Genomic DNA, 144,179 nt, shown 5'->3' on the forward strand with positions numbered 1-144,179 from the left:
TAATGTTAAAGTTCTATAATTTAGCGAAAAGTTGGTGTTGCCATACACCTGAAATGAAAACGAAGTTCGCACGCAGGGATGTTCAGTGGAAGGTTCATTGTAAAACTGCAGTATTTTTTGCTTTAATTTAAAGTTGAGAAATGAATTTGAAAATAAAAACATACAACTCATTTAAACTTAAAAACAATGATATTAAGCGTATCGCAAAAAATAATAAAGTAATTAAAATTAAATTAAATTAATTAACACAGTATTTTTGCGTGGAACTCTTTATCGCGTAGGCGGCCTTCGGCCGCGCTTTAAAAAAATAACCCTCATCAGTCCAACTCCGGCTACGCAATCCACAGTATTTTTGCGTAGAACTCCTTTTCGCGTGGGCGGTCTTCGGACGCACTTCAAAAAAATAACCCTCATCAGTCCAACTCCGGCTACGCAATCCACAGTATTTTTGCGTAGAACTCCTTTTCGCGTGGGCGGCCTTCGGCCGCGCTTCAAAAAAATAACCCTCATCAGTCCAACTCCGGCTACGCAATCCACAATATTTTTGCGTAGAACTCCTTTTCGCGTGGGCGGCCTTCGGACGCACTTCAAAAAAATAACCCTCATCAGTTCAACTCCGGCTACGGAATGCACAGTATTTTTGCGTAAAACTCCTTTCCGTGTTAAAACCATGTAGTATGTAGTAAGCAGGCACAATAACCCCCATTCCCATCATTAACACTAAACTCAAGTACTTAATTTTTGTTTTCATTTGCAGGCATCCGGCAACACCATACTGTTGTAATTCCAATCTTCTTCTTGTTCGCGCTTAAAATTGGAATGTGATTGCATAGGCAAATGAATTTGCATTTAATTTTAATAGATATAATTAGAATATTAGCATAAAAATCGGTACAAACACGCGTGTGAGTGTATATTTGGTGATTTATAGTGAAATGTTAAAAAATATAGAGTGTAATGTGGCAAATTATACTGATGTTCCCAAGGGCATTTTGAATGTAAGTAATTAAAAAATTATTATTTCCCGATTAATTTAAAGTTATAAAGAGTGTTCCTTAACACCTCACTAACATCTCCACCAAGTTTCATTAAAAAAAACATTATAGTTTGCCAGAAATTCCAAGATCGGCATTGTTTTAAATTCCAGCCTCAACAATTTTTGATGGAGTTGATGCAGTTAATATTAATAGTGAACCGATTTAATTTCTCAAAAACAGAATTAAACCCAATTAACACACTAAGATTGAGGGGCAAACTTTGTCAAATGATTTTGAGAAATCAGTGTAAATATTCAGTAAGTGGCACTAGATTGGTAACCGTTGGTAAGCAACAGCAACTTCGGATTTCTTATTAGGAGAGGTATAACAGCCGCGACAATGTAAATGCGTCAAATTCAATATGCCAGAAACTATACAGCAACAAAGACTATATAAACACAATTAGTAGCGCAGCAGCATGATTGCTTTATCTATTCCCCATGCGCTAACGCTTGGCGAATCAAAGGCGCCTTAAGGGGGGATAAACGCTAAAAAAAAACACTTTTTTCATGAATTTATTGTAGCGAAACGGTTCAAGTCAGTTTATAAAAAGTTGTTGCATATTATAAAGTAACATTTCAAGAATATTTGATAAAATTTTCATGTAAAAATATTGCAAAATGAGCGAATGAGAGCACATTTACGTAGACGTCTTTTCAAAAATACATTTTGCAGTAGTCAGCATATCTTAGCATAGAATCATCTGAAATCAAAAAAATCGAATAATTTAGTTAAAGTATGAGTTAAACTTCCTCCCAACGTTTATTTTGACGATTTATTTTCATTTTCAGCCGTTTGGTAGTCGTTTGAAGTAAAAAGTGATTTTTGACGAAAAAATGCCGCCATTTTGTAGGTGTAAAACCACCTTAATATAAAAAAAAAAAATGGCGAAAAAAAACGTTGGGGGGAGGTTTTTTATATGTAAAATATGTGTGCAAAATTTCAAAAGGATCGGTTGAGTAGTTTTCAAATGCCAATGACTACGCACTTTAAAAAAAAGAGAAAACCGCGTTTAAAGTTTGTAACGGACTACGCGCGCAACTGCTGCGTCTCGGTAGATGTTTGAGGCGGCTCGGCTTTATGCTCTATAACTTAAAAAGTTTTGCTCGGATTGACTTAAAATTTTAACACGGTATTTTTGAAATGTTTTACTACAATAACATGCAAAAAAAAATCGATTTTTATCCCTTACCCCCCCCTTAAATTTAAAATTCATTTACTAAGTCGTATTCGACTTGTTTTAAATTATAATCCAATAATTTATATTATTTAATTTCCTGGGGCTTATGCGGCCGGCTTGAAGACCTAGATTATGCGGACGACATTTGTTTACTATCGCACAAATACTCAGATGCATCAGCTAAACTAAAGGGTTGTCCAATAACAATTGTTACAGGGGAATTGATTGCGCTATCGAGAGATGATTAACGATTTTTTATGGTCGGAATTGGATGGTATTGATCTGGACAACGTTTATTTTCAACAAAACGGCGCTACGTGCCCCGCAAGCAACGAAACCATTGAAAGGAAAAGTTTTCGAACCGAAGAGGTCATCACAATTGGATACCGAGACCTTCTGATTTAACACCTTGTGACTTTTTTCTTTGGGACCACGTGAAAGAGAAGGTCTACGCCAATAGCGCAGGGTCGATTCAAGACCTCAAAGATGGAATTCGTGAGGCTATCGAGGACATGGGGCAGCCACTTTGCAATTCGGTTATGAAAAATTTCATGAAAAGGATATTGTCCTGTAAGCGTGGTCTTGGTGGCCATTTGCCTGATGTTATTTTCCACTATTAACGGCATACCTTCCTCTTTATAATGAAATAAACATCCGATCACTTATATTAAAAAATAGCATTTTTCTTAGAATATCAAAATAACAATAACCAAATAAATAACTCTTATTAAAAAACCCTATACAAGCGGTATGCCACGCAGTAGCACAAACAGGTCTGAAAATTAACATAGCAAAGACTAAAGTAATGAGGATTAACACCGCCGAAACGCAAATCCTTCAAATTTCCGACACGCCGCTTGAAGATGTCGATGAATTTTGCTACCTTGGGAATATAATTTCAAAAAATGGCGGATCAACAACTGACATACGCAACCGAATATCTAAGGGTCGCGTTTCATTTGGCATGCTAGACAAGGTATGGAGATCAACCCACATCTCCAGGCACTCAAAACTGAAAATATTTGATGCCAACGTGAAGTCGGTAGTTCTGTATGGATGTTAAACATGGAACTTAACAACAAGCATATCACAATCATCGCAATCTTTCCTAAACCGTTGCCTACGAAAGATAATGCGGATATTTTGGCCTGATATTATAAACAACGATGGTCTTCGGGCGGCTACCGGGTTTACATAGAAATTATGCGTCGCAAGTGAAAATGGCGGTCAGCGTAGCCGAATGGGTTGGTGCATGACTACCATTCGGAATTCACAGAGAGAACGTCGGTTCGAATCTCGGTGAAACACCAAAATTAAGAAAAACATTTTTCTAATAGCGGTCGCCCCTCGGCAGGCAATGGCAAACCTCCGAGTGTAATTCTGCCATGAAAAAGCTCCTCATAAAAAATATCTGCCGTTCGGAGTCGGCTTAAAACTGTAGGTCCTTCCATTTGTGGAACAACATCAAGACGCACACCACAAATAGAAGGAGGAGCTCGGCCATCCACCCAAAAAGGGTGTAGGCGCCAATTATATATGTATATATATAAGTGAAAATGGATCGGACACACATTGCGCAAGCCATGGGATAACATCGCAAGGATAGCGCTAGACTGGAGTCCCCAAGGAAGCCGTAGGATAGTAGTGGACTTGAAGAGATTAAATGCAGTGACAATCTCAGATGCTTATCCATTTCCGGACATTAACGCAACATTGGCAAATTTAGGAAATGCGAAGTTCTTCACCACAATTGATTTAACATCGGGTTTTCATCAAATCCTGATGAAGGAATCTGATATTCAAAAAACAGCTTTCTCGACCATGAACGGGAAATACGAGTTTTTGCGACTTCCTTGCGGGAGGCCAGCCAACACATGGAGGTGACAAGCAGCAGTAGAGGCGGATAGAGCTGGCCGTTCCTGGAGTCAAATTAAACATCTAGCTCTAAGCAAACGAAATTATAACTTGTTTATTGAGACCCTATGTTTCATTAAGGAAAATATCTATATAAAGGGTGTTTTTTTTAGAGGTTAGGTTTTCAAGTTGGCACTACTTTTTTCGTAGATGGTCTTTTTGACAGCTGTCACTTGATTTATGCTGAGTTTGGTTTGCCATTTCATAATGAATAGAATTACACCTGAACAACGTTTGCAAATCGTGCAAATTTATTACGAAAATAATGGTTCGGTTCGCGCGGTTCGAAAATAATGGTTTTTGTTCAGCGATGAAGCTCACTTTTGGTTGAATGGGTATGTCAATAAGCAAAATTGTCGCATTTGGAGTGAACATAATCCACAAGCCATTGCTGAGACGCCGTTACATCCTCAAAAAGTCACTGTTTGGTGTGCTCTATGGGCAGAGGGAATCATTGGTCCATATTTCTTTAAAAATGAAGCCGGCCATAATGTTACAGTCAATGGAGAGCGCTATAGAGCCATGATTAATGACTTTTTCGTGCCTGAATTGGACGACGTTGATGTGGACGACCTTTGGTTCCAACAAGACGGCGCTACATGCCATACAGCCAACGCAGCAATCGATTTATTGAAGGAAACTTTTGGTGAGCGCATTATCCCGCGCCGTGGACCTGTGGCGTGGCCTCCAAGATCGTGCGATATAACACCGCTGGACTATTTCTTGTGGGGCTATGTGAAGTCGCTTGTCTACGCAGATAAGCCCGAGACGATTGACGTCTTGGAAGAGAATATTCGGCGCGTTATTGCTGACATACGGCCCCAATCGCTGCAAAAAGTGGTCGAAAATTGGGCCTCTCTGCTGGAATTTATTCGAGCCCGCCGCGGCGGCCACTTGCCCAAAATCATTTTTAAAACATAATGGCAAACCCTTATCTTTATAATAAAGCTAAATTCTTGGCCATAACATTAAATTATATACGTTTTATTTCATCTTGAAAACCTAACCTCTAAAAAAACACCCTTTATATAAAAGAAAGTCATATTAGTTACACTATTTATAACTCGGGAACAGCTGAACCGATTTGGCTGAAAATCGGCGGAGAACTAGTTTGGGGCCAGGAGACGGACATAGGATACTTTTTATCGAACGCGTTTCCGTGAAGTCGCTATAAAATGTGGTATAACAAAAACGCATCTGATATGGTATAGCAAAACGCAAATGACAGCTAAACGTAATTTTGTCTATGGTTAAGTAGAAAATTTGATAATATAAATTTTGTCAGAAATATATAATCACAGTAATTTGTATTCTCTTTGAATCATCATTATCAATGCCGCGACCAAGACAATCGAATCTTTCCCGACAAAGCTGTAATGCAAAGGAAGGATGCGAAACATTGGGAATGAAACGACTAAAGAAGCACAATGAATTGTCCGTGAAGAGCGCCGCGTTAGTATGGCTCGACTTCGTGCTTCTCAATCACAAGAGCACAGCGAGGCAGCCCGTGAAACGGCTCGGTTGGCAATGCGAAATCGTCGAGCGAAGAACAGAGATCAACAAGTAGATTTAGTAGTTCAAACGAATGTACCACTGTTGAATCGCCAACAAAAAGAAGTTTATGATACATTAATGAAGGAAATTTATGAAGGAAATGGTGGTTTATATATCCTTGATGCCCCTGGTGGAACTGGTAAGACATTGCACATGTCAGTAATTTTAGCCACTGTTCGTGCGAAATCCAACATTGCGCTTGCAGTTGCTTCTTCGGGAATAGCAGCCACATTGCTCGAAGGATGCCGTACGGCTCATTCAGCATTAGAATTGCCGTTAAATCTTCAAAAAATTGAAGAACAAACATGTAATATTTCAAAAAACTTAGCAATGGCCAAAGATTTATCAGCATCGAAAATCATCATCTGGGACGAATGCACAATGGCGCATGAACGTGCATTAGAAGCACTTAACCGAACATTGAAAGATATACGCAATGACTCGAGATGTTTTGGAGGCGCAATGATTTTATTGTCTGGCGACTTCCGCCAAACACTGCCAGTAATTCCAAGATCAACGGCTGCTGACGAAAGAAACGCTTGCCTCAAATCATCGAATCGATGGCGCTATGTGAAGAAACTTCAGCTGACAACAAACATGAGAGTTGCATTACTTAATGATACATCTACTGAACATTTCTCTGAGCAATTACTGACTATCGGTAATGGTCGAGTACCTGTCGACGAATCGAGCGGATTGATTTCATTTCCTCAGAATTTCTGTAACTTTGTCTCATCGAAAGACGAACTTATCAATAAAGTATTCCGAAACATCATTAATAACTACAAAAATAATAAATGGTTGAGTGAGCGAGCAATTTTAGCGGTTCAGAATACAGATGTAGATGACTACATAATTCAAAATGATATCATTGGAACAATGCATTCATTCAAATCCATTGACTGTGTAACAAATGAAGATGAAGCCACCAACTATCTAATTGAATTTTTAAACTCCTTGGATGTGCCTGGCTTACCACCGCACAATTTACGCCTAAAAGTAGGCTCCGTAGTAACCATGCTTCGAAACATAAGCCCACCAAAACTTTGCAACGGTACTCAAAGGAAAATACGAAGGTGAAGAATTTCTCATTCCGCGGATCCCAACCGATCTTCCGTTTGAGTTTAAAATACTTCAATTTCCGATCCGTCTTGCATTCGCCATGACCATTAACAAATCACAATGCCAATCCTTGAAAGTTTGTGGTCTGAATCTAGAAAATCAATGTTGCTCACATGGTCAATTATATGTGGCATGTTCACGGGTCGGAAAACCATCTGCGTTGTTTTTTCTTGCACCTGATAATAAAACAAAAAATGTCGTGTATCACGAGGTGCTTAACTGAAGAGTGTAATCTATTAAAGCTTCATTGAAATACTTGATTAATAAAAAAATTAACTTAATAAAATCAAAAATCTGCTTTTTTATTGCCTCTAGGGCGGAACAAAGTTCGTCGGGTCAGCTCGTATATACAGCTGTTGCCAGCTAATTAGAAACGCTCTCTTTTGATGAACGCTTGATGAGCATAATATTAAACTGTTTAAATTTACCGTTATTTTTTCTCTTAAAATCATTTGCATTGCTTTTGTTACTCTATTTACTACCCAATGCGCCTAGTTTTGTAGTTGTGTAATTGAAGTACCGTTAATATTATCCAACGCAGTGCATGGGTTACTTAGTTCAAGGTAAATAAACTGAGATGAGTAATTAGAAACAGTTGTTCAATGGAAGCATATTCGGCAAGTTGTGTTATTTTAATAGTAATATAATCGACTTTTTGGTGTGTATATATTTTAAATTGGTTGTTTAAAAGCAAGTAAAATATTCGTCTTCCAGATGTGTGATCTGAAAAGGCAGCAGCTGTACACCTGCCCTGCGCAGCTTCATTTTTGACCATCGTAAAGCTGGAAAGTCGTACAGTGAAATTTCCAAGAAAGCCAAATGCTCAAAAAAATGGTTTTTAACGCCTTAAAGCATATCCAACTTTTTAAGACTGCTGACAATGTTCCACGTAAGAAAAGGCCCCGGAAAACTTCAGCAGAAATTGACCGCAAGATAGCAATCATCTCCAAAAGAGACCCAAAAAAGACTTTCACTGACATCCAACGGGAAATTCAGGATCAATATAATTTCGAAATATCCAAGAGGACAATTGCTCGGCGTCTGGTCGGATCTGGACTGCATGGCAGAGCAGCACGCAAGAAGCCCCTTCTAACCAAGATACAAAGGAGACGGCGAGTAGTCTTTGCGAGATCCCATTGGTCATTGACTACAAATCAATGGAAATATATCGTTTGGAGCGATGAAACCAAGATAAATCGCAAAGGCCCAGATGGTAGAAGGTATGTTCGACGGCCAATCAACCAAGAATTCAACCCTAGCTACGTTTCACGGGTAGTGGATCAATCATGGTGTGGGGATGTTTCTGGTGGAATGGTGTTGGCCCAATCCATAGGATTTATGGAATTTTAAATAAGGATAAATACGTCGATATACTAAAAAATGTAATGTTGCCGTGGGCTGAGGAAAATTTGCCTGTTATATGGAAGTTTCAACAGGATAATGACCCAAAGCACACGGCATAGTTGACGAAACAGTTTTTCGACGAAAATTCCATCAATGTTTTGGAATGGCCATCATCCAGTCCGGACTTAAACCCAATAGAGCAGCTGTGGGATGACGTTAAAAAAGGCGTGAGTGCCAAAAATATCCCAAATATGGATGTCCTTTTTGCCGAAGTAAAATACCTGTGGCGCACTGTCAGAATCTCATTACATCAATGCGCAATCGATGTGAGGCAGTGTTGAAGCAAAAGGCACATTTTTATGATTTTTTTTTTGATGACACAGTTAAAATTTATTCGTCAAATCTTTTACTACATAAAACTATAGCATTTGAAGTATATTTTGTGAAATTTTCATCCAAAAATATTTAAAAATACGGCAATGGCAGAAATTATTCGGACGCATCTCAAAAAAAAGTAGTTTTGCGGTGCCCCTCATAACTCGGTGTTAAATCATCTGAAATCAAAAAACCAAAGTTATTTCGTTAGATAATCGTTTTCTCCGGGTAACGCCGAGAGGGTTTTTTGAAATTAAAAATTTTTCGATTTTTGGGAACACGTTAAAGTCAAAAACACGATTTTCGCGTAAAAAATCGGTGAATTAGTTACCGTAAAAAACAAAAGTATCAACAAATTCGAAAAAAACTCTTCGGCGTTACATTGTAAAACATCTACAGAAAAAGTGTTCAAAATTTCAAAAGGATCGGTGCAGTAGTTTCAAAGTTATGAGGGGCACCGACTTTGAAAACGTAAGTTGTGGGAACAACGCTTTAAAGTACAAATGGCGCGCGGTTGAGCCAGGTAGGTAGCAACACTTACATGGCTGTATCTTTGTAAGTTTTGCTCCGATACATCTAAAATTTTCACAGAATATTCTTGAAAGGTTCTTCATTTAAAAAACCAAATAAAAAAAAATGCACAAAAAAAAATTTAAAAACGTTATCCCCCCCTTAAGTATCACTCAGAATCATGCTGTGAGAAAAAAATTTATTACAATTAGTATAACGTGGCAATTAAAGTTTTATGTTATTTATATTTATTAATTAAACATTTATTTTACTTCATTTTTAATTCTTGGTTATTAGTACCGTAGTTTCATAATCTTGTTTTTAAATTCTTCATTTCCTTTCAAATTGTTTCATTGTTTGTTCAATATTTTCATATTAAAATCTTTGGTAAATATTAGTTTTAAGTAGATATTCTATTGTTAAATAATTTTTGAAGTAGTTGCGCCTATAATAAATACTAAATATTTTTATACTTATACTACGATCATGTTTTCCCCTTCTATACATATCACATTGTGTTTGCCTACGAGCTATACATTTCAATGATTTCGTTTATACTCGCTACAGAGCCTGCGACTAGAGCACATATCGAAAAGGCACTCAGCAGTATGTTCTTGTACAATTTCCATTTGCACCAGCCCAAGCGATCGGGCCACAAATATACAGTCTCGCAAACGCTGGGTACAAAAAAACCTGCAAATGAGATGAAAAACCCGTTTAGTTCAAATTTTATGCAATTGCTATATCATATTTATACCCAGTAGTGAGAGAAAGACGGCACCAACAAGACTGATAAACGGTTCCAGATTGGGTATAGCTGCGGCAATGACACCACTAATCAGTATAACACACGTACGTAAAATTATCTGTGCGATGTTATGATTTCTTTCTTCGAATTTGATGCTGAGCTTTTTCCAGAGAATTTCCATGGGTATGTAGAATACCAGTCCATAGGCACAAAGTGAGGCAACGGATATCAGCACTTTCGCAATGTCAGCTAAACTAAATAGAAACAAAAATTAAACTTCGTTTATGGGAAATTCATTTAAATTAATTTAAAAATTATAACTTGCAAACTTACAGCGAACCATCCTTCAAGTTCAATGTTATGCTGCCGCGCACTTCACTGCCATAACGTGCATAACCTAAAAATCCAATAACCGAATACAATGCGACCACGGTGATCATAGCTGAATTTAGCACGCCAGGACAGCCAAGGAACTGTTGTGGTTTCTTCATGGCATTTTCAATGGGCATAACTGAGCCAATACCCTCCATAGCGAATATGACAGTGGCAAAGAAGAGCGGTATCTGTGTGGTTTTTGCAATCAGTGGTTTATCTGCGAGCACCAACGGTTCGCTGAATAAGTCGTACAACACTATGCCGAATGTGACCACTATGAAAATATTAGCCATGGCTGAGAAGGGCACCAGCCATTTTAGATTTCTTATCTGACCAATTAATAGGCAAGGTATTAAAGTCAAGGCGATGTATATACGCACATTCCATTTCAGGCCGGTGTCATAGTTGATGACATCGTGAAACGAAGTGGCAATAAAAACTATATAAACACAAGCTGCTGCAAAGTATGTGGCCATTAGACTGCCATCAACGAAACGTCTGTGTGGGAGAAGGTGAAGCAAATTAAAAATTAAATTAACTTACGAAAATTAAGTCTAGAACAGCTGATCTTTTATTTATGAGCTGACGACCTAATTAGATCTGTTTGCAAATAATTTGTAACAATTGCAGAAATATCAAGTTTTGATGTTCATGTATGGAAAAACTTGCAAAGTAGGGGAAAGTGAGAGAGCAAAATACAATAACATTTTATTTTGAGAGGAAGTGCCAAGTTTTTGCTGATAAATTTTTACTTGTGAGAATTCGCAAGTGAGAAAAACAGCTGATCGCAAAGCAGAAATAAACACGAATTCAAACCAGAGTTCGTAAATACTTATCATTGATGAGTAAAATATCCCTCATTCAGCTGATAAAAACTCAACTCAATGCATTTTGTTTTGAGTTTTTCATTTCTGCTTAAAACCAAACAAGAGAGCATCAGTTATTTTTTGAAAGAGCGAAAAAATTATTTATTACAATAACATTCCTCTTTCGACATTCTTTTAACGTGCGCTCTTTGAAAGCATCAACCGAATTGAGTGTTCGCTAGCATGATGCAAAGAATAATGAGATGGCGCCCATCGTGGTCCCGTTACTTTGCGCTCAGCGAATTTGACAACTAGTTACGTGATTTTAGCTCCAGTATGGCCAGATTACCATACAATGAATATAACTCTTAATGTCCTATGTCTCACTAAGGATTGATGACCGGAAGAAACGATTACACCTCTATGGTTTTAATTCGCATTCAATAAATTCAAAGGCGTTTTAAAATGTGTAAAAAGGTTTTCAATCTTAAGAAGAGTTGAGAGAGGGGCATTTAATATTTTTGCATAACCTCAAATGGAGCCCAAAATTAAATTTTCACTTTCAAATTATTAAATTTTATAAGAGTAAAAAAATTTTCATTAGCACTAAAATCTTCTCAGAGTGACCTTTTATAACATTCTTTCTTTAATAATACAGTTTTTTTTAACTTACAGTTTCGGTAGCTTTAAATTAAACGCAAAAAGAAACAAACACGAAACTTCAAAATTTTCGCATTTTCGGTATAAAAAAGCACTAAATTTATTGCGAAGAGCAAATGGTTGGCAATACTGCACAACTCAGCAAACGTGACGTCACGTACGCTCTGATGGGCGCAATCTTGTTTCTATCATTCTTGGCTCGCTTGCTTATTCTCTCCTCTCAGATTATTTAAAAATGATAAACTCTCTTCAACAGTAGCAATCATTTTGTATGCTCAGTGAGTTTTCTTTGAAAGCATAATTTTTTATCACTCTTTTATATTGACACATTTTCCTACTTGAATTTCTATCGCCGTTTGTTTTTATTAAAGCATTTTTATGGCTAGTTTGCGTTTGCAAGTGTTTCGCGTGTGTAAAAAGTGTAAAAAATGGGCAGATTTTCTAGCTGTTTATCAAATTGAATGAAAGTTTATTCAAAAGTACAGATTTTGACGAACCGAACGACGATCAGTCTTAAATAATATATTTAATCGACTTTCATTAAATTCAATGAACCTCAACTTTAGTGAATTTTCTTTTACTTTCTTTCTTTGAAATTCTTTGAAATTTTTATTTTTATATAAGTTTTATTTATTATTTATATTTAAAAAAAATAAATGAAATAAACTTCACTATTCTCGCAAAGTATTACTTTCATTAAATAAAGCAGAAATTGGTTAGGGTATGCTCGAAATGCATATTTATAATTGAGCAATGCAAAAAGGGACAATATTGAATATCAAATTACTTATCATTGATAAATTCATATAAACTTGAGCTCAAATAAAGAGCGCATCATTTACAAAACTCGGGGGATGAAAACAAAGCGAATGCTCACAGAACGACGAGCACTCTTTGTATACAAACAAATGAGTAATAAAAGTGTTTGAGGAGTTTACGCAAAATAGATCCTCTCAATGATTTACTCAGAGAATATTTTGTATGAGTTCTATTGCTTTTGGTGATAGCTTGAAAGAGTAGGAGCGAATTTTGAGCGCTCTACGCACTCTGATTCAAACTTGCGAATTGGGTCAAAGTTCTAAATTTAAATGAAAATTGTAATTAAACGGAGAATGTAAGTAAAGAAAATTTTAGATAAAATTTATAAAGTTTTTTTGAAGTTATTTATTAAATAGAAATGATGTAGATGTATGTACTTCTGAACCACATCCACAACCAGTCACCATTGCTGCAGTTTCCGAAATACAAATCGGAAGAATTCAAGGTAACTTTTGTGTTTTATGCTTGTACTTCTCAGTTATTAACTAATTAAATATGAAGAAAACAGTGATTGCCACAACTATACAATTCCTTGTGGAATGTACATATTCCATCTGACAGAAATGATGAAATGGAACAAATTATTGTGGACAAAATAAAATCTTCTGATGCTAAGCTCGTTATTTTGCCATTTATTTGTTTTAAGTTCTTATTTTTTATTTAATACGATGTAGCTCAACTGAATTTTTGTTTTTACTTTTTGTGATTTTTCCCCGCCAAAAATTTAATCAGCTGTTTGTAAAACTTGCAAATTGTTACTGGTATTGCGTTCATGCACTTTTTTTGATATTCTTCCCTTTGAGAACGAATTCTTGAAAAGTAAGCTACTGGAGAGTTTTTACATGAACAGACCTATTCTCTTACAGCTTTTAAGCTCTTTTTCGTAATACATTTCCACACACACCCACAAGTATGACACTTTGTTTTTGATAACTTTTGTGAGTGCTGCATACCAGTTTTTAAAATAGCACAAACAATTTACCTTGCAAAAACCGACCATGCGCGCAATGGCATTGGACCCTTTGTAAAGACCATTTCGGTGGTTTCAGAAAAACTCAAAGCAGGTATTTTATTCGTCTTGCAGATATCTTGTGATGTTTTAACCTGGAAATTAATCAAAAATTTCATTAACGATAGATTCAAATCCCTGTCCAAGTTCACAAGGAGGAATTTATATATTTTTTTAGTTGTATTGTCGCGCGCGCAAAATCATTTATGGTAACCTTTAACTTAATTAGCCTTACTATAGATTGTCACCTTTCCAAAAACAACTTACCAATATGTGCACACAATGCGTACAGAGGATGCCCACCACCAGTGTAGCAATCCAGCTGAACAGCATACCGCCATTGGAGAAGGCCATTGGCATTGCTAAAAGACCGAAACCTAACGAACCTTTCAGCAAATGAATAAACGCGCCACTTGTCGACTGCCCATTGACTTGGTCGCGATAGTTCGAAGGAAGGTACTCATCGCTAAGCTGTAGCTTTTCAGTGAGGTTTGTGCTGAAATGCGAAAGGGAAAAATTCATATAAAACACGCATTTTCGACAATTAATTTTGCTTTCTAACCGTGAATTGATATCGACTAGCGTAAGAACTGAATTTGACTTCTCTTTGGACGTTGGTGTCGTAGTGTTGGATTTCATCATCTGGTAGAAACGGAAAATATATGAAAATATTATTCGTCTTAGAAGTTAAGATCGCCCTGATGGCATGAAAATTAAAGGCTTACAAATGTTTTTTCTTTTTGGGTACGAAATATAGATTTAAAACTTTTTAAAATTTATTTATGTTTAGCGCATGTGTTGGACTTCAAACCATATATATAAGTATATATGCATTATATATGTATAAGTATATACTAGGTTTTCCAATACGTTTTGCGGTTCGATAAGAAAAACACAATTTTATGGTTTGAAATACACTTTATTATTAAGTATAGCCTCCCTGAACATCAATCCACTTTTTCCAATGAGATTCCAATTTATGAATTCCATCCCTGAAGTGAGAATCTGGCTGCGAAATACGCTTCCACAGCTGTTATGGCCTCATCATCCACGCATGTTTTTTTTCCGGCCGGAAACAGTTGGAAGTCGCTAGTGGCCAAATCTGGTGAATACGATGGATGCTCCAACAATTCGAACTTTAATTAATGGATTTTAGCCAGTGTCAAAATGCTCTTGAAAAAGAGGTTGTCTGTAAAGTCGGTTTACTGACGATAGTTTAACGTGATAACGTCATAAGAAAATACTGATTGAATGGTAGCATTTTTCAAAAGAAAATTTTAATTTTATTTGTTTGGATATAGAGAATGAGTTAACATTAACATAACATAATATACTTTAACATAACATAACATAACATAACATAACATAACATAACATAATATACTTTAACATAACATAACATAACATAACATAACATAACATAACATAACATAACATAACATAACATAACATAACATAACATAACATAACATAACATAACATAACATAACATAACATAACATAACATAACATAACATAACATAACATAGCAAGGTAACGACGCATGAGCAAGATAATGACGCATTTTTTGGTGCGTGCAGCCGGCTACATAGAATTATAAGACATTATCACGTCAAAAAATAATAATAACATTAAAACAACAGGCATTATTAACAAACTTGGTTTTATTTTAAATTTTTCAAGTAAATCAAATTAATAATAATCAATAAGAAGGCATTTGCAAATACAAATACGTGAATTTATATATGTACATATGCGCATATACATACACATATACGCTCACTTAAGTAGGAGAGCAAGATGTCGAACGTTGCCGTTCGTTTGCTTTGTTTGCTTTGTCGTTCGCTCCGCGCTTTCGCTTGCAGTTCATTCAAGGTAACGGCAATGAGCAAGGTAACGACAAATGAGCAAGGTAACGGCAATGAGCAAGTTAACACTAATGAGCAAGGTAACGACACATTTTTTCGTGCGTGCAGCCTGTTAAATCGAATTATAAGACGTTATCACGTCAAAAGATTTTTTTCCTTTCGCAAACTGGGTCTCTTTTCTCGAATTTTTTTCTTCAGCTGGTCTAAAAGGTTACAATAATATTCAGAATTTATCGTTCCACCAGTTTGCAAGTAATCCACAAAAAAAAATGCCTTTCGCTTCCCAAAAAACTGCTGCTTACGATACACCTTCTTGTCCAATTTCTGGATACGAACTCTTTTCGGAGCCGAAGTATCGGGCTCACATCACTCTTCAGTCTCTTGTTTTGATTTAGGATCATGGTGATAGACCCACGTCTCATCCATAGTGATGAATCGACGCACAAAATCCACTTTATCCTTTTGAAAACGGTCGAGAAGTTGCTGAGAAAGTCGCATTCGAATGTGTTTTTGTTCCATTGTTAGCGAATGTGGCACCCATTGCGCACACAGCTTTCTGAAATCCAATACCTCAGTCAAAATATTGTTTACACTGCCCAATGAGGTGCCTAAGGCTTCTACTAAATCTCTTTTAGTCACTCGACGATTTTCCAATACGATATCCAGTATTTTCTACGATTTCTGGTGTTGTTGCTGTTTTTGGATGTCCTTGGCGTAGATCGTCTTCGAGGCTTCCATGTCCAAGTTCAAATTCATCAACCCATCTTTCTACTGTACTTAATTTATGGCGACAAATCCTTACACACTTTCAACATTCGTTCATGAATTTCCTTTGCTTTTAAACATTCCAAAAATAAAAATTCAATAGAAAATATTGCGACACGTCAGTATTAAATGGCTTTTAAACAAAGCATGAATTTACAGATTCATATGAAATTTCATATCCGTTTAAATGAGGAGTGCAACAACATGACAAATAAAAAAAAAAACAAGTAAATGAAGAGTTTTCGTAAAGTTTGACAAATAACCTGCAGACGTAGTGACGTAGTCACTTTTGAAAACAAAAAGTGCGTATAGCGTAGTACACATAACAGAAGTGAAACTTTCAAGGCAGACAAACAAAGAGGGAGAGACCCGAGGGAGAGAGAAAGAGAGAAAGAATATATATCTAAATAAATTCACAGCATTTGCAGAGAATACAAATAGACAAAATTTACAAAAAACGGAGAAGGGTCGACTGGTGTAGGTAAACGCCGGACACAAACCGTGGCAACAACGCGCACTACTCCGAGCGTTTATCACCCGCATAAACGCATCGATTCCAGGACCGCAACGCAGCAACGGCACAAATTACCGCAAGGCAATACCAATAAATCCAACGCCGGAATGGATAGCGCTTTATAGTACGCTCAAGCACTAGCCAGGAAACGGAAATAAGCGCCAAAAAGTAGGCACCAAAAAAGCGCCAAAAAAATTGGGACCAAAAAACGCCCCAAACAGTAGGCACCAAGGAAATATAACGCCAAAAAGTAGGTGCCAAAAATATATTTCCTACAAGTTTGCACCAACAAACAAGCGAAAAAAGTAGGCAGTGTTGTTTCTCACTAGAAATTACCAACCACAAGGAAAAACTCAGGAAAAATAGTCTAAAGTGTATCTAAGATATATATAAGGTATAGCTCTCCCTCTCCTTTTCCGCTACGTTACATCTTTTTTCTCTCTAGCGGAACGAAAATGCCCAAAACGCTGCATGGCCTTGAAATTGTATTCTCCATTCTCGTCCATCGGCGCCTAACAAGTTTCACTTCAAGAACAGTTTTAGAAAATTTCAGAGTAGTCTTAGCCCCTAAACGTTGGAGCATTTAACGTGACATTTTCTAGTCAAAATGAAGGACTTTTATAGAAAGTAGCACATATAAAGGGACTTTCAAAAAACGCGTTCTGAAGTTATTTTAAAATAAAACGTGTAACAATTTATTAATATATATTGTAGATTCTTACAGGATTCACAGTTTTTATTCAAAATACGGCTGATGCTTTCCATTTCAATTCAACCGGACTATTCGGGTCATGTTCTTCGATTTCGATGTAACTCAAATATGTTGCTCACTGGTCAAAATAATGAGACACGTATTTTTTTGTTCGCCCGAAAAAAATTTTTTTCAAAAATTATCGGCAATTTTGTTTTTCGGCTCAAACTCGATTTTTTTTAATTATATAAGAAACATAGGCGGCCGCCGTAGCCGAATGGGTTGGTGCGTGATCACCATTCGGAATTCACTGAGAGGTCGTTGGTTCGAATCTCGGTGAAAGCAAAATTAATAAAAAAAAAAAAAAAAAAAACATTTTTTTAATAGCGGTCGCCCTTCGGTAGGCAATGGCAAACCTCCGAGTGTATTTCTGCCATGAAAAAGCTCCTCATAAAAATATCTGCCGTTCGGAGTCGGCTTGAAACTGTAGGTCCCTCCATTTGTGGAACAACACCAAGACGCACACCACAAATAGGAGAAGGAGCTCGGCCAAACACCTAACAGAAGTGTACGCGCCAATTATTTATTTTTTTATATAAGAAACATTTTTTTTTAAATGCCCATAACTTAGTCAAAAATGAACCGATTTTAATAATTTTGGATTCAAAATGATCGTTATTACTTACCCAAGCGATTTCATATAGAAACAGTTGCAAAAAAGTATTTGAAAATTTTTTATTTAGCAAAAAAGAAAAAAAAAATGAAATTTTTTCGAAATTCAATATTTCAAAAAGTGTATTTTTTTTTTTATAACTTTTTCCAAATCAAAAGGACATCTCAAACCATAATTGAGCTGAATGTCTAGTAGCTAAAATTAGTTGTTTTTGAGTAATGAATTTTTGAGTAAAAACCCTGTTTCGCACTTTTTGTTTTTTGCAAAATAAAACATTTTCAACTTCTTTTTTGCAATTGTTTCTGCATGATGTTACTCGTGTAAGTAATGACGATTATTTTGAACCCAGAATCATTCAAATCGGCTTATTTTTGACTAAGTTATGAGTAATTAAAAAAAATTTTCTTATATAGAATCTTTCCATTTCAATTCAAAAGGGCTATTCGAGACATGTTCTTCGATTTCGATGTAACTCAAATATGTTGCTCACTGGTCAAAATAATGAGACACGTATTTTTTTATTCGCCCGAAAAAATTTTTTTTCAAAAATTATCGGCAATTTTGTTTTTCGGCTCAAAATCGATTTTTTTTTAATTATATAAGAAAATTTTTTTTTTAAATGCTCATAACTTAGTCAAAAATGAACCGATTTTAATAATTTTGGGTTCAAAATGATCGTTATTACTTACACAAGCGATTTCATGTAGAAACAGTTGCAAAAAAGTATTTAAAAATTTTTTATTTTGCAAAAAACAAAAAGTGCCAAACAGGTTTTTTACTCAAAAATTCATTACTCAAAAACAACCCATTTTATCTATTGGGCATTCAGCTTAATTGAAGTTTGAGGTGTCCTCTTGATTTGGAAAAAGTTATAAAAACCAAAAAAATACACTTTTTGAAATATTGATTTTCGAAAAAATCTCAATTTTTTTTCTTTTTTGCTAAATAAAAAATTTTCAAATACTTTTTTGCAACTGTTTCTATATGAAATCGCTTGTGTAAGTAATAACGATCATTTTGAACCCAAAATTATTAAAATCGGTTCATTTTTGACTAAGTTATGGACATTTAAAAAAAAAATTTTCTTATATAATTAAAAAAAATCGAGTTTGAGCCGAAAAACAAAATTGCCGATAACTCTTGAAAAAAATTTTTTTCGGGCGAACAAAAAAATACGTGTCTCATTATTTTGACCAGAGAGCAACATATTTGAGTTACATCGAAATCGAAGAACATGACTCGAATAGCCCTTTTGAATTGAAATGGAAAGCATCGGCTCTTAGCAATCATAAGTGAAAATTTACATAATTTAAATGAGTATTTGCCCGCAATATGTGACCTGCCCATCTCAATCTGTTGATCTGTTGATCATTATTGCGGTTATCACAGATGGGTGCGCATATAGTTTTTCGTGTTCATGATTGTAGCGTTTCCGCCACTCGCCTTTATCGTATCAAAATCGTGTCAAAAAGTTTTCGCAGAACTCTCCTCTAAAATATTAGCAGCTTCTGTTTATCTGCATCTCTGCGTGTCCACGTTTCATTACCGTATAGCAAGATGGAAATTATAATTGAGCGATACAGTGAAATCTTTGTTTTTCTGTCTAGAAGTCAACACTTTAGGTGTTGACACAGCGAAAAATAGCAGCGATTGGCTTTAAGGAATTTGTCGCCGATTTCTGCAGAAATTTTGTGGTCATGATTAATGTTTACACCAAGGTATTTCAATTCCTTTACTCTTTCCTCACTACATAGTCACCGATTTCTCGACTGTCATACGAGAATTAAAATTTTCAATGACTCGCTCACGAATTATTGCATTGAGTTTAGTAATATCGGCCCACTTCAGCTCTGGAATCGCTGTTGGCTTATTCACATAGACTGCACTTTTCAAGAAATCTCAGTCTGGTCTGCCAGTCTTTTTTTTATCCTCCACAGAACCAGTTTCTTGGAATTATTTCACCAATCTCTGAATTGTCGACACATTCGGACGATTATTTCCACAAAAAAAAGTTACGAATTTCGCGATATGTTGTCCTTGAGAATCGACCATTTGCATATCTATTCAAATTCATTTTCTATCGTGTAAATTTGTAAGTCTGTCTACTTGACAAATGTCAAAGATGAGATATAGTAAATAAAAGGTACCGTCTAAGTATTATTCACAGCTAACATCTAGGCGTAATTTTTAAGAGGCCCTTGGCAATTTAAAACGCGGACAAGAAGCCGTTTATTTCGCCAAATTTTCATTTTTAATGAAATATATATATTATATATAAGGAAAATAATAATATCAATTTTCCACTTCTAACGACAACCGTTACAGCATAAAAGAGTAAAAAAATTGATAGAAAGGTGGATACAAGTTGAAGTCCAAAACAAATAAGACTGAGCTAAAATAGAAACGGCAAAAGCTTTGTTCTGATAACTTCGAGTTTATTTATTCAAAATAGTCCTCTCTGGCCTCGCAAATCAGTGTGCGCGGTCTAACAGCTTTTCGAAAGAGTGTCTCAGGTCATTGACCGGAATCCGGAGTGCCCTTCAGGATGTCGGTGCAAGCCTTTTGGATGGCCTCTATGGGCGAAAAACGTTTTAATTTCACGGCCAAATGCAATTTCCCGAATGGGTAGAAGTCACAGGGAGCCATATCAGGCGAATACGGTGAGTGATTGATGATTGAAATGCGATTTCTAGTCAAAAAATCAGTCACAAGAGTGGATCGATGAGATGATGCAATAAGCGCCAGCTTCCTCCTTCCGGGTATTCAAGGCGAATTCGACAAATGCGATGTAACAAACGCTTTAAAATGCCAAGATAGAGAATTGTATTAACGGGTTGGCCCATTGGCACGAACTCATTGTGGACAATTACCTTGGAATCGTAAAAACAAATGAGCACAATGAATTGATTTTTGACTCCTCCAAACGCGATTTTTTGGGTGGTGACTCGTCTGCGGCCTTCAATTCGGCACTTTGACGCTTAGTTTCAGGTTTATGGTAGAAACACCACATTTCATCACCCGCTACAACGTTGTAAAAAAACATCTCGTCTTTTCTCGCCTCTTTAATGAGGTCTTTCGTATGTTGAATTCTGAACAATTTTTGTTCCTCAGTTAACTTGTGCGGAATGAAACGTGCACATACCTTTCGTAAGCCCAAATTAGCAGTTAAAATGCGATAATTCGATGTTTTGGAGATATTCAACTCCGATTCTATGAATTTCAAGGATGATTTCGGTTCATTTTTGATAAATTTACGAACAATTTCGATGGAGTCTTCTGTGATTACTGATTTTGGGCGGCTCGTATGTTCATTGGCATATATAATATAAGGTTGTCAAAAAAGTCTTGCGGTATTTTTATTGAATTTTCAATTGTTCATAAAATTGGTTATAATAATGCGATTTAAGTCAAATATGTGCCGTTTTGTTCGATGACGAGTTCCCAACAAGATGCCAACTTCATAATGTCCCTCTTACAGAAGCTCGCTTCCCTATTGAGCGTTTTGGCCATAGGGGAACAGCTCATAGTGGATGATTCCCTGCCAATCCCACCAAACACACAGAAGAACCTTCCTGGCCGTCAATCCAGGCTTAGCCACCGTCTGGGCAGCTTCATCGCTTTTCGACCACGACCGTTTGCGCTTCACGTTGTCGTAAGTGACCCACTTTTCATCGCCAGTCAGCATCCGCTTCAAAAACGGGTCGATTTTGTTGCGATTCAGAAGCGATTCGCATGCATCCATACGGGCAAAAATGTTTTTTTGCGTCAAGTCGTGTGGCACCCATACATCGAGCTTCTTTTTGAATCCAAGCTTCTTCAAATAGTTTATAACGGTTTGATGACTCATGCCCAGCTCTTGGCCGATGCTACGGCTGCTACTATGCCGGTCTCTTTCGATCAATTCAGCGATTTTATCGCAATTTTCGACGACAGGCCTTCCGGACCGTGGCGCATCTTCGATCACCTCTGCACCAGAACGAAAACGTTGAAACCATCGTTGTGGGGTGGAAATGGTAACTGTATCGGGTCCATAAACTGCACAAATTTTATTGGCAGCATGAGATGCATTTTTGCCTTTATCGTAGTAGTACTCTAAAATATGCCGTATTTTCTCTTTATTTTGCTCCATGTTTGCGACGCTACAACTCACGAACGACTAAAAGCAAACAACAATTAATCAAACACGTGTTAGCACGTGAAAAGAGCTTTCCAAAAAGCTCTAGCGTGAACCGATGCGACGAATACAACTAGAACTACGCGCTTGCAAACACAAGCTTGCGGAAATACCGCAAGACTTTTTTGACAACCTTATATGTCCTCACAACAATCTCTGAAGCATGTAAACTTTGGCACGGGATAGACAATTATCGCCCTAAAGTTTTTCATTAACTCAAATGTTTCGGTAAACGTTTTACCGATTTTAAAACAAAATTTAATATTAGCTCTTTGTTCGAAACTCATTTTTGTACCGATCAGACAAATGTACTGACACTTTAGACACTATAATTTCGCTTCCACTGAACCGCATGTCACTAAGCTTGCACTGGAAGTCAACTAGTGATGTTACTTCCAATAACTCAGTAAAAAGATGGTGGCATCAAAAACAAAACAACAGCCTTGTTTATTTTGCACTCACGAATCATACAGCATTCACTCACAATTGTTAGGTGTTATTTTTGCACTTTGAAACTGCGACAATCTGTATCCGTTTTGAACCAGTTCGAAGATACTCACGAAATATATACGAGTACATTGAATACGGATGAACTGACCTTTTCACTATACCGTTCCAACTTTTAGTAAAGACTTAGCAGCCTTAGTACTGTTTAAATCAACACAAGTGGGTGAGGCAATCGGTTAAGTATTTCATATCAGACATACTTAGCACAGCAAAGTACTTGTACGTGTACCTGAATATATTAATGCAATTGCAAGTAGTAATTAATGCGGTCGCCGTAGCTGGCTGAGTTGAGCGTTGCTACTATTCGGGTGCTACGGGTTCGAAACGCACTGTGGGTAATAGAAATTGGTTTGCCAATAGCGGTGGCCGCTCAACAGACAAAGTCTAACCTATGAAGGTATTTTCGCCTTCGAAATAGCACATGGGCTGAAAAGTCCCAGGCCTAACACACTAGTTTTATTGTATTCACCTCTTTTCCAGTTAGTATATATGTATATAATTGGCGCGTACACCCTTTTTAGGTGTTTGGCCGAGCTCCTCCTCCTATTTGTGGTGTGCGTCTTGATGTTGTTCCACAAATGGAGGGACCTACAGTTTCAAGCCGACTCCGAACGGCAGATATTTTTATGAGGAGCTTTTTCATGGCAGATATACACTCGGAGGATTGCCATTGCCTGCCGAGGCGCGACCGCTATTAGAAAAATGCTTTTCTTAATTTTGGTGTTTCACCAAGATTCGAACCGACGTTCTCTCTGTGAATTCCGAATGGTAATCACGCACCAACCTATTCGGCTACGGCGGTGCATGGTTGGTTGGTTGGTTAGAGTGGTGATTCATCCAGAATCCAACTAGCGCTTCCGCACCATTTTGTTGCCACATCCTCATTACCAAATTGTTTAACAGTTATTTACAGCAGGACTATATCCAGTCTGTGCGGTTTAGGAACCTTATTAGGTTGTTGACGTCTAAGCCAGACAGCTGCTCGAGACTCTCGAACAGCGGTTTGCCCAGGGTTGACATTCTGTCCTTCCATAGGGCAGGGCATTCACAGAGAAAATGGAAGATTGTTTCTTTTTTCTCCGGTTGTTTACAACTATGACAGTATGTGTTGTGAGGGATGCCCATTTTGGCGGCTTGTTCTCCGATAGACCAGAAGCCAGTTATGACTGCCGTAAGTCTACAGGTGTCCCGTCGTTTCATGTTTATTAATGTCGACGATTGCTTGAGGTTGTAGGTGGGCCATAACGTTCTGCTGATTTTGCATTTCGTCTGGTCTCTCCATCTACACTCTGCAATTCGAAGGTATTTTAGGGAAATTGCATTCTTGACCGCACCTAGTGGAGTGAGTACTGGTACTGCAAGAGCGCTATTCATGGCAGATCCCCCTCTTGCCAGTTCATCAGCTTTTTCGTTACCCTCTATGTTCCGGTGTCCCGGGGCCCAAATTAAGGTTACTCTATGGTTTTCACTCAAGTTGGTGAGGCTATTCCTAGTTTGCTCCACCACTTTAGAGGCTGTTATAGTCGCATCCAGCGCCTGGATTGCAGCTTGGCTATCCGAAAGAATAGCGATATTGCCCTTAAAAGAGAAAACTGCGATTAGTAACCTACAGGCTTCCCCAATTGCTAGTACTTCCGCTTGGAAGACGCTACTGGTATTAGGGAGACGCACAGATTTTTCAATTCCAAGTCTCTGAGAATATATACCAGCTCAGACACCACAATCCATTTTACTGCCATCTGTATAGACTGTGGTATCGAAGTTGTTTAGAGAGAATCCCTTATTCCATTCTTTTTTAGATGGAAAGAGTGTGGCAAAATTCCTATTGAACGTTACCATCGGGACGATGTAGTCAGTCCTCACCGAGGTTAACTGAGTTTGTCGCAATAATAGACTAGCATGACCATAAGTTTTTTCTTTCCAGCGACCCGCTTCATTTAACCTAAATGCACTCATGGTTGCCGTCTTCTTTATATGTAGGTCTATTGGAATAACGTGTGTCAGTGCATTGAGAGTCTCTCTAGGACATGATCTGATTGCACCGACCGTTATTGCACAGGCTGATCTTTGTGTTCTGCCGAGTAATTTGGTATTGTACTCTCTCTCTAGAGCTTTCCACCAAACTACCGAGCCATACGTTAAAATTGGTCGTATAACCGCCTTATACAGCCATAATGTATGCTTAGGTTGAAGACCCCATCTTCTTTCAAGCATACGTTTGCAGGCATATAAAGCAATTTCTGCTTTCCTTACCCGTTCTTCGACGTTTAACTTCCAGCTAAGTTTGGAGTCCAGAATTACTCCTGCAGAATTACGGTGCATGACTACCATTCCGAATTCACAGAGAGAACGTCGGTTCGAATCTCGGTGAGAGAAAGACATGGCTTGAAAAGAGTTATGGGGATTCCGCTTCATCAGAAACAACCATAAAACGTTGGCTTGCTGACACAACACAGTGGACGTCCAAATGAGGTGGTAACACCAGAAAACATAAAAAAATCCACAAAATCGGTTTGAATGATCGAAATGTGAAGTTGCTTGAGTTAGCTGACATCGTAAATATATCACAAGAACGTTTTGGCTTTTTATTGCATGATCATTTGCCTATGAGATCGCGCTGTTCAAAGTGGGTGCCGCGTTTGCTCACTGTGGCTCACAAAAACACGAACGTGTTGATGATTCTGCGCAATGGTAAAACTACATGAATTGAACTTCGAATTGCTCCCACATCCATCGTATTCACCAGACTTAGCTCCCACCGACTACTGGCTATTCGCAGACCTAAATAAAATTCTCGTCGGTAAGAAATTTCTCACGAATGAAGAGGGAAAAATAATTGTTTTTATTCTTCAGTACTTTGTACTAAACCCATTATTTTTGATAACTTCAGAACATCTTTTTGGCATAGAAGATATTAGGTTACTAATAATTTCCGGAGAAATGTTGTACCAGGCTTCTTTAACCGCTTCAAACAGGGCTTCCTTTGTGCTGCAATTTTCCCAATTAATTTTCGAACTTACAATCTCCCACAAATTCTCAACGGGATTGAGATCGGGAGATTGAGCTGGCCAGTCTAAGCCCTCTATAGCATTTTGCTGTAACCACGTTTTACAGTGCCTATGTCAGGTATGCTTCGAATCATTATCCTGATGGAACCTAAGGAGGCATTTCCTCAGTGGCATTTCCTCCTCAGCGTGTGGTAGCATTACATCTTTCAGGATGTTTGTGTACATGAAACGGTCCACAATTCTCTCTATTCGATGAATAGGCCCGATATCCTGGCCAGAGAAACAACCCCAGACCAAAATGTTCTCCCCACCATACTTGGCAGTTCCGATACAATACTTCGGATTTAGTCGCCGTTGCTTTCGCCTTCTTACTCGCCTTATTCCATCTGAATATTTCAAATTATATTTGAATTCATCAGAGAATAATACAGTTTTCCATTTTTGAACTGTCCAATTAATATGTAATTTCGCAAACTCGAGTCTCGCTTTTTTGTTTTTGGCGGAAATAAATGGCTTTCTAGCAGGTCGTCGACTGAAAAGTCCGGCCTCCACTGCCCGTCTTCTGATCGTTCTAGAACTTACCGGCAAACTTAAATCAATTTTTATTTGTTCAGAAGAGACTGTGGGATCACTCTGAATTTTTCTTTTAATCGTGAAGTCGTCTTGTCGTGTAGTTTTTCGTGGCCTTCCTCCACTATGGATTGCAGAAATAGAACCCGTTTGTTCAAATTTTTTTATAAGTCGCGATATTACACTTCTATTTATTGAATATTTCTCACTAATTTTGTGTCGCGCTAAACCACTTTGACAATCACTTATTATTTTATTTTTAAATTTCTTTTGAATACGCATTTCTGGCCATATTTGCTGATTTCCCGTATGATATGTTTTGTCCTACTAAATCCGCATGTGTTGAAAATTGCATAGTAGCAGCCGTAGCATCGGCCAAGAGCTGGGCATGAGTCATCAAACCGTTATAAACCATTTGAAGAAGCTTGGATTCAAAAAGAAGCTCGATGTATGGGTGCCACACGACTTGACGCAAAAAAACATTTTTGCCCGTATGGATGCATGCGAATCGGTTCTGAATCGCAACAAAATCGACCCGTTTTTGAAGCGGATGGTGACTGGCGATGAAAAGTGGGTCACTTAAAAGCGGTGAAGCTGCCCAGACGGTGGCCAAGCCTGGATTGACTGCCAGGAAGGTTCTTCTGTGTGTTTGGTGGGATTGGCAGGGAATCATCCACTATGAGCTACTTCCCTATGGCCAAACGCTCAATTCGGACCTGTACTGCCAACAACTGGACCGCTTGAATGCAGCACTCATGCAGAAGAGGCCATCTTTGATCAACAGAGGCCGAATTGTCTTCCATCAGAACAACGCCAGGCCACACACATCTTTGGTGACGCGCCAGAAGCTCCGGGAGCTCGGATGGGAGGTTCTTTTGCATCCACCGTATAGTCCGGATCTCGCACCAAGTGATTACCACCTATTTCTGTCCATGGCGAACGAGCTTGGTAGTCGGAAATTGTCCACAAGAGCGTCCTGTGAAAATTGGCTCTCCGAGTTTTTTGACAATAGGGAAGCGAGCTTCTATAAGAGAGGCATCTCGTTGGGAACTCGTCATCGAACAAAACGGCGCATATTTGACTTAAATCGCATTATTATAACCAATTTTATGAACAATTGAAAATTCAATAAAAATACCGCAAGACTTTTTTGACAACCTATATTTTATACCATAAATACTTACATAAGTAACAAGGAAACACATGACATATGTATATGCCATATTTCAAGATGTTTGATTGAGAGATTTAGCATTATTTGAAATGCCATTAGTTTTGGCCAATACTGTATATGCTCTATACACTTACATATATAAATATATTTGTAGTAATTAACTACTTATAGTTATAGTGACGCTCGAATGGTCTACGATTCTAGAGTGCGCTGGAATTCTTTGAATGCTCTTCAAAAACATTAATTCCCAATTAGCCACAGATAAATAAACCTGACAGTTTCATATGTGAATCGTTTTCATTAAAGGAATTACTAGATAAGTATATTAGTAGGCTGAGTGGCGTATTAAGTCTTTGTGTGTATGTGTGTATTTAGTCTTTGCTAACGAACACTGCACTATTGGCACCCTAGCCAGTAGAATGGCTGTACCTTACAATGACATCTGCAGGAGTTGTGGATATGAAGAAGAAATTGAATCGGTACAACACCTTCTCTGTGAATGCCCTGCATTTCAAAGAAGCCGTTCCAAATATCTGGGCGATTATTTCTTTGAAGACCAGGGAAATGTGCTAAATGCCTCACTGAAGGGACTAGTTATCTTCTTGAAAAGATCTAAGTGGTTTAAGCAACTTAGTTAGGGCATGGAAATCAAATGCAGGTATCACAATGGGCCTCAGGGCCATCCGAGTGTCTTGTCTTAGACAAGCAATCTGGCTAATCTAACTTAACCTTGCTAACGATGTATTTTTAATATAATGGGAGACTCAATATTTTGCTGTTTTATTTTCTTATGAATGAGAAAGCCGCTGAGGCTTGCGAAGGGGTACTCTCATATACTTTGAAGTATCCTCATTGTGAGGATTTTTCACCCAAAGATGATGAATGTCTATGGTCGACGTACTGTAGTTGATGACGACCAAATCAGAACCATATTGAATCGTTTCGCCACATAACAGAGTAAGAGGGGTAAATATAATTTGTTTGCCTTATTCACTCCTCGCGGGAGCATAGAGCCTCGACAAGACTTGTCTTGCGCTGGTTTCGTTAATATCTTTTGATTTGATTTGATTTTTGACATGGTAGGTGATTAGCCTGCCGCTAACTGTCCTAAGTAGTGGAAATGTCCACCTGTCGTTGCTTGCGAATAGCGGCTTCTTTACTGCTTGGAGCGCCATCTGTGTTTCACATTTTTCTGGCAAAAGGATCGCACAGGTGGTTAAGGATATATGGTATATCTGCGCTATTGCCGCGTTTGCCTGCTTCCTCTTGCTGGCACCACTGATGCAATGTGTAGCTGTTTGTTTTTGCTTGTTTTAACAGCCACAATGCAAAGAATGCGGGAGAGTAAGGATGGAAAGGATAAGGTTTTGGGTTTTGAGGAAAGAGTTTTTTTTTTGTTTTAGAAACAGAGAAAGGATTTGAACCCACAACCTCTGGGATGGCAGGCTAGTGCAAATACGCTAGACTACCGAAATATAATATCATAATAATATTAATTGAAAATAAAAATATTGGCAACCGCTGAAAAGGGCACCAGCCAATTTAGATTTCTTCGACCATTTAATAGGCAGATTTTGACTATCTAAATATTTTATCATTTTCCATTCGGGAAAACACTATCGCACTTGGAACCACTGAAAGTGGCTTATGATATTTTGTTTGTTGACGCTGTTATGCGCCCATATATCGAGCGTTCGAGATTTTTTATATGTAAGAAAATGGCAACAACGTCAAGAAAGCAGAATTGTAAAAAATCAACGAGAATTTTCGGCTATTTCAAACTTACACAGTATGATATCAAAATTGAACGGCATATAAAATTGCATACCCAGAATTTTTCAGAAAATTCTGAATAGAAAGTTTGAAATTTTGAAGAACAATTTTGTACAAAGTTAGAAACTGATTTATATGGTTTTTGTTTTAGTATGAACTATATTTTTAGTTTTAAAAGTTAAAACTCGGCAATGTAAGTAAGTAAGTTGACGAACGTAGTGGCAGGTCAGCGACATCGGAAACTGATGAGAGCATCAATAAAGTGAAAGAAAAGTTGACCAATAACCGCAAATTAACCATCAGAGAGTTGGCAGAGCACGAATATCCTCCAACAGCCTTTGAATTCACCTAATATGGCTCGCTGTGATTTTTTTCAGTTTGATTGAGTCACAAAACTACTACTGCTTTGCTCTTCTTATTCGTATTTCCAATCTTAAAGCAAATTTTGACAGATGCTTCATTCATTTTCTTCTTTTGTGGGAGAAAGTTCTGAGTTCTGTGGTGGTTTTCAATCAAAGGGAAGTAAAAAAATGTATATGGGGCATTCTTCGCCAACCGGACACCCCCATCTGCCCAGAACAGTTTTTATAAAAAAAATTTTTCCCTATGCCGAAATAAAAGCTTATGTCATGTACTTTAGTTTGTCATGTGGCACTTTTTAAATATTCAAGATGGACCTACTTTTCTAAAGGGATTAATGCATCGATCTCTTCTCGATTTTCCCGACATTTTTTAGGCGATAATAGTTTTGAAAAGAACTGTTTGACAGGTATTAGATATTAATTTATTCTCTCAGAATTTTTTATAATAATCTCCAGACAGTTTAACGATTAAGACATATACAGAACTTGTGCTGTCAATAAAACTGTTAAACAATGTTTTACGAAGTTTAGCGATATCGACAACAGATGCGATAATAGTTCTAAAAAGAACTGTTTGACAGATTTATTTTTAATAGTTTATTCGTTTAGAATTTTCTATAATTTGTTCAAATTATTTCTGTACCGTTTGACATGTGAAATACATCAAGAACTAGTGATGTTTATGAAACAGTCGAACGTTGCACCAGAATCTCTCTCTCTACTTTTCTTAACAAACTACTTAATTTTTTTTGGTGTTTTCCAACATATTTGTCAATATTCGTCGTCCATCTTGAATATTTAAAAAGTGCCACATGACAAATTAAAGTACATGACATAAGCTTTTATTTCGGCATAGGGAAAAATTTTTTTTATAAAAACTGTTCTGGGCAGATGGGGGTGTCCGGTTGGCGAAGAATGCCCCATATATATGTATTAGGGCGGGTGGATTTAAAAATCGCTCATTGCTCTGTGAAAACTGTATTCTAGGGATCAAAATAAGAAACTTTGCCGAAGGAACCATACCTCTAAAACCAATTCTGATCTCCCCCAATTTGGGTCGAACGAAAAATCCCACTTTGACCCATTTAGAGTGCTCCAATCGAGTCCAAATGTATGACTGACCCCCACTAACTTTGGATGGCCGATCCACCCATGCCAGTGGCACACTCCCTGGAACTCCCCTGGGGGGTTCTCCATACAATCATTTCAAAATATCACCATTTTTGGCCTTTACATGAGAAAAGAAACTAAAAAGTTCGACCCAAATTGGGGGACATCAGAATTCGTTTTAGAGGCATGGTTCCTTCGGCAAAGTTTCTTATTTTAATCCCTAGAATATGATTTTCACAGAGCAATGGGCGATTTTTTTGCCTACCCACAAATCGACCCGGCCTAATATGTATGGTATATGTAAATAAAAACAAAAAAAAAAAAACAAATTATTTATTATTCAACCAGTTTGCATTCTTCATTGAAATATAGGGTTTTTCAGTAAGAGCGCTTCAACTTTTGAACTTTTTTGAATAAAACACAAACGGTTTGACTTTTTTAACTAATTTTTTTTTTTTATTATCGAGTTTGAACATATATAATACAATACATTTAAGTATGAAATTCGATTTCTTTTGCATGACCACCGCGTGCACGTTTTACGAAGTCCAATCGTTGAACCCAATTTTCGACCACTCTTTTGCATAAATCGGCCGAAATTCCAGCAATTTCGCGTTCAATATTGGCTCTGAGCTTACAAATCGTCGCCGGCTTGTTACTGTAGACCAATGACTTCACATAACCCCAAAACGGGACGGACCGTGAAGTTCGCGGTTACGCAGCGCGGGAGTAGAAAAACGCGCACAGACCTGCAGCAGTCTGCTCCAGTCACTTCATACAGGAACACATAACGCAGCGCGAACCGTGCGTGCGTACGCGAACCATGCGTGCGCGCTTCAACTAAAATCGCAATATCCCGAGAACTATTATAGACACCATAAATTTTTTTTTTTTCAAAATAAAGGTTAAATCATAACGAATCGTTACGTGTATAACAGAAAATCTAAAAAACTGGCCAAATCAACTAAAAACTGATCCAAAAAATTTTTTTGATTTTTTTTTGGTCAAAATTTCGAAATTTTTTTTTTAACATAATACTAATTTAAACTACTTATTTGTTTCTATATTGTCTGTAAATTGCATTGAAATCCATCCAACGGTTCAAGAAATATTGATTTTTGAAAAAAACACGGTCCCGATTTTCAACATGGCGTAGATGACTCAATTTTGAAAATTTTTCAAAATCCTTTTAGGCTCGAATGTATCTTACCTAGAACTAATATTTCTCAAAGTTTCATAGAAATCGAAAGACCACTTGCAAATCTCATATTTTCTGACGGAGTCTTACCCAGTAGCAGCAACAGAACGATTATTTTCATAAAAAATTTGCACGATTTGCAATCGTTGCTCAAGTGTGTAGTGTTCCATGATGAAATGTATACTAATGAAGTTTACAAATGACAAGCGAAAAATAAAAGATATTGCGTCGTTCGCCCTTCCTATCGGAAAAAAGTTGAAGCGCACCTATTGAATAACCCTATATTTAAGAAAGTGTGGGAGAACGTTCTCCGCTTTACATGTTGGCGGGTTGTAGAATATATCCGAAGCAGAAGATACTAAAGCAGTAAAAGTCAAAATGTTACCGAAAAATATTTTGCCCGTGTGACCGCGAATAAAACATGAAAAGAGAATTTCCAGTGTCTCCCTTTTATGTAGATGCCTCCGTGTGTAAATCGGCAGCATACTCCACCTTTAACCTAAGTTCTCTCTGCTTTGTTTGCCATCCTCAATTCTCACTGACGATCTGGTTGCTCTTAGCTACAGTGCATTTTAAATACATACACTCATACATATGTATAGGTCTATAGACTGATTATTGAGGATATTTCCAACGCCGTGAGCTTTTGTGCAAACTGCTCCTGTCGCATACATATATCACACAAGAATGATAGAAACAAGATTGCGCCCATCAGAGCGTACGTGACGTCACGTTTGCTGAGTTGTGCAGTATTGCCAACCATTTGCTCTTCGCAATAAATTTAGTGCTTTTTTATACCGAAAATGCGAAAATTTTGAAGTTTCGTGTTTGTTTCTTTTTTTTAATTTAAAGCTACTAAAACTTTAAGTTAAAAAACAAACTATATTATTAAACAAAAAAAAGGTTAAAAAAGGTCAATCTGAGAAGATTTTAGTGCTAATGAAAATTTTTTTACTCTTATAAAATTTGATAATTTGAAAGTGCAAATTTAATTTTTGGCTCCATTTAAGGTTATGCAAAAATATTAAATGCCCCTCTCTCAACTGTTCTTCAGATTGAAAACCTTTTTACACATTTTAAAAAGCCTTTGAATTTATTGAATGCGAATTAAAACCATAGAAGTGTAATCGTTTCTTCCGGTCATCAATCCTTAGTGAGACATAGGACATTAAGAGTTATATTCATTGTAAAAATAAACAAGAAAATACCAGAAAATACTAAAGAAACCATACTGACATTTTTACAAAAAGAGTACCTTATCTAGTTACATAACCTCAAATATAGCAAAAAAAGTCGTTATCTTAACAAAAGAGTCTCGCTTAACAAAAAAAACCTCATAAATTAAATTGTACATAAGCATGCCACATTTATTTAAAAAAACGCACATTTTAAAGACAATTTGTCACGCATACAAAGTTCTTTAAGTGTTTCAATAAAAATTTGTTGGGTTATTTTCTTTGAATGGGCATTTTAATGCGTTTTTATATCCAAAGCTAGGCAACACTGCAGTAGCGAGAGAGAGATTTGACTGCCGAAAGCAGAAGAACACCAACAACACCTGCACACGCGGGCAATGCCACCAGATGTTAAAAAAAAGTAAAGCTAAATAAAACTGAGTGAATTATTTAAATAATTATTAAAAAATGTATATTTTACAAAATTATAAACATGACATTTTAATTAGAACAACTAAAAAAATGTCCTGAAGAAAGAACTAAAACTCTGAGACAAAAAATAATAAAAATAACAAAAAAAAAATGCTAAATCAAGTTACGAAAATGGTAATCTGGCCATACTGGAGCTAAAACCACGTAACTAGTTGTCAAATTCGCCGAGCGCAAAGTAACGGGACCACGATAGGCGCCATCTCATTATTCTTTCCATCATGTATATCACATACATATATCCAACTTCGCAAATATTCCCTACCCACCCTACTTTATCTTAAATATGAAATGCGTTGCTGCTGCTCTGCAGTTGTTTGGTTTTATTGCATCAAAACAAATACCATATGTGGGTACATCAGACTCACGCGAAGAGAATGGAATTTTATATTTTACGAGCGCATCGTAAAAATATTTGTACTGAAATAAAGATGCGATTAAGTTGTCAGAACAGCAATATATTTGAATATAAGGTGGCTATAAACTGACAGATAGTGGAAAAGCACATAATTAGATAAAAGCACAATTACTCTAATACTATGTAGTTAATTCAATAAAAAGGGAATAAGTAATTTATTATCGTAAACTTAAAAAATATATTTACTTTAAACCCTGTTATGCTAGCTGTTTAGAAATTGGCATTTATATTCTCATTATATGCATATATTTCCTTTTAATATTGCGCTCACGATATGATAGAAACAAGATTGCGTTCATCAGAGAGTTCGTAACGTTACATTGGTGCAGTTGCATGAGAGAGACGTGAAAGTGCGAACAAGAATGTAAGAAGAAGAAGAAATTACAATAACACAACACCCGACAGCGATTCTGTGACATTCGCTGAGAGGTAAGTAGGGGTACTACGATCGGCACCACCTTATTACTCTCTACATGGTGAAGTGCAATAAGCAATGAATTGTGACACACACGTATGCACACGTACATAAGTATGATAATGGGAGGAGTGAAATAATGCAACAGGTCGTGTTCCATAACACAAAAATCTGTAATAGTTATTCCACATTTTTGTAAGTAGGCGTTCGTTAACGCCAGAAAGTGACACATCACTCAAAAATTGAGAGAGCAAAGTAACTGTTCATTGCAAGAGAGATGCTCATTTAGTGGTGGAGAAATTTTAGCCAGCAAAAATTATCCATCGCCAAAAAACATATAATTGAACTTTTTGTGAGCAAACAAATTTATTTTTTGTGGAATTTGATATTTTGTGCACGTTTGCCCTTGCAGTTTACAGTCACACGCGCTAGACGGAAAATTAATCGACAAAAAACGTGAGTGTGCAAAGTATATATTTAAGGTAATTTAACAGCACAGCAGTTTATAAACAGCGATGGCAGATTTTCAGATCGTTAACTTTTTTGCTTTTTCCTCTCTTTGGGAAATAATTTTAGGCTACGCTTCAGATTTGCTTTAATGGCTGGTGATGGCTAATTTTGTAATTGAAAGCCACTAATATTATGACATAGCAAATGAGAAAATATACGAGGAACAGCAAAAAAAAAAAAAAAAAAACCAGTTGACTATTCACTTGACTGATGCTTTCTAATATAAATAAAATATAACTGGTAATGCTTAAGTAAGGCGAAAAATCTTCATATTAATTGTATTAAGGTTTTAGTCTTTTAGAATTCTTCAATTCAAGAATTCTTAAAATGAAGACAATTTGATTTCCGCTGATACGCTAAACTATTTTATACTAGATCCTTATATTATGCAGAGATGAATTACGAGTACACACTAATATTGTTGACATTTCTTTATCCATATTTGCTGTTTGTTTAACTTTGTCACCATTTCGTGCCCTCATAAAAAAATAAAAAATAAAAAAAATACTAATAATTCTGGCTGCAATAAAAAATGAGTGCGCAGAACTTTGCTTATTTTCGAAAATGTCATTAACGAGGAAAGGAGTTTTACAACTTAATTTTTTTATTTTTTTGGTTTTGTCACCTGTATACTAATGTTTGCATTACAAATCCATTGCCCCATTTTTTGTTTGTTTTTGTTTTAGTTCAAACGTTTTTTACTTATGTTTTTTATCTGGTTTGTGATTTACAAAAGCAAAATCGGTTTAACACGTTGGCGGGCAGTCGTAATTTCATACATTTTTAAAGTTTTACACTTTGTAAAATAGTGTTCACGACATAACAGATCCCATTCATCAGCTGGTATGAAGCGAGTGCTCAGCATTACTACATAGAATGCCTGACAACATTTTTTGATTGATTTAATTTAATTCCATTAAGTTATTTGCCTTCATGAAACAATTAGAAAGCAAAAAAATTAGGCAAAAAAAAAATTATTTATCGGTTGCCGCTTTAAGTATTTTCGAACTACAAATTGTAGTAAAGTATTTATAAAAGAATTCGCAGAATTAGCTGAAGTATGGAGTATGCAACAAAAACGTTTTTTTAAAAGGATTCCCTGGATCAACTGGAGTATGCAATACAAATTTTAAGGGGGAACACCACTGTGATTTTTCTAAAATGTGGATTTTTTTTTGCATTTTCTTAAGGTAGATATATTCAAAAATATGTAAAAAAAAAATTAATTTAAAATCTTGAAAATTGACGAAGTTATACCCATTACTATGAGTGCAGGTAGTGAGTTACAACGGCCAATGAAAACTTTAAGCGCGTTTTTCTCAAAACGACTTTTCTGAACACGGTGGCCTCGATTTCTCGAACACTTATGAACCGATTTAAATTTTTTTTGGTTTTTAATTTTTGTACATGTATTGGCTACAGTAGTACATAGCCGTTTTTGAAAATTTCAAAAATTAATATTTTTTCAAGCCTTTCGAAAACAAAACAAGGGTAAAAACACAAATACATTTTTCAAACCTGCACCATTTTCTCAAAAAAAAAAAAACAAAAAAAAAAAAAAATAACAGCCACGTACGACGATAGCCATTGATGTATAGATTACGAATTCTTTTGGTTTTTTGCTTTCAGATGATTTTTCACCGCTGTATCGTGGCCATTTTGGTGCATCAGTTTTTTATGACGTCATTGCATTTTAATAAGAATTGCAGTTTTTAATATTTTTTATTAAAAATTTGTGTCAGTATAGTTGAATATTTGTTAAATAAATTACAATTTGTCCGATCCGCAAATAATCATCCCTATTTATGAAAAAAAAATCATGAAAATCACTTAATTTTCACGCGTTCACAGTGGCGTTCCCCCTTAAATTAGCAAATTTATGAAGTTAAAAAATTTATAAAGGCGTTAAAATTTGAATGCTACATATATAGCAAAACTGAATGATATAAAATTTATGTACATACGCCCTCGAAGGTGCTGAACCGATTTAAATACATTTTTGATAAATTCATATAGTTTAATTGGATCTTCCAACTTTTCTCTTTCAAATAATTTCAACACTACCTTTCGGAATACTAAATCCACGCGCTCATAAGCACACACACATTCGCTTTTTCAAATCCGTTTTACTACCAAAAAAAGGTGTCGTTTATTTCCAAGTTTGTCGTCTTGTCTATATTTCTTTTTTGCGACCAATTTTACATGGCACTATTCAAGAATTTACTGTTTGCCCGTTTCGATGTTTTTTAATTGTGCCTACTTGTCTGCTCGATACTCGTATCCTCGTTAATTATTTTACGCGACTTTTTCTTGATGTGGTGTTAACGGTAGCGCGATCGTTTGTTGACTGATATTGCTAAAACGATGTTGGCGAAAATTATGACTACCCTCTAAGCTGCTAAGCTACTAAGTTAAAAACGTCATGTAACGATGCTTCGAAGGCATCGTGAATTGTTAAGTGACAAAAACAAAGGTGTGTATGTGTTTATTTGCAAGTTGAAGTTGTAGGAGGTAAGGGGCTGCATATTGGCAGTTCTATGCATATATGGATTGTTGACAGTATTTGGAAATTAAAGAATTTAAATGGGCATACATTTTAAATTGTTAAACGCACTTGTTAAAGAGTGTCCGATACTAAAATTGTATTTAGAATGAGTTGCATTTGATTGAGATTGTGTTGATTCAGGCCCTAATTTTAGACCTTAGTGCGTTGGCTTATTAGGCTGGAGCCAAATTTTATAAATTTGTATACAAATGTGGTCTTTGTATTGTGGCACTATCTAGTAATATCATAAAATGAAAATGTTTAAAGAATTAATACTGAAATGAAAATCATTTTTGAAATAAATTGTTTCTAGGCCATATTAACAGCGAAATACTCAGAAATGAGTTTTGTTATTGCCGTCTTAGTAATTGTTGCATAGAACGATGATGTATAAAAAATTTTTGTACTGATTAAAATAAGTTGAAAAAATGTTTAACATATCTAGAAATTAGTAGAGCGCTGCAACGCTGAAGTTTCCAACTGGCGTACAAGATACAGCTCGTAATTATTATCTAAAGCAAAAAATTCAAGTGGGTTTTTAATTATCATGATTTTTTATTCTAGATGAACTAAGAAAACGAGAGAAATTCCAAATTTTCAACTTTTTGGAGGTTTTAAAGAAAAAAAAGAGGTTGTCGGTAAAGTCGGTTTACTGACGATAGTTTAACGTGACAACGTCATAAGAAAATACTGATGTAAGGGTTGCAATTTTCAAAACAAAATTTTAATTTTATTTGTTTGATAGATATTTTGTATGGATATAGAGGAGGAGGTAAATGGAATTGCAATGGAATAGGTCAAGTTACATTTACACAAACGTGAAAATTGACGAAATATTTATCAAATTCATGAAAGATATCTTCAATTTCGATTGTGCATCAGATGTTAATAAGTCAACAACACTAAGAGGCACAATCATCGATTTGCCTTTTTCAAGACACATTACACTCGAAACACTCCCTTTCATTTCCTATTTTTCCTATCATCGTTTATTCTCAACAGAGAAATGGTTCATTACCATGCACACAGGAAGAAGGCATATGCAAATACAAATATGTGAATTTATATACAAATGCGCATATACATACATATACATACATATATATTGACAAGTAGGACAGAGCCAGATGTCGAACGTTGCCGAACGCGGGGGCCGATTGTGCTCTTTGTCGTTCGTTCCGCGCTGTCGCTTGCAGTTCAAGCACATTAGCTTACATTTGCTTGCGTACGGAATACATAGATTCGTATATTTGATATGTCCATATGATTTATATGCATCTTTACATATAGATTTGTTCTTTTTGAAAATTGCGCGAAATTGTATATGTATATGCATGTTTATATACATACATTAGTATACAACATATCTTATAAGGTATGTATGTGGTAAATATTATATTACCATACATTTTTTCCTTCATATATAATAAAAAAATTAATAATAATAACATTAAAACAACAGGTATTATTAACAAACTTGGTTTTATTTTAAATTCTTCAAGTAAATCAAATTAATAATAATCAATAAGAAGGCATATGCAAATACAAATACGTGAATTTATATACATACATATATACGCTCACTTAAGTAGGAGAGAGCAAGATGTCGAACGTTGCCGTTCGTTTGCTCTGTTTGCTTTGTCGTTCGTTCCGCGCTTTCGCTTGCAGTTCATTCAAGGTAACGGCAATGAGCAAGGTAACGACAAATGAGCAAGGTAACGACAACTGAGCAAGGTAACGACAAATGAGTAAGGTAACGACACATTTTTTCGTGCGTGCAGCCGGCTAAATCGAATTATAAGACGTTATCACGTCAAAATGCCTTTCTATAAAAAAAAAATTCACTTCAACTTGGTATACAAATCTTGAACAATTTTTTTTAATCTATTTTGTTAGTTCAAATAGAAGAGTATTTAATGCTGAAGGGAACAAGCTATGATTCATTTCAAAAGGTTGATTAGTTTTTTTCATTCATGTACGCCAATTCAAAGAAATCATAAAAATGAAAAGTCGAGAAAAGAAGTTAAAGTTTGTACTCGTACTATAGCTGTCCGGCCACAACGTAACTACCTAACGCTCGCCTACCTTTGGCTTTGTATCTACGGAAATATTGAGAATTAGGCTCTGTAACTTTGTGTGAATATTCTGAAATATATTAGGAATCGCTTAAAACGAAAAAAAAAATTGATTTTTTTGACCTTATAAACCAGGCTCCCCCTTAACAATTTTGCTCACAAATTAAAAGTAACATAACTTAAGATGTTTAAAAAAACAAATAGAAATCGCTGGCTAGAACAAACACACAACTCACTTGCAAATAGCAAGCACTCAACAAATGCATATGTGTATGTGGAAGCTCTCAGCAGTGCAGTTCACAATAGAGGTTCAGCTAATTTACTATAGAATTTAATAAAGCCTTTTAATTTTGCTTATGATCGTTTTTTTTAGTGTTCAGTGCCATCTCTCATTACATTACCTGTGGAAAAGTAACTCAGTTTATGAAGTCATTTGTTGATGAAACCTTTTGTAGATTTCTTGCCTCACATCTCTATTGTGAATTGTGAAAGTCAAAGAGATTCCCAACGGAAACGACTACGACTCGGAAGAAATTGTATTCATTCGTTAACAAAATGGACGCTGAAAGTGCTGCTTATTGATGAACATGAATTCTGGGCTCTCTACTGCTGTCGTTTTACAAAAACAAAAAAAGTTATGACATTTTGAAATTAACAGTTTCAGTTACGTATACGTTGGGTATAACGTCTATTGGCGTAACTGAAACTGTTAATTTCCAAATGTCATAACTTTTTTTTAAAAAATCGTACAATAATTTAAAAAAATGGGTTTTAAAGCCAAAGAGTTGTACTATGCGACCTTTTCGTCGAAAATTGAAAAAAAAAAATTTTCTATCTCAAAAAAAATTATCAAAAATGGCTAAAATGGCCATTTTTTGACCTTTTAGGCTTCATTTACCAAAAATCCTGACGTGATGGAGCATTTTGAAGGTCAGATTCGTTTTCAGCGCATAAAAAACTACAAGAAACAAGTACAGCCATTCTAGAAACTCACCCTCGCAGGACTGTGTAATCAATAGTAATATTTGAGTTGATGAAACCAACTGAGTTTGAATTATAAAATAATATGCGTTGTGCCTAACTGTGGCCATTTCCTTTATTCAGAGGTGCTTACGCTAAGCGCGTTATGTCGGCATTTTTCGGTTTTTTGGGTACATTTTGATTTTGTAAATATGCCGAAAGCGCCTAATTGCTAAATATCATACTGCTCACATGGAAGCATTGCATAATTTAGCGGTAAAACAAAGTGATTATTTAGGCTTCGAAACATACTCAGGAAGGTGTACAAATTATTCATGGATAAATTAAATGCATATAAAACAGCCATAAATCAGACTAAAGGCGAGATGCGAAATTATAACTTAATTTTTAGTTATTATTAATATATATATTTATTTATTTTTTATATTTATTTAATTAAAAGGCTAAAGTGAAAATGCAATTTGTTGTAAATAAAATGTGTTCAAAAATATTTAAGGGGGGAGCCTGCTTTAGAGGCTTCAAAAAATCGATTTTGTTTTGCATAAATGCCTTCCCAAACTATCCAAGAATGTGTCCTCAAAATTTCAGAAGCAAATTCAAAGTATTTTTGGAGTTACAGAAGAAATTGTGAGCAAGCGTCGTGCAGGTATACGTGCGGCCGGATCGCTCGAAGTGCGATATCTCGGTTTTTTATTTTTGCGATTTTTCCTAATTGCCGGGACAGATAGTTAAACGTTCTATCGAAACGAGATAACATTGATTGTATTCGGAATTAAATTATCTTCTAGTTGAACCTAAAAAACCTTAGAAAGTTATGATTAACCCACTTTTTAAACAATCTAAAGTGAATTTGTTTTTCCAAAAAAATTATTATTTTTTTAATTAGCGAAAAATTGTTGAATTTCTCACTTTTTGTTTAATTTTCTTGGTTTAACTAGAAGCTATAATATACCAAAATAAAAACTTTTTGGCTTTTTGGTTTCTGATGAAAATTGCGACCTGCATCTTTCCCGCCGCACGACACAGGCACACCCGAGGCGCCTCGGCAAAATGCTTGTACCAGGCATAATATGACATAATATTTGAATGAAAAAATTTGAGAAGACTGTTGAAATATAAAGGGTCCGCCATATAACTTAACGGAATTAAAAATGCTTTAAAAAAGAAACTACTCAATATTTTTCCAAACTGTTTTCTTTTTATTTTGAAGTACAATCCTTTCGGTTAATGATGTAACACAACTTCATTCATATGGCTGCCTCGGCTAGCCATGCACCATCCCATACGATCGATCCAATTTTTCAACACATTTTCGATTGTATGCGACTGTATTTCAGCTATGACATCGCGTATGTTGGTCTTCAGTGCATCAATTGTTGCTGGATTTTCGGCATAACACTGGTCTTTGACGGCATCCCAAAAATAATAATCCAACGGCGTCAAATCGCAGCTCCGAGGCGGCCCAACGATATCAGAATTTCGGCTGATAATGCGATCTTCGATTGGTCGTAGCATTCGCTGTGTGGCAAGCAGCGCCATCTTGTTGGAACCAAATGCCACCAATATCCTCCTCTTCAATTTCTTGGAACAAAAATTCGTTCAACACGGCCCGGTAACGCTCTCCATTGACGGTTACGGCCACTCCTCGCTCATTTTCGAAGAAAAATGGACCAATGATGCCTCTCGACCAAAATCCGCACCAAACAGTGACTCGTTGTGAATGCATCGGCTTTTCTTCGAGTGCGTGCGGGTTTTCTAAGCCCCCAATGCGGCAATTTTGCTTGTCAACATACCCGCCGAGATGGAAATGAGCTTCATCCGAAAATATGATTTTTCGGTAAAAGTCTTCATCTTCTTCAAGTCGATCATTCGTACACATTCTGCAACATTACCATAATTTTCAAAGTAATGTCGCAATATTTCCCAGCGTTCTTTGAGCGTATACACAACCATTTTCGTTCAGCGGAAGAATAAAACTAATTTTCAGTCAAATCAGATGACAGCTAAGTGTTACCATTCTTCAAATAATACCTAGTTCAAATCCGTAACGGTAGATGGCGGGCCCTGTATAACAATAAAGCCAGAAAGTTTCGTTTCAATCGAATATTTCTTTCCTTCCCAAAAAAAAATCCACGAAAAAATCGATTTTTTGAAGCCTTTAAAGCAGGCTCCCCCTTAAGTGGACTACAAATTATACAACATATATTTTAAAATTAAAAATATAAAACAATTGAAGGTTAAATACACTCAAAATAGCTGTATTAACAACATTTATTATAACCTTTTGCCGAGTGCAGTGGTGTGTAACTTGATGTTGTTCTTAAAGTTTTATACCACCTCTGAATGGCCGATGGTTTTTAGGAGGAGTTTTTTCATAGCAGAAATATACTCAGCGGTTTGCCTGCCGCTATTAGAACAAACCCTTTATATCACTTAGTGCTTTATCAAGCCCACAGTGGGTTTCGAACCAGCACCGATTTGTAATACAAATGTATAAATTAATTCAATATTCAGTTTTTTTGAAGCATTTTATTCCGCGATTTTTTTTCCATTTACTGTTAATTCATTTAGAAATATTGACAGTAATTAACAAACAAATTTTTGGTTTTTTGTATTCCGGTCACTGACACCCGATGCTACAATGCCCGCCGATGGAGAAGCCCCGCTGCGACCTTCCTGGAAGAATTGAGTGTGCATCCGCCATTTTAAATGATTAAAATAAAAAAAAAAAAAATTATATTATTTTAATATATATATAAATAAACTGTTTGCCAATTTTGAAAAAAATAGATTGACTTCTTCATTTTAAATATTTTAATGAAAATCAGGGAAAATCTGGCCGTTTACAGGTATCTCTTTACAGGTATCCTTAGGCCTCGTAGTTATATTAGAAAATTTTATAAAATTAAAAATGTGCTTGCAGTATTTTACTTACCATTTTATTCAAAATTCTAAGACCCATTCCCACATAGGGTACAACCGACCACACTCTATGGTGAACACATTCAATTTAATACATAAGGACTTATTTCTTTATAGACCTTGTAGTGTTTTTTATTTGCTTCTTACAAGTTTTATTTTATTTTTTTTAATTTTTTTTTTGTAAAAAATAAACAATTCTCTTTATTTAAAGCTATTTAAACATATTTGCGCTATTAGTAAACAACATACCAACAAATGTATTTACATAAGGCGTGTAAATTCAACAAATTGCCATTGAATAGCTTATGCTAATTTTAAAACATTATATGAAAATTGTAGAAGATTGTATTTAATTTAATCTAGAACTAAATATTCATATATGTATGTTAGTTGCTTGCTTTTATTTGCTTGAATCGAGCAACGTGTTATAAAAGTTATGTAATTATATTTTTAATTTTAAATTTTTTATGTTTTAAAATTTCTATTTTTTTATTTTTATGTTCGTATTTATTGTATTTTTAATGCTTATTAACTTCAGAGGAAGTTAACAAATTTAGCGATTGTGAAATATTAACAAGTCAATTCATAAAAAATATTTTATCTCTTAAAATCTTTTGGGGTGCACTTCTTTAATTCTAAGTAACTGTTTGAATAGCATCAAACATGTACAAGGTGGCACAAAATTAATCATCCAATTTTGTTTTTCAATAATTTTTTACTAAAACAAAAATACATATTTCAAGTGTTGGCAATCTATTTTTTATCTTTACGCGTGCCATTGCTTGCCTGTTTGTATATCGCAGCTGTCAAATATGGCTGACGTATGACGCCAGTTGTAAAAATTATAAATCTTCCGATAGGGTGATTAGTTTTGCGCCACCTTGTTTATAGTATACTGCAGCTGTCTAAATCACTAGTGTCAAATATGGCTGACGTATGACGCCATTTGCAAAAATTATAAATCTTCCGATAGGGTGATTAATTTTGCGCCACTTTGTGTATAGTATACTGCAGCTGTCTAATTCACTAGTGTCAAATATGGCTGACGTATGACGCCAGTTGTAAAAATTAGAAATCTTCCGATAGGGTGATTAGTTTTGCGCCACCTTGTTTATAGTATACTGCAGCTGTCTAATTCACTAGTATCAAATATGGCTGACGTAGGACACCATTTGCAAAAATTATAAATCTTCCGATAGGGTGATTAGTTTTGCGCCACCTTGTATATTGGCAATTTCTCAATGTTTTTTGAAATAATTTTCAACATAATTTTAATTTATTTATACATACATATATATGATACATATGTGTATATACAAACGAAAGCATTGCGCCACTCAGGCTCTTAGGTAAGACTTAAATATTTTTAAACCTATTTGAAATGTTACTGTTTAGTTTCATATTTTTTTATTTCTTTTAATTCTTAGAAACACTGAATTTTAGAACTAAATTTGCTTAAAAAGTGAATCATGTTCACACATTTAAATCACAGGTACTAAACTAAGATCGCATGCATGCAAATATGTAGATATTAACTTTCTACTCAAGACCCTTTCTTAAAGGAGCTGGTCCTAGTGCTGGCTTTAGTTTTGCACACAAAACATTATGCTAATTATTTTAAAACTTACGCTATAATTATGTTTTCTTTCAAATATTTATGCATATGTACATGTGTATGTTTGTGGGTGTTTTATGTTTTTTATGTATACATAGCAATGATTTCCATTATACTCGTAGTAGAGCCTGCAATTAGAGCAAGTATCGCACATAAACTTAACAGAATGTTCTTGTACAGTATCCAACGACAGCAGCCCAAACGATCGGGCCACAAATATACAGTCTCGCAAACGCTGGGTACAAAAATTCCTGCGAGAAATTGGTCTTATGAGAAACTTGCATAATTAGAACTTGATTACTGTACAACTTACCGAGTAGTGAAAAGAAGACTGCACCCACAAGACTAATGAATGGTCCTAGCTGGGGAATAGCCACGCTAATGCCAACAGCGATCAGTATGATACCGGTACGTAAAAGTATCTGTATGATGTTATGATGTCTTTCGTTGAATTTATGTTTGATATGTCTCCAGAGAATTTCATTGGGTATGAAGAATTGCAGACCGAAAGTGAAAAGTATGGCAACGGCCATTAACAATTTTGCGGTGTCAGCCAAACTGAAAGAAAATAAACGAAACTAATGTAATTTCCAAATTTTAGGATTATCATTTCAATACTTACGCCTCACCCTCTTTCAAGTTTAACGTAATGCTTGCCTGCACATCACTGCCATAACGCGCATAACCTAAGAAACCGATAGCCGCATATAATGTCACCACGATGATCATAGCTATGTTAAGCACACCGGGGCAGCCAAGAAACTGTTGTGGTTTCTTCATCGTATTCTCAACGGGCATAACTACACCGATGCCCTCCATAGCGAATATGACAGTGGCAAAGAAGAGCGGAATCTGTGTTACTTTGGCAACGAGTGGCTTGTCTGAGAACACAAATGGTTCGCTAAATAAGTAGTACAACACTATGCAGAATGTGACCACTATGAAAATATTAGCCATGGCTGAGAAGGGCACCAGCCATTTTAGATTTCTTATCTGACCAATTAATAGGCAAGGTATTACACTCAGGGCGATGTATATACGCACATTCCAATTCAGGGTGGTGTCATAGTTGATGACATCGTGAAACGAAGTGCCAATAAAAACTATATAAACACAAATTGCTGCAAAGTAGGTGGCCATTAGACTCATATCAACGAATTGTCTGTGCAAGGAGAAATCGTTAGAATGTGGAAAATGTGTGGTACTTCTTTTTTGAATTTTATCTAAAAGCAAAAACTTACTTTGCAAACTTTGAAAACGGACGCAGACGTTTTGGACCATTTTCAAACACTTTTTCTGCGGTCTCAGCAAAATTTAGCGCAGGAACTTTTGATTCTTTGCAAATCTCTTGTGATGTTTTGACCTGGAAGAAATAAGTGAATAAAAGTAGACGGTTAATAGCAAATATATATCTACTCTGTATGAGAAATGCGAAATACGCTCTGAGGTTTGTTATTATCTGCCGAGAGGCGAGCGCTAATAGAAATAACTTTTTCTATCATTTGGTACAGAGTACATAAAGCCATTATTAGGATTAGCGATATCAACAGAGCAACGAACTGAGTGGTTTTAGCCTCGTTTATTTGTATGTCGCCTGTTTTATAAACCCTTTTTGATGTATTGTTTCTTATATGAAATTGTAAGTTGATACTTTTAGTTTTTGTTTTTATATTTAATATTTTTTTACCTTTATAATACCTTTTAGCTTCATTTTTTATATTTTATACTTTTTTGAATTAATTTAATTTTTATTATTATTTTTTAATTTAATTTTTATTTATTTTTTAAATTTTATTTTTATTAAAGCAAATTTTTATTAATTTTTTTAATTTTATTTTTATTTTTTTTATTATTTGTTTTTTTTTTCTTATTTATTACTTTTTGTATTTTTAATTTTAATTTTATTAAAGCAAATTTTTATTAAGTTTTTAAATTTTATTTTTATTACAACATTTGCTTTTTTTTTCTTATTTATTACTTTTTGTATTTGTATTATTTTTACATACACATATGTATATATAAATAAATGAAATCAATGTCTGGTTCTTATTTTGAAACAAGCGAACTCTATTAACCTCAAACGACAATTTTTGAACAAGCGTTTGGTAAGTTGATACCTTTAGTGTTTTGTTTTTTATATTTCGTCCCCTTAGTATAACAATAGCCTATGTGCTCATAGGCTATATTATTATTTTTTTATTGAATTTTTGGATTCTCCATCGTCGATTTTATATGTGGTCAAAATTTTCTCAAATTCTAGTTCCACAAAGTGGGCCAAAACGTCAATCAAAAAATAATAAATATTTACAGACATAACGAGATTTGAGTGAGAGCTACTTTAGACAAAAAGTTTGAAATTCATTTTCTCAAAACATCAAAAAATTTATAGGCTATTTTAATACTAAGGGGACGATTTAATATTTTTTTAATACTGTTTATTTTTTTATATTTTCTACTTTTTGAATTTGTTTTTATTATTTTTTCAATAATTATTATTTTTTGTTAATTATTATTATTATTAATATATTTTATTGTTTTAATTAATTTTTTATTATTATTTTTTTCTTTTTTATTATTTTTTGTATTTTTAATGTTATTTTTATTAGTTTTTTAGATTTTATTTTTATTATTCTTTTATTAGTATTTGGTTTTCTTTTCTTATTTATTATTTTTTGTATTTTTAATTTTATTTTTATTATTATTTTTTGTTATTTGATTGTTTGGTTGGTTGGTTTAAGGGTCACCCCGCATCGGAGTGCCACATAAACCGCAAGTTGGGTCTGTTGTGTTGCCCTAGAGCTCATTATGTTATATGATTTCCCCACCTAACCGAGATGTTTACTATAGATTTTGGTCAAAGATATTAATTCGTTTCGAGAATTTAATGAGAGATTCGATTTTCAGGTCCGAGAGTACTGAAAAATTATCAATTGTTGGAGAGCCTAGAAGAGCGAGTCGACTTCTGGCTAGACCGGGACAACTGCACAGCAAATGTCTGCTCGATACTTCCTCATCTTCGTCCTCGCAGTATCTGCACAGGTCGTTTTGAGGAACCCCGAGCCGACATGCGTGAGTGCCCAAAAGGCAGTGGCCGGTGATAAGAGATATTATATGCCTTAGTTCGTGTTTCGAAAGACTTATAAGGGTTTTTGTCTGTTTCAGATTGTAGGATGGCCAGATTTGTCTGGTCGTAACGCAAGTAGTTTCCACTCGCCACCTCCGATCAACAATGCTGTGAAATTCTCGATCAATGAGCAATTTACATGTTGAGAGCGGAATGTGGATTGTGGGTAAGTTACTAACATTTGATTGCGCAGGTCCAGCTCTCGCGAGCTCATCAGCTTTGCAGTTACCTTCGAATCCACTGTGACCCGGTATCCAGATAACTTGGACAGAATTCTGAACACTTATCTCGTTAAGAGATGAGAGACAAGATCGAACCACATCTGAGTGGGTATGAGAGGAGCTGACTGCTCGAACGCCGCTTGACTGTCAGTGAAAAAGCGGATATCCTTTAGTGATATTCTCTTTTCTAAGAGAGTTTTCGCAGCATACCAGATAGCGCATACTTCCGCTTGGAATACACTATAGTAATCGGGTAATCTAAATGATAGATTGATGTGAGGGGAATTGGAAAAGATTCCAAATCCCACTTTGCCGTCTTGTTTTGAACCATCTGTATAGACATATAATCAGAGGGCCATCGATTTCGGTTAGATTTGTCTTCCATTCTTCCCCAGTTGGGAGTGAACAGGAGAATAGCAAGGGTGGTGAAGGAAGACTTACATGATAGTCTATGTCGGAAGAGATAACAGTGTTCCTGTTTAGTATGGCCGAATGGCCAAGATACTTATTTCATTTCGATATGGCATTCATGCGTGTCGCTGCTTTCGCTGCAATCGCTTTGCCAGCCAGATCGATAGGGAACAAGTGAAGCAACGTATTTAGAGCCTTAGTAGGTGTTGTACTTAGGCATCCTGTTATCAGGAGGCAGGCTATTCTTTGGACTCGATCAATTGTGGCTACTCTACACCGTTTTTCGAGTGCTGTCCACCATACAACCACACCGTAGAAGAGTATCGGTTTGATGATCGTGGTATATATCCTTTATTCTTATTTATTACTTTTTGTATTTTTAATTTTAATTTTATTAAAGCAAATTTTTATTAATTTTTTAAATTTTATTTTTATTATTTGTTTTTTTTTTCTTATTTATTACTTTTTGTATTTTTATTATTTTTATGTATACGTAAGCATGTATATATAAATAAATGAAATCAATGTCTGGTTGTTATTTTGAAACAAGCGAGCTCTATTAATCTCATACGACAATTTCTGAACAAGCATTTGGTAAGTGGATACCTTCAGTGTTTTGTTTTTTATATTTAATATTTTTTTTAATCCTGCTTATGTTTTTATATTTTATACTTTTTTGAATTTGTTTTTAGTATTTTTTTAATTCTTATTATTTTTTGTTAATTATTATTATTATTATTTTATTGTTTTAATTTATTTTTTATTATTATTTTGTATTTTTATTTTTGTTAATTTTTTTGTAATTTTAGTTTTATTAAAGCAAATTTTTATTAATTTTTTAAATTTTATTTTTAGTATTTTTTATTATTATTATATTTTTTCTTTTTTATTATTTTTTGTATTTTTAATGTTATTTTTATTAGTTTTTTAGATTTTATTTTTATTTTTCTTTATTAGTAATTGTTTTTTTTCTTATTTATTTGTATTTTTAATTTTATTTTTATTAAAGCAAATTTTAATGACTTTTCAAATTTTATTTTTATTATTCCTTTTTTGTTATTTGGTTTTTTTTCTTAATACAAAAATACAAAAAATATATTTTTAATTTTATTTTTGATAAAGCAAATTTTTATTAATTTTTTAGATTTTATTTTTATTATTTGTTTTGTTGTTCTTATTTCTGGCCTGGTTGTTATTTTAAAACAAACTCTGTTAACGTCATATGACAATTTCTGAACAAAGAGGCGTGTTTAGTATAGAGGCGTGTTTAGTACACATTATTTTATCTCCATTATTAATTAAGTTTGCTCTCTCATATTGTGTTTTGGTTTTTTTTTAAATAGTTGAGAAAACTTGAAGGGACCCAGAAAACATTTTCAAAAGCTACACAAAAAAAAAAAAGTGGGTTACAGCAACGTATTGAGAAACTATTTTTGACAAAAACCGTATTGAAAAAGGACTGCTTCAGACAGAAAAAATCTGACACAGTGGCCGCAATTTTTATCTAAGAGTTTTATTTTAAGCTCACGTGTGCGTGTGCTTCATTGAAAACTTGAATGCATGAAAAACTATTAAATTGTATCAGGTGGCGCATCATCATTAATTATTAACACCAATTAATTAATGAATTTTGTTTTTGAATACATTTTTTACTAAATAAAAAAAAACTGATTTTGAGTGATGCAAATCTTTTGACCTTTAAGCGCTCCATTGCTTGTCTATTTGTATATTGCAGCTGTTAGTTCACAAGTGTCAAATATGATTGACCTGGGACGCTATTTGCAAAAATTATAAATCTTCCGACAGGATGATTCATTTTGCGCCATCTTGCACCAAACAAAATTTTACGGACATTCGCTTATATGATTTATGAGTAAAATAATCGGGTTTGGGCTTTGCAGGAAAACGACGCCAGCAAGCAACGGAATTGGCTTTGTACTGAGTGAAAAAAGAAAAATTGTATAGCAACGCAATAATGGATAGGCCATCCTAGTTTGCCCTTGCAAAACCAGAAGAGAATGCTTGAGCTCTTATGTAGTACAAGAAAGCTAGAAAAAAATCCGACAATAAAAAAATAGTTCCCTTTAAAAAATTGCTACAAACTCTGGGCGAAATTTTCCGAAAGCTGTACGCGGAAATGACACACGATTTCAAATAGTAATGGTGATCACTCCAACCACTGAGAAAAAGAGATGCGATGGGCATAGCTTAGCAACTAAGACATGATATGCTTGCTTGGGCTTTGGTTAGATTTGTGTTGTTACCCCACAGGTGTCTTTTATATCCAACTGTCATTTGCTCTTGCAATGAAAGCCAGTGGTAGGTGGTATTTGCAAGTAAGTAAATTGTGGACTTGCGGCATTTTGAGCAGAGCTCACCAAGGGTACTTGTGTTCCATTCTTTACTAAATAGTGACCCTCGTAGTTTGTTTAATTCAGTTTGTTTTCAACCAATATTGCACGGTTGAAAACAAACTGAATGAAAAATTGCCTAATGCCGAGCTGTAACCATGCAAGTACAGAGATTTGAACAATAATCAAATACTCATTTATGTTGTTCGTTTGCGTCATATCTTCAATATCTAATTAGATTTTATTGCATTATTTTATTATAGCCTCACTAACTATCTATTTTAGTGACAATATATGCTAAACGAATTTCGAAATACCCTACAGGAAATTTACAAGTTCCGAGCTAAGTCACTTCTATCGAAAATAACAGCCTTACCAGATGAACTAAATTTAACTGATTAATCTTTGTTTAATAAAATTCAATACAGTTAAATTCGGAGTGAAGCGCTGGTAATGCTAGTGAATGCAAGAAATGTGCGTTCCTTCTTCTTTCCTACAAAGATTTTGATGAATTTTAATCTGGGGCAACCCTATTATGAAATTTTTGTGAGTTGAGAATATGGTTTCTTATCCTAGCAAATAATGAAATGAAATGTTTGCTATGAAAATGTAAAAAAAATTAGATTAGAAGTAGGGATCTGTCCAAACTCAGGCGGAAGTGAACTTTTTATACCTCGTGTAGAGTTTTCTAAAATTTTTAATTAACGGTATACCTTAGTAAGCTACCTCATACCAAGACTGACATTTCAACTAAATTGCTTTGAAATATCTGAATTATTGTTATTATTTTATATGGGTGTTGGGCATGGCTGATATTAGGTTTCCCATAATTTTAATGCCATGAACTCAACCTGTCCACAGTGTCTGTTGAATTTGTGAAAGAAGTTTAAGGATACCCAGTGGTCTTGAAATATCAAAAAATCGATTTTTGTTTTTTCAATATTTCGAGAGTATAGTATTTTAAGAATATACTGTGAAATTTTCATGCGGAAATTCGCAATATTATAGCTTCTACAGTGCGGTCCTGTACCTCAAACTTTAAACTCATTTACCTCGAAACGCACGACTTTTTTCGGCCTGGTTTTATCAAAAAAAAAAAAAAAAACTATTCACAACATCAATGGCTATCGCCCGTACTAGAATCACCCAAATTTTAGAGTGTCAAATTCAAAACCGCGCCATTTTGTCAATTTTTTTTTTCTAATTCGGGACATAGCTACAGTCACACTGATTTATATTTTTTTTAGTTTTTGTGTTTCAGATAAACAAAAGAGCCAAAATGGATAACACCGTCCGGGTCCAATTTTTCGGGAGGATCAACTTCAGCGCCATTTTTAAAATTATTAAAATTAAAAATTTTTATTTTTTTATTTTTGTATGTAAAATAAGTTAATTGAAAAGCCTAAAAAATTTAAATATCGTTTTTCATTTTTTTATTGTAAAAAATAGTTCCTAAAAATATCCAAAATTTTCGAGCTCTACACCACCGGGACTTCTTAATAGACATCCATATTTATTGAAAAGTAGGCGCGTTATGACCATTTTTCAAAATTCCTGTATTTGCTTGTAAAAAATAGTTCCTAAAAATATCCAAAATTTTCGAGCTCTACACCACCGGGACTTCTTAATAGACATCCATATTTATTGAAAAGTAGGCGCGTCACGACCATTTTTCAAAATTCCTGTATTTGATTTCACAAAATTGTGAAGCGTTTTTTTCGACTTCTTACTGAGAAGACATACTTTTTCATCTTCGAAAATTGTGCCCATTTCATTACTAACCTACCTCGAGTCAAAGGAGAGCAACAAATATTTGTATTTATCGTGCTGAGAAATTGATCTGATTGATCTCATATGCAGTTTATGTCGACTCCGACCGGTAAATGGTGTTTTATGAGAAGCTTTTGCATGGTACAAATACATTCGGAGGTTTCTTACTGTTTGCCGAGGGGTGATCGCTAATAGAAAAGAAATGTTTTTTATAATTTGATGTCTCATGCACACCATGGAATTCAAATTCGAACCCTACCGAATAGAAGCTACGCACGAACCAATTCGACTACGATGGTCGCGATTATCTTACTTTAACTGATAATCTTTACATATGAAGATAAAGAAGCAAAAAGCATGTAATTTGTTGTTGTAAGCGAAAATAAGCGCATACTTTTTAATTTGTTTGCAACTTCCTCTCCCTTTCGGTTAGTATTTGGCAAACGAGTACACAAATTTGTTAAATATGAAACACAGGTTTTTCCTGCATAATCGCCGATGAGGCAATAAAAGTAGTAGAGAATAAAATGTTAAAAGTGATAAGAACCTTAGGCTTTTGCCAGCTGATTGAGTGCGTCGGCAATGATGTGAATGAGCTGTTATTTAATAAAACGAAAGGGCAATTTCCCGGCATCTGTCGATAAGATAATCATTTTTCATACAAACTATTAACTTTTATCATAACAATTTGGTGAATAGAGAGAAAAAAATGCATTTGCTTGTTGCCAGGTGCAGCTAATGCTGTTACAGTTTTCTCAAATAACCTTTTCTATTAAAACTTGCTGTATCATGCCGATAAACACTTATTCGAACGATATAAGTCGAGTTTGATGACACAAAAATTTGGTAAAATTTATTCTACATTTTGAAAATAGGCCCTCGTTAACTTAAAAAATTGAAAAATTGAATAAAAAATTTAAAGAGCAAAATGACAGTTCGTTGCAAGAGAGACGCTCATTTTGGGCTGGAAAAATTTTAGCCAACAAAAATTCTTCTTCTCCTTAATTGGCGCTATAACCGCTTACGCGATTTTGGCCGAGATTAACAAAGCGCGCCAGTCGTTTCTTTCTCGTGCTAACCGGCGCCAGTTGGACACACCAAGTGAAGCCAAGTCCTTCTCCACCTGATCTTTCCAACGCAGTGGAGGCCGCCCTCTTCCTCTGCTACCACCAGCTGGTACCGCATCGAATACTTTCAAAGCCGGAGCGTTTGTATCCATTCGGACGACATGACCCAGCCAACGTAGCCGCTGGATCTTTATTCGCTGCGCTATGTCTATGTCGTCGTAAAGCTCATACAGCTCATCGTTCCATCGTCTGCGATATTCGCCGTTGCCAACGTGCAAAGGTCCAAAAATCTTACGCAGAATCTTTCTCTCGAACACTCCAAGCGTCGCTTCATCGGATGTTGTCATCGTCCAAGCTTCTGCGCCATACGTTAGGACGGGCATGATGAGAGTCTTGTAGAGTGTTAATTTTGTTCGTCGAGAGAGGACTTTACTGCTCAATTGCCTACTTAGTCCAAAGTAGCACTTGTTGGCAAGAGAGATTCTACGTTGGATTTCAAGGCTGACATTGTTATCGGTGTTAATGCTGGTTCCTAAATACACGAAGTCTTTTACAACCTCGAAATTATAACTGTCTACAGTGACGTGGGTGCCGATACGCGAGTGCGCCGACTGTTTGTTTGAAGACAGGAGGTACTTCGTTTTGTCCTCGTTCACCACCAAACCCATTCGCTTTGCCTCTTTATCCAGTTTGGAGAAGGCAGAACTAACAGCGCGGTTGTTAAGGCCGATGATGTCAATATCATCGGCATACGCCAACAAAAAGCCAACAAAAATTACCTATCACAAAAACATGCCATATGATCTGTATGCATCCGATTGAATCTTTTGTAAGGAAAAAAATTTTTTTTGTGGAATTCGGTATTTTGTGCACTCTTGCACTTTAGAAATTTGCTATTTGTAGTCAGAAACGATAAAATGGAAAATGTTTCAAGAAAAGACGTGATGGTATTTTTTGAGCATCACACAATTTTTTAAATAATATTTATCAGCTGATTTGTTTTCTTCTGTCGGTTTTTGCAAGTGATGCCAAATTTTTTCGTTCGTTAACTTTTTGCTTTTTCTTCGCTTTGAGAGAAAATTTTCACTTACACTATCGATTTGGACTGATAGCTGATGCTGGATAGTTTTGTTATCGAAAGCAACTACCGGGTGTTTTTTAAGAGCTTGAAAAGTTAAAATGATGATACAAAACCGAAGTATTATTGTACTGAATTGTTTTTATAATTTGGTAGATAATTTCATGCCATTTATTTTTTTATTTATTATATCCGGCGGGCCTATGGGACCATTTGGACCACTCGATCAGACCAATTTTTGACAAATTTTTATATAATTTTTGTATTATAATATTTTTATATTATATAATTTATATAATAAATCTGGACGTATGGCATTAATGGTGACTTGAATATTGCAATAAATCGATTGCTCAGCGCGCTGTATGGGAAGTTGTGCCGTCTTTTTAGAATAAAATGTCGTCGATGTTTGGCTGATTAGTTTTTGAAAACCAACATTCAGTCAGCATGGCTCGATACCGTTGGCCATTTAGAGTAACGGGAGCTCCTTTGCTCGAAAGAAATAAGAGCCGTGAATGCCACAAGTTAATTTATTTTATATATTATATTTTTTTTTTTAAGAAAATTTCCACAATTTGGAAGGGTTGCTCTGGCGTTAAACGATTCATGATGGCTTGCCAAATCTTACTAAGCAGAAATATCAACACAGTTTAACATTCTCAGTTTTGAAATCACAGCTATCGATATCGATTGTTCTCAAACAGCTAAAAAAAACACCCGATATATTTAAAGGTTACTTGATGTGTCTTTCAAAACTTGTATTTACATTTAAAATGAAGTGAAATTTGTTATGGAAATATACCTTCTACTCAAATATGAACGAGACGGTATCAATAAAACGGTCCGCGGATGACATATGGCAAACAAAGTTGAACAAAGAATTTGTTTGAAATTTTGTTTTCCAACAAAATTTCGGCTTCAGACGCCTTAAAAATGTTGCAGACAACCTATGGGAACTCTGCTCTATCGCGTGCACGTGTTTTCCAGTGGTACAAATCGTTCAAAGAGGGCCGTACATCGGTTGAAAACTTGTCTCATGAACGTCGTCCAGCAACATCAGTAAACGACGAAAACATCGGAAAAGTAAAGGAAATTGTGCTTGAAAATCGCACAAATCGCAAAATCGGTTAACGCTGAATATTATTTAGACGTTTTAAAGCGTTTGCGCGAGAACATTCGTCTTAAAAGGAAGGAATTGTGGGACAACAAGTCATGGTTCTTGCATCACGATAATGCACCAGCTCACACATCACGTCTTGTTCGCGATTATTTGAACAAAAATAATGTTAATATCGTTCCGCAAGCACCGTATGCGCCTGATATGGCTCCATGTGACTTTTTCCTGTTTCCCAAGCTCAAGTTGCCGCTCCGTGGAAAACATTTTGAGACAATTGAAGTCATAAAAGAGAATTCGAAAAACACACTCGAGCTTGACTTGTTTACAGTAGCACAGAAAACAAACTATGTGACATATCACGCTGAAATTTGCCATGTAAGCTTATAACAGTCCTACCAAAAAATAAAAAATTTATTTTTGCCATATGTCATCTGCGGACCGTTTTATTGATACCGTCTCGTTCATATTTGAGTAGTAGGTACATAAATAAAAAACAGCAATTTTTTAAAATGATGCAACAAAATATAGGATTTTTACTCGTGCCTGGTCGTGATTTCAGAATGAGTAAATTTATTTTTGTTAGACAGTTGAGAGAAGGAGAAGAGTTATAGCGCATTTTAAGGCTCACTTCATTTGTTAGGGGAAGAACGGATTTGATTTCGCTTTCATACAGTGCTTACTTAAAACCTTTCCGGTAATAGAACATTATAACAGTTATTTTAAAAATTTCATTTGAAGACACAATCCGTTGATGAGACACAATCCGTAGATAAGTTATCAGTCCGTAGCTGATTCACCTTGAAAAATTTACCTTAGTGCGGCTTGTGGGCCGGATGGAGAAATCTTCGTTTTTAGAAGGGCAGTATACCTGACCAAATTACTGATTTTTAAAGGAAATATTTGATGATACAATATTTATGTATGTATTCGTCCGAAATCATTAAGTCATGAAACATTTTCGGTTTTGAAAAAGAAAAGTTTCCTTCCTAATTTCCTTAGCGAAAACACACTTTTTAGATGCTTAGCATTTTAATTCTTTTTGACGTGATAACGTCTTATAATTCGATTTAACAGGCTGCACGCACGAAAAAATGTGTCGTTACCTTGCTCATTAGTGTTACCTTGCTCATTGCCGTTACCTTGCTCATATGTCGTTACCTTGCTCATTGCCGTTACCTTGAATGAACTGCAAGCGAAAGCGCGGAACGAACGACAAAGCAAACAAAGCAAACGAACGGCAACGTTCGACATCTTGCTCTCTCCTACTTAAGTGAGCGTATATGTGTATGTATATGCGCATATGTGCATATATAAATTCACGTATTTGTATTTGCATATGCCTTCTTATTGATTATTATTAATTTGATTTACTTGAAGAATTTAAAATAAAACCAAGTTTGTTAATAATACCTGTTGTTTTAATGTTATTATTATTTTTTGACGTGATTATGTTATGTTATGTTATGTTATGTTATGTTATGTTATGTTATGTTATGTTATGTTATGTTATGTTATGTTATGTTATGTTATATTATGTTATGTTATGTTATGTTATGTTATGTTATGTTATGTTATGTTATGTTATGTTATGTTATGTTATGTTATGTTATGTTATGTTATGTTATGTCATGTTATGTTATGTTATGTTATGTTATGTTATGTTATGTTATGTTATGTTATGTTATATTATGTTATGTTATGTTATGTTATGTTATGTTATGTTATGTTATGTTATGTTATGTTATGTTATGTTATGTTATGTTATGTTATGTTATGTTATGTTATGTTATGTTATGTTATGTTATGTTATGTTATGTTATGTTATGTTATGTTAGAGTATATTATGTTATGTTAATGTTAACTCATTCTCTATATCCATACAAAATATCTATCAAACAAATAAAATTAAAATTTTCTTTTGAAAAATGCAACCATTCAATTAGTATTTTCTTATGACGTTATCACGTTAAACTATAGTCAGTAAACCGACTTTACAGACAACCTCTTTTTTGTTTTGCAAATTCAACAAGATATGGATTTGTTTTTTCAAAAACTTACCAATATGTGCACACAATGCGTACAGATGAAGCCCACCACCAGCGTAGCAATCATACTGAACAGCATACCGCCATTGGAGAAAGCCATTGGCATTGCCAAAATGCCGCTACCCAATGAACTTTTCAGCAAATGTGCTAACGCGCCATTTGACGACTGACCATTGACTTGGTCGCGATGCTCCGCAGGAATGTATTCTTCGCTAAGCTGTGCTTTTTCGGTTAGATTAGTGCTGAAATGTGTAAAAGAGATTTTCATATACAAAATAAGCAGCTTTTTTTATTTTCTTTTTTTTTTGTTAACAAACCGTGAGTTGAAATCGTTCAGAGTAAATACTGAATTTGACTTCTCTTTGGACGTTGGTATCGAAGTGGTGGGGTCCGCCATCTAGAAAGAGAGTTAAAAATGAAGTTAGATTGGTTCCCAAGCCCTTAAAACAAAGTTCTATTTTTTAACACTCAGAAATTTTGTGCTGTAATAAATTGGTGTGACGGCTAGGCAAACGTCATTGCTCGTTGGATATTTCAAAAACTAAAGGATCATCTACTAGATTTTACGGTTTTTGAGCTTTTAAGTATTTTTATTACGAAGTATTTTAGGTTGGGTTCGGTTAGCTTGGTTGGCAATAAGCCATGCATAGACCTTTTGGTCCCTAGCGATACCAGATGCAGACCGACTTCTATGAATACTGAAAGTAGACATCATGTAGGAAGTCAGCGCTTTTGGCGAATCTAAGCAGAGCTGGGAGGTCCATTTTTGAGACGTCCTCCAGACCCTCAAACAATGGGGTTCCCAGGAATTTTAAACGCGTTTTCAATAATGCCGGACAAACGCACAGAAGATGTTCTAAAGTTTCCTCAACATCCTCTCTGCATTTCCTGCATTTGCCCGTGTTAGCAATCCCTATCTTGTACGCATGTGCATCCACTAGATTACGACCTGTTAGCATACCTATAATAGTTCTGCAGTCCTTCCGCGAGAGCGTAAGCACGAATTGAGTCAGTTTTTTGTCGTTAGTTCTACACATAACTTTTGTTGTTTTGCGTGTGATCAAATTAGTCCATCTAGCTTCCACTGGTTTTTTCATATAGTCGTCTATTTCGTTTTATATAGTATTTAGCGGTTTTGGTATGTCGTTCTCTTGTTCAAATGGTAGTCTAACAGCATTTTTTGCTATCTCATCTACTATTTCGTTCCCCATAATGCCTTTGTGACCAGGTACCCAACAGATATGCAGCCTACTGTTTGCGGCTAGCCTTTCTTTAGCCTCCCTGCTCCGTTGAACATTTTTGGACTTAATACAATATGAGCTTATTGCTTTTATTGCTGCTTGACTTTCCACCTATACTCGTATATTAATCGTCGAGTTCTTTCTTGTTCTTGTATAGGCTAGCCTCGCGGCTTGCCTCACAGCAAAAACTTCCGCTTGGAAAATACTGCTGTGATCTGGCAGCTTGATAGGCTGCCTTGTTCCTAGTTTTGAGCAGTAAATGCCCGCTCTCACTCCGTCTAAAGTTTCAGAGCCGTCTGTATAGATGTGAAAAGTCCTATGGCCAGGCTTCATGTCTTTTTGCCATTCCTCCTCTTCAATTGTAGTACGACACCTTCTCTCCCAATTAAAGTACGGAGTCATGTAGTCTGTGCAACCTGAACTCCACTTTCCTATTGAGCTGTGCCCGAAGGTTCTAGAGCTGAATACTTCAGCAGCCACTAACCTCCTCGCGGATTTCGCTGTCAGGTTTTCCGCCATAAGGTCAGTTGGTGGCATGCTGAGTATCGTTTCCAGCGCCGCCGTTGGAGTGGTTTTCATCGCTCCTGTTATGCACAGAGCAGCGAGCCGCTGAATCCTTTCCAATGGCATTAAGTATGTCAGTTTTCTTGTCGCAGTCCACTAAGGCTCCATACAGCAATATCGGTCTAATTACTGCCGTGTAGCACCAATACATCAGAGAGGGTGATAGACCCCAAGTAACGCCCAGCCTTCTTTCACATGCGTACAGCGCATTACTGGTCTTTTTCACCCTTTCCTCAACATTGTGCTGCCACATTACTCCGAGGTACCTCGCATAATCTTTGATATGAGGTAGTTCAAGATAATGTTTTTTTTTGTAATTTTACTTTACGATAATTTGTTTTTTTTTTTTGAGTAACAAGACTTTCATCGGTCAACGTGTCACCCATCAATCTCTCTCTCAGGATGGAAGTGGAAAAAGTGAAAGAAAAGTTAATTAATAACTGAAAATTAAGCTCTCTGATGGATCTGGCAGAGGACTTGAACATTGGTTATGGATTCGTTCAGGACATTGTAGTTAATGGTGGGTTTGCTCCGTGTTGCTACAAAGTTTGTCCTGAAAGGATTATGCAAAACAGGAACCGTGTTGATATCGCCACAGACATGTTTTCCAAGACTGAGTCCGACCAACATTCATCAAATGCTTTATTACTGGAGACGAGACGTGGGCTTATGAGTATGACAGGCAATCCAAAAGTCAGGCGAGTAACCAAAAAAAAATACACATCGTTTTCAGTTCTAAAAGAAATCTTTGCTCTCGGTTTTTATGGATTACAACTGTATTGTACGCCTGGAATTTTCACCAGAACGTTAGACAGTTAATAAGGAGTAATTGAGATGCACTTTGCCAAAAAATAAAGGATTTGTGGAAAAACAACTTGTGGATTTTGCGCCCTGATCAGGACCCCGGTTACGTTAGCCTCTCAGCTGATTCCTTCAAAATAGCTGAGCGCCGGTTAATGGTCTGATGTTGGCCACACCTCTGCATGCTGTATATTGTGTCTCTATACAATATCTTGGCAAGGCTAAGGAATAGTTTTAGTCTGGTATTAATCAGCTAACTTAACCTATGGCTATCTGTAAGAATCATAGCAACCCATGATTATAAGAATCATAGCAACCCGTGATTGTAAGAATCATAGCAAGCCATGATTTGCAAGAATCATAGTTGGCTATGTACATTTTGGTTCAGCCGTTATTCTTAGTTTTAATATGTACAGTTAGTTGAAATAAAGCAACCGAGCAGTTTAAACGTGCGTTTCCTTTGTTCCCGGATGTGTTATATAAAGGTAAAATAACCTTACACTATCAATTTCAATTCAATATACTTCTATTTGACTTCTAAGCTTAATTTAATTTACCAAATATACCGCTTAAATTCTTAACTGAGCTTAACCTCTTCATTATGCATTTTGAAGTTTAGTAAATAAAGTAGATCTGTCTTGATTCCAGGAAAATGTTGGTATGTCAGCGAATGTAGATATTTTTTTTTTTTTGCATAAAGTAAAAATATATTAAGAGAGTTCACACTTCTACATTTTGCTCTATTAAATATCTATTATGAGCGCTTCGCTCTTTAAGTAATGAATGATTATTTTATCAATTTCCAAAAGAAAATGTACTAAATTTTATAAAAATGTAGACGAGCATTAATTACAATTTAGGCGTATATTAATATCTCTTTTCCTCTTATCTGTTTTTCGAAAAATGCGGTTTATTGCTGATCAAAAACAAGCCAAATGCAAACATTTTGATAAAAGGGGTTTAAATTTATTGAGCACTTGCTTATTGGACATTTTAAAGGAAGACATGTGTACTTAATTAAATTTACGCGTTACACTCTTTTATAGACATATTTAGAAGAGCTTTTATACTTATTTGAAAAATATATAAGAACGGAAGACAGTTTCAGCCAAGGCCGGATGTTTATAACAAATGTTTTGAGACGTCTCATCGTCCTCCAGACATAAGTACAACTTGTAGGTATAGTAAAACTAAGAAAAATGGTATAGGAGAAATTTCCAATACACCCCCAAAATCTCGTTTTATGGCCATAAAACCGTTTTTCAGTAGGTTGATGTGAAGAATCACTCCTAACTTCGCCAATTTCCATCCGATTTCGAATTTGTTTTTCTAGTTCGAAAGAACAAAAACAAGCCTTTTTGACAGTGTGTTGACAATTTTTCTGAAATGACAACTGACGAGACTGTAGACGTAAGTATTTGGAATTTTTTTATTTTTTCTCTATTTTTTCAAATTTGACATAATTTTTACGATATTATCCGATATTGAGGATTTTTTTTACTACACTATTGTTATAGTAAATTTAATTTTGCGTCGAATGAGCTATATTTTACTGTAATTTAGTTAAAATTAATAGAGTTGTGTGAGTTTTAAGATTTTATTGTTTTTTTTTACTAATTTGGTATGTAGGTATAACTTACGCTAAATGGGAATAAGGACATGTTTTCATGCGTTATTATAGATACGTAATATTTATTGGAGTATATATGTACTGTACTGCATACAACACATTTCATCAATAGAAATATGAAAAAGCTCCCAAGTGTACCAAAGTTCACACTGTACATTGATTAACAAAAGAAGTTTGTTATTATAATTGAACCTTATTAAAACGTCAAAGTTTTATTGTTTGTTTCATTGAAATTCAAGAGATATAACTCAAAACGTTGCCAGAAAAGTCGAATTTCTCAATATTCTCCGATGATGTGGCATCATCAGGCTTATCATAAACCAGATGATTGTTATTTTTTATAAAACGGACGTAAACGGTCATCATTATAAAGCTCGAAAGCACATAAAGTATGCTGATGTTGCAACTGTTAAGAACCCCATAGTCTTGGACGACATGATTGACTCAACTGCAGAAACTGAAGGAATTTCAACTCATTGCTGATGATGATCAAACTGATAACAATAAACCTGATGATGAAGAGTACTTTCCGTCTGGTTCTAAGTCTTCAGAACGACACATTGTATCAAATTCAGATTTTCAGGATCTTTCTCGTGATTTACTTCTATCGGGAAGACAATCTGAAACGCTCGCTTCTCGATTTAAACAATGGAATTTAGTTGATGACGACTTCAGATGAATGATGATGATCGAATTTCTTACAGAGAAGTATTCAAAACTGATGAAGAGAATGACAAATGTACCGTACCATACTAAACTCCAAAGGGCCGTTTCCAATGCATTTTTAAGTTTGGAACCAGTTCCGTTGTGTACTGCACCGTACCATATCATACAGTGCTGCACTGCACAATACTCCAATAAATATTATGTGTTTATAATGACACTTGTTATCATTTTCATGCTTCGATGCCAACATACCAAATTAGTAAAAAAAAATTAAAGTCTTAAACTCACACAACTCTATTAATTTTAATTCAATTACAGTAAAATATAGCTCATTCGACGCAAAATTAAATTTACTATAACAATAGTGTAGTAAAAAAAATCCTCAATATCGGATAATATCGTAAAAATTATGTCAAATTTGAAAAAATAGAGAAAAAATAAAAAAATTCCAAATACTTACGTCTACAGTCTCGTCAGTTGTCATTTCAGAAAAATTGTCAACACACTGTCAAAAAGGCTTGTTTTTGTTCTTTCGAACTAGAAAAACAAATTCGAAATCGGATGGAAATTGGCGAAGTTAGGAGTGATTCTTCACATCAACCTACTGAAAAACGGTTTTATGGCCATAAAACGAGATTTTGGGGGTGTATTGGAAATTTCTCCTGTACCATTTTGTTTAGTTTTTCTATAGCCACAAGTTGTGCTAGGTCTCCATAAAAGTATATTTAATATTTTTTTTTGTCACACAGCGTTATTACAGGTGAGGTAAACTGTGAATAACCGAAGATTACGGTTGATTGACGATTGATTACGGTATTATAACCGATTTAAAAATCTGCATACAACATGAAAATTATAAATATAGGAGTTGTGACTATTAACCCTTTGGGGACGGAGCCGCTCGACGGGCGAGCGTCGCTGAGGACGAGGAATATTTGAATTCGCAGTAAAGAAAATAAATACGTTGAACGTTATAAAAACTAAGGCTTCATTTAACACAAGAAAATTGTTGAATAAAATTAAAAACTGATTTCACTTCTACTTAACGAAGTAATGCCGTCATCTTCCGTCTTATCAGATTCAAAGTAATATTCGTCAGAACTGTCACTATCTAACATATCATCTCTAGATCGGTTATCCATCGTGCGTAGGATAAATTATAAAATTCATATATAAAATGTCTGCCTAAGACTTCATCGCTAATGGCCCCTAATGCCTTTGAATGAAAACGTGACTCTTTTACTATACCTATGCGTATCTTATCGCTCAGAATGACAGATGTCACGAGCCTTGCAGCTACGAACTAATTTGGGCGGCTATATGCCGACACTCGTCCCCAAAGGGTTAAACAAAGACATTGACGTTGCTATAGAATAAGTACTCATACTCAAAATCCAGCACCTCATGTCAGTATCGCCATAGTCTTCGGTCAGATGCGAGTTCTTTTTGTTTTGTTTCGTCGGAAAAATGTGCAGTGTAATAATACAAACGACTGCCATAGCCGAATAGGTTGGCGGATAACTACCATTCGAAAGTAGAGGCTACCCCTGGCACGAAACATCAGATGATAGAAAAATAATTTTCCAATAGCGGCCGCTCTTCAGTAGGCGCTGGCAAACCTCCGAGAGTATTTTTGCCAAGGAAAAGATCCTCATAAAAAAATAATATTCACTTCGGAGGTGGCAAAAAACTGTAAAAGGTGGAAAAATATCAACACGCACAACACAAATAGGAGGAGGAGCTGGCCCAAATTGAAAAAACCGAGTGCGAGTATATAGCAATGGATGTTTATCGCATGGATGGATTTTGAGTGCGAGACGAAGTTTTAAGATGCCCGAGAACACATTGAAAATATTTCACGTCAGGATTGTGTTTCCGCGTCAAAAACGGATGGCGAAAAAATGTAATATATCATTTGGTTTCATCGGGCACCCTTCGCTCCACAACGTTTCGGCTGAACACTGTAAGGTTGTAATGAAAGCACCATCCGAATTGAAGAACAAATAATGCATACTCCATCAAGTGGTCTCATTTCGTGCTCTCTGTCAATATGTTTCTAGCTAAGTAGAGTAGAGTAGAGAGACGATTATTATAGTATTCGCTTTATTTGTCGGTTCGTACGTCGTGCAATTTCTTTATATTCACTAAGACGAAATTTGAATGAAAAGAAATACGTTAAGGCTGTATATAATCTGCAGGAAGCGCTGTGGGTACCGCGCAGGGCTGCTTATTGAATATTTAAATAAGTTACTATTAGTAAAAGCTAACTTAAACGACTCGTAATTTCGAGGCATGTTGTTGTTGTTGTTGAAGTGGTTGAGTATTTCCACTGAAATAATCCTAATTAGTGACCAGCACCGTTTTACTACTACTGTCCTCATGTGATGATGTCTTTTTTTTCTTGTTTGCTTCTAAGTCAGATCCATTTAGTGAGGTCCAAGTATAGCAGCAAATTCTTTATCTCGATGTCTGAGATCTCATTAATTTACTGTAAGAAAGGCTTACCGAAGGAGCGAAGTCGTGCCCTAGCTAAGCCTGGACATTCACATAAGTAGTGGAAAAGACTTTCCTTCACCCCTTCCGCTTGACAGCTTCTGCAGATGGGATTGAAGGGGAGGTTGAGTCTGGCTGCATGATCCCCTACTTTCCAATAACCTGTAAGGGTTGCAGTGATGCGTGAAATGTTTGGTCGAGAGCATCCTAATAGGTAATTCGTCCTTTGGATTTTGTACGAAGGCCATGTGTTTTTTGTTGTAATACATGTAGTTAATTGCTTCCATCTTCTTTCGGCTGCAGCATGATAGAGTGAAGCAATGGATGCTTTTATTGTGTTGAGTGGGGTGGAGACTGCCACCGCCTCTGTTATGTCTAGTGCCGAACCTTTTCTTGCTAGCTCATCCGCTATCTCATTACCCAGTATATTCCTATGACCGGGAACCTATATCAGAGTGATTTCGAGCCAACAACTAAGCAACTCCAGCTCCTCTCTACACTGTAAGACTAGTTTGGATGAAATGGAGTTGGAGTCTAAGGCCTCGATAGCTGCTTGACTGTCTGAAAAGATAGCTACTCTTGCATCAACTTCCTTGTAGAGTTTTAGTGATTTGCATGCTCCTCTGGTTGCTAAAAGTTCTGCCTGGAACACGCTGGCATAGTCAGCAAGTCGAATTGACTGAAATAGGTTGAAAGGCTCCGAATAGAAGCCAGCTCTCACACCACAGTTCATCTTAGAACCGTCAGTGTAGATTTCAATATCGTATCCTCCAATCATCTTCCCTTTGCTCCATTCGGCTCTCGGTGGAAAACGTACCGTAAAGTCTTTCTTGAAGTTAAGATCGGGAACTGTGTAGTCTGATCTGTGTTTGAGCAGCGAGAGTCCCTGTAGGAGAATCTTACTGTGACCGTACGACTTTTTTTGTCCAGCTTCCTATGTCTCTGAGTTTCACCGCGCTGCAAGTAGCGAGGTATACTTGTATATTTCGCTGGACACCTAATTTCCACCACAATTTTCAAGCAACTTAAAAGCTTTTGCAGGTATAAGCAACAAAGCTCGCTTCCATGACTGTTGACTTAACGGAACGTTCTGGATTTATTGGTTGGAGTGCCAACCCAGCAGCATTCCTTAAAATTTTTATGCTATTATTAAGATAATAACAAACAATTGGAGTTCAATAAACTTCTGCAGAATAAAATGCAAATCCAACTAATGTATTACCTTTGCCATCTAATCAAATCGCTATCACATCACTTGAAGTTGTGAGCATGTGTATGTACTTATACAAGGTGGCGCAAAACTAATCTAAACTCTATCGGAAGTATAGAAACAGACAAGCAATGGAGCGCGCAGAGGTCAAAATGAAGATTTGTATTACGCGAAATATATTTTTGTTCATTTATTAAAAAAGTTATTCAAAACCAAAATTGATGAATAATTTGGCGCCACCTTGTGTATATAACATATTGCTTATATATATAACATTGCCGCACGAAGCCCTTCATTGCCGGGCGTCTTCATCATGTAGGGCGTTGTAAATACGTCATAACTTTCCATTGTAATTTTTTTGCAGAATTATTCGATACCGAAATGTGTGTCAATGGAAAATCCTCAAGATCCTTATCTAATTGATAAGAGTTTTTTTTTCTTTTTAAACAAACTGCTCAAATGATTTATCTCAACGTACTTTAACCTTTGGGCAATTCTAATTGTCAGAGCTGGTCTCGGTAACAGCCATCGAGACAACAGAAATTGAGCAGCTGCACTCTCTCTCTCTCTTTTTAAATGTTTAGCTCGTAAATTTTTATTGCCCATAAATTCTTTAGATTCAATACACTTTTGTAAGATTATCTGCGCGTGATACGAAGCTGAATGGAGACTGCCAAGGCTTTCATATAAATTATCGGAGAGCGTCTTTATGGCTTAAAACATACGCGTACGCACTTCGTTTTTTTAGGCGTCATTAACAAGTGTTTATGGCCGGCAGGTACTTCAGTTTTGATAAGCCATTCTTTGCTCTTTATCAGCTGATAATGTCCAGAAATATAAAAAGTGTCTATTGATCATAAATAAAATCGTTGAAATCAATTTTATTTTGCTACCAACATACGCAGGATGTAAGTTGTAAAATTGTTTATGCTTCCTTAGAACTGTAGCGGCCGGCCAATGCTTGATAGAAGCAGCACCAAAGCCGAACATGCAGTGCTGTTAACGAGCCCACTAGTAGGAGGAGCTCTAAAGCCTTATTATTAGGCGAAGTATTCAAATGTAAAATTTTAGACTTATGAATATTCTTGGAATTATTTTTAACTCTAAACTAATCGAACAGAGGAATCAGGAAGACAGAAAAGAAGAGCATTTAAGTGTTCAGTTTAGATGGCAAGAGTGCCACGGGTATACTAGAAGTATACCCACGCGAGGTCCGAGCGGACCTTTTTCTACTCATATTCCCTCAAGGGATGAGTGGGCGGGCATGGCAAACAGGTTCACGGATGGCTCGAAGTTGGACGGAAGGGTTGGTGGGGGAGTATTCTGTAAGGAGCTTCCCATCAAATTTAAATTCAGGCTTCCGGACCACTGTAGTGTTTTCCAAGCGGAGGTATCCGCAATTAAGTAAGCAGTGGATTGGTTGCTTACCGCGGTAATTACCGTTAAGGAAGTAAATATTTACTCCGATAGCCAAGCGTCAATTAGGGCATTGGGCTCGTTGTTTGTGCGTTCGAAATTGGTCGGGGAATGTCTGGCTTCTCTCTCGACTGCATTCGAATACTTCGACATCAGGCTCATTTGGGTTCCTGGTCACAGCGGCATAGAGGGAAACTGCTGGGCTGATGAGCTGGCTAGACAGGGAACTTTGGAGACGGCTTCGTCGCGAAATGAGAGGATTGGGGTTCCCTTAAGAACCTGTGGTATACTCCTGGAAAGATGGGAGTGAACTCAGCGAGTGCTGGGCTAGTGCGCAAACGTGCAAGGTCGCGAGATCCTTCTGACCACGGGTAGATTGGGGACGCTCGAGGGAACTCCTAAGGCTAACAAAGCCCCAGCTCTCGAATTTAGTGGGCATTCTTACCGGAAATTGTCCGTTAGGTGTTTATGCGGGGAGACTTGAGATTGTCCGTCCTGCAGAAGGTAACCCATATTTTGGCTTAAAAGCTGCAAACTCAACAAACATTTTTTAATAATTAGTAAACTAGTACAATTTCTTTCAAAACAGTTGCATTAACATATGATTATTGACTTAAAGAACTTCCGTTAAGCACATCTGTCCAACCAGCAGTCCAAGTAGACACATATTTTTTTTACTATTTCTGTTCAATAATAAACTTTGCAAAATATTTTCAAAATAAGCATTCACTAAAAATTGTTCAAATGCTGGAATGGCGTTTATCGTTAAGGCTCACTTCTGACTCAGTGCACCCAAATCGAATTGTCACAGTGGTCGGAAAAACACTGGTATACCAATGGTCCATCAGCCATCGATGCACTCCGAAAACATTACTATTTATAGAGGTAAGTGATACCATACTTTTTTCAAAGTCAACATGATTCTAGCTAGATGGCGCAACATGAAATACAGCGCGCCAAATCTTGACTTTATCGGTATGAACTTTTGGTAACCGTATGAACTCAAAAAATGGACCTCTCATTTACCTGCCAGATATCACATGACGTGTAGTCGGGTTTGTGTTGATAAGCCAGATGGGATTGACATTTTGGAGGCTGGTAACACTAGCCCAAGAACCAGAACATCCAATTTTTATATTGAATCCGAAATCGGTCGCTGAGCACGAAAATTCACTTCGACAAAAATCACTATCTTATACATTTTTTACAATATAAATCGAAGATTTTCGTATTTTTGAAAAAAAAAAAAATTGTTTTTTAATTAAAAAAAAAAAACTGGAAAGTTTAGTTTCAGTGAAAAATGTATCATGACAATGAACATGTGACGAATTTAATTGCGCTTAATGTGATATAACCGGTGGCGCAAAATTAACCAATTATGGAAAGATTTATAATATTTGCAAATATCGTCCTACGGCAATCATATTTGACACTTGTGAGCTAGACAGCTGCAGCATACAAACACACAAGCAATGGAGCACGTAAGGGTCAAAATAAAGATTTCCGTCATTCAAAATAATTTTTTTTTTTTTTTAGTAAAAAGTTGAATGGTTAATTTTGCGTCACCCGATTAATTTTGCGCCACCCGATTAATTTTGCGCCACCCTTTATCACTTGTTCGATCAGTTAAGGGATTCTTCAGATGTTAGAAATTTGTACGATCTCCCAAACTGTTATTTGGCGCTATCTCGATAAAAAGATGAAAAAAAAAATAAAAATAAAATCTGTGTGGATTTTCGGAGTAAGCGACCGGAGTGGCTGATCCAACTCATGGGTAAAACAAAAATCATGAATTATTCGTAAATCAGTGTAATTAGCGCATTATAGCGAGATGAAGCCGGATTTGCTGGTGAATAGAGCACAGAATTTAATCGATTTTTTTCTCGAAATTTATAAACACTAAACTTTATAAAGTAATTTTTGTTTTGCTAATTAAGCAAACAAATTTTCTGCAACCTTTTTATGTTTTGAAGATCTTTTTTGCTAGAAAAACATCCGTTGCAGTTCAATATTTTTTTTTTAACAAAACTTTTACATCTTTTATGTACTTCTTCGATATTTGTTTTACCGTTAAGTGGCAGTGTAGTGCAAAATGCGGCGGTACATTTATTTACCTTAACTTTCAACGAATCCGTGGAAGTGGGATGACTTTAGTGGAACACTGCGCACTCACAATTTTACTATTATATTTTATTATAATACCAGGATTTTACAAATCTTTTTTTCTATTGCGAGTTGGCTTTTAAGTGAGAAGGTTTGTTTTTTTCGATTGCCGAAAAACTTAACCGTGCACTCGGATTGACCAGTCCCAACTAATGGCTGTGTCGCTAATGAATCGTAGTATGAGTAGAACTCACAGCCGACAGTCTAGGCAAAACAAACAAAAAAAAAACATTAAGTACCTATCGAGCGATTTAGCAAGTCGATCGTAACTGAAGAAAATCAAAAGCAATAACAAAAAAACAAGGCAATAAAACAGAGTGACAAATCAGCAAGTGTATTAACAACAATAGCAACAAATTAATTGAGTACCTTTAAAATCAATTACTAAGTCAAATTAACTTATCATCAACTTATCACAAACTCGCAAAAAAACATCGAGCAGGTGATAAAGAACAGAAGCATAAAATGCAGGTGCCCATAAACATACACATACACATTTAAAAGAAGGAAATGTGCGTAAATATGTAGATATGATATATATGTAGGTATGTATGGAATAGCAGCACTCAGCCACATGTGAGTGTTTAAGCAAATACTTAAGCAATTAATGAAAGCTCGTAAAGATCGATCTTGCTGGTAAATAATATACAAACATATTTAGTAAGTGTTGCAAGAAAAAATAAAAACAAAGCAACTTTATGCACATCTATTTACGTGCGATTTTATTACGTTATTACATAAAAAAACTTAGTTTTATGTGTAGCAATTCTGTCAATTACTTGGTGATAGAATTTAATCAGTCGTGTGAATGTCCGTAAAGGAATTTATACAACAAATATGTATGTATGTATGTATACAGTAGATTCTGTTTTTATGCGGTAGATACGTTCCGCAAGAAACAGCATAAAGAAAAACAGCATAAAAAAAGCTACCAGTTCTATAGTAAAACTATAGATACGTTTCAAAAGTGCTAAGAACCGCATAAATCTGAAGTAATGTAATAAAATCGCATAAAAAAGGGCACTAGTCCCATATTATTACTATAGATACGTTCCATAGACCGCATGAATCTGAAATAATTAAATAAAATCGCACAAACAAAATATTGTATTTTTGAAAATTATATCTTAATTTAAGAAACGTCAGAATCGAAAAATAAATTTACATCGTCAGAAATAGAATCAGACAATACCCGCATGTTGCGCATTTGTTTAGGATTTGGCGTAAAATCACTTCCGTCACTTGAGGAAATGTACACGTCTGATCAGGATGGTGATGCAGGCGGTTCCATACTTGTAGGGTTAGCATTTCTGATGTAATCTGTGATGAGTTTTTGCTTAGCTGGTTTAGAATCTTGTTTATATGTACAATTCCCGATAGGTCGACATGCTTTTTTTAATAAAAAAAAAAAACCGCACTATTTTAAAACCGCATAAAAAAAGCCGCATAAAAACAGAACCTACTGTATCTTAAATAGTAACGGTAAACATATATGTGCGTATCTACACCAATGTCTCAGCTATTGTAAATACAATTAATTGTCTCGATTACAGAGTAAACACAAGCTTTTGTATTACATTGAGTTACCTACACACATCTATCAATAGGGGCATTCAGGATCAATAGAATTTTACGCATATGTGATGAGAAATAATCTGTAAGGTATATCATGTTTTTTTTTTTTGAAGTGAAACTTCTTAGGCGTCGATGGACGAACGAGAATGGAGAGTAAAATTTCAAGGCCATGCAACGTTTTGGGCATAGAGGAAAAGGAGAGAGAGAGAGCTATACCTGATATATATATATATAGCTTACATACACTTTAGTCTATTTTTCCTGAGTTTTTCCTAGTGAGAAATAACACTGCCTACTGCCTGGCGCTTGTTTGTTGGTGCAAACTTGTAGGAAATATATTTTTGGTGGCTACTTTTTGGCGTTTTTTTTTGTGCCTACTTTTTGGCGTTATATTTCCGTTTCCTGGCTAGTGCTTGTGCGTTCTATAAAGTGCTATCCATTCCGGCGTCGGATTTATTGGTATTGCCTTGCGGTAATTTGTGCCGTTGTTGCGTTGACGCCCTGGAATCGCTGCGTTTGTGCGGGTGATAAACGCGCGGAGTAGTGCGCGTTGTTGCCACGATTTGTGTCGGGTGTTTACCTACACCGGTGGACCCTTTTCCGTTTTTTGTAAATTTTGTCTATTTGTATTCTCTGCAAATGTTGTGAATTTATTTAGATATGTATTCTTTCTCTTTCTCTCTCTCATTCTCTCTCGGGTCTCTCCCTCTTTCTTTGTCTGCCTTGAAAGTTTCACTTCTGTTTTGTGTACTACGCTATATGCACTTTTTTTCTTACGAGGAGGAAGCATCGAAAGCCTAACCCCGTTAGTGTGTGAAAGCTTTAACCGAACTAAACCTCCTACCGTCAAAGTACCGATCCACCCGGTACAACCGTTACGTATTCGTCGAGTGGCGGTTTGAGCACTAAACTCAGCGTCCGTTTTTGTGCTGATGTAATGCGTCGAAAGTGGCATCTGCTTGTTACCACCCACTGTTTGAGAGAGTTACCCCTATAATAATAGTACTCCCCCACCCACCATGTCCATGTCCATACCATAGAAAGGTAAGTTTCTATGACCGGTATCGTCAGTTTGCTTGCATCCAAGTAAATCAATCGAGAAAATGGTTCGACGGCACAACCGTGAGTTATTACAATGCAGAAAAAGTGTATATTATGGGTTTTCCAAACAGAGGTGTTATTTTGATATTCAAAGAAAAAAACTATTTTTTAATATAAATGATGAGAAGTTTATTTGATATATAAATGATCGGATCTTTATTTATAATAGTGGAAAATGACATTAGGCAAGTGACCACCACGAACACGCTTACAGGACAATATCCTTTTCATGAAATTTTCTATAACCGAATAGCAAAGTGGCTGCCCCATGTCCTCGATAGCCTCACGAATTCCATCTTTGAGGTCTTGAATCGACCCTGTGCTGTTGGCGTAGATCTTCTCTTTCATCTGGGCTCCAAAGAAAAAAGTCACAAGGTGTTAAATCACAAGATCTCGGTGGCCAATTGTGATCGCCTCTTCGAGAGATAACACGGTCCGGAAACTTTTCCCGTAAAAGATCAATGGTTTCGTTGCTTGTGTGGCACGTAGCGCCGTCTTGTTGAAAATAAACGTTGTCCAGATCAATAACATCCAATTTCGCCCATAAAAAATCATTAATCATGTCTCGATAGCGCAATCCATTCACTAATAGCACCTGTTATTGGAAAACCCTATACATATTAGACTACAACACTTTAGCTATTTCGCTGCTTTCGCTTTTTCGTCTTCTCTCCATTTGTCTCAAATCATTGAGTACATAATACCAGCAATCACCCCGATAGTTTCATGGAATACAGTGCGAAATGCGCTTGCGCTCAATCGAAACAGAAATTTTGTAATCTTGGCGTATGTTTCGTATATTAACGCTTGGTGCAGCATACATCACAATGTACTGGGTAACTTTTGCTAGTACTAGCCTTCTGTTCTGACTTGGCCCGCCTATGTTCGCCTATTATTCGAGATAGCGCCGCTTTTATCCCTGCTGCTTTCCCACAAACTTTTTCAATGTGCGCTTTGAAGTTTAAACGTGCATCAATCATGACTCCCAAGTACGAGTATGTCACATACGGTTGGGTGTTGATGTTATACGCGTCTATGCTTAGCGGGATGTTCTCAATTTTTTTCTGCTTGTGATCAAAACTGCTTCAGTTTTTTGGTCCGTAAGCTGAAGATTTGACGATGTAATCCAGTTTTTTAGTTTGCAAACTGTTGCACTACATATACGAGTATACAGGTATATCATGAGCAGTCGAATATCTGTATCAAAATCAGTCAGCCACCTACGGTTCGGTTCTTCAAGTGTTCTCCAAATGCGGTGAGAATGGCTGCAAATATTTACATATGTATGCGTATGACATATCTATGTCTATATGTATAGCTTTCGAAGCAATAATATATTATAAAAAAAAATTCTACATCATGGGACGTTGGATGATTAGATTAGATGACTACAAATCCCATATGTTAAGAGGTTTTCGAGATAAGCTTGAGCAAGAATTTTTACTGGCAGTTGTTAAGTAAGATTTTAATCATTTGTACACTGGTTATTTCGTAAATGTTTTGGTCAGATTTCATTAAGGGGGAACGCCACTGTGAAAATTCAAAAAAATCGATTTTTTTGCATAAATTGTTAGTATAACTACTCAAGAAGATGTGGTAAAAATTTTAAACCGAAATTCGCTTTATTCCTGATTCTATGTGCACTTAAGTGAGCGCCCGTCGGTTCGGCCCCGTAGCGCTTACGATACGATGCTTTATTTCAAACGCGTTTTTCTCGAAACGGCTTTTTTGATACGGTGGCAACGATTTCTCAAAGACTAATAAACCGATTTTAATTTCCTTTTTTTTTCAAAACTTTTGTTATCGCATTGGCTATCGTTGTACGTAGCCGATGCTCAAAATTTTGAAAAAACTCCTTTGTTGGCCTGTTGAAAATCAAAAAAATGGTGAAAAACACACATCGAAATTTAAAACCACCATCATTTTGTCAAAAAACAAAAAAACAACGGCTACGTACAACCATAGCCACTATTGTGTAGATTAATGAAATTGTTTTTTTGATTTCAGATGATTATTCATTGCTGTATCGCTGCCACCAGATGACGTCATTTTTTTTCTCGTTACGTTTATGTCCATAAATTTGTCAATTTTCAATATTTTTTAATAAAAATTTACATCGACATAGTTTAATACATATATAGTAAATTGCCTTTTGTCCGATCCTCGAATAATCATTCCTATTTACAAAAAAAAATTCCCAAAAATTGACTATTTTTTGACCCACCACAGTGGTGTTCCCCCTTAAATAGTGAAATATATGTACAAGAATATATTTTCACATGTTTTCTTTCTCTAAAACAGAATTCAATTCATCCACCATCACCTACACTAACAGGCGAAATGTGCCACTTTCTACTAGAGCCATTCATCCATTCAGTTCCAACAATTATCTGTATAAGTAAAGGGTCTTTCAAAAGATCCGCATACACGTCTACAGGTAAAATCCGCCAAACAGTAGATTCATGAATTTTTGAGAATGTCGAGATATAGAGGTTTATGTTGAAGGTTGTTCAGCAACATTTGGCTCATGGCGCTACAGCACCAATGTTTTCAACAGAGCGTCCAGCTTTTTGATCTGTCAGCTTCCTAGTCTAGTTTCCCGAAATTTTTTCACCAACCTTTGAATTGTCGACTCATTTGGACTATTATTTCCACCAAACAAATCACGAGTTTTGCGATATGTTGTTCTTAAAGATCGACAGTTTTCATAATAAGTTTCAATAATTTTAACGTGTTGCTCTCCCGTGTAAAATTGTGTCTACTGATAAATGTTAAAGATGACATAAAAAAAGAGGCCGTCAATGAATTATTCACTACTGCCATTTAGGCGTCACTTTTGAAGGAACTTTTACTACATAAGCAAGGCACAAATCACGGCGGCCGCCGTAGCCGAATGGGTTGGTGCGTGACTACCATTCGGAATTCACAGAGAGAACGTTGGTGAAAACACCAAAATTAAGGAAAACATTTTTCTAATAGCGGTCACCCCTCGGCAGGCAATGGCAAACCTCCGAGTGTATGTCTGCCATGAAAAAGCTCCTCATAAAAATATCTGCCGTTCGGAGTCGGCGTGAAAATGTAGGTCCCTCCATTTGTGGAACAACATGAAGAGGCACACCACAAATACGAGGAAGAGCTCGGCCAAACACCAAAAAAGTGGTGTACGCGCCATTTATATGTATATATATATATATATAATTTGTTTTTGTATTTGTAATATAGTAGGCGCGAACAAATCGACAGCTGGGTTTACTATAAATTAAGAGTCGACCAACGTGGAACTTGTCAGATTGATTTGTGTCTTTTCTTTCTTTCTTTTTTAAATTATTTATTTATTTATTTAAGTCTTACGTAACAAATGCTTCCTTACCAGTCTTTACTTGACAATTCTGTGCTTAAACTATCAAAGTTAATTTATTATTAAAACTATTATTTCACAATTTACAAATAAATCTATTTTTACCGAGCAAATAAATCTGATTCAAATTAAGTTTAAAATTCATTTAAAAATATCATAAATATAGAAGAAAATAAGTCAAAGGCTAAAGTATTTGAGAAGGAATTCAGTTCTCTCAAAGCTCTGTGAATTGGAGCATTGATAGCATAACACTGCTTACTTGTTTCAAGGAAAAGAAAGTTTATTATTCCGAAGCCAGCGTTGAGGGGTATGAAATTTTTCGAGAGACTATGTGAAATAATCCCCCAAAAAGGGGGGGGGGGGGGGGGGGATGGTAAGGGATAAAAATCAATTTTTTTTTTTTGTATGTTATTGTAGTAAAACATTTCAAAAATACCGTGTTAAAATTTTAAGTCAATCCGAGCAAAACTTTTTAAGTTATAGAGCATAAAGCCGAGCCGCCTCAAACATCTGCCGAGATAACTTAAAACTTTAAACGCGGTTTACTCGAACCTTTTTTTTTAAAGTGCGTAGTCATTGGCATTTGAAAACTACTCAACCGATCCTTTTGAAATTTTGCACAAATATTTTACATATAAAAAACCTCCCCCCAACGTTTTTTTTCGCCATTTTTTTTTTATATTAAGGTGGTTTTACACCTACAAAATGGCGGCATTTTTTCGTCAAAAATCACTTTTTACCTCAAACGACTACCAAATGGCTGAAAATGAAAATAAATCGTCAAAATAAACGTTGGGGGGAAGTTTAACTCATACTTTAACTAAATTATTCGATTTTTTTGATTTCAGATGATTCTACGCTGAGATATGCTGACTACTGCAAAATGTATTTTTGAAAAGACGTCTACGTAAATGTGCTCTCATTCGCTCATTTTGCAATATTTTTACATGAAAATTTTATCAAATATTCTTGAAATGTTACTTTATAATATGCAACAACTTTTAATAAACTGACTTGAACCGTTTCGCTACAATAAATTCATGAAAAAAGTGTTTTTTTTTAGCGTTTATCCCTTACCCCTCCCCTTAACCAACGTCCGTAAGCGCATTTTTTCATCTTTTTCACTGCTTAGAATGGATTTTATACTCGTTTCGTTTTGCCTTTCATATAAACTATTGCAGCGCGTAAAGTACTTAACCTACATATGTATGTACCTATGTACATATGTAGGTATTCGATTGTATCTTGAAGATGTCGAGTATAGTCTTATTGAAGGCATATGAGTATTTATGTGCATAGATACTCAAAGACAAAGCCATTGCTCGGAATTTGATTTATTTGCTTCGTTTGCCCTCGTTTGGCCATTGCTGGAATTAAGTGACTTTAAATTTGACAAACAGTTGACAAATACCAAAGGATAGCCTAGCAACTTGCCACAAGTGCTTATTGTGAGGATAAACATGTGACACTGAATATGTCTGCTACAAGAAGGCGGCTAAGATAATCTTTGATGGATTTTTGTAGCTGATTGTTAAGTTTTTTATTTGATTATTACGTTACGCCAAGATAAGATAACAGAGCTGAGGTTAACATTATTATGTTATATTTAATAGCTCTCAGCGGTGCTGTTGTGTTATTGGCATTGCCCCAAATACATACCTACTTGCTTACACACATTTGTACATATGAACACGGTTATGTATGTATGAATGTATGGCATGCACTTGTTGCTACTTATTTACCAATTACTTTTAACTTTTCTGGCTTAATTAAAAGTGATTAAAACAAGTGTACCATTGAATACCTACAAAAACAAAAAAAAAAAAAACAACAAAGTCCTTAACATCTGTTATGAATTAAGCAACACGAGTTTATTTATAAACAGAGTGATAAGAGATAATGAGAAATAAAGAGAAAAGACAAATAAACAGAATACTTATGCTTTTGGGCAGAATACCTTAAATGACGTAAATTTGTTTTTGTATTTGTAGTAGGCGCGAGCAAATCGACAGCTGGGTTTACTACATCCAAGTAAAATGGCAATCATAAAGATTAGAGCACTTGCGCGAGCGGAGTGCGACTGTAGCAGACTTAATATTTGGCAATGATTATTTTAACTTGCGTCCAAAATTGTAAACTAGATGATATCTCGAACGAATCGGTATGAACCGGAAAAAAAGCAAAAGAAATTCTGTTTACGAACATTTAATTAATCTAAAGTAGTTTATGATTACTAAAGAATGCTGCTATGACGACCGCGTTACATTTTATAAAATTAGGTAAAATATTGTAGAATGCACGTCTGGTCTTATCTTAACTAAATGTTGCAAACTTTGAAAACCGGTTAAGTGGCTATTGGAAAAACATGTGATTGAGTGCGACATTTTTATTTAACGGTTAATTCTAAGTAGTATTGATTTTTATTGGTTCAATAATAAGCTTAGCGTGTTGAAGGTTTTACGATAGTAACAATTATTTCACTGCCATACTGATTTCGCCTCGTAAAGATATACAAAGTTCCATGTATCATAGAAGCTCACAGTATTAATGTGGGTTGTAATCTTATCTGCAAGCGCAAAATTAGAACTCCAGACCAATTGTGCCAGGCGCTATAGTCTTCACCGCGGTCTGACTTGAATCGTGACAAGAGTGCTTCCAATTTACATGGCGCAATTCGTACACTGAGGGTCACCATTTGTACTGGTTAGGTTAGATAGATGTGGTTATCCTGTACGGTTGACACACTCAGACGCATATCCCATTGCGATGCCGTGTGGGGAACTTTTCCGTGTTTCTCCTAAAACCAATGTGTGGTTTTAAAAAGTTTTAGGATATCTCTCAATTCTGCGAAACTGAGATCTTCCGCTGCATTAAAAGAATGCCTACCTATTGGGTTGTTCGGAAAGTAATTTCGTTTTTTTGTGGATATATCGAGCTTCGAGGTTAAAACCAGGCTTTTCAAGTGGTCATATATATATATATATATATACAGTGAAACCTCCCACAAGCGGACACTCACGGTTCCACAATTTTCGTCCGCTTATGGGGGTTGAAAAAAAACTCTAGGTTAAAATTACTATCCCACCTCTTTAAATAATAGGTCTATCGATAAGTTCGTGCGGTTTTACAACAGATGGCGTAACTTGATTATTATTCCATCGATCCACATTTCCAAACATTCATTGGAGAGCTACTGTCGTAAGGCACAAACGTCAGTATAAGTTTTTTATTTGAAGCGTAAACAACAATATTTTTACCACACTTGAAAATGTCGAGTTTCGTGCCAAATAATGTGTTTTTGCGGGGAATTCTTCTTCATTATTTTAATATGAAGAAAAAAGCAGCCGAAAGTCATCGTATCTTGGTGGAAGTTTATGGTGAGCATGCTCTAGCTGAGCGAACGTGCCAGAAGTGGTTTGCACGCTATAAAGTGGTGATTTTGGCTTGGAAGACGAAGAACGCGAGGGTGCGCCGCCAAAGTTCATGGATACCGAATTGGAGGAATTGCTCGATCAAGATCCGGCTCAAACGCAAGAAGAGGTTGCAAAAACTTTGGGAGTTGATCAATCAACCATTTCCAAACGTTTAAAAGCCATGGGAATGATCCGAAAGGTAGGCCATTGGGTGCCGTATGAATTGCAGCCAAGAGACGTTGAACGCCGTTTTATGGCATGCGAACAACTGCTTCAACGGCACAAAAGAAAGGGTTTTTTGCATCGAATTGTGACTGGCGATGAAAAGTGGGTCCATTACGACAATCCAAAACGTCGGGCAACGTATGGATACCCTGGCCATGCTTCAACATCGACGTCGGCGCAGAATATTCATGGCCTGAAGGTTATGCTGTGTATCTGGTGGGACCAGCTGGGTGTTGTGTATTATGAGCTACTGAAACCGAATGAAACGATTACGGGGGATGTCTACCGACGACAATTGATGCGTTTGAGCCGAGCACTGCGAGAAAAACGGCCGCAATACGCCGATAGACACGACAAAGTTATTTTGCAACATGACAATGCTCGGCCACATGTTGCACAAGTGGTCAAAACATACTTAGAAACGCTCAAATGGGATGTCCTATCCCACCCGCTGTATAGTCCAGACCTTGCGCCATCCGATTACTATCTCTTCCGATCGATGCAACATGGCCTGGCTGACCAGCACTTCCGTAATTACGATGAAGTCAAAAAATGGATCGATTCGTGGATTGCGGCAAAACCGACCGAATTTTTCACAAAGGGAATCCGTGAATTGCCAGAAAGATGGGAAAAAGTAGTAGTAAGCGATGGACAATACTTTGAATATTAAATTTGTAACCATTTTACGTCAATAAAGTTTCAAATTTCGAAAAAAAACCGCACGAACTTAAACATAGTTTTTATGTTCTTTTATGGTACGTTCAGTTTTTTTCATATTTATTGAAAAATATATATGCATGTATGTTCATTTTTATATTGGGAACAATGAGTATATTTACACATTTGAATATATTTACATATTTGATTGAACATATTTATATTTTAGGCTTCAAAAATTCATATACCGTAGTCTGTCGTAGATTTTCCTGTTTATGTTTCAGAGAAAGGTTTTGAAGATGACATTCTAAAGTCTTGGCGTATTGGAATCCAGTAATATCGTCTCTTAAAAATTGTTTAATGCGACGCAGTTGTTCTAATGCTTCAGGATATGACCTGATCTGACATTCATCCTGGACACATACATGATTTGAGTCTTCGCTTTCTCCGTCAGATAATTCCTCAGTATTAATTTCGTCAATGACAACGTCAATATTATTGTCTTCTGTATTAACAACTTCGTCGATTAACAAAAACTCTTCTGTATACTGACCTTGCTGATTTTCATTTAAAATCTTTGTCAAAGCCGCTAGTGTCGATATGGGAATATTATCCTCTGCCTCGAAGTCAAAACATTCAAGCGGAGCTTTTTGAAACCCGGCTTTCGAAAAACAATTCTTAATTGTTTCTGCCGTTACGCTGTCAAAAGTTTTTGATAGTGTGTCCATTGGAATGTCTCCTAATTTGGTCAAAATATGTTTGATTATATGGCATCTGTAATGACACTTAAAATTTTGTATTATACCCTGATCGAGGGGCTGACAAACGAATGTTGTATTAGCAGGTAAAAAGATCAACTTTATGTTATTTAGTTTAATATCTCGAGGGTGAGTTGTAGCATTGTCCAAAGATAATAAACTTTTTCTCTTCTGGCAGCCCATTTTTTATCAAGCATTTCTAGCCACTCATACATAATTTCACGAGACATCCAAGCTTTCCGGTTTGACTTCCATTCCACTGGCAAACTTCCTATATTGCCTCTTTTAAAGGCACGTGGGCATGCTGCTTTTCCGATAACCAATCGATTTTCTTTATCTCCAACCATATTGGCACACAATCCTCGAAATTAACCTCGGAAGATTCCCCACATATTCTTTTGAAAGTCACATTATGACGCCTACGCCATTTCTCCAACCATCCATTTGACGCAGAAAAATTTTGAATACCTAATCGGCCAGCAATTTCTTTTGCTTTTTCCTTTATAATAATACCCGATATTGGTATATTTTGGCTTCTGGCCTTAACGAACCATTCGAAACTCAAATGGTCAATTTTTGAGCCATCCGCGTTTAAGAACTTTTTCTTTTTGTTGACGTTATCACCGCCCATCCATATTCTTTTAATACCTTTTATTTCAACTATTGTCTATCTACTATCTTTGTTGTCCGTGGATTAGAGTATCGCGTCCGCTTATGAGAGGTTTTTATTGTTTTCTTTACACATTTGTTCAGTGATATATTTTGCTTGTCCGTTACCGAGAGCTCCGCGTCCGCTTTCGAGAGGTGATTAGAACAAAAAAAATGAGAAAAAGTGTCCGCGTCCGGTTATTAGAGTGTCCGGTTATTAGAGTCGAATTCGTTCTAAAAACACAACATAAAGCTTGGTTCCTCAGTTTTTGTCCGGTTATGGGGAGTATCCGCTTATTGGAGGTGTCCGCAAGGGGAGGTTTCACTATATATATATTATATATTATTATATATGCAGAGAGAGAACGTAGTTTCGAGCCTCGGTGAAAGACCCAAAGAAAAAGATTTTTCTAATAGCAGTCGCTCTTCGGCAGGCAATGGTAAACCTCCGAGTGTATTTCTGCCATGAAAAAGCTCGTCATAAAAAATATCTGCCGTTCGGAGTCGGCTTAAAACTGTAGGTCCCTCCATGTGTGGAATAAAATCAAGACGCATGTGCCACAAATAGGAGGAGGAGCTCGATCAAACACCCAATAAGGGTGTACGCGCCAATAATATATATATATATGAAAAAGCTCCTCAGATATTTTTTATGAGGAGTTTTTTCATGGCAGAAATACACTCGGAGGTTTACCATTGCCTGCCGAAGAGCGACTGCTATTAGAAAAATCTTTTTCTTTCTTTATTGGGGTCTTTCACCGAGATTCGAATCTACGTTCCCTCTTTGCATTCCGAATGGTAGTCACGCACCAAGCCATTCGGCTACGACTGCCGCCTGGTCATAAACAGTTGTATTCGATAAATTTAACCTCTCACCGATTTTACGTGTTGTTATTCGCCGGTTTGCATCAACTAATGCCTTTATCGCGTCTTGATCAGCTTCAACCGGCCTTCCAGAACGTGGTGCATCTTCGACATCAAAATTGCCGGATCGAAATTTTTCAAACCAGTTCTGGCACTGGCGTATTGTCAACACATCTTCTCCACACACAGCGGTTACTTTCTTTCTGGTTTGAACAGCATTTTTCCCTTTTCTATAGTAACAAAATAAAAATATGACGAAAATGCTGCTTATTGCTCTCCATATTTAAAAGAGCACCGACCAAAAACTACTGCGTAAAATCAATTGAACTTATTCACACACAAGGCTTGCTGTATCAGCTGTCAAAACATATAATGACAATGCGAAGTTAGCTGTGAAAGAATACTATCAAATTCCCTTTCGGGATAAAACGAAATTACTTTCCGAACAACCCAATTTTATTTTAAATATTGAAATATTTTACTTAAACTGGCAGTCAATCAGCTAGGCATTAATAATAAGTAATTTAAGTTTTGGGAAAAAGAAAAAGTCACAGGGGTGTCTAAATCCGGTGAATGCGGTGGTTGTTCGATGATATTTGTCGAGTTTTTGGTCAAAAAAAGATGTTAAATGTAAAATCGGTTTACTAACGATAGTTTAACGTGACAACGTCACAAGAAAATACTTATGGAATGGTTGCATTTTTCAAAAGAAAATTTTAATTTTATGTGTTTGAGTAATATTTTGTATGCATATAGAGAAGGAGATAAATGGAAACGCAATGGAATCGATCAAGTTACATTTACACAAACGTGAAAAATTACGAAACATTTATCAAATTGCGAATGTTGCAGATATGTTTAATTTCGATTGTGCATCAGACGTTAATAAGTCAACACCACTAAGAGGCACCATCGCCAATTTGCCTTTTTCAAGACACATTACACTCGAAACACTCCCTTTCATTTTGTACTTTTTCTATCATCGTCCTATTCTCAACAGAGAAATGGTTCATTACCATGCACACAGGAAGAAGGCATATGCAAATACAAATATGTGAATTTATATATGTACATATGCACATATACATACACATATACGCTCACTTAAGTAGGAGAGAGCCAGATGTCGAACGTTGCCGAATGCGGGGGTCGATTGTGCCTATTTGTCGTTCGTTCGGCGCTTTCGCTTGCAGTTCAAGCAAGGTAACGACGATTGAGCAAGATAACGTCGATTGAGCAAGATAACGACCATTGAGCAAGATAACGACACATTTTTTCGTGCGTGTAGCCGGCTAAATCGAATTATAAGATGTTATCACGTCAAAAAGTGTTCACAATATGAGCCTTGTGAGACGGTGCGTTATCAAGGTGCAAGATCCATGAGTTCTCTTTCCACAAATTGGGCAGTTTCCTACGCTCATTCTCCCTCAAACGTCGCATAACTTCCAAATGATATTCTTTATTTACCGTAGAACCATTTGGAATGAATTCTGAGTTCACAACTCTATGATAATCAAAGAAATCGAGTAGTATGACTTTCACTTTTGACCGACTTTGATGTGGTTTTTTGCGTTTCGGCTCATGTGGATAGCGGCATTCAGCCGCCTATTGACTGGTTTGCATTTCAAACTCATATACCCACGTCTCATCACCTGTTATGTTGCGCTTGATAAAGGGTTGGCTTTGAATTCACTTGCTCAAGCATGTCTGCAACCACTTTCTTCCGATGAATTTTTTGAAAGAAATTCAACTCTTTTCTCTAAGCTCTAAACTCAACTTCTAAACTCTACAATGTTGCGAATTGATTCGTGAGACACGCTAAGGTCACGAGCTACCTCCCTCAAATTTAAATGATGGTTTGATGGTTTTCCAGCACCATTTCCTTGACTTTGTCGACGTTTTTATCCGTTGAAGACGTTGATGGGCAACCAGATCGGGTCAAATTTTCTACGACTACTTGGCCCTCTGCAAAAGTCTTATACCACTCCACTCGTAGATCCGTGTTTTTGATAAAGCACACTCGCCATAGGCTTTGTGTGCAACATTTTCAACGATTCGGCTCACAAAATCTCGTTCAAAACACAAAATTTAAGAAAAATTCTTTGTTCGATATTTTTATCCATAGTGAAAATCGCAGAGCCACCTGGGGTTGACTGATATAATTAAATGCTAAAAACAAGCTAATTGGCAGATGACGCCCAAACTCTGCGACACTATAGAGAACAGTTGTATCAACATTCCAGCAAAAAAAATTTAGACACGCGCGGTTTTGAAATGAACAATTCTCGATACTTTTTTGACAAAATGTATAACTGCTAAAGTTTTAGGAAAAAATCAATCAAAACCAATATAAATTCCAACTCTTGTAGCGGCAAGCCAAAATTGCTACTGCTTGCAACTTAGTAAGTGCAGCATTTGATGCGAATAGTGCTAAGGCATGTACATACGTACACTCATACATACATACACACATATGTGCGCATGTGTACAATACCATTACTACGCATGCGTAAAACCTGATGTTTGTTGGTGATAAAATTTCACCGCACGCACAATTGGTTAATAGTGTCGCACAAGGCAACTAACAACTACAACAATTGCTTGCATACTTTTTTTGTTTTTAATACATAAATACACATCTAAATGCACACACACATATGTACATATGCACTTATCTGTGTGCAGTATCTTTGGGGTACGCTAACTATCTAGTTGGTGGCAATCAATCATAATTTTACCGGCATTTCTCATAAATTGCGCGAAAAAGCTTAACGAAAATTGCCTTTCTGTTTATCTTTTATTTATATATATATATATGTAAGTATGTATTTGTATTTTGGGCAAAATGTGCAAAAATTGCTTTTGCTATAAATCGCGTTAACAATCAGCAGCCAATACTGGTTGACAGTTGCAACGACGCTTCATCGACGGTCTAATGGGAGTTTCGCAAAAATTACGCGATCGCATCGCTGACTAGTGGAAAATTTACATTGCCTCTTGCATTCGTACATACATACGCATGTGCCTACATGATGTACCTATGTATGTGTGTATGCGTGTGTGGGCTTATGGAAAATACTATAAAGTGTACGTTGAACTTTCAATAAGTTATTCAATTAAGAAATTTTTTAAGAGAAACATTGTCTGTAGAAAAGTCTGCTAGGAATAAAGGAAACACCTTTAATCACTTCTGCTTGGCATACATTTTTATTGATTGTCTTGTTTTGCAGTTGTTTTTGAAATTGAAAACGAAACGTAATTAAATCGTTTAGGCCCTTGAAAAAATATGTTTTTGAAATACAGTGGCACAATAAAGAACTCGGACACACTTGGCATGCAGTTTAAAATTCAACATTTTTGTAAGAAATGCAAGTTAAATATTTTTATATTTTTCTATTGGGTATTCAAATAGGATTTTAAAAATAGTAGAAATAATTTACAAATCCATTACCTCCTTGTTAATATACAAAAAAATTATCATGCACTATTCGCAAAATTAGTGTCAAAAAAGAAGTCGGACATTTTGCATTATTGCGATTGTTTGGCACTTTAAAACGGGGAATCCCACTATGAACTCGAACTCGGTAGAGCAGTGCAAAAAAGAAACCAAACGTAAAAAATTAAAATAAAACTTTAAAAACAAATTATGGGTAGACAGCGTGGGCAAAAAGCTCAATTGAAGTCAGAAATTTAATTATTAGTCATCAAGAAAAGGGTAACACCGTTCGGGAAATCGCAGAAATAGTGGATAGACCCCGATCCACTGTATATGACGTGATAAGGTTTCAAAGAAACAAAATCCGTGGAGAAAAAATCGGGACGACCAAAATTGTTTTCAGATGCAGTTGAGCGGTGGATAGTGCAACGAATTCAGAAGAATCCAAATTTGAACGCGCCTAAGCTCGCAACAGCAGTCGCCAAATACCTTAATATTAACTGAAACCCAGAAAGTACAGGGTCCGGCATTCGAAGTGTAACCAACTTCAGACCGCTCGCGGCTGTCTGTTAGTTGGCTAAATGACAGTCCAAAGTGTTGTTTACGAGCGCGCAGAAACATTTTGCCGAGAGTAAACGCAAATAAAATATAGCTTAAAAAACTAAAAAACACGCTTTTATTGCTAATCGAACTAGAAAGTAGAAAATAAATTTTAATGACAAAGGGACCTATAATGAAGTAATAGCAAATCGAAGGATCATTCATAGTCAACTACCTCAGAACAGAATTATAACAAAAATTAAGATACAAATAGAGTAATTCAAATTAGAGTTAAAAGCGTGGCATGCTTGATATAGTAAATACTACAATCATTCTATTGGCAGCTACCTACAGAGGGTTATGAAAGTGAAGCAAAATGCATTTATTTTCTACTTTTTAGTTCGATTAGCAATAAAAGCGTGTTTTTTAGGTTTTTTTAACTATTTTTTATTTTCTACTTTTTAGTTCGATTAGCAATAAAAGCGTGTTTTTTAGGTTTTTTTAACTATTTTTTATTTTTAGTATATGTAGGTGTTTACGAGTAATATACTATTACACAACCGCACACTAAATACTAACCTCAATGGTGGTGTGGAAACTAAAAATTCCCAATTTTTGTTTAAAAAAATACCCAATTCATATTTCTACCGGTGTGGCAATATTGGCAAATGTTATAAAAAATGCACATTTTTCAGCGCTCTCACGAGAAAAAGAGTTTCCCATCTAGTCATCTATGTTGTGTGTTCCGAGTCGATCAGATTTTTAGAAGCCAGTGAAAATTAAGCTCAAAGATTCCGTTACATTCATTCATACATACAACCCGAGCTAATAAAAGTGTGTTAAAAAAATGAAAAATTTATCTCACATGTCTCACACTGCACTCGTTCTTCGTGACTATTTCGCCAAAAATTCCACGCATATCGTTCCGCAACCACCGTATTCGCCTGATTTGGCTCCATGTGACTTCTGGCTATTCCCAAAACTCAAGAGACCACTACCGGAAATGGACTATTTGGCATGTTTCGGGGATTGGAAAACTCGTTGGCATAAGTGTATTTCATCGAAAGGGCATTATTTTGAAGGGGATGAAATTGATTTACAAGAATAAATGACGATTTTTCATTTTACAACCAAATTCACCTTACTTTTTGCCCACAGGTAAAAAAAGAAAATATTAATCCTGGCAATCCCAATAAGGATAATGGAAAATTTTTATCAAATTATTGCATTGTCATCGGTCCTTGATAGGTGTGCAAAATTTCAAGTGGATCAGATGTTTAGAAGCCAGTGAAAATTAAGCTCAAAGATTCCGTTACATACATACATACATACATACAACCCGACCTAATAAAAGTGTGTTAAAAAAAGAAAATCAGTAATGGAATCAAAGGGATTAGTGTGATTGCATTATATTTGGCTGGAAAATCACAACCAGCGATTGTTCGTGAGCTTGATCACCTTAAAGTTTAATCAAGTTTTTGGTTTACTCGTTACAATGATACTGGTAGCATCGCGAAACGTCATGGAGGTGGTCATCGAAAGACTGCAATGCCAGGTGAAATGGTTGAAAAAGTGAAAAAGCGACTTGAGCGAAATCCCCGACGAAGTGCCAATCAAATGGCGAAAGAACTGAAAATATCTGGCCGTAGCATCCGCCGCATACTGAAAAATTATCTCAAAGTCAAGCCTTACAAGATCCCAAAGGCGCATGATCTCACAGCACAAAGTCAGACTTGAGAGAGCGAAGGAGTTGCTTCGCTTGGCCGAAAGCGGTGAATATCCGAGCGTTGTATTTTGTGACGAGAAAATTTTTCCAATTGAGCAATTCGTAAACTCCAAAAATGATAGGATTTATTTGACCGACCGTTCATACGAGAATTTGAGTCATCGACTGACCACCAGGAGGCAGCACCCGCCACAGGCAATGGTTTAGGCCGCTGTAACCGCAGATGGGCGCTCTCCAAACGTTTTCAGCGAGTCTGGCGTCAAGGTAAATATTATCGGGAAAGTATTCCAGAGGATGCTTTGAAGCTGTGGGTAGTCAAAAGGACTCCGGAAAAAACGCACATGCCACAGTGCACTAAGGTATAGCGAAAACATTGTTCGCAGCTAAAAAATTTAATTTATTTTAAATAATACTAATTTTTTGTTCCCCTTTTACTAATTTGGGTCATAATTTTATTTTTATTCCTATCTATATTTTACTCGTTTAACTTTTTCTTAACGCAGATGCTATCCCTCACGAAATGTTGAAATAAAGTTAGCGAAAAAAGTTTTGATTGCTAACAAACTATAATAATTGCATATTTGCTTATTATTAAAAAACTCGAATTTTCATTAGTTTACCTTTCACTTCTCAAAAGATATCTACACAACTTTTTTTATTGCTAATAAACCAATTCAGCATTATTTGATTGTAATTTTTGTTGTTAGAACCAATAATGTGTAATATGAACTCATTAAAATTCAAGTACTGTGACGCAACAACAATCATTAGTAGGCAAAACGTATCCGAGACTGACGCAATTAAGGCAAAACCAATTGAATGTAATTATAAAAAAAAAAAACAAAGCTCCAAGTGAGAAAACTTTCAAGGCCTCGCACAAGTGCAATTTTATCTGCTATAAGGCTAACATTTTTTTATTTGAAATTAATTTTTTAGTTGATACAACGTTTACGGTTTTTTCCACTTTTCGCTAAATAATAAAGCGTAGAATGGAAGACAAATATCGGACAAATTCTACCAAAGTTCCGATTTTATGGTTTTGGTTAATTTTTGTTTGGTTAATTTTCAAGCTGAAAAAATGAGTTAAGCAAAAAACATTTTAATAAAAATTCTTAACAAATGTTTACTGTTATAAAGTTGTGTTTAAATGGAGTTTCAAAATTTTATTCCAGCTTCTGGTCATTCTTTAGTGTGATCATCGTCCGATTTTCTATCAGAAACTTATTATTTATTAATGAAGGAATTATTATTATTCATTGAAAGAAATTTTCATAATTTAATTGAGCCCTTGATTTTGAAAGTGGTGTAAGTCAAAAATTTCAAAAATCTACTTTATCAGCTATTTCATAACAAATCCTAATAAAATAACGTAATCTGAAGAGAGTAGCAGTATGCCATGAAAATTAACTCGATAAAATATGTTTATTTTTTAGTTGGTAAACAAAATACGGCTACTGTTTTTTTTTTTTTTGATAGTGGTATAAGTCAGTCTGTTCACAAAGTTTGGCAAAATAATTAGTAATTTTGCTATGACTTCAGATAACGGTTCATGGAAAGATCAATTAATCCTTTTAATGTAAAAACGTACTATTTAAGGGGGGAAGCTGGTCTAGAATTTTGAAAAAATCGAAAATTTTTTTTTTGTCTTAAAAGGTGCTTTAGGGTCTTAGAAATAATATACCAAATGAGGGATGCCAGCAAAAATGTCTAAATGCCCAAATTTTTCATTCGACGGCAGTGCCTCGCAGGTATGCCCCGAACGCTACTTACAACTTTAAACGCATTTTTCTCGAAATCACTTTTTTTAAATCTTTACCGATTCTTACGAAATTTTGACAATACATTCGAAATACCTTTCTCCGGAGACGTACGTAGGATTTTTTATTTATATTACATAGTTTTTTTTTTAATCAACAATTTTATGTCGTTCTTTATAGTGAAAATTGTAACTTTTTGTTCAAACGTGCACCATTTCGCGAAAAAACAAAATATCGAAAAAATCCTACGTACGTCTCTTTCTGTTGTTATATAGAAACTAAAAAAATTTTATTTTTGATCCAGGACAAAAATTAAGGAGTTTACGTCTTCGGCAATGGACCCACTAGAAAAAAAGGCGCCTTAGGAGAACTGCTGGACAGCGGCCATTTTGAAATTAATTCAGACGAAAAATTTTGTATTTGTACCATGAAAGCTATATTATTAAACCTATTTCCCAGATTTTCGATTGATTCCTTTGTTGAGTCAAAATAAATTCATAAAATATGCCCATTTTTTGCGCTCTAGACCAGCTTCCCCCCTTAAAGCAAATTGTAGATATTATACGGCGAAGAAGTATAAGTAATGCTCCCAAGAAATGGAAACAAATAAGACTAATATCGCCTTCAGATGAATCAGGTCATACTTTAAAAGTGAATTTGGAACCCTTCCAAATGGAAGAAAGCAACACGAAATCAAGAAAGATGACACGAGATCAACGTAATTATGCACAAAATAAAAGAAAAATGAAGAGAAATAGTGGAGAGGAATATGAAACAAAAGAGTCTAAGCATGTGAGGGGTAAACTTTTCGAAAATAAGGATTGCATTTGTTCTAAAAAACTTATAAATGGAATCGGATATGAAGACAGGAAAGCTAATTTTGATTCTTTTTGGAAATTAGCAAGTTTCACAACACAGAATTTTCTGTATGGTTTGGTTCGAAAACAATCAATAAAACAAAGACGACCCAAAAGTATACAGTACTATCTCGATAATCCGGACACGCGGTAGTCCGGTCACATCTATAATCCGGACAACTGCTATAATTCGGACAGTTTAACATTTTTTACTCTATAATCCGGACATTTTTCAAATTTGCTTCGCAATATGTACATACATATGTATTTTAATTTTTAGTTTGCTTTGTGAGTTTTTCGTAAAATAGCGGTACTTTAACAACAATATATGTATACGAAATGCAACAGCATAAATCACGCGTTGTGTTTATTCTTTAGTGACAAACTGAATTGAGTGGACATTATTATTATGAGCAGTGGAAAATTTAATAAAAGGGCTCATGAAACCCTTACTCTTCAGAAAAAATGTGAAATTTTAGATCTCCTTGCTTTTGACATAAAAAAGAAACGTGATGCCATTAGAAAATTCGCGACTAAATGTGAACAGAAACCTGGTTAGTGAACATTTAATTAAATTTAGTTTACAATTAATTAACTTAGTGACACTTTTCAGAAAAAAGGCAGACCATGAAGCTTGGAGAACATGCTGATATGGAGGAGGCCTTAATGACTTGGTTTATCCAACAGAGGCACCAGCATATTCCTATATCAACCGAAATGATTCAAACCAAAGCAAAATATTTCTACAATCAAATAACTGGCAAAAACGATTTTACAGCAAGTCTAGGTTGGATCGAAAAGTTTAAAGCACGACATGGCATAAGAAAATTAAAAATTTGTGGTGAAAAAGTTAGCAGTGATGTCTCTGCAGTAGAACCGTTTAGGCAGAAACTTAAAAATATCATTGAAGAAATGGAGCTAGACAATGAGCAGATTTATAATGCAGATGAATCTGCAGCTTTTTGGAAAGTTATTCCTACAACAACAATGGTGCACTCGCACGAAAAATCCGCATCCGGTAGAAAAATTTTTATGCTCATTTCAAAATACAACGTTTAGTTGAAAAAAAAAAATCATCTATAATCCGGGCACCCCCATAATCCGGACGACCCCTAACATTAAGGGTGTCCGGATTATCGAGATAGTACTGTATATGAGAAAATGTAGTTTTTAAGTTTCATTTAAATGTACGGATTTCAGAAGTTTCTGTTTGCAAAACTTTTTTTTTCGGATACTTTCAAAATATCTAACGGAAGATTAGTCCGTGTCTTAAATGCTAAAACAACTGGAACGGATGGTCGTGGCAAAATGGCTGGTTCATCTAGAAACACAGATGAAGAAAAAATTAAAGTAGTACGAGAACATATTCTGTGCTTTCCAGCATGTGAGAGCCATTACACGAGATCTCATCACACTTCAGGTCGAAAGTATCTGACTTAGATATTCGAAACATGTATGAGCTGTATGTGAAAAAATGTGATGAAAATAATACATCACGTGTGAAGGAGTGCATTTACAGGAAAATATTCAATACGGAGTTCAACTTAAATTTTCATACTCCTCGCAAAGGCGCGTGCCAAAATTGTGATTCGCTAAAACTGAAAATTGAAGCATCCAGTAACGAATAAGAGAAGTTGCATCTTATGGAAATTCATGATTCACATCTTAACAGTGCCGAACAGGCTAGAAAAAAGTTTAACACATGACATACAAAAAGCAAAAGATAAATAAAAAAAAATAAATAATTGGCGCGTACACTTCTGTTAGGTGTTTGGCCGAGCTCCTCCTCCTATTTGTGGTGTGCGTCTTGATGTTGTTCCACAAATGGAGGGACCTACAGTTTCAAGCCGACTCCGAACGGCAGATATTTTTATGAGGAGCTTTTTCATGGCAGAAATACACTCGGAGGTGTTTCACCGAGATTCAAACCGACGTTCTCTCTGTGAATTCCGAATGGTAAACACGCACCAACCCATTCGGCTACGGCGGCCGAGTGAATATTATGGATTGACATTTGATCTACAGAAAGCAGCTTCTTATCCAAAACTTTCTGTTTCGGTAGCTTATTATAAGCGCAAGAGGTAGGGTTTTATAATTTCCACAATGAAAATGCTAAAATGTATGCATGGGATGAAACAATCGCCTCAAAAGGATCACAGGAAGTTACGTCCTACATCTTAAAGCACATTCGGGACATTACCACTCAATAGCATGTTATAGCTTACAGTGATGCCTGCTCAGGACCAAATCGTAACATTAAGGGGGGAGCCTGCTTTAGAGGCTTCAAAAAAGCGATTTTGTTTGCACAAATGGCTTCCCAAACTATCCAAGAATGTGTCCTCAAAATTTCAGAAGCAAATTCAAAATATTTTCGGAATTACAGAAGAAATTGTGAGCAATCGTTGTGCAGGTATACGAGCGGCCGGATCGCTCGAAGTGCGATTTCACGGTTTTTTATTTTTACGATTTTTCATGGCTGGCGGGAAAGATAGGGAAAAAGTTATTAAAAAAGGAATTAAATTATCTTCTAGTTAACCTAAAAAAACTTAGAAAGTTGTGATTAACCCACTTTTTAAACAATCTAAAGTGAATTTCTTTTCCAAACAAATGATTTTTTTTTTAATTAGCGAAAAATTGTTGAATTTCTCACTTTTTGTTTAATTTTCTTGGTTTAACTAGAAGTTATACTATACTAAAATAAAATTTTTTTTGGCCTCTTGGTTTCTGATGAAAATTGCGGCCTGCATCTTTCCCGCCGCACGACACATGCACACTCGAGGCGCCTCGGCAAACTGCTTGTACCAGGCATAATATGACATATATTTTAATGAAAAAATTTGAGAAGACTGCTGAAATATATAACAATGAAACCTGAAAGTTTCGTTTCAATCGAATATTTCTTTCTTTCCCAAGAAAATCCACGAAAAAACGATTTTTTGAAGCCTCTAAAGCAGGCTCGCCCCTTAACATAGTTTTAATTTGGTTAAAAATTGTTCAGTCATCTTATAATAATCTTGAAACAGTTGATCATAAATTTCTGGCATCCGGCCATTCGTTTTTGCCAAATGATCGCAATTTTGGTTTGATAGAAACTAAAATTAAAAAATCGAATTATTTTTACATACCTGAGCATTATTATAATTTAATAGAAGTATGTAAAAAGGAAAACCCATTTTTGGTAGTACAGAACAACTAAAAGAATCAACGAATAATAGAAAGAAAAACATCAATGGAGCAGCTGTGTATTGGCTAAAAATACAATGGATCAGATTTTTAATAAATGCTCCATATAAGATGTTTTATAAAACTTCCTTGGATGACAATTCCGAATTCAAAGTAGTATATGCGAAGATATTGATTTGCTTCCACTATACACAACCATTAGACCAATAACAGAAGAAGAACGTGAAGATATGATGGATTTACTACCCTATATCCCACCAATTTTTCACAAACCCATTATTTCCCTAAATACTAATAAATAATTTACTTAGTTACAAAGAAAGGAATTTGAATAAAATGTTAATTACTAATAAAAATGTTTCATTGATGGTTTAAGTCATTTATAAAGCCATGCAGTTAATTTTGAAAGTGGTATAAGTCATTTCAACCTTTCAAAACCACATTTCCTTTTAAAAATGCTTATAAATGTCACAATCATAGTAAATACTTGTTTATTGGAACTACTTTACTGTGGAAAAATCATATTCCATAATACAAAAATATTTTTTAATCCTTTAAAACGCAAAACTCTAAATATCTCGAAACAAGCAAAATATGGCTTCTAACACTTTCAAAATCAGGGGTTCAATTAATGAAGAGAAAACAATTTAATTTAATTTTAATTTTAAATTAAATTTAATTTTTAACTGGTTTTGTATTTTTGCAATGCTCCTAAGTGCTTTTATTTTGGCAGACTCACGATATGTACGTTCATACATACAAATAAAGGGTGTTTTTTTAGAGGTTAGGTTTTCAAGATGAAATAAAACGTATATAATTTAATGTTATGGCCAAGAATTTAGCTTTATTATAAAGATAAGGGTTTGCCATTATGTTTTAAAAATGTTTTCGGGCAAGTGGCCGCCGCGGCTGGCTCGAATAAATTCCAGCCGAGAGGTCCAATTTTCGACCACTTTTTGCAGCAATTGGGGCCGTATGTCAGCAATAACGCGCCGAATATTCTCTTCCAAGACGTCAATCGTCTCGGGCTTATCTGCGTAGACAAGCGACTTTACATAGCCCCACAAGAAATAGTCCAGCGGTGTTATATCGCACGATCTTGGAGGCCACGCCACAGGTCCACGGCGCGAGATAATGCGCTCACCAAAAGTTTCCTTCAATAAATCGATTGTTGCGTTGGCTGTATGGCATGTAGCGCCGTCTTGTTGGAACCAAAGGTCGTCCACATCAACATCGTCCAATTCAGGAACGAAAAAGTCATTATTAATGGCAAACCAAACTGAGCATAAATCAAGTGACAGCTGTCAAAAAGACCATCTACGAAAAAAGTAGTGCCAACTTGAAAACCTAACCTCTAAAAAAACACCCTTTATGTTTACTATTAACAAAATTGCCTAAATGGACTTAACACTTTCTACCCGGCAATCACCCGGTGCACTGCTGTGTAAAGCCCCTATATCTTCTACAGCAATATTTAAACAATTTGTCATTAATATTCACAATCCATCAGAACACACAAAAGTTGAATGACAGGTTACAAAGTTAATAAATAATTAAAATAATCAGCAAATATGTTAATTTGAGAAACAGAAAATTATGGATATCAACGCTAGCTGTCATTACAGTTAAGCTGATACAAATCAATCGTTTTAAAGGTGCACATTTTTTACGAACGTGAGAAACGCACGAGAAACAAAACAGATACTTTACATGCATACGAGTATTTATGTAAGTACATGTGTACGCATGTAGCGGCGTATGTGCCCCAAAAGTGCAGCAATACTGTGCGATTTCCAATCTTGCGCGCTGCACAGGGTCAAGAACGAGTGAAATGAATTGATAAATTTTTGCTTACAATATCAAAATTGGGTAAAAGGTCAAGAGCAACTGGCTAGGAGATATTTTTTTTATATCGTTTGTGGGCACACAGTTCTGTAGAAATGGCTTCTATTTATTTGATGTCTTTGAAATACCTAGCAGGTTTCAGTACAGCTAATAGTCTTAAGAAAATGTATATGAAGACCCCTGGAAAAGGCGGCGCAACTTACATATTCTTTCAGATTAAGCTCTTGCAACAAACTGCAATCCTTTTAAGAATAAAGCTGGGATTTGTACCGCTATTGCAACTTGAAAAATGTGTATTTCTCCATTCCTCCAACACCCCAACGGGCACACCACATCCAAATAATGGACAGAGTATTTAAATCGGGCGCCGAAGCCGAATGAGTTTGTATGTGATTAGCATTCGTTAGGGGTCGGCATCGAGTTCCACTGTTAATAAAATACATAAAACATCAAATTTCGTGAAAAAAAAATTCTAATATCGGCCGACTGTATTTCTGAGGCTGGTGGCCGGAGGTGGTGTAAAACTGTAGATCTTTGCATTCGGTGAACAATATCTAGACGCGCTCTACAAATTGGAGAAGATTATATGTACATACGAGGTGTGTTCAAAAAGTATCGTGAATTTTGTGTTTTTTCAAAAATTATTTATTTAATCATTAATATCTATTTTGTCTCCTTCAAAGTAATCCCCATTGGATATTATGCACTTGGGCCAACGTTTTTTCTAACAAACTTCGAAGCACTTCACAAAATCATTTTTTTATCCTGTTCAGCTCCTCCTTCGATGCCGTCTTTATCTCGTCAATCGTAGCGTAGCGTCGTCCTTTCATGGGCCTCTTCAGTTTCGGGGGCAAGAAAAAGTCACATTGGGCCAGATCTGGGGAATACGGTGGCTGTGGCATCATTAGTGTGTTGTTTTTGGCCAAAAAGTCGCGCACAAGCAACGATGTGTGAGCAGGGGCGTTTTCGTGATGCAGGGGCCAATTTTTGTTCTTCCACAAATCCGGGCGTTGCTGCCAGATTGCTTAGCGCAAATTGCGCATAACTTGCAGGTAATATTCCTTATTGACCGTTTAACCCTGTGACAAGATATCATGACGCACAATGCCTCTGCAATCGAAGAAAACGGTTAGCAAAACTTTTACATTCGACCGAACTTGACGCACTTTTTTCGATCTTGGTTCATGCGACAGCTTCCATTGAGATGATTGAGCTTTGGTTTCCCCGTCATATCCATAAACCCACGATTCGTCACCAATTATGACCCTCTGGAGCAAATTTGGGTCGTCGCGGACAGAGTCCAAAAACTCATTAGCAATGTTCATGCGATGGTGCTTTTGGTCGAAATTGAGCAGTTTTGGTACGAATTTTGCGGCGACCCGTCGCATGCCCAAATGATTGAAAAAAATCGAATGGCACGAGCCAATCGATATGTCTAGGTCCTCAGCAACTTCTCTAACGGTGATTCGACAATTGGCCAATACCATTTTTTTCACTTCATCAATTTTTTCGTCTGTTGTTGAAGTGCTCGGGCGTCTGGCACGCCTTCTGAGAACATTTTATACCACCGATAAACGTTGCTTTGGTCCAAAGCAGCTTCTCCGTATGACACAGTCAACATTCGGAATGCATCCGCACACTTAATTTCGTTTTTCACACAAAATTTAATACAGGTTCTTTAATCCATCTTTTTGAATAGGTAAAAATCGAAGACGAGCCGAAACACGTGCAAGCAAAGCAGCTGTCAACAAGTAATTGAACATTCAAAATGGCCGAACTCGTCGGCATAAGTGAGAGATATGAGTACAAAAAAATCGATATTCGAATATACGTAACCTGCGATACTTTTTGAACACACCTCGTATATGGTCGCAATTCGATCCCCAAAATCTATCAGTACATATATTTCATGCTGAAATCTATGCCGCAAAAAAAGCAGCTGAATTGGCTCTGGAATTCATCATCATCATCATAAATTGCTAGAGTTCCAGTGCGGAACATAGGGCCACATAGGGCTCTGGAATTAACCCCTCTTAATACTCGGACAAACATTTTCATTGATAGCCAAGCGGCTCTTACAGCAATTATGGCTACTTGCACTAACTCGAAATGTGTTCAACAATGCAGATCAAAAATGGATGAACTCTATTGGATACCAGTGCACAAAGAGTAGAAGGAAATTAGAGATTCGATGAGCTCGCTAAGGCAGGTATTTGCTTGCCGAGATTGAGCACGTCAGATATATACTTATCACTTTCTTCTCTGAAAAAGGAACTAAATGAGGAACTAGCTCTGGAAATGTTGATCCGTAATATAGGAACACTCAACCTCGTACAAAGTTGCCTAAGAACTGGGAATACGAAAACTACAAACTTTATTTTATCACGATCTAGAAGAGACTGTAAAATACAGGTTGGAGTACTGACGGGACACTGTATCACCCAACATCACGCAGCCAAAATGGGATTAGTCCACAATGATGAGTGTAACACATGTTCTTTAGAACCCCTATATTACCACTGTCCTGCTTTTTGTAGGACTCGACCAGGCCCGACGAGATGGGGGGATCGGGGACTTTTTACCCCGGGCCCGGAGTTCTCAGAGGGGCCCGGACTTGAGAGTAATTCGAATTATATGAATTAGACATAATTGGAAAGGGCCCGCATTTACAATATTCCCCCGGGGCCCGGATATGCTCTCTACGGCCCTGGACTCGAAAAAAATTTGCCTAGGATTAGCATATTTTCATCCTTGCAGGATATTGCTGACAAAAGGCTGAACGACTTGCTAAAACTCGCGAAAACATGCATCACGAATTACATAAAATAAGGATTCGACTCCTAACACATCGCACTGGCAACACAATGGACCCTAGAGGTCTAAGTGAGATCTGTTTACAGATCAGCTTGCCTATATGTAAGGAATATGTATCTATATTTTGAAATGAATACTAAGGTGTGGTTCTTTACATATGGATAGCACCAGTTGGACCAAAAATCAAGGAAGTGGAATATAATCGAAAGTGAATTCCGCAACAATTATCGGTAGCTACTGAGTCTATTTTTGTACTAGTGATTGAATTGAAGTTTAAGGGGTTCCTATTTTAAACCACGAGGGTATGTTATTTCTGAAAAAAAAAAAAAAAAATGTATTTAATTTTTAGTATCTGGAAACACCTATGGGCCACAGGCACGTCTGATCTCTTTTGAAGACAAAAACACTGAATGTCTTTGAAGCGGTGCGCCATTTTAACAACTGTAAAGAGCTTATTTCTGACTATTAGACAATTATGAAATTCATCGTTAATAGAGAAGAGACTTGAATCAAGAGTTAAGTCTTGGTGCCACGCAGTCATCACTAAATTGAATGTTCAGCTATTATTCATCTGAAGGAAGGAGTGCTAGAACTAGTGCCAAGTTTCAGATACTTAAAACTCATCTGTTACCATAAAAATTGGTTTTGAGAGCAAAAAAGAGGTTGCCTGTAAAGTCGGTTTACTGACGATAGTTTAACGTGACAACGTCATAAGAAAATACTTATTGAATGGTTGCATTTTTCAAAAGAAAATTTTAATTTTATGTGTTTGAGTGATATTTTGTATGCATATAGAGAAGGAGGTAAATGGAATTGCAATGGAATAGGTCAAGTTACATTTACACAAACGTGAAAAATTACGAAACATTTATCAAATTCATGAAAGATATCTTCAATTTCGATTGTGTATCAGACTTTAATAAGTCAACAACACTAAGAGGCATCATCATCGATTTGCCTTTTTCAAGACACTTTACACTCGAAACACTCCCTTTCATTTCCTACTTTTTCTATCATCGTCCTATTCTCAACAGAGAAATGGTTCATTACCATGCACACAGGAAGAAGGCATATGCAAATACAAATATGTGAATTTATATACCTACATATGGGCATATACATACATATATATGCTCACCCAAGTAGGACAGAGCCAGATGTCGAACGTTGCCGAACGCGGAGGCCGATTGTGCTCTTTGTCGTTCGTTCCGCGCTGTCGCTTGCAGTTCAAGCACATTAGCTTGCATTTGCTTGCGTACGGAATAGATTCGTATATTTGATATGCCCATATGACTTGTATGCATCTTTACATATAGATTTGTTCTTTTTGAAAATTGCGCTAAATTGTATATGTATATGCATGTTTATATACATATATTAGTATACAACATATCTTATAAGGTATATGGTAAATATTACCATACATTTTTTCCTTCATATATAATAAAAAAATTAATAATAATAACATTAAAACAAGAGGTATTATTAACAAACTTGGTTTTATTTTAAATTCTTCAAGTAAATCAAATTAATAATAATCAATAAGAAGGCATATGCAAATACAAATAAGTGAATTTATATATGTACATATGCGCATATGCATACACATATACGCTCACTTAAGTAGGAGAGAGCAAGGTGTCGAACGTTGCCGTTCGTTTGCTTTGTTTGCTTTGTCGTTCGTTCCGCGCTTTCGCTTGCAGTTCATTCAAGGTAACGGCAAATGAGCAAGGTAACGACAAATGAGCAAGGTAACGATACATTTTTTCGTGCGTGCAGCCGGCTAAATCGAATTATAAGACGTTATCACGTCAAAAACAAAAAAAAAAAATTATGTTTAACAACATAGTCAAGTGTGCCTTTCTTTGCGTGGCCAATTTTGGAAGTAATTAGGCGCTGATCGAAACTAATTTTTTTTTTCTGATTTCAAAATATAAGCGTCATGTCTCATATGAAGAATTTTTAAAAAGTGGCGCCTAGCTGGCAGTGGTGAATAATTCCACCACCGACACCTTTCATTATGTCATCTTCGCTTGTAGCTATACAATTTTACATGATAAAACAACGCGTTCAAATTATTGAAAATATTATGGAAATGGTCAATATTTAAGAACAATATATCGTAAAATTCGTGATTTTTTTTGGTGAAAATAATCGTCCGAAAGAGTCGACAATTCAAATGTTGTTGAAATAATTCCAAGCAACTGATTCTGTGATCGATAGAAAAAGGATTGGCAGACCAGACTTGGGATTTTTGAGCAGTAAAGACTATGTGAATAAGCCAACAATGAGCTCAGAGCTGAAACACAACATTCGGATTGAGATTGCAGAACTCAATGCGTTAATGTGTGAGCGAGTCATTGAAAACTTTAGTTCTCGTATGACAACCTGTAGATGTGCTCGCATTTAAATAATTTAAATTCATTTTTCACAAATTATGGTTTGAAATAAAAATTAGTTAAACCTTCATTTTTTTAATTTTATTTTTAATTTTTTTAATTTTATTTTTAATTTTTTTAATTTTATTTTTAATTTTTTTTTTAAACAATATCTAGGCGCGTCTTTTGAAATACCCTTTAATACGAAGTATTTTCAAATTTAAATTTATATATTAATTCTACTGAAAGCGGTAATCAGATCAAAATTTTAGTGCAAATATTTTTGCGGTTAACCCTTTAACTATTTGCAGCTAATCATGAAATGACAATTTTTCATGACAATGAGACAAATTATCGCATATTTCCAAGTATCATCGTCATAAAGATAAAAAAAAAGTTGCGCCCTTGTTACTCATTAACACATCAGCTGTATTTTTATTTCGAAGATGGCGAAATACAAATCTTTTAAAAAATATAAATTTTAGAAAACTCGTTTGTCTAGGCACTTTATTTATTTATTTGTTTATACAAGTGCTAACTTTTATATAGCTAAAATAAAAAAAATCCTACCATAAATTATGAATAAAGGTTAAATTTCTTAAAAACTCAACACAGAATACTTGATTTTTTGTCATCATTTTTTAGTTCATTTTACAGCGTTCGAATTTTAAGCTATTTGCGTCGATTAGACCCGTCTTCACACGAATATAATGACTCAGACAGAAACAGTTTTTCAAATCAATATAAAAAATAGTTAAAATGTTACAACCATACATTCAGTGCTCTTTGTGCTTCTAACAGATTTGGCGCTTTACAGCGTTTCATATTTGCATGAGCTGCAGTAAAATCCAATGGTCTGTAATCAACATTACATGGCCTGTAATTAACATTAGCATACATATTTCCCGTTGATAGGCAAATTTTGAATGAGTAACATTTGTACAAACATAACAAAATCATTATTCGCGATTTTTGTTGTTGTAATTTTAGTTATACGTACATGCGTGTACATATGTACAATTGACACACTTCCCACCCCTGGCACTATACAAATACTAGGAATTTATTATTAAGGGATACTTTTTTGCTAAAGTTTTCGATTTTAATTTCCGTATGCTTTAAAGCGAGATTTTTGTTGTTCTTTTAATGACTATGCGCAATATTTTAATTAACGTCATTTAATCAAATAATGCATGACATTGAAAATGTGGTTTTAAATATTTGCTTTAAAAGCAATAGTAATTAATCATCAACATAAATAAAGTCACAAAAGTGCAAAGAAAAGAATAAATATTTTATACCTAAAAATAAATGCATTCAAGCGAACTGAAATGTAAATGAAGCAGACAATTTTCAGTTAATCTTCCAAATGTATTTTGTCGACTTGAAAATGCTTCCCTTGTGAAGCGATGTAAAATATAAGCTGCTCGCTGTTTTTTTTTTAAAGTTCTATAAATCGAAATTTTTGAGTGAGTTCCGCTTTATTAAAAACAAATAAATAATTGGCGCGCACACTTCTGTAAGTGTTTGGCTGCTTTATTAGAAAGATTAATTTCTGAGAAGTTACATACTTTTCGAGCACACCTCGTATTATATATGTTTTTAAAGAAACCCTCATCATTTGCTCACATTTTTCTATTTTTGAGCAAATTTTTATATGTAAGCGATATGTCCGATAAGCGAGTATCAGAAAATGGAAATGGAAATGGTAAATAGAAAAAATCATACAGTGGCAAGTCTGATGACTATGGCGGCTAATCGCTGATGTTTGTGGTTTATTTTTCCTTAAAGTTCGGCATGGTTCGCGCGATACATTGTACGCAGAGTCGTTAAAATGACTAAGTGGCTACTTGTCGCTATTCACTTTTTACCCTTCCGGAAGAAATTCATGAATTAGCCCACCTCTTATATGAAAGAATTTCGGATTCCTGGTAGAAGTTTGACTGAAAGTATACTGGCTTCAACTAATAAGCATTAAGAGTGTAATTTTTCATATAATTTAAAATACATGAATTATTTTGTTGATGATTTTCTTCGAGTACCTAACTGCTATTAGCTTAGTGCTAAACAGTAAAGAAACACGCTGAAACAAAAAACGTGACGCAAAACCACTGAAAACCAGTTCGAATTTGCACTAGAAAATATTGATAAGAAATGGATAAAAAACATTCCTCATAAATTTTTAATGAAGTAACATCCCTCAGCTAGTAAGTTTCTGGTTAGTGGTGGGAAAATGTGCTCCTCGGCGTTGAACAAAGATGGCGATGACGCTTAAAAAGATCTCTCGATTTGGCACCTATCGAGTAATGCACGGGAACTCAGTGGATAGGCTAAGTTCAGAGGGGGTTGTCTGCGCTTGGTATAAATTGCCAGCTTAGCTTCGCAGAGGAGAGACAATTGACGACATTTTTTTGATTTTCACCCAAGCCGGAAAATTGTATAAAACCATGTAAGAGAAAAGGAATTCAATTGACTTTTCCCTAGACAGTTGGTTCTACTTATAGTCATCCGTCTACGCCATATGTCACCGAAACAATCCGGATTCAAATTCGGCTAAAGATTGTCAAAATGACAGCAGTACTCACCGAAAACTTATAAGGGTATGTATGTTTTATGTTGCTACAAGAACAATAAGAATTGGTGTCGGCAGCATACGAACTATTTTACCACTCTCGCTTTCACAATCTTCGAAGCCTTTGCTGGGCGATTCCATGTCAAGTGATTTGCCAAGTATTTTGGATTTATCAATGCTTCTAAAAATTCGTTCATTTATATGCTTGAATATAGTAGCATCTTGAAGCAAATCTCCCCTTCCTTCTCTGTTATTCGCACTGACCTCTCCATCCGCAAACTGTGCTTTGAGGGTTGTACTAGGGCTATCGGTACGGATATAGATACCTCTGTTTTCATTAACGGATCCAAAATGGAGTTTGAAGTGGGAACGGGGGTTTACTCTAAATCAGCCAGCATTTCGATCTCCTTTAAACTGCCGGAAACAAGCAGTGTTTTTAAAGCAGAGGTCATCGCGATCCTGCAGGTATGCAAAATGCTTCGGGATCGCTGTTGGGAGGGAGACATTAATATTTTTTCCGATAGTCAAGCTGCAATCAAGGCACTGTCGTCGCCGTATTGCAGCTCTCTTCTCGTGAACTCCTGTAAGGAGGAACTCAAACGTCTCGAACGTGCAGGAAACATTTGCCTTATCTGGGTTCCTGGGCACAGGAATATAGAGGAAAATGAAATTGCCGATGAGCTTGCCAGGAAGGGGTCGACAGAACCGGTTCCAGCTGTCCCCTTCGCAGACATCGGTATCCCCTTGGCCGTCGTTAAAGTGAAACTACACAATTTCTTTCTAAAGCGCAAGACAGATGGAGGTCTGTCTCATCGTGTGCTATTTCAAAAGCACTATGGCCCCAATACGATAGAAATAGAACGCTTAAAGGGGATCCCCCGCCATTCAATTTCCAAACTCGTTGTGGTGTTCACTGGTGACTGGGTGATCGGCACTCATGCGGAGAAGCTTGGAATTCCGTACAACCCCTATTGCAGAAGCTGTGTGGATCCTGCAGAGAAAGAGACTGTGGTACACTTTCTCTGTAAATGTCCGACTCTGGCGGCTAGGCGCTTGAGATTCCTTAGCGTGCCCTTTGGGGATGACTTGAAGAAATTCTCCAGCCTAGATCCTTTTTCTCTCCTCCGTTACATCAATAGCACTGGATGGCTGTAGACGGTTTTCTCTCCTCTCGAAATCCTTTCACAGGTAGTGGTCCACATTATGGTATCAAAACGGCACGTAAGTGCTACTTGTAGTGTACCTGGGGTACTCTTGCCATCTTAGCTACCTACCTACCATGCTTGAGTAAAATAAGAAGTGTACTGAAGAAATTGAAAAAAAAAAATTTGTTATTTTTTCTTATTAAGGACGCACAAATCAGTACTGTAAATCAAAGATGGACTAGTACGAAAACATATGAAATCGCTAGGCAAACATGGCCAAGGCTAAATCTACGTCTGTCTACGAATATTATAAAATTGAGTACACTTCAAATCAGGACCTTAGTAGGGGCCCTCACAGGACATTGTCTCTGTCGTAGCTACAGGAATGAGAAGGAATTGGAAACAATTTAACTCCTTTTTGGCACATGCCCAGCTCTAGCCCGAAGCAGGAACCGATATTTAAGATCCTACTTCTTAATGAATATAGATTATCTATGTTCATTTTACGCTTTGTCAAAAGCTCAGGATGGTTCAATATGGAAAGGGAAATGTAGCCCAGCCCCTGCGGCTCACAACGGATCCATTTCGTAGTCTAAGTGGTATCGCTGACTCTATGTGCGATGCGGCTGCCAAACCTAACCTATCCTAGTTATTTTTGAGATCTGTGAGAATTTTTTTTTTTTAATTAGGATACAATTTTTTAGAACGGATTATATTTTTTGGTTCAAAACTTTTGGGAAATCTACTTTTTATTTGTGTCTTTTGTGAGAAGCACCTTTTTGAGATATTTTTTCATAAAAGGATGTCCATTAATTTTCGAATTATGTTCAAATACCCGCAGTAAATCAGTGCAAAATATTTTTCCAGCGAAGCGTTCGATATCGATAACTATGGTTTGACAGCTGAGAACGGCATTTCTGCTCAGTAAAGTTTGGCAAGTCATCATGAATCGTTTAACGCCAGAACAACGCTTCCAAATTGTGGAAATTCATTTTGAAACAAATAAATCTGTTCGCGAATTTCATAGAGCGAAGTATTAAAGAACACGCCGGAATGTGCGTTCTTACGACACTCGGTTCTACGTTACCGAAATGACCCCGATTTATATCCGGCCAAGGATCGTCACTGTAGCAACATTCCGCGCACATATATGAGGAATGCATATGCTACTACAACAACAACAACAACATCGCCGAAATTTCGATTCGCCGTAGTTCTCAACTTGTTGGCCTTTGTCCATCGACTACGCGAAAAAGGTTACGTAAGGATCTAAGCTTACGTGCCGATAAAATACAGTTCGTGCAAGAATTGAAGCCAAATGGCAATTATTTCCACTGATTGAGCTACATTTAGATTTATTATTCAGATTTATCGGAAGAAGTACTCCAAAATTGGGCCGACTGAATGGCCAAATAACTCGTAGCCGCGGCGGATATATGCCGGATATCAAAGTAAAAAAATAAATGCCATGAAATTATCTAACAGATAAAAACAAACAATAAAATAAAAATTATTCTAACAATATTCCCGTTTTCTATTATGATTTTAAGTTCCCAATCTCTTAAAAAACACCCGTTGCAACTGTATGCACTTGCTGCGACGCTCCGATCCATTTCACTGATTCACTTTCAGTTTGAACCGCACAGGCTTCCCTCCAGCGAAATTCTCTATTTGAATCGGATGCAGTTATATGGCTACTTACTTGCGTAGTAACTGTTAAGAAGGTAAATATTTACTCCAATAGCCAAGTGGCAATTAGGGCCCTAGGGATGGTGTACCCGAAAAACAGGGAATGCCTGGTCTCACTTTCGATTGCATCAGAATTCTTCGACATTAAGATAATCTGGATAACTGGTCATAGTGAGATTGCTGGAAACTGCAAAGCCGGCGAGCTGGTCAGACAAGGGACCTGTGAGGTAGTCGGCCCGCAAAAGGATAGGATCGGGATCCCCTTGACAACTTGCGCTCTGCTCCTGGAAAGATGGGCTTTGCACCAACTAAGCGAGCGCTGGGCAAGTACACAGACGTGTAATGTCGCGAAATCTTTCTGGCCACGTTTGGATCGGAGGAGTTCGAGGGATATTCTGAGGATGACAAAATCTCAGCTCTCAAATTTTGTGCGCAACACGGGGCACTATCCGCGGGGTCTACATACATGCCGCAAGACTCAGAATTACTTCGAGTCCTTTTTGCATCAGCTGTATGGAGGATGATGTGGAATCATCTCAGCACCTGCGCCTTAGCTGCCCCGCTCTCGTGGGACTAAGATTTAAGCATCACTTCTTTCCTACACCTGCTGAAAAATCCGATGAACATCATCAGCAGCACAAAACGGCTAACACAACCGCAAATTAGTCACCGTTCCTAGTCCACAAATACTCAATCCTCTCCACCCCTCTCCTTTTCGTCCTATCGTTTTTTCCTTCACCTATTTTTCCCTCTTGCAATAATATCACAAAGGATGAACCAAACTTCGTTCGTCCAAGTGGGCCCACTCTCTGGGCAACCATTACTATCTAACCTATATGGCAACTTGTATGACTACCTGATCTAAATAAATAAATAATTGGCGCGGTGTTGGTTCTTAGTTGTTTGGTCGAGCTCCTCCTCCTATTTGTGGTATGCGTCTTCATGTTGTTCCACAAATGGAGGGACCTACAGTTTCAAGCCGACTCCGAACGGCAGATATTTTTTATGAGGAGCTTTTCCATTGCAGAAATACACTCGGAGGTTTGCCATTGCCTGCCAAGGGGCGATCGCTATTAGAAAAAACTTTTTCTTCATTTTGGTGTTTCACAGAGACTCCAGCCTACACTCTCTCCGAATTCTAAACGATAGTCACGCACCAACCCATTCGGCTACGGCTATCTGCTCAGGGGAACTACCGGCATCGGGTGTATTCTATCAGATCGAAACATCGATGTAGATGGTAATATCACTTCACCCCGTTCTTCTCTAGTCCGAAACTGCATAAGAAGTCCCACGTTGGTAGGTTAATTTCCAAAGATTAGTTACTAAGGCCACCTTTAGGAGTATAGAGTTGGACGTTAATTGGGTAGATCAGTTCAACTTTATAATTCTAGTTAGTCGCCTTTCTTCAAATGTTTTTATCATATTTTAGCTATATTTATTTTTATCATACTTCCTTTTCTAAACAATGAACTTACATACATAGAATTTTATAATGCAGAAATTTTGAATTTCACTACGTTGTGATATTACTCATTGTCTTTGCTACACCAAATTGCCCAATTAAATTATACTACTTTAAAGCACTAAATTTTATATAAGTAAATAACAGTACATGAAAAATTGTGCCAATAAAAATTGATTATAACGGTTTATTAGGATTATAAAAAAATAACTAAAATTAAGCGCTTTGTTTACCGCCACGCGCCAAGTATGTCTAAAATTGAGTGTTGTAAAACGGTGTTTTTACTATGCTCTGTCTTTTATAATACTTTAATAATCTCGTTGCTGCAGAAGGTAAACAAAACTTAAAAAATTATAATTAAAAAAAAAATTTCGATCATTACTAATAATAAATTTTAATTGTAGTTATAGAATTGTATGTATTTGCTCACTTGTGCTTATGTGTCCGTTAAAAACGTTCAGCCGTTTTTTGTTTTTAAATTTTTACTAAAATTTTCAGTTTTTGAATTTTCTTTGCTTTGGCTTAATTCTTTTATAATTTTTTTTTTAAGTTGGTTTCTCGATGCGTTATTTAAGAAGCAAAATTGGTTTCAACCAAATTTTAAAAAAATTGAATTTTATTAAATTTTTAAATTTTATTAGCTTCTTCCTGCATCTTTTCTTTGAAACAATTTCAACACCACCTTTTAAAATACTTAATTCACGCAGTCACAAATACACACGCACTTGTTCACCTTTTTAAAACGATCCACTCTCAAACAAGGCAGCGTTTGTTTTTTCTTTCGTCCAAGTTCGTCCTCTTGCCAATATATCTTGTTGGTCACCAACTTTATATGGTACCGCACACGCGTTTCGATTATTTTTTATTGTGTTGTCTACTTTTTTACTGGATTTTCGTTCATCTGTGACGCGCGACTTTTTCTTGATGTGTTGTTAACGATAGCACGATCGTTTGGTGACTGATATCGCTACAACGGTGTTGGCGAAAATTATGACTACTCTCTAAGCTGCGAAGCTGCTGCTAAGCTGCAAGCGTCAAATGACGATGCTTTCATGAAACAGCTGTGTGCATGTGCTGCCAGCAAAGCTGCTACTCTGCAGCGCAATAAACTGGCGGTCAGTCAGGTGAATCGCCGAATAAGGTGGCTGACGTAGAGTGGTATGTGGCAGCGGCTTATGAGTGATTGATGTATGAACTGATGAAGGTAATGTAATTGAGCAGCGTGTACGTTGAGGGAAGTAATGAGCGTTTACAAAGTTTTGTACATTATTGGAATGTTGCACGGTGTGTCAAGTTGAGAAAAATATGGACTTAAAGTTTTGTTTATTTGAGAAAACTTGTGGAAATTTGGTGATTCAAAAAATACGCGTATTTATAAGTTATAGATTACTTTTTTCCAGATAGAACTACAACATTTTTTCCTTTCGTAGAACAGTTTTGCTGAGTTTTTATTTTTTACTGAACTTTTAGTACTAAAACAGTAGAGAACCGAATAGTATTAATGTATTTTAATACCAAATATTTAGATCATAACCAAGAGCACTTCTTAGTATTCACTTCAAATTTAGTACTTCGGTTTTAATATCCTTAGTTCCACCATTTCTAGAACATCGAATAACACTTAGTACTCATTTAAAATTTAGTAAAAAAGTTTGGCTTTAATATTTTGAGCGCCAGAAATTTGCAGCTGAACTCTTAGTACTAAAACAAGCCCTTGCACTTTAAAATTTGAATACTCAATATTTAGTACCATTTTTTTGAGTAATATCTGTAAAATTAAAGAATCTCTATTTTAAAAATTAATACTACGGTTATGTTATAAACACCATCATTGTCAATGCTAAAATGTTAGCACTAGAATATATAGTTAACACTAAGTTGTAACTTAAAAACTAGCACTAAAATTTAGTTCTATTTCTATTTTTACTACAACAATTTTAGTGCTAAATTTTTTTTCTCTAAAATGTAACACACAGCGCCTAATTATGTGAAACTAAACATCCGATCCCAAAAATTCCAGGGCTGCAACTTTTCACTTTTTTTTCAATTTATTTCAATTAACATATTAATATATGTACTTTGGCATTTTTTATCATGATGTATAACCAAAATCCATTTATTCATAAAGGTTTGTCATATTTGCATCCTTAAATTATTGCCTTTGCCCTTATTATTATTTTTTATCCAAAATCTTATTAATTTCATACTGATTTTCTGTGACAGCAAAACACTGCCTCTAAATCCAGTTGTTACCATCTGCCAACCACATCTTTCATGTCGCGGTTAACTTTTATTGTTATTATTGTTTTTTATTATCGCTGATATTCAGTGCTTAACTTGTTGCTTTCTGTATATGTAAGTTTGTATGTAAACATCCATGTGTATATACCAATATAAGTTACTCTTGTTTAAGCACACTAATTGTCACTTATACGCATTGTCGGCCGCTTCGAATAATAACCAACTATTAATATGCATATATGCATATGTATGTACATACATCCATGTGCACAACGTCATCTAAGTTTGTGTGCGTATGCGTATAAAAGAATGGGAAGAGCAAACAGTGCCATTTCTTATTGGGCCGCTATCGTCTCTCGCAGAGAAGAAAAAAAAAGAGAGAGAAAATCCGCTTTGGTGCAACGGAGACTGACAATGCAGATTTAGCATACCATATTGTGAAGATCAAGTTGTTATTGTTGTAATTTTCTTTGCTAGACTTACATGTCTTTGTTGTTACTAGCGTTACTCATATAAGCTGGAATACTCATAGTTGTTTTTGTTGCTTAACCATTTATCTCTGTTGCCTTTGTTGTTGGTTTTGCTTATTTTGCTTTTCGCTGTTTGCTCATCTCTCGCTCATATGGCTGCTTGACTATTGGTTTTGTTTTGCTGGGTTGTTTCGCGTCTTTTTCGACCCAGTTACATAGATATTCACATACATATATATTTACAGACTTGGCCAAACACCTTTCGAGCTTCGCGTGCTTCGTTGAAACTATGCATGTGCTTATTTTTTATTTTTGTATATCTGTATATAAATATACGTACGTATGTATATTTAGTAAACTCTGAGCTGCGCTATTCACTCGTGCAGCCTTCTCAATGAACTAATCAATTGATCGTTCAAACAATTGAGTGGATTAGCAATTAACCGATCGTTTGATGGATAGATTGTTGAAATGAGCCATGGATATATCGACACATACTTAAAAGGGCAATAACTGATCTACGAAAAGGTAAGTGTTTATACATATACAAGTATGCACTTTTTCGTACATATATATGTAATTGCATGTGCTTATCGCAATGATTGTGCGCTTTTAATTGCCTTGAAGTGCACTCACAAGCGTTTGGCGCTGCAGCAATCAACTGAGCTGCTGTTGCTTTTGCTGTCGCAGGCTTGTTGCAATATCTGTGATTTAGACGCTTTGCCGCCAGATCAGGTTCGACGGCTGCGTATGCACGTGAATCGCTTTTGTTTTTGATTTTTATTATAGGCATACATTTGTACATCCATACCAACATGCACACACATACATACATAATAAACAATACACTTTTATGCTAGTGTGCAGTGGAAAATTTTTGAATGAAATCATTCACTACTAGCAACATGTGCAACAGCAGAGCCAGAGGCAACTGGCTGCTGCAGTGACAGCAATCAATTGGCCATTATTGACGCTTTTAAAAAAATAAAAAATTAAAATGAAATAAAAATTGCCGAACAATTAAAGTGTATTGGCAAACATTTGGCTACATTCTTTTTGACTTTTTTTCGGGCGCAGCTTTTTTGACATTCTTTTTCATTGGGTACATACATACATATGTATATATAATTTATATGTTTACATTTTTGTTGCTGCTGTTTGCCTTTCATTGGGCATGTTTTAAAGCTGCAAACATGTTGCTGTGTACAAGACCATAAACTCCAAAAAAAGTGGTATTTTGTAATACAATGTAGAGATTTGGTGATGTAAAATCGTTGGAGGCTTGTGCAGTTTGAGGCGATGGAAAAATTCCATGTCAGTGTTGCTTTTATTTGCAAGTGTATACTACACTTTAATAAATTGGTAAAGGTTTGAAGAAAATGGGCAAACAAGACCTCCTTGTCTCGTCGCAGTGTGCACTGTAATCAGTTGAGCTAAACCTAAGATCCACAACATGACTGATAAGGCTGAACATGGCCAGCGATGACACGCGAAGATTTTATAAACTTTTTTGGAGTGCTAGAATAGCGAAATTCATGTTTCGGGGGATGTGAGTCGCCCTATTTCAGCTGACGGTATTGATGCTATTTAATTGATTGGAAGGGAATCGCCAGTGCCATCACCAATTTGGCTTATAATAAATACCTCTGCATGTAATAAGAGGGAAATTTCTTAATAAGGTAGATAGGTAGGTAGGTAGAAGAGACAGTCAGCCTTTAAACCAACTCACTTAGACTGTTGCCGATCCATTGTGATACCACAGTAGCAGTTTTCTTGCTACTCCTCGTTAACCCATTTTTTTCTTAGTAAAGAATAAATAGATTTTTCAGTTGAAAAATACTGAGGCAAACTGAGTCAGCAGCAAAATTTTTTTTTTTAATTCACAAAAAAGAATTTCTTTCATCTCTCTGTAAGTAGTCAGAGAATGTAAATGCATGGAGAAGGTTCTCGGCCCTTTCCTCATTTTGGGCTTTACCAAAACAAGGGTAAGAAATTCAACTCAGAAATTAATTCACTACAAGATAATAGTAGGAAATTAATTAATATGGCTGCCGGAGAGAAATGAGAGGGAGAGAGTCACACTCAAGTATGAAAAAATGTAGTTTACATTAGCTTTTATTTGCTTGCGTACATAATAGATTTGTTCATTTGATATGTCTATATGATTTGTATGCAAGTTTACTAGGGCGGGTCGATTTAAAAATCGCTCATTGCTCTGTGAAAATCGTATTCTAGGGATCAAAATAAGAAACTTTGCCGAAGGAACCATACCTCTAAAACGAATTCTGATGTCCCCCAATTTGGGTCGAACGAAAAATCCCACTTTGACCCATTTAGAGTGCTCCAATCGAGTCGAAATGTATGACCGATCCTCACTCACTTTGGATGGCCGATCCACCCATGCCAGTGGCACACCCCCTGGAACTCCCCTGGGGGGTTCCCCATACAATCATTTCAAAATATCACCATTTTTGGCCTTTACATGAGAAAAGAATTTAAAAAGTTCGACCCAAATTGGGGTCTTGCCTCCCCACAAATCGACCCGGCCTAATGTTTACATATTAGATTTGTTCTTTTTAGTTTTTTTATGAAAATTCGTTCCTGAGCCTTCTCTAGGAATTTAGATTCTCTGAGGTAGTTCCGACAGATTACATCAAGTGCACAAAATATCATTCTTATTATGACAGAGCTGCATAGTGAAAAGATTTTTAGAGATGTACTACTTAGCAGATTTGACAGCTAAAACTAAACTTTGTGAAACACAAAACGAATGACGTAGAATCCAAAGTTCCCCTCAAAATTTTTGTTTCACCATACCTAACGAGCAAATCTCGTATCTTTCATCCTTCACAGAGCTGCAGTAATTTTTAGACTCCGCCAATTCCAGTCAACTCTCTCCAAACCCACTAAACTCTCCCCACTTCCCCTTATGAGCTTTTCGATTATATATCCACTGATAGACCCAGTCATACAAATGAATCCACAATGTCAAATCTGGTTACATGAAATATAATATCAGCTGTTTAAGAAAAAGCAAAGTGGGTTTAAAAAAAATATATATACCTTTATTAAATTCGTTTTCTACCAACATTGTCTACATTAACCAAATATGGCCTATATTTGTAAGTAAGTCGGAATATAAAATAGTCTCCTTTTCACTCAATTTTATGGCTTTCGAAATCTAATCGGCCAACATGGCATCCAAATACATTTTACGGCGTTCTTTCATATTTGCTTCTCCATCTTAACGCATCGAAATAGATATTGTAAGAGCTTATTTGCTGATATTCCTTAAGCTGGGCCGTGCTTTGACTTTGGTTCCTGAGCGCATTTTAACACCAAAACCGTAAACAGAGTAAAGTCCAGGAATAAATTCTACACTTTATATGATAGTGTAGCCATAAGTCAGCAAAGTAGCTGGTCTCCTCTTACTAGTCCCACCTTTGATAATTTCATGCTGTTTACTTTCAGGCTGAAGCCTTAAGCATATGTTGGAGCAGTTCAGCACCAAAAGAAGTTGGAAAAGTTGTCTTCATTATCAGTGACATTCAGGCTCAGAAGTCTGGGTTCTTTCACGTTCAATTCTAAACTTGCGCGGACTCGATTTCTAAGCAAAAGAGGCTCTATCTCACTTGGAGGCCCAGTTCAAAGCGAGATAGAGAAAACTTGGATGGCAAAGTACGACGACCAAGAAAATTCTCTCTAGAAAATAACTGTTTACAAGAGAATTTAAGCTGCAAGTTGGTTAAAGATGGAACCAGCGCACTGCTTGGCGGAACTTAAGGTAAATATGGGCGAAATCGAGCTGAAAGCAGGCATAAGATCAGCATTAGCATCGAGAAACGCAATAGCAGCAAATTTAGAATACGATAAGTAGGACGGGTTATTTCTAAATGATAGTTTTATTTATTTATTTATTTTTTGTAAAGCTCTCCATTTGCTTTGTTTCCCCATGGTAGTCACGCACAAACCGCTCAGCTACGTCATTTACAACTAAAATTACTTTTTTCAATACATATTAAAGTGAATTATAATATAACAAATTTTCTGTTGTTGAAATGAATGAGTTGTGAATTATTTATGAATTTGTTTTCCTAGAAATTTCAATGTTTATGTGCCAGTGAATGAAAATAAACTTATTTGAAACAATCGAAAGTTGTGGTCAATAAAATCATTAGTTCTCATTTAATTTCATACAACGTCTTATTTTACGTAATCAGCTTGAAATCGCAATATTTTTTTGTTTTCGAGTTTTTGACGTATTGTGATCGGGAATTCCCTTACTCATTCTGATTTCAATTTGCGTTCACTGGCCGATGGGTTTTTTGTCACCGCAAAACCGCAGAATCAAAAGTTAACTAAATTTTAATGCTAAGGATATTTTTATCATTCAATTGGAAAATGCAGTCATATATGTGTATGTGTGCATGAGTGTCCGTTATTATGGCATATGCATATATTACTTAAGACGCTTATTTAAAACGGAAGTAGCTGAATCATTAGTTATTATGTGCATGGGTATGTATGTGTGTGTGTGTGTGGTAAGTGGCGTGAGGTACAAACAAGTTAAGTATATTTTTTTTTTTTTTTTTTTTTTTTGTTTTGTGCACTAATGGAATTAATATTTAATAAATTTTAATTTGATTTATAGTCAGCATCAGTGCATTAGCATACGTCAATGAATTAAAGTTTTAATTAATCGCTCCATCTTCCATTTTCACATATTTTTTCCCACTGATTTTCAATAAATACACTTCTCTGTGTTTGCCTGAGGCATCTCACGAATTGAGTAAAAATTTAAATATAATTACTATCTTTCTTTCGCGGTAATTACATTGATTAGCAATTGCGCAAACACGCAACATAAAAAATAATGAAATGAATTTTAACTAAATGTTTTGCTTTCCACTCATGCAAAGCTACGCCTTCGGATGACTCAACTTTTTCACCAGTGCTAGCCCAACAGTAAACAAAAGCAGGTAGGAAGTGGCTCAGACGCTACAAAAATACTTTATTTTAGCATAAAATTACATAAAAAATACTATACAAATTATGAGTCATCCAAATAATCAGAATAAGTTAAGTGGTGAGTTGAGAACTTCTTTTACTTTTTTTTTTAATAATGACACAATTTTTAAAACACGTTCAATTGCTAGCGAATACTTTGTCGAGTGGGCTGTGGGCTGTGATTGCAATAAAAAAGAGATAATTGGAGTAGAGTGTGGCAAACTGCAACTTCTTATGGCTTACAAAAAAAAAAATTATTAAAAAATAACTATATTAATAAAAATAATAATAATAGAATACGGAAAATGGAGGATGGATGAATGACAAAAATTATACCGCAAATCCCGGTTTTTATAACCTGAATTTTTGTTTTTTATTTAAACTCATATTTTCCAACTTTTTGAGTTCTATTCGATAAATCAGCTGTTCGATTTGGTTTTGGGAATTTCGCCCCATGAGACAATATAGAAAATTAAATAGATATTGATAATTAAAAAAAAAATTGGTGAGAAATAAAAAAATCACCTAATCTCTTGAACAAAACCGAACTTTAGTTTCTTGATTGTTTTCCATTTTTGTGTTCGTGTTTCTAGATATGCAAAAAGTGCAGGGATAAGTATTTTGTATCTGAGTAGGACTAATTCGAAGGGAATAAAATAAAAATTGAAGAATAAATAAACATTTTTCCTAGGATAGATAGATGATGATCGATTACAAGGTTTGGCCATCCGAAACCAAAATTTGAAAGAAATATTAACTGCCACATCATCGAGAAGTTGGCAGCAAAATTACGCTCAAGACGAATCTATGTATTTGAGGTGTTAGCAGTAGTACAAAAATAAATAGTTAAATGTATTTTGTTTTTGCTTCTCGAGCTAAATTGTCAAGGCCAATTGGTTGAATAGAGAAACCCCAAAAAAGATAGAATAAGAGTTTGCGCCTTCCGAATTCACTGCGACGTCATGCTCCAAGAATATACAAACAAAAGGGAGGGAAATTACTAAGCACTTCGTGTTTGTTAGTTTGTTTAGTTTAAATGTCACAAATCACAGTATTACCAAGTCAATCATTGGATTTTTAGAAACATATACGATGTGTGTTCAAATAGTATCGCGAATTTAGTGTTTTTTCAAAAATTTATTTATTCATTAATATCTATTTTGTCTCCTTCAAAGTAATCTCCATGAGATATTATGCACTTGGGCCAACGTTTTTTCCAACAAACTACGAAGCACTTCAAAAAATCATTTTTTTTTTTATCTTGTTCAGCTCCTCCTTCGATGCCGTCTTTATCTCGTCAATCGTAGCGTAGCGTCGTGCTATCATGGGCCTCTTCAATTTCGGGAACAAGAAAAAGTCACAGGGGACCAGATCTGGGGAATACGGTGGCTGTGGCATCATTAGTGCATTGTTTTTGGCCAAAAAGTCGCGCACAAGCAACGATGCGTGAGCAGGGGCGTTATCGTGATGCAGGGGCCAATTTTTGTTCTTGCACAAATCAGGCAGTCCGCAGTTTTCGGGAACCCGAAGCGAATAATCACGGACAGAGGTTCCGCTTTTACCTCGAATCATTTTAAGAGCTACTGCGAGAGCGAGCAAATCGAACATCTGCTGATAGCAACCGGAGTGCCACGCGGGAATGGACAGGTCGAGCGAATACATCGAGTGGTGGTGCCAATGATAGCAAAGCTGTGTCTGGAGAATCCTGGAAAATGGTATACGCATGGTAAATCGCGTTCAGCGATTCCTTAACAGCACCCCAGCGCACAGCACTAAATCATCGCCGTTTAAGATATTGACAGGTCTAGAGATGCGAGTCGTGGGCATTCCGCAATTGCAAGAATTACTGGAGAACGAGGTTATCGACGAGATGGATGCAGAGAGAGAAGAAGTGCGTCGTCAAGCCCGAGAGAACATTGTCATTATTCAAGAAGAAAATCGACGGACTTACAACGCAAACCGAAGAACAGAACGCGAATATGCCATCGACGAGCTAGTAGCCATTAAGCGAACGCAGTATGGAGTGGGACTAAAGTTGAAGCAGAAATATCTCGGTCCATATAAAATCGTGAAGAAGATGAGACGTGGGCGATACACTGTGGAAAAGATTGGCGATCACGAAGGCCCAGGTCGAACCGCGACAGTGGCTGAGTTCATGAAAAGATGGGATCCCTCATTCGGGCCGAATGAGCGCGCAGGATGGCCGAATGTAGGAAATGACGGACACGACGAACAGACATAATAGGAGACAGTGTACGACCGGACTAATACGGACAACAAGGTAACGCAACAAAAAGACCAAAATGACCGTACCGCGAACATACCCAACGAAGACGTTGACGATACGAACGACAGGACAGATAAAACATTGTGAACTGAACCGCCATCAAGCGAGGAACGCACGGGAGAAAATTGATAAGTTTGTGTAATAAAGAAATTGTTTGAATTGAAATAAGAACATTTGCTTAACTCGGAATCCTACAAGTGTCCCCTGTAATCGAAGAAAACGGTAAGCAAAACTTTTACATTCGACCGAACTTGGCGCGCTTTTTTCGGTCTTGGTTCGTGCGGCAGCTTCCATTGAGATGAGAGAACTTTGGTTTCCACGTCATAACCATAAACTCACAATTCGTCACCAATTATGACCTTCTGGAGCGAATTTGAGTCGTCGCGGACAGAGTCGAAATTGAGCAGTATTGGTACGAATTTTGGGGCTACCCGTCTCATGCCCAAATCATTGAAAAAAATCGAATGGCACGAGCCAATCGATATGTCTAGGTCCTCAGCAACTTCTCTAACGGTGCTTCGACGATTGGCCAATACCATTTTCTTCACTTTATCAATTTTTTCGTCTGTTGTTGAAGTGCTCGGGCGTCCGGCACGCTTTTCGTCGTTCACATCTTCTCGGCCTTCTGAGAACATTTTATACCACCAACAAACGTTGCTTTGGTCCAAAGTAGCTTCTCCGTATGACACAGTCAACTTTCGGAATGCATCCTTAATGCACTTAATTTCCTTTTTCACACAAAATTTGATACAGGTTCTTTGATCCATCTTTTTGAATCGGTAAAAATCGAAGACGCGCCGAAACACGTGCAAGCAAAGCAGCTGTCAACAATTAACTGAACATTCAAAATGGCCGAATTCGTCCGCATGAGTGAGAGACATGAATAGCAACATATCGCCACAAAAAAAAAATCGAAATTCGAATATACGTACCTGCGGAAATTCAAAATTCGCGATACTTTTTGAACACACCTCGTAACTTCGCTTCCTCTTCCTTTTTTTGACGTGATAACGTCTTATAATTCGATTTAACAGGCTGCACGCACGAAAAAATTTGTCGTTACCTTGCTCATTAGTGTTACCTTGCTCATTGCCGTTACCTTGAATGAACGGAACGAACGACAAAGCAAACGAACGGCAACGTTCGACATCTTGCTCTCTCCTACTTAAGTGAGCGTATATACATATGTATGTATATGCGCATATGTACCTATATAAATTCACGTATTTGTATTTGCATATGCCTTCTTATTGATTATTATTAATTTGATTTACTTGAAGAATTTAAAATAAAACCAAGTTTGTTAATAATACCTCATACCTGTTGTTTTAATGTTATTATTATTAATTATTTTGACGTGATAACGTCTTATAATTCTATGTAGACGGCTGCACGCACCCAAAAATGCGTCGTTATCTTGCTCATGCGTCGTTACCTTGCTTGAACAGCATATTATGTTATGTTATGTTATGTTATGTTATGTTATGTTATGTTATGTTATGTTATGTTATGTTATGTTATGTTATGTTATGCTATGTTATGTTATGTTATGTTATGTTATGTTATGTTATGTTATGTTATGTTATGTTATGTTATGTTATGTTATGTTATGTTATGTTATGTTATGTTATGTTATGTTATGTTATGTTATGCTATGTTATGTTATGTTATGTTATGTTATGTTATGTTATGTTATGTTATGTTATGTTATGTTATGTTATGTTATGTTATGTTATGTTATGTTATGTTATGTTATGTTATGTTATGTTATGTTATGTTATGTTATGTTATGTTATGTTATGTTATGTTATGTTATGTTATGTTATGTTATGTTATGTTATGTTATGTTATGTTATGTTATGTTATGTTATGTTATGTTATGTTATGTTATGTTATGTTATGTTATGTTATGTTATGTTATGTTATTTTATGTTATGTTATGTTATGTTATGTTATGTTATGTTATGTTACGTTATGTTATGTTATGTTAAAGTATATTATGTTATGTTAATGTTAACTCATTCTCTATATCCATACAAAATATCTATCAAACAAATAAAATTAAAATTTTCTTTTGAAAAATGCAACCATTCAATCAGTATTTTCTTATGACGTTATCACGTTAAACTATCGGCACTAAACCGACTTTACAGACATCCTCTTTTTTTTTATATTGTTATGATGCCTGACGTCACACTAGTCGATTCGCAAAAAATAAAGTAATGGTTTTCGGAAGGCGCCCCTTAGATATTCAATTCGGTTTGCATTCATCTAATCAGTCATTGTTCCAACGGCAACGAAGTAATATGAGAAATAGGCCCGTCCCAATGGGTCTGTTCCATACGTTGCGGCAACGAATTTGACTGACAGCAAAATAGATTATGGGTATTTGAGTCAAAAGCGGCACTTACGCCGAAATGCACAAAATTGGCAACTTTCTACTTTTGCGGCGAAACTGACAACTATAGGGTCCGCCATATAACTTTACGGAATTAAAAATGCTATAAAAAAGAAACTACTCAATATTATTCCAAACTGTTTCTTTTATTTTGAAGTACAATCCTTCCGGTTAATGATGGAACACAACTTCATTCATATGCCTGCCTCGGCTACCATACCAAGATCTTTACTCAAAATTAGTCTCAATGATGTCTCCGAAATGTCCAATTGTTGAGAACGACGGTGAACTGATGTTCCTGGTGATTCACGAACATTCTCGGCCACAGCAGCAATATTTTCGGGTGTACGCACGGTTTTTGGTCGGTCAATAAGCAACCCAGTTTCTCTTACTTTTTTCGCAAAGTAACGCACATACGCTTCATTCGGTGCTTTTCTTCTTCCCATTGCCGCACGTAATTTTCGTACACATTCTGCAACATTACCATGATTTTCAAACTAATGTCGCAATATTTCCCAGCGTTATTTGAGCAAATACACAACCATTTTCGTTCAGCGGAAGAATAAAACTAATTTTCTGTCAAATCAGATGACAGCTAAGTGTTACCATTCTTCAAATAATACCTAGTTCAAATCCGTAACGATAGATGGCGGGCCCTGTATTTAAAGAAGCACAGATTTTCTATAACGCTGATTTTCATCCATGGTTTTTTTATTATATCAAATTAAATGTACAAAATAAATGGAATTTAAATGAATTGATCTATTCAAATGCACCCTTCACTTTTCGATAAAAGCTGGAAAGAGCATATAAAAGACTAGGCTTAACCAAGTTGTCCTGCAAAATGAATGTCCCTCCTAATCCCAAAGTTATGATCACACCCACCGCCTACGGCTATTATAAATTCCATTAAAACCCTCTTTCACTTCAATAAGCATTAATTTTTTAATATATTTCACAACCAACCAAGACCTGATTATACACAACGAAATATGGTATTTGCTTTAACGAAAAGAGCATCCGTTTTTTTTCTTATATCACCAACACAATCTCAGTTTTGTGATAAAGACACCACCGTCACATGCCGTGTGACGATCAGCTGTGCTCCGGTTAACGGTCTAATGTGAGCCACACCATCTAAATTCGAAGATGATACTTTTCGAGGAAAATAAAAAGTCACCTTTTTAGCACACTTCGTATAGAGTACTCTTTCATTAAGGATGTGTATGGTATTAGTAATTTCACGCTTAGTAAAATCTTCAGAAAGACCCAACCTTCCTTTCAATTCCATCTGCAGCAGCTGTCAGGCAGAGGGGGTTAAATATAATATTTTAATGGCGTGCAGTAATCCTGATACTGATCTACTGGTTAATACGTTTCCACCAACTTTACAGCCAACCTCTATTTTAGATGAAGCCTCGCTCTCACTGTGGAAATTGACACACTGTGCATGGGTTGTCACCAGCACCTTGCTGCCAATATATTTAGCATGTTTTACCATATTCACTTGCTCATATTCATATGCAGGTACATATAAATTAAATGGCATTACATTAACTATACAATAATTTATTTGTTTATTATTTTTTAAAACTTTTATATCATTTCTTACGCATTTATTAAAGCAACAAACGCTCGTGATCGGCGTGTTACTGCACGAAAAAAATTAATAATAATAACTGACTGTTACTATACTGACTCACCTGTAATTGAAAAACATAAAAATAAATCAAAACAAAAACGAAAAAAATCAAAAAATTAAAGCTGTAAACTGTTTGTTGAATTCTACTGTCCAACAGAACATTAGGGAAGCATCATTAGTGAGTAATTCCTGTAATAGCAGAGCGTTTTTTTTTATAATTTTTATACTGAAATCCACAAAAGTTATTGTATAATTAAGTGAGCAATTCAGTTTCTGCTTACGTTAATTTACTTTTTTTAAGTGAATTTTGAACAGAAAATGTAGAAATTACTAAGTGAAGTTACCTCCTCTGTGGGGCGTGAAATTGTGATTTACATATAAACTAACGGGTGATTTTTTAACTATTACTTTTTTAAACAGTTGGTTTAAACAGCTGACGCGCGTTTCTTGTTTTGTTTTACTGTCAAACATCTTCAGTTTGGTCTATAATTTAACCAAGAATCGTATTACAAAGGAACATTCGCTTGCAAATCATTGAATTTGATTATAAAAATGCGTGTTCTGTTAAGAGAGTTTAAAGTCGAAAAGTTGCGTTCAGCGACGAAGCTTATTTTTGGATCAATGGGTACGTAAATAAGCAGAATTGTCGATTTTGGAGTGAAGATCAGCCAGAAGAATTGCAAGAGCTACCAATGTATCCAGAAAAGGTCACAGTTTGGTGCGGTTTATGGGCTGGAGGTATCATTGGACCAAACTTCTTCAAAGATGCTGCGAATCGTAACTTAACTGTGAATGGTGAGCGCTACCGTGAAATGATATCCAACTTTTTTTTTGCCCAAAATGCAAGAGCTTGACTTGCATGACATGGGGTTTCCGCAAGACAGTGCCACATTCAACACAGCACGCGTAACAATGGACTTGTTGAGAGGCGAGTTCGGTGAACATTTTATTTCCCGTTCGGGACCTGTCAATTGGCCACCTAGATCGTGCGATATAACGCCTTTAGATTATTTTTTGTGGGACTATGTTAAAGCTCATGTCTATTCAGACAAGCCTGCTTCAGTTAACGCATTGGAAGACAACATTAAAGCATTTATATGTGAGATACCGGCCGAAACATTGGAAAGAGTATGCAAAAATTGGACTAAGCGGATGGACCATTTGAAGCGCAGTCGCGGCCAACATTTGCATGAAATAATCTTCAAACATTAAATTATATGGACCGTACTATCGATTTAAATAAAATTTCATGCATTTTTCTGAATTTTGCGTGTGTTTTTTGAAAAACTTTCCTATAGCTTTAAAAAATTACCCTTTACATATTAAGCTGATCATTACAAATGACGGGCAGTTCCAAATGTCTATCCCACATTTCACATTGAAAAAGGTAGTCTATGCCTGCTAGTTACCATATTCCTGATACCTTTCAGGGTGCGACAATAACGTCAGCTTATGATTGAAGGCGCCGCTGACGAATGGCTAGAATCTGAAAATTTACAAAAAGTGGCGTGAGTTGAATGAAATCGATGATTTTCATATTTATTATGATTTTTTTTATACTATTGTTGCTTTGACTGCATTGGGCTCTACTCTTTAAATGAATGGTTGGATGAATGAAATTGTGCCCTCTGCTCAACACAGTACCTCATCCACAGCCAGCTTCCTGTCTTTTGTGCTCTCTGCTCAACGCAGTATCTCATCCAAAGTCAGCTCCTGGCCTTTTGTACCCTCTGCTCAACACAGTTACTCATCCGAACCCAGCTCCCTTAATAGGCCTAAAATGGAGCTGGGTTAGACTGAGCGTATGTGGCTTTCTTATCCTTCTTCGCGCTATAGCGTCACATTCGTGAAGAAGGTGTGCTGAAGTTTCCGGGGACTGGACGCAGAAATGACACAAGTCAATGAACTCTATCCCACATCTATTCCACTATCTCAACTCTACTCTTTTAATATTACCTGACATAAATAAATTGAAATTGAAAAATTGAAATTTGAATAGGTCGAGCCAAGGAGCACCAACAGATTTGGTCGCTCCTAAAACACTCAGGCGAAAAAGCCCATTGTATCATATTTAAAGCTCTGGAAAGAGGGTAGAGATAGGAAAAAATAGAGACAGAGGCAAAGGTAGTTAGTTCTGTGAGGACTTTCCAGATTCTTTTGCAAATCTGTAAATATCCTCCAGTTTTAGAGAACAAATATTACTCATTCTCACGACATCGGAACCCAAAATTTGTAGCCGTGCTCTAGCAAAGGCAGGACGCTCACAGAGAAAGTGCTTAGTGCTATCCGCTTCCTCCAAGCACGACAGGCACATTGGGTCGTCAATGATTCCAATGGTGGTCATATGCTGACCCAATGGGTTGTGTCCTGTAATAATACCCACCATCCACCGAACGTTTTTCCTTCCAAGTTTTAGTAGACAGTTTGATAGTTTTCTGTTCGGACTTGTGACAAAACACTTTGCAGTTCTGTAGCGTTCTAGACCGGACTATCGCTCCGTTTGTAAATTGCATGCATAATCGTTGATTTCTGCGGAACTGATTCCGATTGTTAGCTCTGGCCCCTGTGGGAGAACCGCTGATCAACGGTTGGCCAATTCATCGGCAATCTCGTTTCCTTGAACCTCGGAGGATCCTGGAACCCATATAAGTACAAGCCTGTTCTGTCTTGCAACAGAATTAATCTTCTTACATTCTTGAACAATCTTTGGGGCTTGCTTTGCGTTCTCCTTGGCCTTCAGTGCAGCCTAATTGTCACTGAAAACTCCAATCTGTTTTCCGCTCCATCTCCTCTCGATTATCCATTCGGCTATTTTTAGGATGGCAAAAATTTCCGTTTGAAAACAATTACCCCCACAGCATAGTGATATTTATTACAATCGTTTAAGTACCATCTCGCAACTTGTAAGCTTCTTATTAAGGACGCACTAATCAGTTCTGCAAATCAAAAATGGATTAGCGTTAACACCTGTGAAATTGCTAGGCAAACATGGTCAAGGCCTACGTTTGTCCAAGAGAATTATAAAAGTGAGTACACTTCAAATCAGGACCTTAGTAGGGGCCATCACAGGACATTGTCTCATAGGAAAGCATGCAAGGAGATTGAACGTTTACACGCATAATTTCTGTCGTAGCTGCAGAAATGTGGAGGAGTGGGACACAATTCAACACCTTTTTTGCACATGCCCAGCTCTAGCCAGAAGCAGGAACCGATTTTTAAAATCCTACTTCTTAACGAATATAGATAATCTATACATTTTAGGTATCAACAACCTTTTACGCTTTGTCAAAAGCTCAATATGGAAAGGGATATGTAGCCCAGCCCCGCGGCTCACAACGGACCCATTTCGTGGTCTAAGTGGCATCGTTGTCTCTATGAGCGATGCGGCTGCCAAACCTAACCTAACCTAAGTACCATCCCGCTCCATACCCTATTTCATTCTTGGACCCATCGGTAAAGAAAATATCTGGCAAACCTCCCTGAATGTATTCTGGATTGCTCCCTGGCTCACGCAATGGAAATCTGATATCAAATTTCCTTCCAAATGAAATGATGGGTATCAGGTCGTCTTTGGGTGCCAAAAGGAGTGGTTACTGCACAGTTATGCTCATCTATTTTAGCGGCCGCTATTCAGGTAATCTATCTTATGGACTCCTTTCTGAACTTCGCTATTCTCGCACTTCCTATTTTTTTCTATTTATTTATTTATTTTTTTTTTGCGTTTTTTGTGTGTATTGCTTGCCATGTCACCATAATTTGTCTGAGAACTGAGCTGGGCATACATATCGCAGGTAGCTCACGATGTGCATCCCCGATTTTTCTCAGTGACCTTCTTTCTGTTACTTAACTTTGAGTAAAGAATAGTTACGTGTCGATTGGGAGATTCAAAAAGTTATTCCATACAATTTCGATAAAGGGAGTTAGGAGAAAAAAAAAATTAAATTACAGAGTTAGTTTTTTCGTAATTTTAGTTGCTTGTAATTAAAAGTCTGTGGGATTTTTTTCTCTGATAATCGTCTAATTAAAAAACTCGAACTCGTCGAACTACATCTGTATATGTACATACATAGATATGTGAGTATTGTACAGGTATACTCGTAAATCATTGAGTAAAAGGCATAGGCAAGAGGTTAACAAACAATTCACATGCAAACAACAACTAACTAGTCTAACTTTTACTTTATTTTCATTAATTTTCTTTTTTTATTTTGAAATTTTTTTTTATTTAAAATTGGAAAAGTAATGAATTACAATCACAATGATTTTAAAGCATTAGCGGCTAGGCCATCAGCTTAAATTTATTTTTATTTATATTACATTAATTTCAGTATCTTTCATCGATTTTTTTAGCTGTTCCCATTATTGATTTTGGAAACTTACATGCACACGCTTGCATGGAGTTTTTACTTCCACTCAGTAAGCTCATTTTATTTCTTTGTTTACACAATGTGTTTCGTCGAATTAACGGTGCTTTTAGTTTACTATTCTCGTTCAATGATTGTTTCATATACTTTTGTAGACTCGTGAGTATTGTACTCGTACCACATGCACTGCAGGAAAAGCCAGAGCTAGCCAAATGCATATCTGGTTCAGAACTTGCGGTTGCGATTGTGACAGTACCAACGCAGAAAGGTAAAGGGATGTCAGTGGTGAATAATTCCTTGACATCTTTGACATTTTTTATGTCATCTTTAACGTTAAAATTATGGAAAACGGTCGATCTTTAAGAACAGTATACGGCAAAATTCGTAGTTGCATTGATGGGAATAATCATCCGAATCAGTCGACTATTCAAAGATTGGTGCAAAAATTTCAAGAAACCAGTTCTGTCGAGTATAACACTAGACTGAAGGACTGGTAGACCAAAAACTGGGCGTTCATGCTCTGTTGAGCATGTTGCTGCTGTAGCGCAAAGTGTTGCTGAACAACCTTCAACTAAATAGTGAAACCTGAGAGAATCTATGTAAATTTTTACATATTTTAGGCATCTCTTGAAATACCCTTTATGACTAAGTTTTTTTTTTTTTTTTTTTTTTTTTCATTTTTCTTTATTTATTGAATCTTTCTTGTATAAGAAACTAACAATAAGTTTACAAATCTTATATACTAGAGTAATATGTTTCCTTGCCAGTGCTAAGAAACGAATTATTTGCTCAAATGAACATATATTTACGTATATGATTAAATCGGTTGTGAATCTCCACTTCTTCATAGGTGGGAGCTGGAAAGGACTAAGTAATCGCCGTGATCTGACTATACCTTCTGAGATAAGTTAGTGTGGCAATTATTGATTTTAATTTCAAACAGTTTTTATAGCTTCAGTCGAACCTGGGGTTTTCTACTTATGGATGGAAAGCCAATACTCAGCTTCATAGGCTATTGTGAGAGTGGCTTCAAGCTATAAAAAAGAAGCAGCGGAGTTCAATTGGCACCCCCTAGCACACAGCGTAAAATTTGTCGGGTCCTAACATGAAAAGAGAAAGGAGGTGAATTCTGTAGCATTGGTTGAAAATTCGCTAGATGCGAATTCTAAAAATAATCAATTGGTTGCTTTGAACTAAATCACAGCTGAGCATAGATTGCAGTGTGAAACTTATATCAATTTGGGCATACGTCTTCCGTTTAACCACTTCGGTACGGCGCGCATTGGCCACGAAATTTTGCCCACAGCCGGCACTCACCATTCGCATGTTACTTCGTGCATCGACAGTGAATCCGTTTTGCTCTTTTACAGATCTGTGACGAGAAAAGCTTTGAAGCACTGAAAACTTATTTTACATTACAGGCGAAGATTACTGTGCGTGTTCATTTGTGGGCGTCGACTATAGTCGACACTCGTACCGAAGTGGTTAAGGGAAACTGTTAATAATGCCAACATTACCGACATGTTCAGAAGAACTACAAGAACCTTATTTGGGAATCGAAAAAAGTTTGTTAGAGGGCAGAAATGGAAAAGAGTTTCTTCTGCAGCGATATTGAATCTCGAGTGGCACGGCGAAATTGTTAGAATCCTGAAAAGGGGTGAGTCGTGAGTCCTATGAATCCAGGCTGAACTATGTCGGTAGACATAATATCCTGTTACTAACATGGGTCCCAGGACTCTCGCAGCTAACGAAACCTCTGACTGTTTAGCTAGGCTAAGCTCTGAGGCCAATTTCTTCGTCCAAGAGCCCGTTCTGCCACTCACTTTTGCAGCCATCAAAGCCACGGTTAGCAAACGGGTTTCTTGGCTCCTTGGACCGATCGGATTTCTTCGGGGAAAGGGTAAATTTAATGAAAATTTAAAAGGGAACCCGAGTGCAGTACATTGGACTTAATGTTGTCTGAGAGCTGTGCTTGCTATTTGTCCCGACAAAAAAAAAAGTTACGTCAACACTGAAATATAAGGTGGCGCAAAATTAATCACCCTATCGGAATATTTATAACTTTTGCAACGGGCGTTGTATGTCAAAAAGATTTACATCACTAAAAATTATTTTTTTTTATTTAGTTAAAGTTAAATTATGTCAAAGTTATTCAAACACAAATTGGATGATTAATTTTGCGCCGCCATACTCACCGTGATATACACTGGTAAGTATTTATTAGTTAGTTTCAATGGTTTTCACAACAAAGTCTTGGCTCACGCTAACAGGCCCCAGTTGAACACACCAAATGAAGTCAAGTCCTGCTGCAACGCAAAGAAGGCCTTCCTTCTCTACCTTTCTCTGCTACCATCAGCTTATAATCGTATTAGTGTTATAAGATTAGCTTATTTTCAAGAAAAACATATTACAAATAATATTAGGTTAGGTTAGGTTTGGCAGCCGCATCGCACATAGAGACAACGATGCCACTTAGATCACGAAATGGGTCCGTTGTGAACCGCGGGGGCTAAACTACATTTCCCTCTCCATATTAAACCATCCTGAGCTTTTGACAAAGCGTAAAAGGTTGTTGATACCTAAAATGTATAGATTATCTATATTCGTTAAGAAATAGGATTTAAAAAATCGGTTCCTGCTTCTGGCTAGAACTGGGCATGTGCAAAAAAGGTGTTGAATTGTGTCCCACTCCTCCTCATTTCTGCAGCTACGACAGAAATCATGCATGTAAACGCCTAATCTCTTTTCATGATTTCCTATGAGACAATATCCTGTGAGGGCCCCTACTAAGGTCCTGATTTGAAGTCCATTCAGTTTTATAATACTCTTGGACAGACGTAAATTTAGCCTTGGCCATGTTTGCCTAGCAATTTCACAGGTGTTAACGCTAATCCATCTTTGATTTGCAGACCTGATTAATGCGCCCTTAATGAGAAGCTTACAAGTGCGAGAGGTATCTCTTCAGGCTTCATGAATACCGTTCATTTCCGCTTGAAAAACCCTACAGTGATCCGGTAATTTAAAGGATTCACTAATAGAAAGCTCTTCGCAAAATAACCCTGAGCCGACACCGATGCCCATTTTAGATCCGTCCGTGTAGATCTTAACGGGCGTGTTAGGTGTTGGGTCTTCTTTAAGCCATTCTAGTCTAGAAGGGATTTTCATTAGGAAATTCCTTTCGAAGCAAAGAATGGGAGGGTGATAATCACAGTCACTGGGTATATCCGTGTAGGAGTCTAAGATGGTTGAATGTCCATGTGTGACAGTCTTTCATTGTGAGCTCGCTTTGAGCCTTAAAGCAGAGCAGGCCGCTGAGTATTTGCAGAAGAGATGTAGGGGTGGCAGATGTAGTATGATATCCAAAGCCATGGATGGCATGGTTTTCATGACGCCACATATTGCTAATTCCGCTGATCTCTGCACCTTATTCAATAAATTAGAATAGGTTTTTTTCTGCTTAGCACACCACCAGACAACATTTCCATATAGAAGAATGGGTCTGACGACAGCAGTGTAAAGCCAATGAGGAACCTTAGGTTTAATTCCCCATACAAATAATATTAATTCCAAAAAAAAAAAAAAAAAAAAAAAAAAAAAAAAAAAAAAAAAAAAAAAAAAAAAAACTAACAGTGAACCGTTGCGGTACAAATGGATTTCCTGCAGGGCGGCCTGCGGGCAGGTTCTACTTGCTGACAAATAACAAATAACTTTTAATAGGTGATTAGTTGACAGTTCAAAGGCAACATTATTGTTAAGGTGCGGTCTCGGCGTGTGAACTGACGCTTATAGAGTCTAGCGGAAGTCAATTTGTGGCCATATGCCAATTTGTAATTTAGTGCGGAGAAATGCGCACAAAGATTTAAAGAGCGTAAAAATAAAAAAAATTCAATATGACAAATATAAATTATAAAAATAGCGTGAAAAATATATAAGTATATTACATACATAGCTGTATTTCCAGTTTATATCCCACAATTTGTGTGATTTATGCTTCACTGACCTGCATTCAAAGTAAAAATAAACAAATCTGCCTTAGCAGTGACTCACAATTTTTAATTGGAAATGCGGAAAATATCTTTATAGAGTAACTATGCACTTTTTTTAGTTTATTTATAAGAAAGTTATATGTTTATGTAGTGCATGTCGTTCGCACACTGATTTACATATTTCACAACCCATTCGCATTTTCACACAATATTCGTTTAACTCCAAAGGCAAGAACAGCTCTGACACACCTACACAAACTATCTAACGCGACACTGCCCTTCACACTTTATGGATTTTATGATTTATTTGCACGAGGATCAAATATCATGTGAAAATTGTAATATTATTATATTATAATAATAACTAATATGTATATATACAATATTTATCTTTATTTTTATCAACTAACGTATGAAATAGTTGATAAGTACTGAAGCGCTAGAAAATTAAAGTGTCGATATTCAAGCTCGTACCAACAGCAGCTCGTACTAACTATCAAATAAGTCCTGCTGCCAAACTTAATTTGCATGAAAAACTAGCCGCACAAATATTTTTGTTTTACCGCCGCCTAAGGCTAGGCCGGCAATTCTCATTTTGTTTATGAAAACAGTGGTGGACATGGTGCGCTCTCAAAAAACTCCAAAAAAAAATAGGAACAAGATTACGCCCATCAGAGAGTGCGGGACGTCGCATTAGCTGAGTCGTACAGTGTTGCCAACGATTTGCTCTTCACAATAAGTTTAGTGCTTTTTATACCGAAAATGTGAAAATTTTTAAGTTTGGTGTGTGTTTCTTTTTTTTAATTTAAAGCTGCCGAAACTGTAAGTTAAAAGAAATGTATTATAAACAAAATAATGTTAAAAATGCTCACTCTGAGAAGATTTTAGTAATAATGAAAATTTTTTGGTTCTTATAAAATTTGATATTTTGAAAGTAAAAATTTATTTTTTTGCTCCTTTTAAGGTTATGTTAGAATATTAAATGTTCTTCTCCCAACTTTTCTTAACACTGAAAACCTTTTTTTTTTTTTTTATTTACTGAATGCAAATTAAAACCATAGAGGTGTTATCGTTTCTTCCGGTCCTCAATCCTTAAGGGGTTATACTATATACAGTTAGAATTTTCAAAAAATCGATTTTGTTTTTATTTTATTTTCTTAATGTTTAAATATACATATGTACAGGGTTGGCCATATTAAACTGACCCATGTGATTATTAAAAAAATATGGAAAAAGAAACATTTTTTTGTGTTTCATTGTGAAAAACATTTAATTTAGTTCAAGGAGATTCGTTTACATCACTTTTTGAATATGATATCGCGCAAGTGGTCGCCCTTAGCTCGTATAGCGTAATGTGCCCGTTTTTCGGCGTTTTCCATAGTTTTGGCCAGCGTCTCGGCCGATATGGCGGCTATTTCCCGTCGGATATTGGCCTTAAGTGCGCCTAGTGTCTTTGGCTTGTTGACGTAAACCTTAGATTTCAAATAGCCCCAAATAAAAAAGTCCGATGGTTTCCCTACACATTTTTCGACACATAGGAGCTTTTCACATCCAGATATTTCTATTTCCTCTTCCTCTATAGCCCCAAAACTAGAATCTAAAACGTTTAGTGATCTTCACAATAGTGATCACTACCCTATTGTTACATCTCTCTCCATGCCACAATTTTACAGAGTTAAGCCTAAACCTAAATTTATAACAGAAAGAGCTGATTGGGAAACTTTCTGTACTAACATAATACACCTATCAAGTAAAAAACCTGAATCACATAATGTAAACAAAGAAGCTTTTACTATCAAGTCCCTCATACGTTCAGCGGCGAATATTTCTATCCCACAGACTTGCACCAAAAAGTTCTCTGCGAAACTTCCACATTGGTCAAACTTGCTCTCCATTCTGAGGAGAACTAAACAATCTTCTTGAGCGGAGTACAAGCGAACTAGGTCTAACGAGAATCTTGTAAAATACAAAAAAGCCAACGCATGCTTCAGGCGCGAATTAAAAGCGTCGAAAAGGCAAGCTCTAGAAACTCTTACCGCCAGCATAACACCCTTCTCTAGCCCAAAAAAGATCTGGTCAGATATAAAATATCTTACTTCTTCCTATCAGCGTAACCACATCCCTTTTATACACTCGCCAGAAGGCCCAATATATTCCCACAAGGAAATCGCCGACAAATTTGCAATAACTTGGTCAAACTATTCACATAGTTCAAACTTTCATCCAGATTTTAGCTGTAAAAAGTCAAATATAGTACCAAAATGTTATCACAATTCCTCACCCTCTTACGAAGCTCTCTGTTTAGATTCTCGCATAACATTAGAAGAATTTAACTTAACTCTTTCTTCGTTGTCAGGCAAAACACCAGGTTCTGATAGAATAACGTACAATATCTTAAAAAATTTGCCATTCGCCTTAAAATCGCGCGTTGTTAATTTGTACAATTCGATATTAGAACAAGGAACATTTCCACAATCATGGAAAATTGCTGCAATTATCCCGATTCCCAAACCAAACAAACCAAACTCCCTCATTTCCAATTTCAGGCCTATATCCCTGTTGCCTTGCATCTCAAAAGTTTTGGAGAAGATCATTGCTCGACGTCTTGCATGGTTTGCCCAGCAAAATAACCTCCTAAGTCCAAATCAGTTTGCATTCCAGAAAAACTTAGGCGTTATAGATCCACTGCTTATCTTTGAAAACTTTGCCTCAACACCCTTAGCAAACAGAAACCATGTTTCAGTACTTAGTATAGACTTTGAAAAGGCGTATGATAGAATTGGCTCGCACGTTGTCTTGGAAGAGCTTAGTCGCTGGAAAGTCGGAGAAAAATATACAAAGTCATAAGATCATACCTATGCAATCGCAAATTCTTCGTGCGTGTAAACAACAATGATTCTAACATTCTCCCACTTTTCAACGGAATACCCCAAGGGTCTCCTCTTTCTGTAATCTTGTTCATAATAGCGTTCAAAGAAGTCAGCTCTATCATATCCTTAAACTCAAATATCGAACACTTTGCTTATGCAGACGACGTGCTGATTTTCTCCAAAACTTCCGATTTAACAACGGTCAAAAACTCATTCACTGACATCCTCTCTAAACTCGAGCTTTGGTCGAAATCATCAGGAGCAACTATGTCTATTAACAAAAGCTCCACTTTTCACATTTGTCGTAAACATAAGTGTACTTTCCCCTCAATATCCTTTTCTAACGTCACTCTTCCTCACACTAACACCCTAAAAATACTCGGAATTATATTTGATAAAAAATTAACTTATAAGCATCATTGTGAACATATTAGAATAAGCTTATTATCAAGACTAAATATAATTAAGTACTTGTCTTCAAAACACTGTCTAGTTCATACACAAACGTTGGTAAATATAACTAGAGCTTTGATGTTATCTAAGATAGACTTCGGATTAGCTATTTACGGACATTGCGCATACACCCATCTGAAACGCCTAGAAGCGCCTTATCACGCAGCAGCTAGAAGGAGCATTAGAGCCTTTCCTACTTCTCCCATTTATGCCATATTAGCGGAAGCTGGTCTACCTACCCTTGTGGAAAGGGTATCAAATAACACGCTGATGTGTATCCCTCGAGTTCTATATTGCAGAAACAAGCTTTTGTTTGAATGCGTTTCTTCATGTCAACACAATACAAGTAAAAATGGCCGAAAATCAACGATCTCAGAAATTTTAAATCAAGCCAAAGAACTGAACATACTCATATCACCAATTCTCGTCGAAAAACCGTCTCATCCAGAATGGATCGTACCAAGCTATTTAGCCATAAATAATTTAATGCATCATCAAAAAAATATTACTGGCCCCGATGAATTCAAACAATTATATCTTGAAACTGTTTCTCCTTTGATATCAGACTGGGACCTGTTATTTACTGACGGATCTAAAACCGATACCTGTACTCATTTGCGCGTAAAATAAATAAATAAATAAATAAAAAAGTCCGGTGGCGTCAAATCCGGTGATCGTGGCGGCCAGTCAAAATCGCCGCTTTTTGATATCAAACGGCCAGGGAACAAAGTCTTCAATAAGTTGACGGTGGCTCGTGCTGTGTGTGGTGGTGCGCCATCTTGCTGAAACCAGAAGTGCTCCATACCATTTTCACGAACAATCGGCATCACAAAATCGGTTATCATGGCCCGATAACGCTCTTGATTGACGGTCAATGGTTGGTGTTGACCATTTTCAAAGAAGAACGGCCCAATGACCATATCAGCGCAAATGCCACACCAGACTGTAACTTTTTGGTCGTGGAGAGGTACCTCTTCAATAATTTGAGGGTTTTCAGTGGCGTAGAAACGGCAATTTTGCTTATTTACGGTTCCGTTCAAGGAGAAATGGGCCTCATCACTCATAATGATTTGATGCCAAAAATCCTCATCAGTTTGGGCCATTCGGACGACAAAATTGGCATATTCCAAGCGACGAGGCTTATCGGCCGGCAACAGTTGTTGATTTAGTTGTATTTTGTACGGGAATATCCCCAAATCCAAACGAATGATACGTCGTAGAGTGGTCCGAGGGATGTCCAACTGAGCAGAACGACGATTACCTGACGTTCGCGGCGATGACTCGATACTGGCTCATACGGCCGCGATATTTTCGTTAGATCGTCTTGGCCGCTTTTTATTTGGACGTCGGGTATTAGCCACAGTGCCGGAAGACAAAAATCTTTTGTGTATTTGCTTGATTGCGTTCTTTGACGGCGCACTTTTCACTTTATTTTTTTTTTCTCCACGCACGTTGCGTTTTTACAATCGAGAAGGAATTTTGAATGTACAGCTGAACAATTTCAGCGCTTTCTATTGGGGTGTACTGTTTCATGGTATAAATCTCCTTCGACTGACGCTTCCAACGCGGTATGTCATTAGCTGATCTGAAATTACAGTAAAAAGTTATAGGGTTACTCAATGGGTCAGTTTAATATGGCCAACCCTGTACATTGAATGCACACAGAAAATATCGTTCCGGTGAATATTTTCGAAGTTACACGCAAATTTGAAAAGGCGTTTCAGAGAATTTGTACCCTATGTAAAGTGCTTTTCAAACTTTAAACGCGTTTTTCTCAAACCCGTGTTTTCGAAGTCGGTGGACACGATTTCTCAAAAACGGCTGAACCGATTGTCTTTTAACACAACTTTCTCAGATATATTATCCAGGTATTAATCGAAGGAATAAGAATTCTGATGATTTTTTCTATTTTTTTAGGCAATTTTTCGCGAAAATTTTTGTAGAAAATTCGATTTTTTCCTATTGCCCCCATTTTATCAAAAATTAAAATTTTTACTATTCCTTCGATTGATACCTAACTTTATCTATCCCCACAAATAATCTAATTTCTTTTTCGATTTCAGATAATGCAAACCGGAGATATTTTGTCCACCACCGAACGCTTTTTTTGGAGGACGCTTGGGAGATCATCTGCAGGAGCCGTACACTTCAATATTTTCACTAACTTACATGCTATAATTAACTTTAAAGTAAACATTATTAATAATTAAAAATTGTATTTGTTTAATAAAATCGTTCTTTGTAAAAAAAATTCTCAAAAAAACGTGACATTTCAGCCCTACAAGTGTATATAACCCCTTAATGGGACATACGGCATCAAGAGATGTATTCATATTAAAATAAAAATAAGCAACAAAATACCTGAAAATACTGAAGAAATCATATCGACATTTTTACAAAAGAGTACCTTATCTTGTTACATAAGCTCAAATATAGCAAAAAAGTCGTTCTCTTAACAAAAATCTCATAAATTAAAGGCACATTTTAAAAACAATTTGTCACGCGTAAAAAGTTCTTTAAGTAATTCAATAAAAATTTGGTGATTTATTTTCTTTAAGTGGGCATTTTAGTGCGCTTTTATATCCAAAGCTAGGCAACACTGCAGTAGCGAGAGAGAGATTTGACTGCTGAAAGAGGAAGTACACCAACAATAACTGCAATCGTGGACAATGCGACCAGCGGTTAAAAAAAGGAAAACTAAATAAAACTGAGTGAATTATAGAACTAATTTTTAAAAATGTATATTTTACAAAATTATAAACATTACATTTTAATTAGAACAGGCTAGAAAAATGTCATGAAGAAAGAACTAAAACTCCGAGACTAAATAACAAAAAAATAATGATAAATCAAGTTACGACAATGGTAATCTGGCCATACTGGTGCTAATACGACGTCATTCATTGTCAAATTCGCTGAGAGTAAAGTAACGGTACCACGATTGGCGCCATCTCATTATTCTTTCCATCATGAAAAAACTCATTCATCCCTGAACCATAAATGACAAGATGTTAAACTCTTTTTCTCGTGAGATCGCTGTCAACATACGCATTTTTATAATTTTCCCCAGTGATGCCACATCGGAAAAAAACATTATTTAGATGTTTTTTAAACGAAAAATGGAAATTTTCAGTTTCTACACCACAAATGGGTTATACAGACAGCGAGTTTACAAGTTTAGTGTTGGGGGCTCGTTTCCCCAGTAGGTCTGCATCACCCATGTATTCATATATACAATAAAAGTAAGCGCATTCACTATAATATATAGTGTGCCACTTAAGTCACCGTATCTTGTACTCAATGGATCCCAATTACATTGAAAAACTGGTGATATCAATGCCAAATCGCCTCAGAGAGGTGACTAAGATGAATGGTTATCCCACTAGATACTAAGTTAAAAGTTGTAATGAAAATAATGTTCTTTATAGTTAATAAGTTTATTTTACTTTGAAAGGGTACGTAGACTTTTGTTGACGCAGATATTGAAGTGCCTTTTGTTTTTTATTAATAATATTACATTAAGTTTGAAATCTTACTATTTTTATTTCATTTGACCTAGTTACAGGGTGATTTGTGCAAATATAACAAGAGTACGGTGACTTAAGTGGCACACTGTACATACATTAAGATTTATATGAAATTACCAAACATTGAAAGACAAAAATAATGCATTCGAAAACTATAATTATAAAGATAAATACAAAATATTTATATTTTTGAAGATAAAAAGTGGGGAACAAAAAATATAAAGCAACAAAAAAAAATTAAGCGGTTAGGGGTAGTCAGAGGCCCGAAAAAATTATGTTTTTCAATATTTTTTTTTTGCTAGTCAATTGCTTTATTTTACAAAAGTCATGTTTTCTGCAAACTACTCACAGTTTCATATTAAATATATAATTCGCGCGCTAGTTTCTTTCATATGAAAATGCGCGCAAAATCTCTACCATTTCTTCTTTTAATAAAAAAAAAATGATTTAGGACTATGAATAAGTTCGTGCGGTTTTACAACAGATGGCGTAACTTGATTATTATTCCATCGATCCACATTTCCAAACATTCATTGGAGAGCTACTGTCGTAAGGCACAAACGTCAGTATAAGTTTTTTATTTGAAGCGTAAACAACAATATTTTTACCACACTTGAAAATGTCGAATTTCGTGCCAAATAATGTGTTTTTGCGGGGAATTCTTCTTCATTATTTTAATATGAAGAAAAAAGCAGCCGAAAGTCATCGTATCTTGGTGGAAGTTTATGGTGAGCATGCTCTAGCTGAGCGAACGTGCCAGAAGTGGTTTGCACGCTTTAAAAGTGGTGATTTTGGCTTGGAAGACGAAGAACGCGAGGGTGCGCCGCCAAAGTTCATGGATACCGAATTGGAGGAATTGCTCGATCAAGATCCGGCTCAAACGCAAGAAGAGGTTGCAAAAACTTTGGGAGTTGATCAATCAACCATTTCCAAACGTTTAAAAGCCATGGGAATGATCCGAAAGGTAGGCCATTGGGTGCCGTATGAATTGAAGCCAAGAGACGTTGAACGCCGTTTTATGGCATGCGAACAACTGCTTCAACGGCACAAAAGAAAGGGTTTTTTGCATCGAATTGTGACTGGCGATGAAAAGTGGGTCCATTACGACAATCCAAAACGTCGGGCAACGTATGGATACCCTGGCCATGCTTCAACATCGACGTCGGCGCAGAATATTCATGGCCTGAAGGTTATGCTGTGTATCTGGTGGGACCAGCTGGGTGTTGTGTATTATGAGCTACTGAAACCGAATGAAACGATTACGGGGGATGTCTACCGACGACAATTGATGCGTTTGAGCCGAGCACTGCGAGAAAAACGGCCGCAATACGCCGATAGACACGACAAAGTTATTTTGCAACATGACAATGCTCGGCCACATGTTGCACAAGTGGTCAAAACATACTTAGAAACGCTCAAATGGGATGTCCTACCCCACCCGCCGTATAGTCCAGACCTTGCGCCATCCGATTACTATCTCTTCCGATCGATGCAACATGGCCTGGCTGACCAGCACTTCCGTAATTACGATGAAGTCAAAAAATGGATCGATTCGTGGATTGCGGCAAAACCGACCGAATTTTTCACAAAGGGAATCCGTGAATTGCCAGAAAGATGGGAAAAAGTAGTAGTAAGCGATGGACAATACTTTGAATATTAAATTTGTAACCATTTTACGTCAATAAAGTTTCAAATTTCGAAAAAAAACCGCACGAACTTATTCATAGTCCTATTAATAAAAACAAAAATGTACCGAAATAAAAATTATCATTAATTTTAAGTCACCTTGTATTAGAATGGTGTGGATTAAACTTGCAACTGCGTTGTGAGCATTGATAAAGCCTGTATAGGGAAGTCTTAAGAAAGAGTCCAAGCAAAAGTACCAAACAGGTACCCAAGTACCAAACAGGGGTCCAAGATTGGAAAAAGGGCATCGTTGCTACCATTTTCTGGCCATTTCGAATAGAAGACCCAAGAATAAATTTTCAGTATCATAAAGGCAAGTAATTTTAATAATTTTATCCATAAAGGGGTTAAGGGTAGTCAGTGGCTCGAAAAAGGAAAAATGATGACTTTCAATAATTTTTTTTGCTATTCAATTACTTTATTGTACCAAAAAAACATAGCATTACAACATCTTGTTTCGATTGGACTTTAGCAAAATTTCAAAGAAACAAAAATTAATAATTGTAAAAGTTGTCGCTGTTTGTGTGGAGCCCGTTTTTCCAGAAGTCCCTTGCGGTGATGATCACAAGTCCTTGGAGATTCATCCAAAATCAATCGGACAAGAGAAATTAGTTTTATTAATAGATAATCTTGGGCCTGATCGAAGTTTTTTTTCAAAATTAACAATATGGCGGCCTCAGGAAATATTTCTCAGATTTTCGAGAAAAAAACCCACGATTAATTGTTAAAAAAAATCGAAATTTTTGAGAAAAATAAAATTCTCCGATCAGGCATATGTTCTTTATATTTTTTAAAGGCAGCATAAATTTTATTGAAATCTGCCTAGCGGTTTTTAAGTTACAGTGATCACCAGTTCAAAAAACATAGTTTTTGGGAAAAAACGCATTTAAAGTTTTGCTATCGAGAGTTCTACGAATTATTTAATTACTTACACTGTGTCATCTATTCCTCTCTCTCTCTCTCTCTCTCTCTCTCTCTCTCTCTTAGCTTCACAGTCTGTGGTGGACCATAGATTCATCAACAATCCTCCTCCAATTCAGTCTATCTTGCCTCATTTCTCTATTCCTGGGCCATAAAATAGTTATTCAGCAGTCATAGCAGCTTAAAAAATATCGATTTGCTGTAGCCTACGTCGCATTCTACCTTCTCGAGTGATATCGTTAGCGCCTTTATCTGCCACTTTCGTATGTGCAGCATCCAGCTACTTGCTCTCGAACGCTCCGGAGCGCTCTTTGTTAATTGTTGAATAACTCGAAAAATATTTGTCGGATTCAATTCAAATTTTCACACAATATTTTTAAGATATTATACTTTAATAAAATGTCAAAAAAATCCAATTTTTTGAAAATTCTGAATACTCCTAACCCCTTCATAAAAATAACTTTTAATTTTTTATAACTTCAGCTTTTTTTTTTGTAAAATACCACAATTTAAGGGGATCACACTTCAATTTCAATTAAATTATCTCCTTCTCCGAACTTGGGAAGTTAAAAACTCCTTGTCACCCGACGCATTCTCGAACCCACTTAATCGATTGACATTTTCTTGCTGAACAAACCGCATTGCAATATAATTTATTAGCTGAAAATATCAAACATTCACTAATTTTAATACTTACCTTCTTCATCTTTATTTATCTCTCTTATTTATTTGAATATAAATTCCCTGCAAAATATGTGCATCGCGAAATTAGCATAAAAACGAACACTTTCTCCGACAGTTATTTTTGGCGCTTTTTTATTTTCGAGGATTACCAGTGCTGCCAATATGCGCTCTCACATAAAATGAGAGAGTTTCGCATCTAGTAATCTATGGCGGAGTCCTGTTCAGTAATTCGGGAGATTTTTAATAATAATAATAAGCCGCCTTGGCTGAATGAGTTGGTGCGTGACTACGATTCGGTTCGAATCTCCGTGTATGAAACACAAAATGATAGAAAAAGTTTTTTCTAAGAGTGCTCACCGCTCGGCAGGAAATGACAAACCTGTGAATTTATTTCTGCCATGAAAAAGCTCCTCATAAGAAATTTTTGCTGTTCAGAGTCGGCTTAAAACTGTAGGTCAACATGAGAGAACAATAAAGAGTGTATGCGCCAATTATTTTTTATGTCTGAAATACACTCGGAGCTTTGTCGGTGCCTGCCGAATCGTAACTGCTTTCGCTAGCACTTTAATAGTCAATCAGTCTGATCAGAATTGTGGCTTTTCTATCATCCCAGTTAATGGACATCGATAGCAAGGATGCTTTGAGCTCGAATAAAGAAACAAATATGCTGAAGATAACACTTCGTACTACTCTAAGCCATGAAGAATCCTACCCCTTAAGTATTTTAGAGCTTTCGAATCTGTTGGAACACAAAAGCCCCGACAGAAGTTGGTTCATCCATTTTCTACAATAATCCATTGGAGTTGGATTAAATATGCCCTGTCTGGTATTTTGAAATTCACATAACTATTCGAAATTATTTTTGTGCAGAATGGTTACATTCAAGCCGCTCAGTTCCTTTCGGCTAGTGACAGTGCGCATTACTCTTGTTAGTTATTTGTGAAATTTGCTGTTATTTCAGAAAATATTTGCACTCTGTCTGTACTACTTATACTTATGTATGTATATATAATATATGTCTATACTCTGTCAGAAAATATACGTTCTCTGACTCTGTGTTAACAGGGTGAATTGAGTTATAGTTTTTGTTGTAGTATTTCTTAGTGCCCATTTTTATATATGTATATATGAGAAGTTATGAAATTAAATTATGAAGTTATTCAAAATCTGTTTATCTGCAGGCAAAAACAAATATTTTTTTTAAGTTGTTAATTAATAAAAAAATTCCATTAAGTATTATCTTGTTTTTAGGTGTCTTTGTAGTGTGCTATTTTTAAACTGATACGTCAATGTCTCGTGTGGCAATTTTTTTCTTGAAAACACGCAGCTTTATATAAAAACACATGTTTTGTTTCGGTTCATTTTCATATTTACACATTTTCTAATTGAATATTTATTTACTTTCAAATGTTTGACACATATACATATGCAAATATTTTAATAAAACTGGATTATGAGTAAATTTCAAGGTAGCAGTAAAACTTTTGCGGTCGAACAGGAAGCAGCGAACAAAATTCTAAGAACATGCCGATGCTCCTAAAATACTTAAAAAAAAAAATGAAATGAAAAAAAGAAAAAAAATAAAATATAAAATATAAAAACGCAAACGGGAACCAGAATAAGCCATATGCAAGAAATTTTTTGCTGAATTAGGTGAAATTGTTCACACAAAACTAACTTTTAATATTATTAGGTGCGCAACTAAGTTCCCGCTGTTTGTCAATAGATGCCCCGAGCAGTGTGTGCTAGTCGATTCTAATTTAACATAAACGTCATAAACCAATCTTAGACATATCGCACCCTAAATACAAAAGGGTCACAACTCAAAATTTTCCAAAACTGAGTTTTTTGCATTAATTAATTCAGAGTACACATTTCTAACTGCTACAAATATTTCGTTCACATAACTATCTTCTTTAACTGAAAAAATACAGTTATGCCTATTTTTATGTCAAGTGTGTTGCTTTCGCACGATCAACTAAAGAGAATTATTTTTAGTTGTGTTAATGGGCTCAAGAACAGCTGATTACTTTTATTACACATAAAGAGTTTTATTTTGAGTTCTGCCTCTTTAACTGTAAAAAGTGATAAATTTCGTGGTATATTATTTTGCATTGTGCCTCTTTAGTTGTAAAAAGTGAGTTCAATTAGGTTAGGAAACTTATAAAATTAAAACATTTTATCAGTTAAAAAGGCACAACTTAAGATAATATCACTAGTTAATAGAAAAAATTTCAGTTAATGAGTCATAAATCAAAATTTTGTTTTATTTTCGCAAACATAATATAAAATTGAAAAAAATATAGTAGTACCTTCTTCAATGTTGTATATTTTCGTGATGGAACAATATTTTCTTTAAATATTACAATAATTTTTGCATAAAACGTTTTTCGTCTCTCCTGAAAATCTTAGTATTTTGAGTTGTGACCCTTTTGTATTTAGGGTGCGATATGGTAAACAAACTGCTTCGACACATTAGTGATTTTGTTTTGGTATCATATACTATACTTTTGGTTTTGTGGAAATGATGATGAATGATTTTGTGCCGAATAATCGTCATTTGCCCGAGGTGTTGATTTTCCTCTTTCTTTCGAAAAAAATTCGACCTACAAAAAGTTTATTAAGATGCTGCTTTAAGTGAAACAACGTTCCGAGATTGTTTTCGTCGCTTCAAAGACGGTGATTTTTATGTTGACGACCGTCCGCGTGAAGCAAGGCCAAAAACCTTCGAAGACGCTGAATTGGAGGCATTCCTCAATGAGGATCTGTGTCAAACGCAAGAAGAGCTTGCTTCAGTATTAGGAGTTACCCTCCAATCCATTTCCAAGCGCTTGCATGCTTTGGGAATGATTAAGAAACAGGGGACTTGGGTTCTTTATGAGTTAAAACCAAGGGATGCTAAACGTCGTTTTTTCGCCTGTGAACAACTGCTCCAGCAGTAAAAAAGGAAGGGTTTTATTCATCGCATCGTAACGGGTGATGAAAAATGGATTCATTACAGCAATCCAAAGAAAAGAAAGTCATGGGGACTGTCCGTTTATGCTTCTACGTCGTCGCCTCGGCCGAATATTCACGCTGCGAACGTTATGCTATACATTTGGTGGGACCAAGTTGGTGTTATTTATTATGAACTGTTAAAACCAAGCGAAACCATCCCTGAGGATCGGTATCGACTTCAACTGATGCGATTGAGTCGAGCACTCCACGAGAAGCGGCCGCAATACGCGGAGAGGCATGAAAAAGTGATTCTACAGCATGACAACGCTCGGCCTCACGTTGCCAAA

The 144,179-nt window shown here is 36.1% G+C and overlaps 2 protein-coding genes across 4 annotated transcripts; both read right to left on the reverse strand.

The window, feature by feature from the left end:
• Positions 1 to 9,273: 9,273 nt before the first annotated feature.
• On the reverse strand, positions 9,274 to 37,180 carry LOC129244775 (proton-coupled amino acid transporter-like protein CG1139). The gene is made up of 7 exons (XM_054882607.1): positions 36,912 to 37,180; positions 14,016 to 14,095; positions 13,721 to 13,949; positions 13,427 to 13,548; positions 10,118 to 10,657; positions 9,794 to 10,038; positions 9,274 to 9,729 (listed from the first exon to the last, which is right to left on the reverse strand). Exons 2-7 carry the CDS (start codon positions 14,093 to 14,095, stop codon positions 9,560 to 9,562), a joined length of 1,386 nt encoding a protein of 461 aa, XP_054738582.1. The 5' UTR covers positions 36,912 to 37,180; the 3' UTR covers positions 9,274 to 9,559.
• Positions 37,181 to 43,586: 6,406 nt separating this feature from the next.
• Positions 43,587 to 109,306, reverse strand: LOC129245582 (proton-coupled amino acid transporter-like protein pathetic). 3 transcript variants are annotated; one of them, XM_054883841.1, is made up of 7 exons: positions 109,093 to 109,306; positions 58,487 to 58,566; positions 58,183 to 58,411; positions 46,227 to 46,348; positions 45,608 to 46,147; positions 45,299 to 45,543; positions 43,587 to 45,236 (listed from the first exon to the last, which is right to left on the reverse strand). In XM_054883841.1, exons 2-7 carry the CDS (start codon positions 58,564 to 58,566, stop codon positions 45,070 to 45,072), a joined length of 1,383 nt encoding a protein of 460 aa, XP_054739816.1. In that variant the 5' UTR covers positions 109,093 to 109,306; the 3' UTR covers positions 43,587 to 45,069. The 3 variants fall into 3 exon arrangements, with proteins under 3 accessions (XP_054739816.1, XP_054739815.1, XP_054739817.1); XM_054883840.1 differs by having other exon boundaries at positions 108,790 to 109,306; XM_054883842.1 differs by lacking the exon at positions 109,093 to 109,306 and adding an exon at positions 70,305 to 70,471.
• Positions 109,307 to 144,179: the final 34,873 nt, after the last annotated feature.

Source organism: Anastrepha obliqua, chromosome 4 (assembly GCF_027943255.1).
Source record: "Anastrepha obliqua isolate idAnaObli1 chromosome 4, idAnaObli1_1.0, whole genome shotgun sequence".
In the NCBI taxonomy this organism is placed as follows: domain Eukaryota; kingdom Metazoa; phylum Arthropoda; class Insecta; order Diptera; family Tephritidae; genus Anastrepha; species Anastrepha obliqua.

Coding starts and splice junctions, on each gene's coding strand:
- LOC129244775 (XM_054882607.1), bottom strand. CDS start 14,095: ATGATGAAATCCAACACTACGACACCAACGTCCAAAGAGAAGTCAAAT. Junction 13,549..13,720: donor CGCATTGTGTGCACATATTG/GTAAGTTGTTTT, acceptor ATTAATTTCCAG/GTTAAAACATCACAAGATAT. Junction 10,039..10,117: donor AACTTGAAGGATGGTTCGCT/GTAAGTTTGCAA, acceptor GTTTCTATTTAG/TTTAGCTGACATTGCGAAAG.
- LOC129245582 (XM_054883841.1), bottom strand. CDS start 58,566: ATGGCGGACCCCACCACTTCGATACCAACGTCCAAAGAGAAGTCAAAT. Junction 58,412..58,486: donor CTGAACGATTTCAACTCACG/GTTTGTTAACAA, acceptor TACACATTTCAG/CACTAATCTAACCGAAAAAG. Junction 46,349..58,182: donor CGCATTGTGTGCACATATTG/GTAAGTTTTTGA, acceptor TATTTCTTCCAG/GTCAAAACATCACAAGAGAT.